This window comes from Corythoichthys intestinalis, chromosome 9 (genome assembly GCF_030265065.1).
Source record: "Corythoichthys intestinalis isolate RoL2023-P3 chromosome 9, ASM3026506v1, whole genome shotgun sequence".
NCBI lineage: Eukaryota > Metazoa > Chordata > Actinopteri > Syngnathiformes > Syngnathidae > Corythoichthys > Corythoichthys intestinalis.
The window spans coordinates 28,781,706-28,925,884 of NC_080403.1; the positions used below are offsets into that span (position 1 = coordinate 28,781,706).

At 39.5% G+C, this 144,179-nt stretch overlaps 3 protein-coding genes across 4 annotated transcripts; 2 read left to right on the top strand and 1 right to left on the bottom strand.

The window, feature by feature from the left end:
* The first annotated feature begins 4,142 nt into the window (after window positions 1-4,142).
* snrpe (small nuclear ribonucleoprotein polypeptide E) lies at window positions 4,143-8,246 on the top strand. Its single transcript, XM_057845961.1, has 5 exons — window positions 4,143-4,329; window positions 4,674-4,700; window positions 4,783-4,845; window positions 6,081-6,159; window positions 8,073-8,246. The coding sequence occupies exons 1-5, from the start codon at window positions 4,276-4,278 to the stop codon at window positions 8,126-8,128; spliced, it is 279 nt and encodes a 92-aa protein (XP_057701944.1). The 5' UTR covers window positions 4,143-4,275; the 3' UTR covers window positions 8,129-8,246.
* A 154-nt stretch (window positions 8,247-8,400) lies between these two features.
* On the top strand, window positions 8,401-21,316 carry LOC130921730 (cell division control protein 42 homolog). Of its 2 annotated transcripts, none has more exons than XM_057845959.1 (6): window positions 8,401-8,751; window positions 11,180-11,305; window positions 11,599-11,671; window positions 12,408-12,517; window positions 12,647-12,844; window positions 19,930-21,316. In XM_057845959.1, exons 2-6 carry the CDS (start codon window positions 11,201-11,203, stop codon window positions 20,017-20,019), a joined length of 576 nt encoding a protein of 191 aa, XP_057701942.1. In that variant the 5' UTR covers window positions 8,401-8,751; window positions 11,180-11,200; the 3' UTR covers window positions 20,020-21,316. The 2 variants fall into 2 exon arrangements, with proteins under 2 accessions (XP_057701942.1, XP_057701943.1); XM_057845960.1 differs by lacking the exon at window positions 19,930-21,316 and adding an exon at window positions 15,555-19,915.
* A 14,269-nt stretch (window positions 21,317-35,585) lies between these two features.
* On the bottom strand, window positions 35,586-80,337 carry wnt4 (wingless-type MMTV integration site family, member 4). Its single transcript, XM_057846559.1, has 6 exons — window positions 79,850-80,337; window positions 44,508-44,589; window positions 43,234-43,387; window positions 42,927-43,058; window positions 42,279-42,421; window positions 35,586-39,587 (listed from the first exon to the last, which is right to left on the bottom strand). Exons 1-6 carry the CDS (start codon window positions 79,924-79,926, stop codon window positions 39,117-39,119), a joined length of 1,059 nt encoding a protein of 352 aa, XP_057702542.1. The 5' UTR covers window positions 79,927-80,337; the 3' UTR covers window positions 35,586-39,116.
* Window positions 80,338-144,179: the final 63,842 nt, after the last annotated feature.

Here is a 144,179-nt window from a genome sequence, read left to right on the forward strand (position 1 = left end):
CCTGTTCAAAAATTTTCTTCCCCCAGAAAATTGAGATTTTAAGCTTTCCAATGATGTATCACATATGTATATAGGACAATTTTGAAATTTGGCCAAATTGGGGGTCTCAGAGCGGAACTTCAAGTCACCTCAGTGTTTTCTGCCATATATATGGACTGGAGACGCCTAGATCACTATGAGAAACACCACGATCAAGCTACCAGGCCTCTGGTAGAGGATCCAAGCTTGAGATGAACAGCTACCCACCCTACCAACGAGATGAGGGGAGGGGGAGGAAAGAGTTTTATATACAATATACCTGTATATATTGTAAATTACATAATTGTAGAGTAAAACTTGTTGTTAATCATTGATCAGTTTTTCTTTAAAAGGCAGAGCAATATTAACAAAGTTTAGCCGTCTAATGCTTTATTATGCACTCACTGAATATCCTGTCTATCAATGAAAAAGGAAACAGACAGCCACAGAGTCTGTCTGGCATGCCCGCCAGGGTCAGCGTTGTCAGTTTCAGGTCAAGCAGGTGAGCCCCAGCCCTACCCTTTTCCCCTATCCTGTCTGCCATCCCATTTTCACTGAACAATCACAAGCAAGAACAGGAACAGGAAGTAATGCAAAAGGAGGTCCAACTAACAGGCAATTCCTTTGGCGGGTCAGATGGAGGAAGTAAAGGTATGAAAGACATACAGTATGCATTGTGACTGTGTAGGCTATTAATATTTTTCTTTCATGGGCATGCATGCAAACGATTGACAGCCACTATTAGAGAAGTGGAGCTGTATATTAGTTTAGTACTGTGTTTGTGCTTATAGCAAAGCGAGATTTCAATGTTGAGACTCCTAATTTAAGAAAGACAGTAAAGGAGCTGCCATGTTGGTAATGTTTTACTGTCATTATTTTTTCTAAATATTTGGCAAGAATTAACCCATGAATTTATGACTGGATCCATTTAAAATCAGTGCTTATTTTGGAAGGGAAGAATTCAAGGCAAGGTTAATTTAAAAATCCATTTTTTTTTTTTTACTCTAACGCTTTAGTCCTTGCTTTTCAACGGAGCAATCAGTAACGTTTTTTTTTTTTTCTTCTTCTTTTTTTCTTTCTTTTTTTTTTTTAATGAAATAAGGGTCAATTATGAACATAATGATGATAATTAGCTATCATTATGGCTGTAAGGCACCACCCTGTGCATGTTAGCGCCTGATGTCTTCATTGTTGAAGTTACTCCATGGCCACAATGAAGCCTTCCTTGAGGTTGAATGGATGTGTCACATTGAAAGCCAGCCATCCATAACTGCCCTAGCTACAAAGTCAAGATTCTAGTGCTTGGCAATGATGCCCGATGACGAAAGTGTACTTCCACAAGCTGCTTCTTTGTAAGCCTCTATATTGGCAAAGTTATAGTGAGGAGGCAGACCTTTGTTGCAGTAAATAAAAATTCTATGGGTAGCTTGGTGATCATGTTATGATAGTTTAAACGCCAAGGTAAATTGAGTTTGAGTTTTTTGGTTTTTTTTCCTTGTCACAATTGTTTGAAACCAAAATTGTTGGACTTTTAGCATGTACAAAATTCAATTTTGGATGTTCCACTTTAAAAGGAATCTCCGTTTAAAACAATTGTCATACAGACTCATTGAGGTGTTTGGCCTTCTAAACTCTTGGCCTAACTTTTATGTGAACACACACACACAGTTGCAACCCATGTAGAGCAATAAAACAATTACTTATATGCATCTATTCTTTATCGTCTGCAAAAAAAGTAATTTTATTGCTGTTTATATTTGTTATTTTTCAATATCAATTCTATATGTAGTATTTCTGTATGTGTTGTACTGCACCCTGGTGGCCAAGGCTTGCGTAGTTAGTTTAATTCTGAACATTCCATTTATTTTAAATTGTGCTTTGTTTTATTTTGCCATTCTGTTTGTACTACTACAACTCTATATAACGGGCGTATGTTTGGTCTCAACATTAGTAAGGACAATATAAGAGCATAACCTGCATGTACACTTTTTTTCTGGGGACGAGACATTAATGAGACAAAACTAGTTGGGTGAACAGTGGTCAGAGCTAAATCTCTCATGAATATGGACAGAATTCATTGATAAGCTAAATGATCAATGCAAAATTAATCTGTATTGATTTATACTAACTTTCATATGTATTGGTTTGATACACCATCCGATTCAAACCTTTGTTTTCAAAAACCACTAAAGAAACATTTTGAAAACTTCCAGAAAAATCTGAATTTTATTAGCAATTTTAAATTGCAATATTTGAACATAATTCAAATTATATTAACATACATAATAAATACAAACTTGTTAATAATCTCTGAACTATCCAGGAATGCAAAAAATAAACATTTGTCTTAAGACCACTCAACATCGTTTGTCTAAATAAAGGAATTAAATGTAACTGCAAAAACTTCTTAGTCAGGGAATAGCATAGATAAAAATGGAGCATTTCCTTAGGAAAACACTACTGCTTTTATCCACAAGCATGGCCAAACTAAACAAAAAATTAAAGCTCCTTTGGGCTGCTTTAAGACCACATAAATGATATAAAAATGAAAATTGGGGAGAAGGGGGTGAACCTCAGTTCACTACATTTCTCACAGTTTAATTAACATTAACAGTAGAAAACACATACATGAGGACACTTCTCTCTAAGCAGCTTCCTACTCAAGTTTTGTAGGTTAGCCAAATCACACAGTTTAATGTTATGCTAACTCTGATGCAAGTCAGACTTTCAGTAGCAAAATTATTGGTGTAAACCAGACTCATCGCTGTCCCAGCTATTGAGGCCAGCCACCATTCAGCGGATAAAATTTCCAGGGCGGCGCAAGCCACAGCAAACAGACAGCGGAGTGGACCAATCAGTGACGGGCGGACGTGACGTTAGTAAAGCAACGAGGGACTTGCGCGTGGAAGTAAACATAAGAGGAGAGCGGAGTTTATTCAACATGGCTAGCGTGTGAGACAGACTGTTGTCAATGATTTGTGTCAATGTGTTTTTGGTAATTTAAAACTGAATTTACCACGGATTGGAACATACTCTCAGCTCTCCCGTTCACCATCTGTGTTGTTGTGGAGACGACTTCCGGCGCACAAGAGTGACGTTGCTCGTTAAGAACACATCACGCAAATAAACGAATCTCTGAATGGACGGATAATTTTGTTCTTGCTCGAGAGGCAGTTAATGGGCTGGGTCCCACACTATTCTCACAGTGTTTGAAAAATACAGGGAGAACAGTCTAGCCGTGCCAGGCAAGTATTCCCCAACTCCACAACATTGCTGTCTCTTTACATTACTTACAGTGGCTGCTGCTGGTCAAAAAAAAAAAAAACTTCTAATAATCCTCCTCTTCGAAGGGGACGTAGGAGGCGGCATGTTTTCGACATGTATTACTTCTGTCGGGGCTATGAATGCATGTGAGGGGGAGGGGTCAAGTCATCAGCCAATCAAACGTGCGTTTGAGGGGAAAGAATGGACTGGCGCATTCATCAAGTGAAAAGGAGTAAATGTAAGTCTGAACATGATGAAAATAATTCACTTAACAATGGTTGGGTCAATTCTATCCTTACAACATATGGAAAGACAACTTAAATTACCTATATAACTGAAGTAATTATATTATGCAAATAAGGTTGCTTAAAAGATGGTTGGGACAATTTGAGCATCCTGAAAAGTTGTTTGTGTTATGTCCCTGCCGTCCCTATGCAAACCCTTGCTATATAGTAGTATTTCATTATCAAAAATCAAATTACAAATGCATTATTGGTGTTTTCTGAGGGCGCAGGAAGGGATAATGGAATTCCTAATCATTTCAAAGGCCTGAAACTACCACTCTGCCTAAAGTCAATGTATAAAATACAGATATGGGGTTCTCTAAAATAATTATTAGAATTTAATTATCAATATATTAATGAAAAAGAACCATCTCAACATGCGAAAAGAGCTGTACGACGTAATTAGTGTAAATATATTTTACGAGGACACTGACACACTATTGGATCGGGGGAAAAAAACCCACGAAACGTTACATGGAAGTTATCAAAAGGAGAGAGGCGCCCTGATACAGGATCATTCATGTAGTGATGACCTCCTACCAGAGTTGGCAGTGTTGTAAAATCTGATATGCACTGAGCTAGCGCCGGAACAAGAGAACGGAAGCCCGCCATTGACGATAACGCATGTAAATCGTGATTCTTTTCAACGCTGTAAGGATCCAATTCAAAGTATTTTTCTTCCAGCTGTTATTCCAAACGCTTAAGAAGGATGGCGTACCGCGGGCAAGGGCAGAAGGTGCAGAAGGTTATGGTTCAGCCCATTGTATCCTTTCCCCCCTCATTATTGGATAAACGACACGGAATTCACTCATTTAGCTGTAGCAGCTAAGCGAACGCTTTCACGAAAGGTAGCTATTGTGAGCCATTTAGTTATGATGCATAAACAAGGCGAATAGTTTCAAAATCGATGTTGATGTATTTGGTAAATTGTTAACTTTGTTTCAGCATTTTTCTGTAATCACATTACATAGCGTAGCGGTGAAACTACAGTTTACACATTAGTAGAGATCTGAGTAAAAAGGTGAATTGTAGATAAAACTATCTCTGAATGTTTCAAATTTGTGTTATTTTTTCAATGTACTAAATTTCTTTGACCACATGAATCAGAATCTAATCTTCAGATATCTTCAGAATGTGAGTACTAATTTAACTTACAGTATTTCTCATTTGATAGTGTGAATTGTTTTGGGATTACATTTTGTTTCCCCTTTCACAGCGGTCGAGGATCCAGGTGTGGTTATATGAACAAGTCAACATCAGAATCGAGGGCTGCATCATTGTAAGTTCAAACTTTCCATGTACTGATGGACGTCTTTATCTGGGATAGAAGTAACCTGAAATCATAATGAGTCAGAGGAAATTCAAAGACTTTCTATTTAATGATAATGTCTCTAATTATATTCATTTGTACGAGATATACAAAGGGTGTTGTATTTTAACATTTTTTGTCAGACATTGGAAATAAGATTTTAACAGTGAAAGTACTATGTAAGATACCACAGTGTGTATTGCAAAGCAAGGACAATTTTTCAATTACAGTACAGTAGTACCTCAACATTTGATCGCTTCGACACAATCTTTTCGACATCTGACGTAAGATTTGACTCGCCATTTGTTTCTACATCCCACGACATGCTCGAAATACGACGATTGCAGCCTGGTGGTGTGCCAAAAAAATCTCCCCTCCGCTTGAAATGCCTCCCCTGACATGAGCGCGTATTTATGAAGCTTTATTGAGGAGAAAACATCAAATGTTTTCATGGACGCATTACAGTAATGGATTTATGACTAAAATCAGTTTTAAATAAATGAAGTACACATAAATCTTGTACTATGAATATTATTTTACTCTGCTTGAACTAATAAATGTCATACCTGTGTGACTGTCATTCGGATATGGTCGTGAAAACCTGTAGAGTAATAAATTTCTCTCCAAAGATGGTTATGAGGCCCAGTCCACGATTTGTTACCAAAATACAGTACTAGTATTTTACACGGAGTTACACGGAAAAATGAAAGTAAAAACTCTAATACACTCTCTCTCTGTCGTCAGTCACACAGTGCATTCAGGTACAGAAAAAAAACGTCTGCCACATTAGAACCCAATTCGTTATATTATTACAGGAATTATTACTATTTTATTATTCCGGTTTTTATTAATAATTTGTTTTGCTATGTGTAATTGACATTTGTAATACTACCAGCAGTATTTATTAAGGATTTAGTGTAGGTTTTTCAGCTGTGTAACGTATTAATGGAATTATAAAGTATTCGAATGGGAAAATCCTGCTCGGCATACGACCGTTTCGATTTGCAAACAAGGTCCTGGGACGAATTAACTTTGTATGTAGAGGTACCACTGTGCAACCTACGATTCTATAGATGTGTTTGTGACGCCTTCCTTAACAGTTTTAATTAACCATATAGTACGTCAATAAATAAATAATTTATTTTCACTCATATTTATGCTTATGTAATAATCTGAAGAAATTAATGTTCTGTTGAATATTTTAGGGTTTTGATGAGTACATGAACTTGGTTCTTGAGGATTCGGAGGAAGTTCACATGAAGACAAGGAATAGGAAACCACTTGGTAAAAATTCACACGAGCCTTCATTTCTTCACTCACAAGACATACAATTAAACTCATTTTTGGGTTTTAGTCGAACATAGGGGTCATCAACCGTTTTTCGAAACAGCACATCCTGAGTACTAATTAATAGTAAGGACTACAAGATTGAGACACACTGCTGAAATAACATATTTAATTAGATTTCCTTCACTAGTGTGTTATTAATAAAAATGAATGATATTAATGTTAACATAAAACATTGTCTAAATGATCACTAATTAGGAAACTGATAAATATCAATGTGCAACACTTTTGTGTAGCTATATTTTGGTAAGGTATTTTATGTTTTTCATATGACTTGATTTTTTTTTTTTTTTAAATAAAAGGTTTTGCACTGATAATTTATATGTACACGTTCCAATGATTATAAAGATTGTATTTTAATTTTCAAAATTACTTCATTTTCATAGACAATTAGGCCTGTCACGATAACAAATTTCAGTGGGCGATAAATAATCTCATAAATTACTGCGATATGCAATATTACTGCCCCCCCCCCCATTTTTTTAAAAACCAATTTACAATAACACAGTGAGAATACAGTATATATTATTAGATCAAGTACATCCATTTAAACGCAATAAATGTTTACTCTTGAATTCAAAAATACTTTTTAAGAAATCACAACTGAAAAGAATAGACCATGACTCTTTTAAGTAAAAGACAATATTAATACTGCACAGAAACACAGTATAAATGAAAAAAAATTTCAAGAAAAAATAAAATTGCACTTAATTACTTAAGCCTTTAGGCACAGAGAAATATAATTGTAGTAACACAAACAATTGCACTTCAACAACAAGAGAAAAAAATAGAGTAATTAAGTAGCAGTAGCAAAAATTTGGCATCAATAAGTATTAAATAACATTAAACAGAGGTAAAACGGTCTCATTTCTTCAGCAATGCAGCGGACTACACTTTCCGTGAGGGAACGCCATTTTGCGCGGTCTGGTTTGTATTTCTCACATCAAGCGAACACATCTGTAATTGTCGATTGACGTGACGAGGAAGGCTCCGCTTGTTGCGATGCAGTTTTCTTGCCAAGCAGTGAAACTTTAAGAGGGTGATAGTGTTTCAAATGAGCATGTAGATTTGTTCTCTTGGCCCTCTTTGTTGAAACAACCTCCAAACACATTTTGCAGACTGGTTCATCCTTTTTGGTTGCCTCGCCATTTTCATTTGGTTTAAAATCAAAATATTCCCACAGCGGGAATATTGGGCAAAAAAAAAAAAAAATCCATCCTGATTTTTACTCAAACATCAGAACAAAGTTACATTTTTGGGGATGGGGATATGCTTTTATTGGTTATTTTTAATGTCAATGTGTTTTTAATGGGAAATGTGCACTTTACGTTATCCTTTTTGAAGTTGGGTTTGGTCAGCCATTTTTAAAGAGCCAAAAATGGCAAAGAGGGTGTGCCAAACCTCATGATTTGATTTCCATGGGTAAAGTTTCATCCAATCATCTCCCAGAAGAGGCAATGGCAACTACATTGTGTATTTATTTGTTTAGAGACGCGAACACATCATGTCCTTCATGTCCGCTCGCCTCAGTACTATGGGGAGTAGAGCATTCAGCCGGTCTGCTCCCTGGCTTTGGAATTCCCTGCCACCTGATCTCAGGAACTCCGACTCCCTGTTTTTCTATCCAAACTCAAAACTCACCTGTTCAGACTCGCATACCCATAATAACCCCTGATTTCTTGTTTTACTGTCCGGCTAATTATCTTCCTTTATTAGTATTTTTTCTAGTCTTTAATTTGTCTAATAGTTCTAAATGATTGTACGGCGGCCTTGAGTGCCAGAAAGACACCTTCAAATAAAATGTATTATTACTAATAAGGCACTGCTAAATTTTACTATATTTCTTCCAGGAAGGATCATGTTGAAAGGAGACAACATCACCTTGCTGCAGAGTGTGTCCAAGTGACCATACATGACAACCCACCCCCCTTTGTTTTAGACTTTATTTGTGACATGTTTATGGAAATGGTCCATTTCTACAACATTTTTTTCCATTTTGAAAATAAAGTTTTTTTTCTGTCATACTTTTCTTGAATATTTCAATAAAGGGGAGTATTGAATTTAGGTCATTGTGTTACATTGCCACCTAGTGGCAGACAGTTGTAGTGTAATTTATGTAGGTCAACGCTACTTTTATGAATTGCATTGTAAAATTTTCCTGTATTGAAAACTGTGGGGATTTCACGGTTTAAGGTGTTGTGCGTGTAGTTTCCAAAAAAGGTGGACTTCTGTTATAGTGGATCATCTTTAACCGTACATTGGGGATTTTTACATTTTAGATGTAATTACAAGTACCTCGCTTGAGTTGGCAATATAAAATGTAGAATTCAAATAGTGGAAACACAAAAACTTCAATTAATTTTGAATTGCTGTTGTATGAAAAGCCAAGTGTTTGTAAACTCCGATTTAGAACGCGTAGCTACGTCGTCGTAGTCGTCTACTAGTTAGTGTCCCTGTTTGGTTGCCTGGGAAGCCCCTAGTACTGAGTGGAGCTGCCAACGCCCGACAGAAAGATAAATTGAAGATAAGGTAAGGAAAACGCTATAAATATAAATGTTTTGAGATTCTTAATGGGGATTTTATCGGTGATGAGTGCGGAATAGCTGTGGTTTGTGTTAAATCATTCCATTGCAAGATAATGGCATTGCACAGATTAGCCCGGCGGTGTTGCTAGCAAGCTAATTTTTGTGCTCTATTGCTAACGAAGTAAGACATTCATAGCACTTTTATAGCCATTCCACAATTTAAGCGTAGATATTATGGCCCTGTAGGATTCAAATGTGCTTTTATCCAAGAATAATATGGGCCATTGATTAAGTAGTTTGTCAGATGGGCTATTTTCCCCCCTGTGCTTGTTATGTACTGTAACCCGGCCACTAGTTAACAGCTCTTTGAGCCGCTAACGGTAGGACGTCGTTATTATGAAACATTCGAATGAAATAAAGATCGCACGATCAATATGTATCGATTGTAATCTTCCTGTGAAATCGAAGGCCAGCAATACCCGCAATCCACAAGCTCTTTTAGTTAAGCTATCGGGAGCCGTTTGTGCAGTGATCCTCCATGATCGTTGCCTTCACTGATGCGCGTCTTGGTGTTAAAATCTCAATTTTGCCCACATCTTGAGGTTATACATTGAATTGAGTGCACTAATCATGATTAAGTATGTAATGCCTGATTAGAGATACAGAGCTAGTAAGTAATCACTACAACATGGTGATCTTTTGGAGCAGCAACTTTAATATTTGAATGACGCAATTTGGTCACATCACTGCATTCAGGGGTAAAAAGGCGAGTTGCTTTGAAAACTTAAGACCTGAAACGTGGTCCATTAGAATTAATTCAAACTTAAATTGTTAGTGAATCGAATGATCCAATACTGACGTTATTCAATCTTGCCACTTTCTGATTTGCGTTCAAAGCAGTTGATTGTATTCATGTTTTCATTGGCTAGCCTTCTGTCTTATGTGCACATTTGGACACATGAATGAATATTTTACTGAGTGATATGAATATAAAATAAGATTAAAAACTGAAATGTTTGGACTAAAACGTTGTTATTCTCAGTTGACTGGCTATAATAATGCTGCTGCTGCGTCTCCATACATTTATGAGGAGTCGTCTACTGGTGTAATACTCTTTAAGTACTTTGTAAAATTGTTCCTGTGGTTTATAGTACAGTAGTGAACAAAGCCATTGTGATTAATTGCAGTGTTTGTTGTATTTTGGACATTGATTTTGAATACTTGGCAGCACGGTGTATGAGTGGTTTGCAGAGTCCCAGTTCTGAGATCAAGGATTCAATCCCGGGATCGGCCCTCTGGTATGGCGTTGACTGGGTCTCGCTGTGCTGTATGAGCTTTTTGTGGGTATTCCTTTTTCCTCCCACATCCCAAAAAACATGCATTGTAGGCTGACTGAACACTCCAAATTTTCTGTAGTTGTGGGTGTGCATGAATGATTGTCTCCTTGTGCCCTGTGATTGACTGGGAACCAATTTAAGGTGAATTACTGCCCATAGTTAGCTGGTATCTGTTCCAGAACCCCCATGATCTTTGTGGAAAGCGACACAGAAGCTGCATGAATTAATTGGAATACTTGAAGTATGTATGTGTGTGAGTATTTTTAAAAGGTGACTTTTTTGTGAACTGTAAATCAAATAGGGCTCATTTTTTGTATTAACACTAAATATTCATGCATCATGACAATCTAAGTCTAAAAACGTATTCCACCTCTGTTATGGCAATGCAAGTGGATACTTCCACTGTGTCCAATTTACCTGCGTGATTGTCAAACTTTCTGGGTTATTTCTGCATTTAAGCAAAGAGCAAACACAATTTTGTCCATGTCACTGTATAGTAAATGTAACGAAACAGAATAAAAATAAAAAGCGAATAAAACCACAAATCCAAATTGGTATTAGACTTGGCCGAGTCCATTAAATGAGATGAAGTGCTGCAGGTAGATGTCCTCAGGAACTGGGCCCTTTCTTAGAACATGGCCAGCTTGACCATTGCAGGACCTTCCACAGGAACTCCTCCAACAGAGTGGTCCAACTGAAATCATGTCCTAATCTGTTGGTGCAGAATCCATATAGTGACTGAGGACATTTTCACCTAGCCCGTGCTCACGGGTAGGAGAGGACAACTGGCAGTAAAAGTAATATGTCATTTAACTGCATGTTATCAGAGCGTAAGAATACATGTTTAATACTCAAGATGAAAACAGTACATTGTCTTACTTTCATCTCAGGTGCTCAACATACTGGTATTCATGATTAGAAGGTGTTGCTGCAGAGGACCCAATAAAATCACAAGCTTCTGTAGAAAATTTAAATTGCCAACCATGCCCATTTTCTCAATGATGTCTGGTCCATCTTAGGCTGGACTCGCACAACTGCCTATGATGTGTTGCTATGACATTTCCTAAATGAATCATCTTTATTTTGCTCTTTTAGGCATTGAATGAATTGTGAAGAATGCAGACCATCAAGTGTGTTGTTGTTGGAGATGGTGCTGTGGGTAAAACTTGCCTGCTCATCTCATACACCACAAACAAATTTCCCTCTGAATATGTACCTACAGTAAGTATTTTCAAACTGAATATGAAAACTCCATGACTGTATTTAGAATTTTCCTCTGACAACATCTGAACAGCCCCCGTTGTACTTGTATCCCTTCAGTAACCTGGAGATTTTTATTAATATCAGTGAATTGTATTTTCCCAGAATTTGCTTCAAAAGTATTGTAAAATATACTTGTGTGCCGAAATGAAAAGTATATCCTTAGTATATCGTTAGTATGGTTATGTTTGCGTCAATTGTGCATAGAATTTAGGCTGAAGATAACGTGTTAATGATGTTTCTTTCTTTTACAGGTGTTTGATAACTATGCCGTAACTGTAATGATTGGCGGCGAGCCTTACACACTTGGCTTGTTTGATACCGCAGGTATGTATTTGATTTGTTTTTTCAATTCATTTTCATCCAGGTTATTTATATACAACCTTTTAATTTCTGCTTGAAAGCTTTGGCGTTCAATCTCTTTTTGCAATAATGGGGTTATTGTTGTGGCTCTGTGTCACTTTCCAGAAGGGCATTTTTTCCTTCTTTGCTAGAGGTACAAGAAATCTTGTTTTAGTAAAAAGTTTATACTGTTAATAAAATAATAGAAGGTTCTGAATTTTCTGTCAAGTTAGAAAGGACAAGTTAGGAGCAAAAGCAACAGATACAGTACAACAGTCATTACAGTCAATTTTCTGCCTAATTTTAAGTCTGTTCTTTGCTCAGTGAGCTTTTTACATTAATGTTGCTTCATTAATTAATCGGCCATTCAATCAAACAGACCATGATTAAGGATACCAGCAACTACACACTAAGATCAGCTTAATAGGTCAAAACACATGGTTGTAATTTATTTAGGAATATTTATGTTTATTGTAAAGTTTATTACTTGCACACAACTAAAATAATGGAGACAGTTTCTCCCTGAATGGCAGGTAATAACGCCTCGTGAAAAAGAGCTATTCGATCTCGGTCAAACCCATGACGTTCATAGTTAACGAAACCTTTTTATTTTATTTTATTTATTTATTTATTATTTATTTAATTGAATCGATTATCTTTCTCTAACTAAAGAGACGTTTTCTTTCTCCTCGGGCCTTAACCTTTTACTGCCTTTCTATAGGTCAGGAAGACTACGATAGATTAAGACCTCTGAGTTATCCCCAGACCGATGTCTTCCTTGTGTGTTTCTCCGTTGTGTCTCCCTCATCATTTGAAAATGTAAAAGAAAAGGCAAGTGTTCCCTATTACTTACTTTTTCCATGTTAATTTCTAATTGAAAGCATTATGAAAACTCAAAATTCAATTTTAAAGTCTTTGTGCGCTGTTTTGAAAACTAAACAATGGTCTTTGTGTATTCAGTGGGTTCCAGAGATTACTCACCATTGTCCCAAGACCCCATTTCTGCTGGTTGGCACTCAGATTGATTTAAGAGATGACCCCTCAACTATAGAGAAGCTGGCAAAGAACAAGCAAAAACCTATCACTCCAGAGACAGCAGAGAAGCTTGCACGAGACCTCAAAGCTGTGAAATATGTGGAATGCTCAGCCCTCACTCAGGTAACATCTACTTTATACAAACACCAATGAAAATGCATGACCGACACTTGATGGCAAGAGGTAAGAAAATGGAGGGGGAAAGCGCATGTTTAAATTCCATCCTTTGCACACAATGCTTGATACATTTTGTTTTGCATCGTTTTCTTTGTACCACTGTTTTTGAGTAGTCTGTCATCGTAAAATATATCAGTCATTGAAGCCGTAAGCAATGAGAACCTTTTAAGGAAGGTACTTCATGGTTTTGTGTGCTTTTGGTGGTTTTGCACCATAAGGCTCACAATTCACATTTGAAGAACAATGCTTGGTCAGAGATATTTGTGAGATTTTTTTTCTTATTACCAATTTATTCAGTAGGAGAACACCCCCCGCCCCCCAAAAATGTCGTTTTTTTTTTTAAGCTAAGTAATGTGACTAATGAAACCATAGTTAGTAGAGGTGTGCAAATTTCCGATTCTTAGATTATTCGCGATTCGGCCGTGGAAGATTCCAGAAAGATTCACAAATATGCAAATTCTGATTATTGAAATATTTCAAGTAAAGCGGAAGTAAAACACACTCAGCGCGCCGCGCGGCCTTCAGGACACAATGAGGAATGGAGCGAGATTAGCTAAACATCATGCTTGTCATTACCTGGCCCCTCCAGTAATGCCAATGCTCAATTCACGGCTCTAGCTCAACTCATGCCGCAAGATAAAAAAAACAATAACATACCTGACTGCTGCCGACAGCTGCTACAAAGTACGTCCACATAATGTTACGGTAGATATCATGTTTATATAGGACTAGATGCAATATAGACTCGGTGGCGTTCACAGCACATCTACAGAAAGCTAGATGCGGGCGTTAGTAAACGGCCGCCATCTTAAAGCAGTAGACTTCCCTGCAAGGCTGTTGTAGCGAACCTTCCAAGCGAACCTAATTAACTTTTTATCTAAAATAAATAGCTAATAGCGGGGGGGGGGTGTTGTCATCAATAATCAATTTATAATTGAATCGTAGCCTCTGAATCGTAATCGAATCGTTAGGTGCCCAAAGATTTCCACCTCTAATAGTTAGCAGTATCATATCAGTGCTATATACAGGGGTGCACATAATTTTTTTTGCCCAGGTTCTCAGAGGAGGACCTGGAGATGTGACTTGATCCTCATTGAGCTTGAGACACGACCCGCCTGATGCGATAAATTTATGACAAGCTTTACTTAGAGCCAATTAACTTTAATTAATTATATTAACAATTAATGCTTGATTAACATCAACTGGTACAACAAAATTGCCATTACTTTGAAGTGAAATGTAAAGAAATAAACATAAAAGCACCAATTCAAAATAAAGGACATTATGTGGCTCCCACATTAACTCCAAGCCTTTTTAAAAGTGGGATGTCCTCCTCATAAGACCTCATTGAACGTGCATGTTTAGCTTTGTAAAATGCGAACAAAAACACGTTTGTGCATGTGCATGTCGCTGTTCATTACCTTTATTCCGCTCTATTCCGCCACTTGTCCATAGGGCAAGTGGGGTCCAGTCTGACATCGATAGTTTGCTTAATTGCCACATGCTCTGTTTTTTTTCGTGGTTTTCAAAGTCTGGATGGCTGAAATTCTTTGACCCTACATAAAATGCGCTGCTCTTATCGGCGACATTGGAATTCTCACGGCACATTTTGTACCGCATTTCCGTGCGAGCATCATTTGCTCCTAGCCATGATACCTCCTGTAGCCACTTTTCAGCAAAAGTCCCTTTTTTGTTCGGTAGCTCCGGTGACGTCTCTGTCGTCTGTCTGTCTTTTGGGCTGGGGTAACACGGAAGTAATTACTCAGTGTGGCCTGCCTCTTTGACATTTTGAGAAGTTATTTTCTCGTGTCCGCCGCAAATACAGTGGTCAGCCATCGGTACGCAAAAGCGTATGGAAGCCGTTGAGGGCCAGCGCGTTTGTCTACGTCCAGTATGCATGCGCGCATGCGGACCACTTATGTGCACCCCTGGCTATATATATATATATACTGTATATCACAACTCTCGGCGTCCTTCATAGGTATATCAAATATTATTTACAGAATTTTAGTTTTTGACACAAGGTGACTGAGGTCATTACTTTTATACTTATTAGCATGGTCTATTGTCAGTATTCAATCCAAAGCATAATAAGGGTTAAGGGTGGACATTTTCCTGTTGTAGCCCACACCGTTTTGACATGGAATAAACTGTTTTGTTCGCATGGCATCCACATTAAAAACTCATTTGTTTAGTAGCAAAGCGTAATGTGTAATCAGTTATTGTAGACATAATCGAACCCGGGGCTGTAATCTTAGTTGAATATTCTACTAATCCAGTTTTACAAGATAAATTTATTTGGTGGTGGAGTTAGAGAAGGGAGTTATTGGTATTGTGAGTCAGAACAGTGTTACAAGAACAATAGTGTGACTGGAACCGCATTTTCCTTCCCTCCCTCCTTCCTATCACCCTCTTCCCCTTGCAAACTTGCTGATGTAATTTCCTTTTTCCTGAAGACATTTTCAGTCCTTACTTTTGAATATGTCAAAACAGTTGAATTCTCCTTAAGTATTGATGCACCTTTATTTTGTGCATGTATTTCACAAAAAAAAACTTCCCTTACCCTTTTCCATGCCTTGCTGTATTTTTCCTGTCCTCTTCTGTCACTTCTTCCTGTGCTAACTGAGATATTGTCTTCCCTTTCTTGTCACTGTAGCGAGGGCTGAAGAATGTGTTTGATGAAGCTATCCTAGCTGCCCTAGAACCACCTGAGTTGCAGAGACAGAGGAAATGCTGCATTTTTTAAACAATGTGCAACTGCTACAACCGTTTCCACTGCTAATTGTAACAGTTTTTACTTTAGGCGCTTTTTCAAATCCTTTATAGAAAAATCTGGTTGAAAAATCTCAACCAGTTCCCTAATATCATTTACCACCCAAGTTATAGAGTCTGTATTGACAATGCTTCACCGCCATTTTTCATTCTTTCTGTCCTACAGCGGTTTCTTATACAGCACTTGAACTTTGCCATTTGTTGATGGTTTGTACGTTAAAAGTAGCAGTAGGACTAGTGAAACCCTGTGAGCCGCATCTTGTCGGATTTCTATAGGTCACAACGCTTGGCTTCCTTTACCAGACCATTGTCATTTTTGCTTGGCACATGATGACCAAAGCAGCTGAATATGGCTAGGTTAAGGGAAGCAAACACATAAGGAGAATTATGGATACAACTTTTAAATCAAATTTCTTATTAATATTATTGATTTCCTATTGTAGCTGACAATGTTAAATTGGCGCTAAAGTCTTGGGCGTTGACATGCCACGGCTGCATACTTAAGAATAAATTTATATTTTTTTCTACTATTTTTGACTTAACATGTAAGGTTTTAGAAATGCTATCATAAAGTGTTGCGCTATCTTAACCACAGCAGTACAATATATGTTATACTCTTTAGAAAAATAGAAAAATATTCTATGCAGTGTTCTGCTTTATCTTGTTTATTTGTTCAAGGAAAAAAATGGCACATATTTGTGCAACCTCTGTACTGTGTGGTTATAAGTTTGTACTCGAGGACATGAATGTCTAGAAAATATGTATTTTGCCCAAAATTTTAACTTGATGCGCCATACAACTTACCTACAGAGTTTTTTTTCAAAGTATTGACCTTTTTTTAAGAAAAAAAGGGCTCTTAAAATCATGATTTAGTTTTCATTTTAGACATGCATCTGATGTAGGCTTAGAATTATGAAACTATTTGGCAATTACCCATGTTCACCTTCCTGTGGTGACAGAAGAATAGTTTAGACCAGGAGTGGGCAAACTATTCCACAAAGGGCCGCAGTGAGTGTGGGTTTTTGTTGCAACCCATCAAGAGGACCCCTTTTCACCAATCTGGTGTTGTAAAAGTGCAATCAGGTGATTGCAGTCAGGTGCTTCTTCTTTCCCCGGACCTCTCATTGGTTAAACTGCCTGTGATGGATTAGCTGTTACAAAGGCAAGGGCTGCGTTTCAAAAACTGTTTTAGTCCCTCCCTCACTTGCCCTCAGAACTTGCCCTCGGGGGAATCCCCGCCGCCATCGTAAGGGCTGTTCAATTTCTCTAAACTGCTGAAGTGAACTTGATGAGATCGACCCTTGAGGGCTTGGTTATCGAGTCAACAACACTGGTCACTTCAGAACTGTGTATATCCCACAATGCATTGCAGGCGTGCAAGAAAAATATGTCCATGCGGTGGTGATAATCAGAGGCGTAGCAAGGGTCCCCGGGGGCCCCAGCCAACAAGCAACATGGGGCCCTTCAAGCGTGTGCAAGTAAGGGGGACAGTTGGACTTGGAGCAATAGCATATTTAATAAAAGTATAATAACGCCTCGGTCTCATAGAACAATTTTTAGGACACTCAAACTGCCCGGCTTCTACTACATTAGGACATAAAACTACAGTAACATAGTACACTCAACGCTGTTTTGCTTCCTTTTCGCCTCTTCTGCTTTTTTTTTTTTTTTCTTTTGTCGCTTCCAGAAGGATAACTTCTCTTCATTTTGGATATACGCCAATTTAAAAAAAAGCCAAATCGCCGCTCACTCTCACTCATGAGTTACGTGAAGGGGGGGGCGTTGTAGAGCGAGTGAAGGGCCTCCTTCAGGGAACTCTAGACACAAGGCTTTCACTGGCTGCGTGTGCTAAATCTGTTGGCCCTCTGGGGGCCCCTGCTGGCTGGGGGCCCTAGGCAATTGCCTGGTTTGCCTTATGGGACGCGACGCCTCTGGCGATCATGAAACTCAAACACCGTTGGCTGCTGTTTATTTTCCACTAAAGAAGAAGAAAAACGCACGGTGTTTGAATGCCATACAAAATTGCCTTTTGAAATGTAAAATTCATCATTGTTGTTAATAAAAAAAAAAAAATTAGAATGTCCGTAGCAGTTATGTCAAAACGTATGGAATCACAGCAGTGCCAAAGTTAAACAAACAAACAAAAAAAAATGAATGAATAAATAAATTAACAAATAAATAAGTAAATATAGAGATAAATGGATAAATAAATGAGAATATAAAAGTATATTTTGTCGTTGACCTTTACTTTTAGTCATTAAAAATCACAAATGGAAAAAACACTGACAATTTTTGTCATTGACTTACTTTTTGTCATCGAAAACCAAAAACGGACAAATCAACTGAGAGGAATGGTCTGACTCGGTCATTCAAATGGCGTTGGGATGGACTGAAACTAAAATATCATCAGATAAACCTAAAGCAGGTTAAATGTATTTAAACAACAAAACTGTCCACAAATTATAAGATAAAGATAAATAAATAAATAGTAAATTGCCCAAATAAAATTTGATACAAAACTAACTAACTAACTAACTCTGATAATTAGCAGCTACCATTGAATGTATTGAAATCAAGGGCAGAATACGTCTATCTAAATGGCATGAGTCTCCGTATATTTTGTGTGATGTGGAATAGGAAGTATAGTGCTACTCCAACAACATGTGGTTTATCCATGATTGTCTGGCCTGTGAGTGAGCGAGGGCAAGTGTGTTCCATTTACTTTTTTCACTTCCCCTCCGCCCACTTTTCCCCCACCCTCCAAGTGGCTTCCGTGTGACGTCATAGCAAGGGCTGGGGGCAAGTGAGCGAGGGCGACTAAAAACTGTTTTTACAACGCAGCCCAGGACCCACTGCGGGCATTGAGGACCGGTTTGACCACCCCTGGTTTAGACTGTCTCGAACCACCAAAACAGCTGCGCAGTTCCTTAAATGCTGAACGGGAACTTGTCGCAATCTGTCGTCACTTGACAGTAGTGTTGTGCTCATGAGCTGTTTAGCAACAGTAGTCGTTTACAAAATGGTCAATAGTATAATGGAGAACCCAGAAATCTGCAGCAAAACATCCCACTGTTAGATAGAGTTCCGAGATAAGCTTCATAATTCGCATTGAAAACTGGCATTGACAATATTTCATTGTACCAAGTAAATTGTAATATGAAATTTAATGCATTTGTGTGGTTTTACATCTTTTATTTTTTTTTAATGTGAAACATAAGGTGATATCATGATATTCTTAAAAACAGCAAATACAGACCATAGAATGATAGAATATCTTATTAAACAACTTCCAATATAGAATGATAGTTATGCCCCAGACAAAGGACAGCCCAAAGAAAACGATGGTGCAAAACAACGGCATTTTGTCCATGGTGAATATACGTAAACGTTCAATCAGAACCAGTATTAGAAACTTCTGCAAACCGTTTTCTTGCTTAATGTTGTGACGTACAGAAAATATTATAGAAACACTTGTGTGGAAGACGAATACTTATAATAAAGCACAAATGAGCTTCTCTTTGTCTGTTCTTTTCTTTTTGTACTGTGCACAGGAAAATTTCAACAAACTCGTCATCTTTTTTCATGGTGAAAATGCCCAAAATTGAGCAAAATATAACTCATGCGCTGTTTTCCCCTCCACTTTTCTGTGTTCAACATGGATTTGGCTTCTCTGTGCTGTTGACGTGACAAACTAGATTACATGGGTCACCAAACCTTGTGAAATTAAGAACTACTTTAAAAATCCAGTTAATGCCAAGGTTTACCAGTTTGATACACACTTGAAATAACATTTAATATTACCTTTCATAATGGTCTTGTTATTTATTTCTTACAATAGTTTGTGATAAAAAATAACTAGTAAATATCATTTCATGAATCTCTGCCAGTGTTTTACATTTTCAAGCGATCACATTGTAGAGAATTAAAATTTCTCATCACTGATGTGGTATTTTTCTTTTTGTAGAGAGGTACCTGATATCCAAATGCACTACGTTGGCGACCCTGCACTAGAAAGTCATGTCTACAGCACATTAGACAAAAAGCACATTTTGCTGAATCAACAAATTTGAGTTGATCTAACTTCACTTTATTAGTTTTGTCACATTAGTTATTCTTAATGCTGTTTTTGTTCAATCTTCATTTATTTTTCCCCCTTGATGTTGAATTAATGCTAAAATGTTTCCACACTTACCTTTGTTTGGCCTCTGCATGTTTTCACTCCCTCCTTATTTAGCCTTTGCATTTTTTTTTTTTCACAGAAAGGCCTAAAGAATGTGTTTGATGAGGCGATATTGGCTGCACTGGAACCCCCAGAGCCTAAGAAGAAGCGCAAATGTTTGCTGCTATGAGAAGCTCGTCTCTTTCAAAGCATACACATCTAACACATACTCTTGCATACATACTGCCCTCACCCGACCACATTTCCATTACTCTGCTAAGGCTGATAGACAGCACTGACCTCCAAAGGCATGACTAGAAAGATTACAGTCAACCAAGTTTAACTGTCTCTGCAATAAGAAGCTTCACTCCTAAGTCTGATTTGGGGTTAGAAGATCAGCCTAACCAGCAGGTTATGCGGGCTTTGCACAGACTGCCATTGCCTCTGAGGAGGATTGAGACATCGAGCTTATGTACGTTTAGAATTAAAGTTGTTGAGCTTTTAAGTAGATTTCTCTAAATGCAATCAGTGTTGAGGCTTGATCTACCTTTTTAAATGCCCAACCATTTAGTTGTCTTCAGCCGTTGTGGAGTCCCGCCCTAGCCCATCCTAGTTGTCTCCCATCTTCTAGGCACTACCAGAGGGAATGCTAATGGAATGGTGCTCATGTTTTTGTTTGCCAACACCCCAAACATGACATAATATTTATTCCTTGTTCCACATTGAACCACTAATTGTGTGAATTGTCTGATCTGAAAGGACACGTAATATGAGGCAATACAGTGTGTTGTCTGCTTTGAAATTGAAATCAGAAATGTTGCATACATTGTATATCACATGCATCCTATTTATGTTGAGATGCTCACGGTCCATTGTGCAGTCAACCAGCTAAAATATGAAATATTGCCACATGCGTTTTACCCTTTAAATGCAGGGAATGTGAACAGTGTTACAAAAAGTGTCCTCTTTATGCATTGTATGGGACCAGGGGTCCATTTATTGTAACTGTCACCTTACTCTTCAAATACGTAAAGAAAATCCGTTATACCAATTTCTTTTCAATGTGCACAGTCTTACACCAATAAAGACACAACATTTATGAGGTAAAATACACTTCATTCCAGTGTCACGTTGGCAAACTGTATAAATGAAGGTGACATCCCAACACCCTTGTTACCCATTTTGATTGGAGGGTGCCCAGAGGAAGGAATACAAGTGTGAACGGTTGTTTGTCTACATGTATGGTGATTGACCGGCAATCAGTCCAGTGTACAGCCCACCTCTCTCCCAGATTGATCCAGCTCAGCTGTACCCTAATCGTGGATAGAAAATGGATAGATGCATATAAACCTTGATCTCTCAGGTGCAGCAGAGTAAACATACTGGAAGACGGCACAAGCTTATGTAGGCTCTAAAACATTTTGTGTTTACCTTTTTTGTTGGTTTCTGAAATTGTTTCACCCTCCCCGCCCTCCCTCTCTATATTACATCCTCTCTAAATACTATAAACATTCGAAATTCTACCTGCCATTTCGTACCAAGAAAACCTCTAATGGCAGAGAGACTGTTTGGTTGATATGTTTTTTTCTTTTCTTTTACTGGCGACTTAGAGTTGGGTTGACATGCAGCCCATGTATCATGACTATAACCTATTGTTTTGGTGGAAAACCAAATGCTTTTGTCAAAGTCTTTGTTCTTTGTATATGCATTCTTAAAAACATTAAACTTATACCTTAATTGCCTTTACCACTTTCTCTGTTATTACAGAAGAATTTCCACATACTGTATGTACCAGCATCGCTTTGGTCGAGGGGGCGCAAGTTGTAGCAAGCCACTAGGTGGCATTGTTTAGCAGAAAATTGACGCTGAAGCTGGCTGAGGCATGTATTTTGCAAACCTAAAGCTTCCACTTGTTCAACCAGAAAGATGGTGTAATCTGTTTAATTTCTACATACCACCAACCTTCTTCCCTGTTACGAATCGGCTAGAACTGAACCCCAACATGCTACAGAAAACCACCAAATAAAAATCCAACAATGACTCCAAAATAACTACTGTAGCAGGAAGAGGGCATGCTTACACTACAGCAGGGAGTACCAACCGCCATGTTGGGGACCGGTACCGGGCACATTTGGTACTGGGACGCACAGGAATAATTTATTCACAACCACATTCTGACCGAATTGACAAAAGGCCTGGGCCTCTTGAAGCACCAATATTCCAGTCTATAATAAATACAACTGGTAAGGATGTCGACAGAAATGAATTGAAGGTAGCATCTATTTTTTTTTAATGACAGACGCACCAGATTCCTTCTGACAGATTATTTTTTTTTAAACAACAAAAGGTCACCTGACGAGCCAGAAGAGGAGCCTATAACGTTGGAGAAAATACAAACTTTTTAACAGACAATACCAATAATCCTACCAAAAATATGGGTTTGTTGCATCAAGTGACTCAGGCGCCAAGTCCGGTGGCCAAAAGCTAGCAAACAAGATGATGAAGCCTTCAAAGCTGCTTTGGTACATAAGAGACAAAAGACCCTGGAATACTTAGGCATTTTTTGAAAGAAAAAGCACAAGCACGAAGGACAGAAACAATTACTGAGGGCCACCACATCAACAAAAGTGAATCAACTGGGAGCAGCATACCTTGTGGCAAAACAAACTGCTAAAGCCAAAAAACCTCTCACAAATGGAGAAGAACTTATTATGCCTACGACAAAGGATATTTGCGGATCTCCCATCACACCGAGATGGGACCATCTTGTCTAAAGGAAACAAGCTCAGGCCTCCCACTGATTGAGCTAGGGTGACCACTTCCATAAGGTCTAAATGGAGAACATATTTATAAAAACATCAGACTAGACGGTGTATTTTCATCAACAATAAAGTTTTGCACGGTTTATAGATTTGTGTAAAAGTCAAAACTTTTTTGGCCAATTCATTTAGTTTACAGTACTGTGTTTTCAGATTGAAACATGCCCAAGAACAAAACTTATTTTGAAACTGTTTTTCCAAAATATCCTACATGGCGATATGTATACCAAGGCCCTGTGTGCTTGCACACGCATGCGCACATTAGTTAAAAGGAGATAGTACTTATTATTTTCGCTTATATTGAGTCTTTTTTTTTTTTTTTTTTTTTTTTTTAATTAAAAAAAATTTTTTTTTTACCTTTCCATTGCCTCCAAATATATTTGTCGTGTGTTTACCTCTGATAGCTTTTAAGCATTGCATTTTCTTGTGGTAGCTTTAAAGCAGAGCTTGTATTTGTTGACCACATTACTCACGTAGTGTATTTAAACCACCATTTGATATTACCATATTGCCCCGAATATAAGACGACCGTGATTATAAGACGACCCCCTCTTTTTCAAGACTCAGATTTGAAAAAAGACTTTTTGAACACCAAATTAATTTTTATACAGAAAATAATTTCAGTACATCCGAAACAAATGATTATAACAATGTATTTGAGAGAAAAAGCATGTTATTTTGCCTCATTCAAATCTTAATATCTGAACATTTAAATACGTAAACTAAAGTGCAATCACACTCGTAAATGAATGGCTTCTGGTTTTTGAAATGTAAATAAACCAATATACTGTGATAAAACAACAAAATTGCAATAACTGCATTAGCCATCAAAATGAAGTCTAACTGTAACTCTAGTCTTGAAACAAATCTGAATAAGGAAAAACATTGCAATAAAATAATGCAAACTGGTTAAACTAAAAAGAGTAGCTGAGATCTGTCATGACAGAACATCACGTCAATGATATCTGGCGCCGTCTAGCGTCGTGAATGGGTATAATGTCTAGACCGCGAATATAAGACGACCCCCTCTTTTTCAGTGCTATTTCAATGCAAAAAACACCGTCTTATATTCGGGCCAATACGGTATTACGTTAAGTATTTTCTTATGGCATTTTTAGCGCGTTCTTCCTGTATGCATCTAAACAAAACAAACTGAAAGCTCATGGTAGTACTTAGGGAGTCTAATTCGCCACTGGTAGACGTTTCACCGGTGTGTGATATTTTGGCAGAACAACATTATTAAGAAAGAACATCTGTAACAAACAAAATTCTTAAGAATTTTTTTTTTGTGTGTGTTTAAAAACAATGTTGATTGATTGACATGCTCAACACAAGTGGACCCTTTATTAGAGGAAAAACAAATTTAAGCTTCAGTTATTTTGTTATCCAGAGGTGATGGGGGTTCTCGAAAAAAGGTTTTCAATGTTGACGCACCTGCTGCTCACCTCATTCTTTTGTTTCGCGCTCCCCGCGTGACGTTTTACGGCTGTTTTGCCCCTGCTACTCACGTCCACGTCACACCGGCAAAGTGTGCAGAAACTGTGGAACAAGTTTCGACTGCTTTTGGTGGGGAAATCGTGCCCTTTCATTCATTCAGTATTAAAAGATGTACACCTTTTTGGCATGTTTGCTAGCACTGTTGTAAAATCTAGGAAACTGTCATCAGATAGCCACACATGAAGATATGTTTACATTTTTTTGAACCGATGATATAAGACATGTTTGATAGACCAGCTGTGACAATCGTGGAGCTGAGTTGCGTCACATGAACTGAATGGCCCCACATAAACGGCCCATTTTCTTTAATGGCCGAACAAAAACGTCTGCACAACCCATTAGCCGGACGCTATCACTTAAAAGGCTGAGGGTCCGTTCTAAAACTGGACATGTGGTCATCCTAGATTGAGCATATTGTGAGTTACATTATTCCTGCACTTAACATTTGGTTTTAACCCCGTCATGTTATTTTATATTTGCTTTACTTTTCTGCCACACAATGTTAATCTGTGAAAAAAAGGCCTACATCACATCGGTCTGTGGTGCAAAAAAGGTTGGGGACCCCTGCACTACAGTACATAAAATATGAGATTATTTGTACAGTATACAACATACATTCAATGAGGAACAACAACATTTGAACACCCTGTGATTTAGCATTTTTTTCCGTTTAAGCTAATAGGCCTACTCAATTTATATTTCCAATGTGAGAGGCAATTAAAAAAAAAAATCATTCCGTATGGTTTTTAAATAATTTATTTGCAATTTGTTGCTGCACCTACACAATTGAACAAATGCAAATCAGCAAGATTTCTTGCTCTCCAAGAACCGTTAGCCTGGAGTTAAAAACAACTACCTCTACAACACTCTTTTGAACTTGTTAAAGACAGCTGTCCACACCACATCCACTTAGACTCCAACTACTACCACCATGACATGGGCTAGACAGAAAATTGTAGACCTCCACAAGGTTGGAATGGGTTACTGGGCGATTGCCAAGCAGCTTGGTGAAAATCAACTGTCAGAGCAATTGTTAGCAAATGGAAGAAGATGAAGATGGCTGCCAGTCTTCCTCGGACTGGGTCTTCACGCAAGATCTCATGTTGTAGAACAGTGGTCTCCAACCTGGTCCTCAAAGGCCCGCTGTGGGTGCAGGATTTCATTCCAACCAAACAACAGAACAGCACTTTTTTTCACCAATCTGGTGTTTTACAAGTGCAATCAGGTGATTACAGTCAGGTGCTTGTTTTAGCAGAAACTTCATTGGTTTAAGTACCTGCGCTGGATCGGCAGGAACAAAAACCACGACCCACCGCGGGCCTTTGAGGACGGAGTTGGGAGACCACTGTTGTAGGGTATCACTGATGAAAAGAAAGGTGAGGAAATGGCTCAGGCCAGAACCACACAGGGGGAGATGTTCAATGACCTATCAAGAGATGGGACCATAGTTTCAAAGGTTACTATTGGTAGAACACTACACCATCGTGGGTTAAACGCTTGCATTGCAAGGAAGGTTCTCCTGCTCAAGTCAGCACATGTCCAGGCAGTCTGAAGTATGTCAATGACTATTCAGATGATCCCGAGGAAGAATGGATAAAAGTTATTTGGTCAGATGAGACCCCATATGAGTCTTCCAACATGACGATGACCAAGGAGATGCTCTGTAAGAATCATATCAAGGTGCTTGAGGGGCCTAGCCAGTCTCCAGATCTACTGTAAGTCCAATCGTCCAAATCTTTGAATCAAACAAACTCTGTGTTGCTCAGGAATAGCCCCAAAACCTCACTGATCTAGAGAAGAATCGTGTGGAGGAGTGGGCAAATATCCCTGTTGCAGTGTGTGCAAACTAGGGTTAGGAATCTCTGGCATGAAGCCGATTTGATATGTATCTAAATACACAGGTTACGATTCGATTAAAAAACTATACATTTTTAAGGCCGAGCGATTCGATACGATTCGATACAGTTAAAGAACGATACGGTTCGATACAGAGTGAAAACGTTGTTGTGTGTGTTCGTACAGTATTTTAAACATATAAAAAAAAAAAAAATACAACAAAATTTCATACCAATGTTATGTTTTATTTTTTTATGAATAAAAAAAATAAAGCTTACTATATGACCGTCATTTTGTTGGATGGGATTGATAATAAAATAAAACTCCAATGACAGACAACAATAAAGTGCAGTAATTTAATTACTGTATTTCCTGGTGTTTTGAACACAATAGGTAAGTAATTTAAATGCAAACTTTCAACGTAAACATCTTACAAGCAAAAAATATTAATTAAATGCAGCAGCTCTAAAAAAAAAAAATTAAACCTGTTAGTTTTACATAAATAAATAATAAATTATGCTTTACCACTGGTATAACTGGGGGAATAAAAACATGGCATTTTAGACAGACAGGTCTATAATCATTACTTTAACCTTATACACAGCAAAGTCATTCACTTTTGCCTGTGCTTCCACATTTTTTTATTCCTTATCACTGTCTATATCTTTTCTGAAGGGCAGATTTTTCTTGAGGAAGATCAATTGATCCACATGTTCATGTTTAAGTAGACTGCGTTTCGTAGAAACAATATGCCGCCCTTTCCACCATTGTAGTGGGTTATTTTTCAGGGTTAAAAACTCACGATCTCTGTACCGCTTCACACTTCACACTAGCGCTGTCCCATGTGAACAGATCTGGCTGCCTTCGTCACTTCAAAGTCTGACTTTTGTTTTCGGGGGTGCGATGAAAATCAATCGCTGCACGTCGCTAGCGTGGTGTGCAAACTATCCATTGTTTTAGCATGTTGCTTTGTTGCCACTACTAGTTTCGTTTTGGGCTGTGAAGAAAACGCTGCGGAGCGTGCATTACAGTGGTTTTGTTAGCTCTCGCATTGTTACGACACGCCCGTGACAATCGGGTAATGACGGCGACAACTAGCGGTTCTGCCGAAATGAATGGGAAGTTGAGGCAACCATGACGGCGGTCACAATCTAAGTGCGCTGTGTGGTGAATGACACAAGCGCAGCATGTGAGGTAAAAGCTAAATTATTATCATATTAAGCAATGCATTGAACTAGGCTAACTAACTTTACTATCGATACAGCTGTATCTCTCACCTCTAAAACCGGATATCCGGTTGTATCGGTTTATCGTTCTCAAGCTTAGTGCAAACCTGACCAAGCACTACAAAATACATTTGATCAGTGTTTTGCAAACAAAGGTTTCTATACCAGATAGTAACACTGATTTCTTTAAGAGTTCAAGCGCTTATGTGAAATACAATGACACAAATAAATCATTTAATAATCATACAAAGTGATTTCTGGAATCTTTTATTTTATTTTTTTTCCTCTCACAATGAAATGCATCTAAAGAACGATGTAAATTTCAGACTTCTCCTTAATGTTTTAATGTGTGAACTTGCCAAATAGCATGGTGTTTGAAGACTTAAGTTCTCCACTGTATATACAGTGTATACCTGTGCAATAACTACATAAGATCTTTTAATTTGTGTGGTGACAGATTAGTTCAGACTTCAATAAAGTCTGCACAGATGTATAGAAATTCTGCAAATGAGGGTAATTCATCAGTTGAGGTGACCCACGATACTAGCTACGAGCTGATGTTTAGTTAGAGATGTTGACTTCTCCTCAGGCACAAACCTCCTTTACCCCCATGAATCTCAGAGGGTTTCACACATTCCCTGTGATTCTCAAGTGCTGCCTGTCAGCACCTTCTTCTACTAAAGAGACACTGACAGCTATTAATTATCACACAGGCTGAACGAAGGGCATTGCTGTCTGCCTTGTCTCTGTGTTATACATCCCGTACACACATTCATGGAGGGATAACACCTGGCGTCCATTGGCCTTCATCATGTTTGACAAATGAGCCGAAATGTTTTGTCCTCTGGGAGAATCCAATCACCATTAAGTCTACTCACTCAGTGTACTCCACAATCCTTCAACTTGCAAAGGTTGTGGGCTATAGCAACTTGTTCACACATTTGTTCAATATCCTACTTGTGTGTGGAATGGGCCATATGCTCCTATGTTTATTTCCCCATTAGTGAAACAAATCAGCACACTAATAGAACGACTGTCCTACTATCTAAGGCTACGTTCATACTGCAGGTCTTGATGCACAATTCTCATTTTTTGTCATATCTGTTTTTTGGCGTGCCCGGTCAGACTGCCTTTGTCCATTGAGCCCGTTCAAATATCACGCATGCGCACTAATTCAGTCTGGGATGCGCTGAGCAAACTGCCCCGCATGCGCAGGAGCATCAAAACAAATGACTACACATGCTGGCTCAACATCATTCTAGGGCAGGGGTCAGCAACCCGTGGCTCGAAAGCCGCATGCGGCTCTTTAGCGTTGCCCTAGTGGCTCCCTAGAGCTTTTTCAAAAATGTTTAAAAATAGAAAAAGATGAGGCAGGGAAATATATAATTTTTGTTTAGTATGGTTTCTGAAGGAGAACAAACATGACAAACATTCTTCAGATTCATTAATGTTGTAATGAAGTTAAACTTGAGGTGGCATCGTACAACGGAGTAGTCACGTGGTGGGTCATTCTCAAAAGGATGCACTGCAGGGAAAATAAACATTTACAGTATTTTCCACATTATAAGGAGCATCGGAGTATAGGGCGCATCGTCAATGAATGGCCCCTTTTAAAACTTTATATACAGTATATATAAATGTATAAAAGGTGCACCCCAATATAAGTCGCATTAGTAGTAGTAATAATATTAGTGGTTGGGGTTGCGTTACGCATTCTCGAGATGGAGCTACGCTAAAGGGAATGTCATGCCATGATTAACCAATATTGATCCATATATAAGGCATATTGGATTATATGGCGCACATTAGGCATTTGAGAAAATTGAAGGATTTTAGGTGAGCCTTACAGTGCAGAAAATATGTGAATCATAAAGGCTCCGTATGTATTTTTTGCCAACTTAGTCATTCTGATAATAGGCTAAGATAGCTAATATACAGTAGATACAGTATATACAACATGTACTGCCGTAGACTTCATAATTATATTGACGGGACATATTCCCCATACACTGCGCCACGCCTTCAAGTAGGGGACCGTCCCACACTAAGCTTCAGTTATTCGCAGTCGGTCGCAGTTATTCTCAAACACATGCAGCGATCCAACGCCGGATTTTGGTTGAAAAAGTACGAAAGCTGTACCGCATACAAACAGGAAGGATTGTCTCATGAGCGATTTGTTGTAGGATTCAAGGTAAATATTATATTAAACGTACTGTGCATGCATTTTGAAACGTTTGGAATTAAAAAAAAAAAAAAAAACAATAGGAGAAATTAGCCGCTACAGCCCTACTTCTCAATATTTACGTAAAATAAATGCTAACTGCCCGGTTTTTTGCTTTTAACCAAGAATCGAGACTGTTTTACATCCATACCTATAAAGAATTCAGGGATTTAAACATTTATTTACTCTAAGTGGTGCTAAGGCGGAGCCACTTTGGCTAAAAGACTAGCATCACATTCGACATATTTACGTAAAATAAATGCTAACTGCCCGTTTTTTTTTCTTTGCTTTTAACTAAGAATCGAGACTGTTTAAAGTCCATACATATTCAGAATTCAGCGATTTATTCACAAAAATTTTCAACGTAAAAAGCTCTTTGTTGTGATAAAGGGGCTGCCACATTGGCATACGGACTGCATCATATTCAACATATTTACGTAAAATAAATGCTAACTGCCCGTTTTTTTGCTTTTAACCAAGAATCGAGACTGTTTTACGTTCATATCTATGAAGAATTCAGGAATTCAAGCATTTAGTCACAAGAATTTTCAGTGTAAAAAGCTCTTTGTCTGTTTCCACTTGGTCAGCTTTGACGGAGTTGGCCCCCTATTAATCGGTCCCGCGCCCCGTGTCCCGTCAATATATAATGAATTTTATTGGACTGCCTTCATTATAAGGCTTATATAAGACTTTGAATTTTTTTGCGGCTCCAGACGTATTCGTTATTATGGGGGGCCAATATGGCTCTTTCAACATTTTGGGTTGCCGACCCCTGTTCTAGGGTGATCATATTTTGATTTTCAAAAATAGGGTACAAATAACAGACATAAATAATGCCCGTTTAGTCTTATATTCAAAGTTTACGTATATGGATTGATAGTATGCACACACATACGGACCGTTTACCCCGACTCTCGGCCGTGTAAGCAATCTTGATATATTGCTCATTTGGAGCACAGAAAGAAAACCGAGCATTCACAGGCTTTTCTGCCCCCCGCCCACCACCCCTTTATTTATGTATGACTGTTGTCTAGCCCACCTCTTCCCTAAAAACTGCATTCAAGCTAGGCGCTAACGCTAATGCACAGCTCCATTGCTACCATAGCACCCTGTCTCCCTCGCTCTTTGCTGACGTAATTGCTGCATGAATTCCGATTAGGGGACTTGACAGTTCAGACCCCAGCAACTTTCTGGAAAATGTGACCTTAATTAGATTTTAACCACATACAAAAGTGACCTAGATTGGATTTGAAATAGTCCACTTTTATGCGACTTTTCCAGTTCAGACCATCAAGTTATTGCCTCACTTGAGTCGGACAAACACGAAAAAATCGGATTTGTGCATTAAGACCTGTTAAGTTTTAAGAATACAACACCTGTCTTGTTTTAAAACTAATACAAATAGGATCCTGGATTTTTTTTCCCCCTTGCCACACAGCTGGTTTTGGGCAGCCAGTATTGGCATGACTAATGGTGACCAAAGGTATGAAAGGTTGTGTGAATAATTTCTTGACTACCTGACTTTTTGTATATAATGGTATGCCTTGAGGAAAATGAAGGATTGGGCATAGTGAACTGAACACTGCTTATACCCATCATGATCCATACAAAAGACAGTTAAAATATGTTTGCTTACAAATCTTGGGTGCATGCGGACTTCTATAACTTCAGAGGAAATCCTCAGGTTCCACTCTATGTTGATTTTACTAAGAATGGTATAAAGGCTGCACTCATCTGAACTGCTTCATACAAGTTTGCAGTGTAATTGTCTTATCAGGCTGAAAAGATCTCTAATATGTCAGAGTGCAACCTTTTCCATTCTTGAAAAACGTCAAACATTTTAAGCCTTTTAATGACACCTTTTCATGATAATCCAAGAGGGGTTGGAAAATTATTTATTTAGATTAACTTTTTGAAGAAAATTCAATTTATGAGTGAACATTTAATCCTTGACTTTATTAAAAAGATTCAAAACACCAAATTTGGTGTTAAATGCTTTTTTCTTCTCAGGAAATCTGATGAATTGGCATCTCTGACGCATCATAGTACTGACCTTGTATGTTGTCTTTAATATAGTCTGTCATAAAGACGTAAACTTCATACCAAACACATACATTAAGATTTAGCATTTTTAGTGTATTTTGATAGGGCCAATAACTGTTTCCCTTTGGCTGTGGTACGTCAAAACTTATCTTGCAGTTTTACAAAGTAAAACATCAAAAGTGAATTGATATTGTGTAAAGCTGGAATCTGACACATGCTTCTTTTCACTAAAACTCACTTCTACTCCCAGTCTCTCTCACACATGCATATGATTTATAGCACACACACTGTTGACACTTGTTTGATGCATTTTGACTTTCGAGAAAATATGTTGCATACAACAGTTAAATGAAAGGTTTTTATTGTGTTGGAAGGACAAAAAGCAGAGAGGCTGTAGACCCAGCCCCTGTGTATTCATTGCATTTCTAGGCAAGGTGGAGTCTTTTATTGTTCTTTACTGTAGTTATTCTTTTGATGTTGATGAAAATTGCAAATATAAGAAATAAAGTGCAATAGGCTGTAACACAAATCACCTTTTGCTGTAGGCCATAAATATTCGTTATGAGTGTTAAAACCTATTTACCAAATGGTTTTACTGTAACTAAAACCAATTGTGGGTTACGTCATTCACTTTGCAAATAAATTTTAACTAACTGTCAAGCCACAGAAAATTAACTTTTTCTTATTTGTTCAGCTGCATTTACCTCAGCGTTAATGTTAAGGTCCACCCATCTCACCATGAACTGTTGCTACTCTCACATATAAAACATATGACTGTGTATGTTGTGCAGTGTTTCGACAGCCAGGTGGCCATCAAATGACACTTACACTGGTCACTGCAAGGATAATTTTGACGCGGTTGATTGCTGTTGACTTAAAGCTACATGTAACACGCACGCTCCTTCTCCTTTCACCTGTAGCTAAGCACCTATACATGCATGTCTTCAGGTGCATTTAGTATCCAGGTGTGAAGAGAAGGGCCTTTGGAATTCATCTGAAATCTCTTTGATGACAGACACAAGGCTACAACACGAGGAGAGAGTGTATGTAGAGGTAAGCTGACTGTGATCCTCCATCTCTGCAAGCAAAACTGAAGTCACGGCAGGTAAAACCCCCATCAACATTATGAAACACCTTGTCACTGTCATTTTTGTGACATTTTTTCTTTTCACTCTCTTCAATCCTAATCTTTTCTGTCTTTCCTGGGATAAATGTTTCCCTAATAGCCTCGAGATGAGATCTTTGAATTTATTTGTGTGTTGAACTCAAAAGGTCTTGTGTATTTGGACTGGTGTGTTATACAGACCTGTTTGAAAATCACATTTGTTATGTCAGAAAGTACAACAGTGAAGTCAGTTCAAGCTTTGTTTGTCTTTTGACTCGGGTCCAGTTCAAGTCTGCTGTTATTCCAAACTAATCAATGTCTGTCTTATTTATGAGAACATAAGGTCTGTGTTCAGAAAATACACATGGAATATACAGTTATGAATACCATGTGAGGCTATATTCTTTTGTACCAGAGTGCAATTGCACACTTTTGTAGATGTAGTTGAAGACTATATTATGAGTGCTTTTACCCACGTGTTAATTTAATAATAGACTAAGTGAGTAAAATAAGGTTTCTACATACTTTTACTGTAATAAAATTATCCATTCTTTTTTCATGCCAATTTTGATACGAAGGTTCACAGAGCTTGAGCCTACGGTATCCCACTTGAGTTTGGGCTAGAAGCAGGTTGGATCTTGGACTTGACAATCACAAACACAACAAATTCAGACCATTCTATTGAAATAAATAAATAAATAAAAATGTATAATGAAAATCCATATGCTCCGCTATGATTATTTTGCAGAGTGTGACAATAAACCAGAAGCAGTACTATATAGATATAGACAAAGGTACCAGAAAACAAAAGCTGAAAGCGATGAGATGGGTGTGCTGGGTAGGTAGGAGGTGGGAGAGCTGGAGGAGAAAGTAATGCAACTGTCATCACAAACAAGAACCATCTGTCTCATTTGTGTAACTTGTTTTCTTTTAATATGAGAACTATGCCTGAGAAGATCTGGGAGTTTGAGAGGGGCCAAGGAGAAGGCTGGTTTAAAGCCAGTCTTCTTTTGGATTGGGAGCGAATGGCATTAATATCCAGCCAACCTGCACTGTTAACCCTTTATATGCAACATGTGTCTCAGAACTGGGGGAGAGGAGGGGGTCACAATAATAACTCTATATTTTGAAAAAGCCGATACCACAGTATACCCCATTCTTGTAGCAAGTAATCATCTCATCCAAGGCAGGTCAGCAGCAAAAAATTGTGAACCTTGTTTTGAAACTAAAACAGTAAAGTAACATTAAGGTACAGTAAAGTATCAACAGCAGGATTTGAATCCGTAACTAAATGGTTTACAACAGTGGCTCCCAAACATTTTTTTTCCAGCACCCTCGTTTGGAGATGAAATTGGGATGAACTTGGATATCAACAAAAATATGAAAAAAAAACATACTCAGGACAAACATACAAACTGCAGTGGTGATTTTTAAAGTTGAAAAGTTTGAGTCTTGTGAGTTAACCAAGCCACCAGGAGTATTAAAAAAAATAATCATGGACTCAACTGTAAGAAAGCCACTCAAAGTTGTGTGTGGTGAATTTAACTGAGCATGATGCTGAAGGAAATGACGCGCTCGCTTCTCTAAATCAATAAATACGCTGAATTTAGTTGCTATTGCCACTTCTTGGCGATGATTGGACAAAATCCACCGAAATCAAGTCATGAGGTTGAGCACACCCTCTTTGCTATTTTTGGGTCTTTGAAAATAGCTAAGACAAAACCCAACTTCAAAAAGGCAAATGTAAGTGCTCCTTTATCATTAAAAACAATGTAACATTAACATTAAAAATAAACAATAAAAGCATGAAATTGGTTTACAAACTTGCCTCATTGCAAATGCTCAAATCACTGTGCCACTAGTCCTACATGCAAAGACATCGTCACAGTATAATACAAGTTAGACAATTTAAAAAGTTGGAATATGTATTAAATACACTTATGCGGTTGGGAGTTGATGAATCCCCCTATCCCACATAAAGAACGGGGTTGTTTAACAGCTCTGTGCTTTGAGTGGGGGACACAAGCCATTTTGGGGGAAGACGGACCCCCCTAAGGCCCGCCCGTGGTGACAGGTCTGAGGAGCGCACAAAATAAAGTAAATTAAATCACGTCGTAAATAGTCACCCTTCTACTCATTTACATACTTTAATAGTTCATCTGTGCTATGTCGCCAACAACTAGACTGAGTGGAACTGAAGTTTCCCATCAACAAAAACTATTAACTAGTAATGATGATTTAAAAGTAATCAGCAAATATATATACTAGCCACACAAATGTGAGTAGATGAAGAATTTCCTGGTACTGAGTCAAATTTTAGGGGCAGTCAGGAGCACTGTGTTCAGTAGGGAGGCAACGATACAGTTAAGTCACGGTTCGGTACGATTTTCCATAAGAGGGACACAATTTTCGATTCGATCCAATGCTCTGAAACAAAAAACACGAGTGTTTTTTTTTGTTTGTTTGTTTTTTTTTATTTTGCTAACAAGCAAAAATAACAGTGCCATCATATAAACATGCATTATAGTGCATAATATTTATGTGCTTACTTCTTACTGATCTGAAGAAATCTTGTATAAAGGTGCTGAGAACAATCTTTACTGTTTGTAAAGTGAGGCGGGGCACACTGTTGATTGGTACTGCTCTCTTAGCAGGTATGTTTACCACATGAGCAAAACGTCCTATTAGTGGTCCGAGTCCATCTGTGTTACGTACTGAATTAACAATATTTGCAGCATTATCTATAGTCACTGGTATGGATTGATTTGGCCTGCTTAGCTTCCACTTCCACTTTCAGTCATAGCGGTTTTTAATTCATCGATGTAGTATATGGACTTTGCGTCCCGTGATCACTCTGGGGTCACGCAGACAGTGGCATGGGACGGGGGGGCTAACGTAGCATATCTAGGTTGCTATTTGATGATATCTAGTGTGCGCGCAAGTGTTGTTGGGCATTAAAAAAGTTTACAAATGCCACAGAAGTCATGTCTGCACAAAACCAGCATTCAACAATCGAATTTCATAAACAGGACGAGTTTGAAGTACAGCGCTCTTCATTTGCCAGTCATTCTTCATCATGTAACCGTGAGATGGCTCTCAGTGTCGTCCCAGGGTGTCCAGCTGTCTATTGTCAAAGCGAGGTTGTTTGTAGCAGCCAAGTCGGCAACAATATATTGGCAGACTTTGTTGTACGTATCCATAAAGACAGTCTTTGTTAAATATGTTCGAGTGGGGATAGCATATCAGCTCACCCAAAATGCTGCCAAGCAACGGATCTGTACGACATTGAAAGTTGAAAGTTTTTGTCTTTCTTCACGAGCAATGATCCTCTTGCGCCACACCTCCCACCTTTCAGGCAGTGTGGGGGAGGAGTGGAGGAGCGGGGCTGCTAGCGGCAGAGTTTGTTTTTTCAAGGAAAAGCTGCACCGGACATTTTAGCAAGAGAGACGACAAAAATGCTGTAAATTTGGAAAATACATTTTGGGAGCTTTTCATTTGGATCGAATGTTTTTGTGTATTGAATCGAAGAGGGCGTATCGAACGGTTCAATATAAAACCGAGTATTGTTGCATCCTTAGTGTTCAGTATACTAAATCAATTACGAAGCGTCAGGTTAAGTGCCACTGTGAAGGATAACTGTTTCAAACTTTTTTTTTTTTTTTTTGCTGCAGTACTAAATTACATTACGTTTGCTATTCAAAGATAGGGCAAACCTAAACCTGATACATAAAAACAATACATTTAATCGGGATGCAATTTTTCATTTGAAAAAGAAAAAAATATCGTAAGTTTGTATTCACTTAAGGAGTCATTCATTTTTTATGACATTTACAAAAACAATTGAGAGCTGTCAGTCTCCTAACCTCCCCAAAAAAGTTTATTACGTGGCCGGCATATTTGAGATTGGTAATCCTAAATGGGCTACTGCTAATTAAAATTACATTATTGTACTTCAGTATTATAGAATTTGAACCTTACTGACTCTATTATATAACAGGTGACATGCAGCTGCATCGGAATATATTCTCAAAGTAACTTTCCCAAACCTGCGGTCATGAACACAGCTACACTTACACATTCTCAATGAGCATGGCTACCATACACCCACTCCATATATAGGCCATCTTGGTGGCTTAATTAAGGACAGAGCTTACCAGTTGCAGTTACAGACACACTTTCCGCTCTGAGCAACCGCAATGGAACCAATGTAATTCAAAGTTATTGCAGAATATAGTCTGCGTGTGTGTGTGTTCGTGTGTGTGTGATATCGATGGGGACAGAAGGAGAAACAGCTTGTGCCATGTGGTCTGCATTTTGCTTAAATCCCTGTCTATCCCAGTGTTCCTGCCTCTGTTCTTTCAGGAATCCATAGAAGATCCAGACAGTGAGCGGCTGCCCTGCTTCTCCCAAATACCACATATGTGGTTCTGTGGTCTCATGATGTGATATACTGACAGTATCTACAATGGTTATATAGTATGTAATGTTGGTATTGCAGACTCAGAGAATGACCTTGAAATACACCAAGGGTATATCTTATTCTTGTGTGCTAATATTTACAGTAATCTCATCAGTAAAATAGATATATTTTTTAAATTAAATATGTACAAAGAAAACGTTAGTATTTGGACAAGGGTTTTTAGTTAATAAACATTGCATTATACTGTAACCTACCTTGACTGAGTAATCCTCTGAGAGTTAGTTTTCTAATGTCAATGTCAGTCCATCAATGTCATTCAGTAACATATTATTTCTTACACCAAAATGGTTTTGTAAATCCCATCAAATGTTATTTAGATATTAGTGGTGAATGTGCTCCTTTTAATCATCATTTCTCTTATTCTTCTTGTCTTTCCTCCATTTCATACATGCATTTGAAAAGAGCAGTCAGTGACAACATTTGTATTTGACAGCATATATTCAGCATGAACATACATTCATAGGCAGTATGATCTTCAGTGTATAAGTCTTTACAAATCTACATTATGATTATTATAATGATAGCACATTATTATAGGCAAGCATGGCTTTTTTGGTGGTACAAGTAGATCATAGATGGTCATATGTCAGATGCTCGGGAGTGAAGGCTTTATGTGCAGTTGGAGAGAAAGTGCTTCAGTCATCATGCATGGTGAACATACTCATCAACCAATGGGCAATCGCTATAATTTTTTATTATCTTAGTATTTTCATTGTGTTGTCAAACAATGTAACAAACAAGGAGATAGACAATCGTCTGATCTGAATGATGTTGATTTCAGTTACAGTACAGTTCTGTTCACTTCTTATGGTAAAAATTTGTAAAGGCAAATCCTAATCTGGTGTTTATATGTAATTCAGTGTAACCCATAAAATGAATTAAAAAAGAAGAGGACCATGCCTGAATCATGAATGACCATCCAGAAATTTTGTATTTTTCTCCATGCATGTGCCTTCTTCCGACAAGATCGAGGCCTCACAGTCCTTTACCTGTTATCATCAACAGCCATGTTGTGTACGGGGAGAATGATCATTCACGATTTGAAAATTTTAATACATTTAAAATAGATATTTTCATCAGCACATTTGGGAACTCTAAATTATTGTTGAATGAAGGTAATGTCCATATATGGCAATAAACTGAATGCAGTGTATCTAATTTAGGTTCAGTGCCACTGCATTTAGTAACCTAATGGATGTTGTGAATTTTGAGTACCCACAACCCATCGAATTTTTATTTTATTATTTTATTTTTTATTTTTTTTACAGTGGAAATACTTCATTCCATTACAACCTAAACCAAACCATGATGCTTAACCTAGACACGATTTATGTGTTTTTCTCTATTATCTCCACTTGCTCTTGATGAGTACTGATTTTTAGATCAACTTTTATCTGAATGTGAGTGTTGTTTTCTTTGTTGTGACATTAGTGCTCATGCTTTGGTTTTAAAGAAAAACAGAAGGAGATGATAGTGGCTTTCACTTGTCATTAATTAGTGTACATGAGTGTACACAGAATAACATTATGGCATCGCCCAGTGCCATTTACACAACTTTACGTCACAAAATCTTAGCTCAGTGCAGCCATGCACACTTGGAAAACAATGATAAATTCCATGTACAAATGGTGCAATATTTGCAGTTTGTCCTTTATTGACGCATCCTTGACTTGCAGCATTCTGAACGAGTTCCTGAAGCAGCAGCAGTAAGGACAGAGCGCCAACAGCCCCCTTCGAGACCCAAAGCCCTTAACCACATACATCCATCCATGCATGCTGTTTGTCCCTCCTTATCTCTACTAGTCTGCCCCCTCCTTCTTAGTCAATTCCAGATAAGATCCTCAGTCTCAACAAATAAGTTAAACATTACAATAAGGAGTAGAGGGAGGGAGACAATGCAATCTAATTGAGAAGACACAAACAGCATGACAAGCAAGTGGATGTCCACGCACCTCTCAGCTACTCGGCCTGGTTCCATTGACACTTAGTAGAAACTTTGGTCCTATCCAGTGGAGGATTGAGGTTCATTCTTTGTTCCATTTGCCAGCAGTGCTCATTCATCATCGGCAAGTGTGCATCGCCACCATTTTGCGGCACTGCTTGCACTTGACGTAACAGCACCAGTGAAACTTACAGCTGCACCTGTCCACGACCTCAACTTCCTGCGTCTGAAAACCACGGCCGCAGCACATCAGCTCACAGCCGTCAATGGCCTTTGAGGTTCTGTTACACTCGCGGCCCACAGTGCCTAGCATACCCGGTGTGCGGGGGTCATGGTCGCAGAAGTCTGGACTGGGTTCTAAGTAGACTAGATCTTCATCAGTATGAGGTTTGAATTGGGAGTTGCGAGGCACCAGGACTTTGGCGGAGCCCATTTTGCGCTGCTCCACCTCAGTGGCACCATCAAACTTCTCCTTGATGATGTTGCCCACCTTGCGAAAGGGTGGCATTGCTTTCCAGCAGGTCTTCACCTCACATGATCCTGACACGCCATGACACTTGCACTCAACACGCATGTGGGCCAAGATGGCCTGAAAAGATGTCAGAGAACAAAAACTGGTTTTGACATTCATGAAACATAATGAACAGAGTAGATATGAAATGCAAAAAGTGAATGTAAAAAAACAGTCTTTTTGCAAAAGTATTAATGCTCAATTTGGTTTGATGCTGTCAGGGATGTATTCATTTATCAAAACTGTATCTCTTTTTAGATAGTCCTGTTTCTTCCTACATTGCAAAAAACATGCATGGAAAGTTAACAAAGGACTGCTGTCAATAGATGTGAATGGGAGTGTGACTGGTTGCTTGTTTATATATGGGTCCTATGATTGGCTGCAAAGTTTGAAATAAGTGGTTTCGCATGCCAGCATATGTTTCAAAATTCTGCTCTTGACACAATAGCTTTCTTTACAACAACCTATTACAGGGAACCTCAGACTTAAAGACTTGTAGGCTCTAATAAACCACAGTTGTTCTCTTTTACTAAATTATGTTATTAGAAACACATATATTATTGCCATTGGTTTAAAAATCTATAATATATTTTTTAGTTTTGTTACAGAGATGTGGGATGAGTTTCCAACATTGTACCTGTAAACCGATCCTAGGTGGCTTGCCGAGATATTGACTTGCTGCCAATCGACAGTTTGTATATCCCTTCGTTGCTAGATATATCATTGCCTTTTTTTTTTTTTCTGCTCTCACTGCGGTTTTCCCTCGTTTTTTTTTTTTGTTGTTGTTTTTTTTATCCTGACCTACTAGTCACGGACCCTTTTTGTGTGTCCCTTTTCACGATTGTGAGTTTTTTTGTGTGTTCAATAAACCATTTTACGCAATCCCTATGTTATTGTTGTCTGCTTGCCATCTGAAGTGAGTCGTGAACGTCACGCGGAAGTAAAGTCCTGCGGTCTATGCTTTTGTCTGTCGCACAGCAAACGTAGGTTCGAATCCTGCTGGAGACCTTCATTTAATTGCTTTTGCTGATCGTTTTGTGAAATATCGCCAGTGCTGTCATGCTCATCACTTTTCTGCTCGGGTTCAAATTGGAAGGGTAGAACCGACGACATGTTTATGTAGCTAATGAGTGACACTGCGGAAGTCCTGCAGCTCTGCCCGGTGACGTCAGTGCCCAAAGTGCATTGTGTCGTCAACAACAATGTTGACCTACCAGTATATAAACTAAGTAAATAAAAATAATTATAAACCATACTAACATGTATCTTTTAAGAACTACAAGTCTTTTTGTCAGTGGTTCCCTTTAAAAAAACGGATCCGCAAGAAAAAAAATGTTATTTTGAGTTATTGAAAGGACCAGAATATGCACACACTTTTTGGTGGTTAAAAAGTTCTATTATCTCACATTAGTGTCTGTCCATCTACAGCAGGGGTCTCCAAACCGGGTCCTGGTTTTTGTTCCAACCGATCCAGCACGGACAGTTTAACCAATAAGTTTTCTTATATAACAAGCAACACCTGACTGCAATCAAATGATGACAATGGAAGACACCAGATTGGTGAAACGGTGTCGCCTTGGTTGAAATAAAATCGTGCACCCACAGCAGCTTTATGTGGAATAGTTTGAAGACCCCTGGTCTATATTTGAAGTTCAGTGCCCCTAAAAAATACAATTCCTCAGTGTAGACTTTTCGAATTAGAATTCCGAATTCCTCAAAGTCAAATACTTAATGTACTGTAAACCACAATACCTCAGTGTGTGGTGAAAGTCAAGACTGTTCCGTATATTTTACTATTAACAGTTGTTTCACTTGTATTCCAGTTATGCCCCTTTCCCACTGAAACTAATGGGTCTACGCGCGTTTTTTCCAAGCCGATGCAACCCACTAGCAATTGGCATTTGGCACCTTTCCCATTGACAAAAAAAAGCTGTGTCTTTTTTTTTCTTCACCCGTCTAACCCCCCACCCCTCCTCAGCCGTGCGTAAGGTTACCTGACGTCACCACGCTAAGATGCGCGTCGATAACTGCGACCGAATTCATTCAGTTCAAGGAAGTAAACAATGCAGAGCAACATGGAAACCCCCTTTCCGTTTGTGTTCTCTGTTTTCATGCTTTTTACTGCCCTCAAAATGGTCGAAATGCAGCAAAGGATCAACACTCTGCTTTGCTGAGGCAACGTAAGCGACGTGAATTCTTCTTCTTCTACTAGCTTTGTTGTGAGCATCATCGTAACTAAGGTTGTGGGGCGTGTTAAATGGGAGGCGACTGGAACGTTACTATGACGCATCACGCAAGAGCCTACGTCATCACGTAGATTAGGGTGTTGAACGTTTAGCCGGAGTTTTGCTTTCACACTGCATGACGATCAGAGCCGAGGTGATTTTAACGCGGGTCTCTTGGCGGGTTGATTGACACGGGTCGAGGCGGGTCGCTGCACCTTTCCCACTGCCACCAAAAGCCGATTGTTAGTGGGTTGAAATGGGTTTTTTTGGCCAGTGGGAAAGGGGTATTAGAGTGATAAAATTTCATTATGGTGAGAATTTGACCATGGGACCATTTATTTCATTCATATTTGAAATTAAAACAGATTGTGCAAACAAATTGTGCTCAATCTTACTGATTCCTCTACAACAGGAAAAAAGTTTTGCCAACATTACTATACAGGAAACTTGGGTAATTATGTGCAGGTCTGACAAAACCCAACAATAAAGTGAAGAGATGTGACTCTTGTGAAAATGTTACGATGTAATTAGAGGCCCGACTTACCTTCCTGCCAGCTTCATTGTTGTGTAGATTCATGAGGGCCCGACTAGAGGCCTGCCCTTTACTCCTCTCCCTCACATCCACAAAGGACTGAGAAAAAGCCACCCCATATGCAATGTTGTCACTGCAGCCCGACCACTGGAATCCTGTGACAAGACATTAGAATATCATGAAACTACAGCACAAAATAGCTAACCCCCCTCCCCAAAATACCGTATCAAATGACATTTTGAAAAGTCTGAGGTGATCCTCATAGTGTTGAACCAGCAAACCATTACCCACAAGTCAGCAGCTTTGCATTTTACTTATAAGAGGTCTCATTGTTTTGCTGTCTGGCTGCAACCACAGTCTGACACCAGCACAACACTGAGTCAGTGATAATAGGCTTGTGATTATCACACAAGCACCACTTTCAGTTAATGCACGTTTAAGCAAAAGATTTTTTTTAACATTAGTTGTTATTTTTACATAGCTATGGCTTTATTATGGATGAATTAAACTACCTATAGTATTTTTTGCACTTTTCCGTATCATTACAAATGATATATAACAGATGTTCACTCCAAATATTAGAACTACAACTGATCAGATGTGTTGTGCTTGCCATTTTTGCATGTGTGTATTTGCACACGAGAGGGAGTGCTTACATACCCTCTGGACTGACTCCATGTACATTGTGGTCACAGCCACATTTTTCTAACTCTCCACTGCTGCAGGCCCTCGTGACCGCAAACGCCACACTGGCTGCTGAGATGGCATACACAAAAGCAGCCTCACGGGTGCCTGAAACGCACACACATGCAGGCACATTGATTTATTACACACAGATTGAACAAAATGAAGAGTGTGTTAAAGACGTTTTAAAGTAAATATTGGTTGGGATTTTGACCATCAAATCACTGCCTAAAACTTAGTTTGTTAAAAGGAATGGAGTCACTGTGCTCGATAGTAAACTTACCCTGGGTGACTACTTTGCCAAACACAGGCATGCTCTCTAGAGTAGAGCAATTCCACCGACGGTTACGGAACTGGAACTGGCACTCGTCTATCGCTAGTTGAGCACCACGGCGTACTGCATCCATCACCTCCACACTGCGTTTACAGATTTGAACCTGCAGAGAAAAGTTGTGCAAACTATAGCTTTGCAGTAAAGACCCTCCAAGTGTAAAACTTTAGGGGAAATAATGACATGCTAGCAAAGAAAAATTATAACATACAGGAACACTAATAATTACTTTATCTACCGTAATTTTCAGACTATAGGCCGCTACTTTTTTCCTTCCTTTTGAATCTTGCGGTTTATAATCCAGTGCGGTTTATTTGTTGATTTTTTTTCGGTTAACAGGTAAGACTTTACAGCGGTGTCATAAGACCGTCCCAATTAAGACATGACACTATCATGGGCATTAGTGAATGCTTATGACAGATGCCATTAAGTGTTATCCGGTAATTTATGTCACCAACTCCATTTATGTCCAGTTAGGATCTTATACATCCATTCAAAAATGAGAAATTTGCCGGATGACACTAAATGACATCTGTTATAAGCATTCATTAATGCTCATGACAGTGTCATGTCATAATTGTCTAATGACAGTCTTACTGCGCCACAATCAAATAAAGTGTTACCAGATACCAAACTAGCAATTAATGAAACAACTGGAACAGTAACTGAAGAAAAAATAAGCACAGAATATGAATTTTGATTGTTATTTATATCTGCAGCACTGCAACGCAAGCTAGAAAGTATGTTAGACAACAACAGTGTTGACAGCAGGTGGCAGCAGAGGTTGATTGTCTCCCCCAAGGGAGCACTGATGGCCAAATGAAGCTTCTCGGAGCAGCGAAGCTTCGCTGACAATTGGTTCAAAGCTTATTGTGGTTCATTTGGTCATATGACAGTCGTATGATGCTGCGGCTATCAAATAAAGTGTTACCGGCTAATATCGTTTGGTGTAAATATCCCATAATACAGTGAGGATAGCCGCGGTTTATAGTCCAGTGCGGGTTATCCATGAGCAAATGTCGTTTTGGTGACAAAGTTGGTGGGTGGCGGCTCATAGTCAGGTGCCCTTTTATAGTGCGAAAATTATGGTAGTAAGAATACATTAGGACACATCTCAACTACATTGTGAATCTGTACTGTGTAAAGATGAATAAATAAATAAAAATAAATAAATAAAATTTTTAAAAAACTAAACTGAATTGCTTCGTTTGTGTAAAACTGAGCACCTGTCTCTGGATGAGTCCTCGTAACCTCTCACACGTCTCTTCATCCCGGATGCTTCCCACTGACGATAGCTTGGCCAGGTACCTGATGGGAGGGAAAATAGAATAAATGGAAACTATTTACTCAACAGCCATTGTTGTGTTGGAAAACCTAACTGGATATGAACTATTATGCGTTTGATCCAAGATTGCTTTTTGTGTGCAGCTATGAATAAATGAACCGTGTATGGAAAAAATTTAGAGCTTTGGTAGGCATCTGGCGAGCTGGGAGCCACAATACTGATAAACAAAGATTACAGTTCCACATATTTCTGAATATTTCTTTAAAAAGTTTATTTATAGTGACAAATAGCAGAATCCTCTCTTCCAAGACATATTACCTTGAAGTAAATTTAATGCCCAATTGCATTCTGTGAAAAATTTGAGTGAAAATTTAAACTTGCACTTCCTCTGCCGTTTGCAATAGAAAAGAGTGCGAAACATTTTTTTTTTTAAATTATGAACGAACTACTAATCTCAAATACCAAATAAATACAATAAACATAAGGCATAACGACAGTAGGGAATTGAGAATTTACTGAGGAAAAAAAGGAAATTACACTAAAAATAAAATAAAAGTTCAGTATCTAACTATTTATTACTAACTAACTAACTATTCACAACTGCCTCATTATCCTAAAATAATCTTTTTTCCCGCGTACAACACTTTGAGGAGCCGATATAATTGTTTAAATGATGAAACTATGAACATCAAGGTTCGCATCATAAAAATACAATTATTTGGGCAGCCATTGAATTGTCAATCAAAAAAGTAAAATGGCATGGGACAAACAAACGTTCCCACTCCTGAACTAGAGTTTGATCAAGACAGACTAAGTGAAAAGGAAAACATACAACATGTATTGTAAACAACAAAGTACTTGCTCGTTTAGTTCAAACAAGGATGTGTGATTTTGCTTAAAACCGCCATTCAGATAATGTCGGACAAGCTCAGTTCCCATGATGTTGTGAGAATGTTTTGGTGAAGATCTGGTTGAGAGTACACTGTGAGGAGGGAAAGTGGTTTATCACAGACACCCCCTCTAGGCCAGACAGGTCAGAAAGATATACAGCATACACACACAATCGAAGACGTGTGAGAAAAGGACATCGGTCTTGTTGCCCTGACCTAAACACACACACACACATACGCATGCACACCCACACACAACCACGCCAACTCACTTCACGCTCATATCTCTAGGCCCAGCTGTGCTTTACAGAAATAGGCTTTCACAATTTCCGACACTGAATCCCCCTTTGAGGTCAAAGCCTTGATTATGTACTGTCTGAACTCCTCAAAGGTTCCTCATGTCATGTTTGATTGCTTGTTGAGTCTGAAGTCTAAACAAGCTATTTTATGGACAAAAGTGCCACACTGAAAGCTCCAAAGTATGACAAGCACCAGGGATTTAATGGTTATCAAGTGCTTTTTTAAATTAAACAAGCACTAGCACAGTCATCACTTTATTTCAATCTAGCTTTTAATGCAGGCAAAAGTAGAGGAACTTTCAGTTCTATTTAATTGCCCAATGTGCCATACAGTATATGGTGATTAATAAAAAAAATATATGGTTACAAATGTAACCATCATGAAAACCAGAGAACGGTCTTTGGGTGACAAATAAGCTATTGTGAAAGCAAGAGAAAAGCCATTGCAACCTTTGCTAAGATGAAGGCCAGAAGTGGTGGTAAAAACCTACTGTAAATCCAAAAGACAAAAAGTACATGGCTGTCATTCTTTGTTTTTCCTCACATTGTAGTAATTTTAAAATATTTTTTAATTAGTATTTAATTATATTTGAATTATAATTATATCATTTAATTATAATATTAAATTATTAGTAATATTTTAACTCAATCTGTTATATTACTTTTGCTCACCTAAATGTTTGGTCTTTCATACAAAATAATGCAAATTGCGTGACATTAGACAAGTTTCCTGAGCTGAAATTTGACATTTTCTACTACGGAATTCCGGTTTAGACCGAACACCATGAGTTGCGGTTGAAGTATACAAAGTTTTAAGCTGCCAAATCAAACCAGAGGAACCCACAGAATATCCAAAAATAGATTCAGCACGACTTTGGTGAGACTCCGGGACTTTCTGTGCTGTGCTTGGTTGTGTGAACTCCTGGAAGCGCCTATATATTTGCTTGGAAGTGGAATGTTTTGCACAGCATCCAGTTTCAAAGCGCCAATGTGGATCTACCTCGCCATACGCTTTAAATCGAAACCAGCAGCAGACAATAAGTTAAGGGTGTGCTTTAAACCTAAATAATCCACCTAAAAGATTGCATGATTGTTCTTATCACTTCGTTGATCGTTCGTGGACAAAATTCGAACAATCTGTGCAGCCTGTGTTAACAAGGGCTGAAGATTGATACGCCGGCCACTTTAATGACCAAAATGAGGTGAAATTACAAATAATGTTACGGTTTCCGGATGCAGAAGGGCTGACACGGATATTGTTGGTGCATGTGCAAAACAGGTCAATAAATTGCAATTTATGAAATTATCAGAAAAATATTAATGAAGGTGGAGCATAAATCAAGCCTTCAATCATCAAGGCACGCAGTCTCGATATATGTCCATCAACATAAGTGTTGTTGTAAGGCACATCAAAATGTTTTCCGTTGCCTAAGATTGTTTTCCACCAGTGAACAAACGAGCAAAAAACGTGTAACAATTGAATTTATGCATTTAGGGTAAAAAGCCCGTGTATGACTTGTAGTAGATGAGTGTTTGTTTAACCATTCTTTTTCGTTGAAGCTAATGAAAAGCTAATGATGTTTTAGGTGTGACGCAACACAGAATTGTCGTCAAATTGAACATAATCATACCTGTTATTGCTTTGTGGTGGCACTGTCTTGGTTCCACATCCACCTTCATGAACACAAAATTCCCATATTCATGTATTAGGACACATTCAACTGGATGCTTCAGAGCTTTTTAGGTCCCTGATTGCATTTCCATCCACTACCATTAAATCAATAAAATGCGAAACTATTTTGGATGTGGCGACTCAACCATTTCTTCATGTTGTCCTCCCATGTGGTGATGATTGCAGATGGATGCAGCATTTCCAAATTGTCTTTTTTGAGGGATTTTGATGAGTAATGCCACTCGACTGTTGCTTTGGTTAGAGAAAGTTTAAAATGAAAGTCGCAAGTAGAAAGGCAGAAGTAAAGCAGAAGTACCTCGGAAACTTGTCTATAAACCTGAAAAAACAAGCTTAAGAGTTGATCTCTTGCACTGTTTTATATTTCACATTCAGAAGTTTTTGGTTCACTGCAAAAAGAAAAAAAATGACTTACGTGTTCCAATAATTTGAGTGGAGAGTGCATACAAATGGCCAGGGGTGGAAAATAACACATTAAATTTACTTTCCTCTTTGTAACTAAGTTAGGGTGACCAAACATCCTCTTTTGCCCGGACAAGTCCTACTTTTGGGTAGTATCCTCGTCGTCCGGGCGGGTTTTATAAATCAATAAAAATGTCCGGTTTTTATTATTTTTCACGGGACCAATTTGAAGAGAATCCCTCCGGCCGCTGGGTGGCAGCGCCTGCCCGCCATGGCATGGCTCCTAGAAGTAGGGAGGGAAGGAGTAGTTCTTCTTGTTTTTGTTGGCAGTTTACCCCTATCATGAGGCATTACCGCCATCTACTGGGTTGACGATTTGGCCACAACGCCTGAAGTTTTTTACGATAAATACGTATATAATGGCAACTGTTGACTTCACTCGGAGCTTTGACTGTAAAATCCCGTTTGGTGGCGCATCGTTGCGCTGCCGATGATTGTAAACTTTTATAGCAAAGTTTGATTTTTGCCTCAGCTAGCTATCAGTAGGCTGAACCGCGCTAGGCATTATGGGAAACGTAGTTTTGAACTGCTACGTTTGGAAACATGCTGGTTGAATAGTTTATTACGGTTTTTGTTTGTGTGCAATCTAGAACATTGAATATCAATTGAATGGGAATAACAATTTGTCAAGGACAATTGTCCCGTTAGTAATTTCTAAAAATGTTTAGTTGGCACGTTTTCAGTTGTAAGAATTGTTTTAAATAAAAAAAAAAATCAAAAGCAAGAGAGATAGAGAGCGAGAGAGAGTTTAATTTTGAATCTGTGTGGCGATATGGAGCGTTCATCTGATTGGCTCTGATAACTGTAGTGCTCGACAATAACACATAGTAGAATTCCTATTATGTCAAGTAAAAACACAAAAAAAAAACCTCAACTTCAAACCTGCACAATCCGCAATAGCTAACCATTGCAGTTACCTGCGAAACCCTGACATCATAGTCAGCCGCTTTCCATCTCGAAGTGTTCTCATTAACGCGCAACCACCTTGAAAACATGTAAATCGATGGCTGAAGAAGATGAATCAATGCAGCTTTCCCTTGTGCCAAAAAAAAAAGTTTTTTCGGAATGTTAAGGATCCCGAAAAGATTGAGTTGGCTGTGGGCTGTAGGAAGCTGGTGTTAAATGACCAATAAAAGAGGCCACGTTGCTACCGAGGACCATAACGTTGCCAATTAGCATTTCTAATATCATTTACATAACAAGGAGAGCAGTACTCAAATTTTGCAATGAATGGGTAAATTTACTATTGTGCCACATCATAAGTAGTTTCTATTACATCAGTTATTCTGCTTGTCTTTCACACTTTGCAGAGCAGTTATAAAAAAACATTTTCTCCATAAAAAAGGGTTTTGTTGCACCTGCCCAGACAAACACACATGCCCAGACAAACACACAGAAAAGTAAGTAAGTACATAGACTTCATATGTAATTATATTGACAGGTCACTCCCTCAGACACTGTGCCACACCTTCAAGTAGGGGGCCTGCCCACCCACACCCAGCATCATGAGGAGATATTCTCAAAGCATTAAGCAATTATTCACGAGAATTTTCAACGTGAAAAGCTCTTTGTGGTGATAAGGCGGTGCCACAGTGGCTTAAAGACTAGCAGCACATTCAACATATTATTGTAAAATAAATGCAAACTGCCCGTTTTTTTTTTCTTTTTTTTTTTTCCCCTTTTAATCAAGAATCGAGACTGTTTTACATCCAGATCCATAAAGAATTCAGGGATTTAAGCATTTATTCACAAGAATTTTCTACGTAAAAAGCTCTTTGTGGTGAGAAGGCGGCGCCACAGTAGCTTAAAGACTAGCAGCACATTCGACATATTTATGTAAAATAAATGCTAACTGCCCGTTTTTGTTTTTTTTTGCCTGAATCGAGACAGTTTTACATCCATATCTATAAAGAAATCACGGATTTATGCATTTATTTTCAAGATTTTTCAATCTAAAGAACTCTTTGTGGTGATAAGGGGGCACCACAGTGGCTTAAAGACTAGCAGCACATTCAACATATTCATGTAAAATAAATGCTAACTGCCCGTTTTTTTGTTGTTGCTTTTAACCAAGAATCGAGACCGTTTTATATAAAGAATTCAGAGATTTAAGCATTTATTCACAAGAATTTTCAATGTAAAAAGCTCTTTGTCTGTGTTTCCACTCGGTCAGCTTTGACGGAGATAGGCCTCCTATGAATCGGCCCCGCACCCCTTGTCCCGTCAATATGTTATGAAGTCTATGTAAGTAACGTTTACTTTACTTTTTGAATGTGCTACTTTTTACTATTAGTACATTTTACACCAGTACTTTTACTTGAGAAAAATGTCACCAAGGTAACAGTAATTTTACGTGAGTAGATTTTTTTGGTTCTCTTTCCATCCCTACAAATGGCCCGCAAACTGTCTTTAACACTGTTATTCTGTTTCAGTAGACATAGTTTCCCTTAAGGTTTCTGATGCCTGTTTTATGAGGACTCGGTTATGAGTTTTCAAGACCACACATACCTCTGCAAATCCCTTGAGTGTCAGTCTCAGTGCAGTAGAATAGCACATATCCAAGGCATTGGGAATTCTTCTGACATTATTGATAGCACTTTCCAGGGATACTCTAGAAACTAATGATTGTGATTTCCGTAGTTTTGGTATTATTAATATTAGTAATAATAATAATAATAATACTCCAAAAGGTGGCACAGCATAGCACAGAATCTCTTCAGATTTAATTTCATTCATTAAGATGGCAAATTTAGAAAAAAATTTCATCATGCAAGAAGTGAAATTCCATCATCTTGGACAAGATCTCAGAGAACCTCACATAAATCTCTGATCACGACAAAAAGTTCCTTATTTGGCACAAAAGGAAGCTTTCACCTTAACTAAATGGATAATATCCATTTCCAATATTCCTTATGGGAAAGACTAATTAGAGAGCAACCAGTGTCCTATGAACCTTTCAACAGTTTGGGAGGTCAAACACCTCTTTCTTTCCAGTTCCCCTCTCATCTCATCCTCTCAACAGTGCAGATAATCCTCCTCTCTTTGCCTCTTTGAAGGCTGTGCTCCACGCAACTAGACAATGTCAGTATTCACCACTCATCGCTCTGATAACCCTGCTCCCTGCCACTCCACAGCATCTCAGGCATATCCACCAACATACAGTACACACTTGGAAGTAAGCTCACAGTTTATTGCGATTTACTTAGAAGGCCTTTATTATTAAGGGAGACAGTTTCCAATCTCCAGTCTCATATGCAACCTTACAAGGTATGTGTTTCGGTGTTTCTAGAGGTGAATACAAATATGAAAAAAAATGAATTACCATGGATTTGGGAGCAAATATAATTGTAATAGAAAGACAACAATATGTATTTCCTGACCATTAGGTAATTAATACAAAAATACATTACAATTGTATCATGGTAACTTATTATGCAAGAATAAAACAGCTGGTTGCCATGAATCCCCATCATCTTAATCTAGTTTTGTGTAACATAAATGCAGTAATGCCCCTTCCATTGCGGGTTTATAGCCGCGCTAAATCCAATTTTTTTTTTTTAATTGGGGGTCGGGGGGTATAGTTTGGTTATTATCTTTTTATCTTCTTTTCATATATTTTGGGTGTAATTCCACTGCTGAACATTAGATAGCAGAGGTAGAATTTCACTGACACTATGTGAAATTGCCTGAAAAAATGAATTAAAGCAAGTGGTCTTTCAGGTTTATTTATTTCATTAGGGCCCGAGCACCAACTGCCACGAGAGCCCTATTGGAATGCAAAGGATTACAATTTTTTTTTTTTTCATGGCAAATGAAAGTGGCCAATTTGGGTGTCTTTATCATGCACGAAAACTCACCAAAATTTGCACATACATGCAGCTTTGCGTAAATTTCAATAATTTTGCAACGTTGCAAAAAAATTAAACAAAATGGCTCAGTGGCGCCCCCTTGAATTTTTCAAAAAGGGTTCTCCTATTAAATTTTTTCAACATAGAGCGATGAAATTTGGGGAGTCGATACACAGTACAAAACTGCTCCAAAACGTCTCTTGCACCCATATTCCAAGGTCAACAGGAAATCGGGGATTTTGGATTGAATGTGAAATTTGTATCGATTTACAGGGTGCACATTTGAGACCTTAGCGCCTCGCGAGTTAGTTGGATCCTCTTCAAAATTGGTGAGACTGTTCATGAGACATGAGATCTTAAGTTATCAAATTGGTGAGTTTTCATTCAAGGGCCTGACCTGGGCGGGGTGCCAAAGTCGACCATTTTTATGGCAACACGCCACATTCAGTATATGACAAATAGCTCCCTGATACAAGGTGCAGTCTATGTATGAAAAGTATACCCGCCTGAAAACAAATGCATTGAAATATTTACCCATTAGGTCAGGCACCCCCAAGTGGGAACAAGAAACAACCTTTTTTTATGAGACAGGCTCCCCCTCCAAGAGAAAGAAATTAATGGACCTCAAATCTGCATCAGAGGAGCCTTAAGACATGTGTTCAGGTGCCTGATGAAAAATATTAAGGTTTTGTTGAAGCTGAGGACAGGAAACAGGAAAGTGGAAATGACCGTTACTATTTTGTCTCGCCACAAATTTTGAACATTCATAAATTGGCAGATATACAACATATCTGCGCCAAACTTCCCGTGCTTGGTGAGAGTCGTACCCTGAAGGGTCTTGTAGGAGTCATTTGCATTAACTCTGCAGTGCTAACTATTGGCAACAGAAAGTCACTATTTTACTTATTTACTTATTTTACATTTTACATTTTACATCTTCAGTTCTTCACAGTTTGGTAATTTTAGTTACAAGACCTTTTGTAATACTACACTTTAAGGCCCATGTCCACATGTCTCAGTCTGTTGCCATGACGACTCTCTGTTCACCATTAAAAGAAAGCAGATTTTTTTCATGGCCTTAGGCAGTTTATAGAGCCACGGAATTTGGCAAACTTGGTGGAATTGGCCCAAAAACACAAAAAAAACGCGAAAAACAAAAGAATACAGAGAAAAATTGTTTCACTGTATTCCCTGCGGGTTTCGCGTTTAAACAAGGGGGGAAAAAAATTCACTGTATTCACCCGCTTTTCAGCGAAAAATGAGAGAATACGGCGCAAACATTTTTCACACTATTCCCCCGCTTTTCCGCAAAATTCGAGGGAATACAGAAAAAACATTTTTTCACTGTATTCGCCCGCTTTTCTGCAAAAGATGTGAAAGACGTGAAAATAGTTTTCGCGAAATATAAATGAGGGAATACAGCGACATTTTTTCACTGTATTCTCCCGCTTTTCGCGGTGTTCGTCCGAGTTGCGCCAAACTGCGAGGGCTCATTCAGTCCTGCTTGCAGGCCTAGTTGTTATTATTATTTTTTAAATATAACGTATTTAACACACATACAAAAATAAGCAGGGAGATAAAGATACAATTAACGCATTTAAACGAACATTCTGCGTTCTTTTGGAATACCTGGCTTGCACAGGACTGTCCTCACTATGAATGCGGTTAATGTTTGTGTTTTGGAAGAGTTCACGTTTTTATGTAAACTCATGGGAAAGGAACAGACAGACCTTGAGCAATTGTGTTTCACTTTCAGGCCTCCATCCTGTTATCTTCATTCTGCTGCATATACCCTTGCTTCCCTTAGACGAGGTTAACAAAACACCTCACCCAACAGGCAGAGGAGTCAACCCATAGAAGGGCAGAGCAACACAGACGCATACACCATCAGTCCGTGTCTCTTCCCCGTCCCCTTTTCTCTTCCAGCCTCCGGTGCATAAATCCTATGAGCCTAAACCCAGTGGAGCCAGTGGTGTTGTGAAGGCCGCGATGCGTAATGCAACACAAACACACAAGCGGCCTGTGAATGAGCTGCAGTCCAGGTGGAATGAACCAAGCCTCCCACTTAGAACCCCCCACAGCCTTATGAAAATACAAGATAAATCCAAACAGAAGAGACTTTTATAACACAGGCTGTTATCTTGGACTCATAATACGGGCAAACATAAGAACAGTAGGGCACTGTGAGAAAAATACTATCCGCGCAATGTTTGTGAATCATTTTTGGGTTATTAAAGTAGGAAATTCATCTTTAACTGTCAAAATCCAACATATTTCCATACATGTCTTTTGCTAACTTAAGCAATTCAGGGTCACAGTGGGCTGGACTATCAGTAGTTTTGGGTGAGATATCCCCTTTTTATGTAAACTGTAGGCATGTAATATAGATAGATCTGTCTGGCCACTTCACAGGGGACACTGCAATTAAGGTGATCTTTCTGGAACGTTCTCCCATTAACAATTAAAACCGAACCAGCTTTTATTTTATTTTATGTTTTTTTAATTTCCATCTGACTTGTCCTCACTAAGGTTATGTCTGAGGTGGAGCCTATCTCAGCTATATCCGCACCAACTATTCCTACTCACGTTCACACCTTTATAGCTTTAAATTAATCTAACATGCGCGTTTTAGGGATGTAGGACGCAGCCACCATACGTGGGAGAAAAAAATTAACGTCATCATGTAAACGTGTAAAAATGTAATCAGGTAAACCACACGTAGGGGGCGACGTCAAGATTCAAACCCAGTGGCTCTCAATTCTCAGGCTGACTTGTAAAATATTTATCCACCTGCTGCCTGATCACCGACCTGGATTAATTGTATTCAAGGGCGTAGGTTTGGTCTCAACATTGGCAGGGACGCTAAAACAGCATAACTTGCATGTACACTTTTTGCTGGGGACAAGACATTATTAAGACCAAACAAATTATGTGAATGGGGGTCAAGGCTAAATTTCCCACTAATATGCTGATGTGTTTCTGACGTAAAAAATAAAAAAGTTAAAATTACTATTTTCATGGGAGAAAGTCATTTTTCAAAATAGGGGAATTCCCCCTTGCTTCATATATAGGAAATTTACAGAGGTTGTTTTTTTGTGTGTTTTTTTTTTGTTTTATTTTGGGGGGGGGGGGGCAGGTACTACTTAACCTATGAACATGTTTTAAAAAAATAATGTAAAAAATAAATGAATACATTTTAATGAATGAATGAATGCACTAATAGGTATCGTTTCAAAAGTGTAAAGTCACTACATACTCTAGCCTTCTTTCCGTCTAAACCAGGCCGTTTACAAGAAGAAAAGAAGAAGCATGTTTTTTTTTTTTTTTTTTTTACTGTCAACACTGTCCTGTGAAACAGAATGTGTCATGGCACCTGTCTCACTAAGCAGTGTCTTGCTCACGTTTTGCTAGTTCTATAGTTTCCAGCAGAGTTCACTACATTTCTTTGTTCAACCCTAACCCTAACGATAACAGATGGAAGCACACTGCAAATTTATAATTACACCACAAATAAGTCAACTTTACTTTCAGCTACCTATTTTTCTTATTTCAATATATCTGAGTAAAATTTACTTGAAGCACTGGCAGATAATTTCACTTATTTCTTGTAGATTTTCACTGAAAACAAGGGAATTAAACTTAAAGAGGCGTATTTTTGCAGTGTACTCGAGTTTCGCAGGTTAACATGTTCACATAGCGTAATGCTATGCTAACTCTAATGCAGGTCGGACTGTTAGTAGCAAAATTAGGGGGGGTGTTTGCCACCACCCACAATATTGATGTCTTTTTACATTACAGTGGCTGCTGCTGGCTTACAAAAAACTTCTAATATCCCTCCTCTTCAAAGCAGGAAGAGGCAGCATGTGTGTGCGTTTGTGTTGGGAGGGGGGGGGGTGAGGGGAGGTCAAGTCATCAGCCAATCAAACGTGGGTTTGATGGGGGGTGGGGGGGTGGCCCAGTACATTCAGCAAGAAAAAGGGGTAAGTATAAATCTGAACATAATGAGAATAATTCATTAAAGACAATCTAAATGACCTGTATACATGATGTCATTATAGAATGAAAATAAGATTGCTTAAAAGTTGGTAGGGACAATCTGAGCCTCCTGAAAATTTGGTAGTGTTTTGTCCCTTCCGTCCTTCTGCAAACCTACACCCTATTTATTAATTTTAAATATTTGAAACCTTTATTGTGAAATTATGATGCAGCACACATTTTCCAGCGGCCCATGGATACATTGAGTTTGAGACCCCTGATATAGATTGTATTTATTATCTACTGCTCTTGACTCAGACTACATTTTAACAGAAAATTTTCAGATGTAGTTGTAAGATATGACTCAGTGTCTATCAAAAATCAACATAACCCAATATTCTTTTCTTTTTCTTGGACAAACCATACACAAGCAAACAGACAAAAAAAAGTGCCTTCTAATTTTATGCAAAGAACTGTAGTTAATTGAATGACACATTTGAAATGGCACTGCACTCTACAGCCTTAAGAAATGCTGAAACCTATAGAGGGCACTATTTTTCTAGTTACTTATGGTACTTGCTTTGAGGGGCTAAGCCTAAGGCATCCTCCTTTGTTGAGTCCATCTGAAGATAGACTGTAATATGCTGTAGTTCATTTCAAATTACCTAAGCAAGGATGAACAACTATAATGTGTACACAGAATAGTAGCGAGGTGTATTTTAAATCACACAGAAATAAAAAGAGAAAAGTCAAACCGTGTAAATTGATGGAAACATGTGAGGCAATCCTGATACTATGGTAATTTGTTTGTTTGCTTGTTTGTGTGCTTACACGTATGTCTGTGTATATTTATATGCTGGTGGCTCCACTAGAGCTCATTGCACCCTAAAAATAACGTGCTCTGCCAACACCACAAGCCTCACACGCAGAAACACAGACACATTCACATATCCACAGTTTCGTGCCAATTTGGGAAAATAAATTAAAACCAGTAAAATCCATTGCCTAAACTCTTGCCTGGTTGGCATTGCCCAATAAGGCTAGAAATCATTGTGCTTACATGTATGCTTGTGTGTGTGCGAGTGCGTTTTGCGTGAATAGATTAAAGCCTGTTTCAGTGACAATATGTTGCTTTTTGCGCGGCACATCAAATTACAGTTGAAAGCGGACTGTAAAGTATTTCAGGTGATGTAACATTAACACTGTCTGCCATTTTGCAGGTCTTTATTTCCCTCGGACGCAACAGCTGTTAACAGCTGATTGCTTCTAAATCCATTGTTTCTAAACTTGGCTGTACTGTGTACCTGTTACCATTTCTTTGTATAATGCGCGCTGGAATGTTTCAGTAAAGTGATGTGATGGTAGTGGCATGGTGGAAAATGTGGTTAGCTTCTCTGCCTCATAGTTAAAAAGCTATGGTTAGATGGTTATGGTTAGATTCATAGGTCGAGGCTTTCTCTTTATACGAGTATAGTATCCCCTTGTTAGGATGTGTTCTCGCAAGTAATCTAACTACCGTATTTTTCGGAATATAAGTTGAACAGGAGTATAAGTCACATTTTTGAGAAAGACATGTTATCTTGAAAGGCAATTTAAAATAAAAAATAGAATCGAGAACAACAGAGTAACCACCGCATTTCACCAGTCCCTTACAACTTTTCTGCTGCGCTGTCAGCTCAAGCCTAGCGGTTAGTGTTTCCGCCTGCCAAGTAGGCGCGTCGCATGGCGCGGGTTTGAGTCTTGACCTGAGCGAGGTGGGATCGGAACGCGACCGGTGCTGTGCGGACACACCGGTTACATTGGGGCCTCCGCTGCCGATCCGGGTCGCGGCTCCGATCCGTCCTCCAACAGGACATTGAACTTAAACATATTCTACACTGTGGCTAAAAGGGACACTATGCATTTTTGCTCATAGTTGTAAAAATGCACTGATTCTACAAGGACATGAATGGTAACACTTTCAGATGATGGAAAATCTTTGTAAAAGCTTTGTAAAATGAATGGTGACGTTATTTACATTTTTATCACAATAGTAATAAGTGATAGAATGATCAAGTATCAGGGTACTGATACTAGTACCAATACTGTACACTCGGTATTGGCGAATACTCAAATGTAAGTTCTGTATCTGTAGTAATAAATATCACAACAAAGGAAATAATAAAACATTTGATGGTTATGACGTGCCCTTCAGTGATCCATATCTAAACTCTATTGAACATTGGTAGAAGGAGTTACAATATTCTCGATGGGCAAGGCAACACAACAGTGAAATCTGGAATGTTTGCTCATGAAGAATGAGTAAAATGCACAAAATGTTAAGTTTAATAATGTTAAATATAAAAATACTATACTGTAAAGCAGTGAAAAGAACAGACACACTTGGTGTGTGTATTGGCCTCTGCTGAAACCCTGAAACTGACGTGGTCAAGCCATAAATCTGTGAGAATGCACATTGAATTGAACAGACAAAATCAGAGCTTAGCGTCAGAAAAGTGGGCATCAGTTGCAGGTTAAGTATTCTCCAACAACTTCAAGATTCAAAACACACAGCCAAGTTGTCAAAGAAAGTCAGACCAAAACCATTACAATTCTGAGGAAAGACTTCATGAACCTACGATTTTGTTCCCAAAAATGAAATACAAATAATTTTGAAATTGTATTTCCTCACTTGCGGAATTGCGATCATTCATGCAAAGTGGGCCAGTTTGGACACGTCCCATCGAGCTTACTATTTACACAGTTATCGCACATGTGTAAACTATGTGTTGCACACACATATTTGTACGGATAAAGACTTTTCTGTGTAGGAGGCTAATACATATTTGGTTCTCACTTCATCACTGCTGAGTCTCTCTATACTTGGGCTTTTCCATGTTAGATCAGGTGAAACGTGGCTGAAGGTCATGAAAGGGTCAGGTGTGTGTTTGTATACTCACTAAGTGTGTAAATCGAAAGCAATAATGTGCATTCTTGATCTGTACTGTCCCTCGCATCCTCTCCAGAGATTTGGTGAGACACGGAGAATGGAAAGATTTTTAGAAGAGGAACTGCGTGCCGTAAGCGCAGCTTGATTTTAACATTTGCATTCAGTAAGTCAACCTTCCTAAATTTAATTAACGAATAATTAATCTATCCCAACTGACTACCGGCAGGTGGCAGGGTACACCTTGAACTGTTTTCCAGCCTAATTGGGGCGCAAAGAGAAACAACCATTCACAGTCACGTTCACACCTGAGGAGGGTAAAACCTTGCATAATTTTTAGGATGCTGGAGGAGACTGGAGAACCAAGAAAATAACGCAGGAATGGGGAGAACATGCAAGCTCCACAGAGGAGGGCCGCTTTTATAACAAGTTTGAGTTAGTGTCATCTAATCATGTTTAATTTAATTCAGTTTACACTGGTGTAACCTGTTAGGAAAAGACAAGTTTATTAATGTAGCTTTTAATCACAAAAGTCTTGACATGTCCACAATTGGCAAATAAACAAAAAACAATGACATCCCCTGATTTAACTGCCAGAACATCACTGCAATTGGTGCTGAATTTGTTGTAAGGACTTGTATGCAATAATTATTCTCTTCTACTTATGTTACATGGCAGCCCTTACCAACCAACCACAAATTTCAAATATCTAATAATTTTAGAGTAGCTGGCAACCACTTGTGAACTGCTTCCTTGACGTTGAATGACAATGTGTATTTAAAATAGATCTACAATATACAATGAAGAGCAGAAGTATTTGCACCCTTTGTGATTTTGCAACTTCGCCCACTTAGAAAATGGGTAGAGGTCTGAACTTTGTCTCACATTGTATGATTTTTCAATAATTTATTTGTAATTTACTGGGGTTCATAATTATTTGTACCCCTGAGAAAATCAGTGCTAATATTTAGAGCAGAAGCCTTTGTTTGCAATTACAGAGGTCAGACACTTTCTGTAGTTCTTTACCAGGTTTTTGCATAAGGTAACAGAGACTTTGGCCCAGTCCTCCACACAAATCTTCTCTAGATCTGCCAGGCTGTTGTTGAGAAATACAAACTTTCAGCTCCATCCAAAGATTTTCAAATGGATTGAGGTCTGGAGACTGGCTAGGCCACTACAGAACCTTGATATGCTTTTTATGCAGCCATTCCTTGGTCAGTTTGCCTGTGTGCTTCGGATCATTGTCGTGTTGGAAGATCCAGCCACGACTCATTTTTAAGTCTCTGACTGAGGGAAGTAGGTTGTGGCTCAAAATCTGACAATACATTTCACCATTCATCCTCTGCTTTGTACAGTACAGTCGGCCTGTCCCCTTTGCTGAAACGCAGCCTCAAAGCATGAGGTTTCCACCCCCATACTTCACAGTGGGGATGGTGTTCTTGGGATTGTACTCATCTTTCTTTTTCCTCCATACACGACATGTAAAATTTGCAACAAAAAGTTCTTCTTTGGTCTCATCTGACACATGACTTTCTGCCATGACCCCTCTGCATCAGTCAGATGTTCCCTGGCAAAATTCAGAAGGGCCTTCCCTTGTACTGGCTTCAACAGGGAATCCTTCTAAGCAATACATGATTTTAAACCATTGCACCATAGTGTTCTACTGACAGTAGCCTTTGAAAATGTGCATACAGCTCTCTTCAGGTTGTTATAAGATCCAGCTCCAGCCGTGTAGTTCTAGGCTAAGCCCTCACTTTTCTCATCATGAGTGATGCCCTACGAGGAGAGATTTTACATGGAGCCTAAGTCCGGGATAGATTATCAGTCATGTTTAGCCTTTTCCAATTTCTAACAATTGCTGCAACTGTTGATTTATTCTCACCAAGCTGCTTTCCAATTGTCTCATTGCCTTTTTGTCAGGTACGCGGGCAGGCAGGCAGGTTGTGTGGACCCAAATGCAGGGAAAACGAAAAAGGCAGCGAGGCAGGTGGCAGTGAACTCAAAAAACGTTTTAATGATATCTAACAAAAGCACAAAGTACAAACAAAACCACTGGGGATCAAAGGGCAAGATTCAAACAAAACTTACTTAAATAGAGGGACTGGTACACGAGGGCGTGGAACGGACTCGACTTTGGCAAAGACGGACATAGACATAGACATTGACGTAGACATTGACGTAGACATTGACGTAGACATTGACGTAGACAATGACGCAACAAGGAGTGACAAGGAACTGGGTCATTATATATGCAGACAAGGGGTAACGAGACGAGGAACAGCTGGGTAACACAGGTGGATGCAGATTGCAGGATACACTGGGAAAACACACACAGGTGAGAGCAATGGGTAATCACAGGGACAAGTCACACAAGGAGAAACCAAACACAAAACCAAACAGTACCCCCCCCTCAAGGGACGGATCCCAGACGTCCCGAGGAAACAAAAAGTCAGAAGGTTGCTCAGAGGAGGGAGCAACACCAGCCCGTCACGGCCAGTCAGGCGGGCGTCCAGGACGCCAGACGTGGGCCGATCGCACGGGTCGATCGGGAGGGCGCCCGGGGCGCCAGACATTGGGTGACCGCACAGGCAGATCAGGCGGGCGTCCCAGACGAGGCAGTGCTCGGTCTTTCATGCCGCCAAGCCGTGGCAAGAAGCGGGGAGCAGCATCGTCAGGGCGAGGGTCAGGAACTTCGGAGTCTGCTGGCGGGACAGCAGCGGTGTCGTCTGCTGGCGGGACAGCAGCGGTGTCGTCTGCTGGCGGGACAGCAGCGGGGTCGTCTGCTGGCGGGACAGCAGCGGGGTCGTCTGCTGGCGGGACAGCAGCGGGGTCGTCTGCTGGCGGGACAGCAGCGTGGTCGTCTGCTGGCGGGACAGCAGCGTGGTTGGGTTCGGGTTGATGGCCGTCGGCGTGCCTGCCGAAAATGAATTTTTCCCGCTGGGTCCACAATTGGTTGCGTCATTCTGTCAGGTACGCGGGCAGGCAGGCAGGTTGTGTGGACCCAAATGCAGGGAAAACGAAAAAGGCAGCGAGGCAGGTGGCAGTGAACTCAAAAAACGTTTTAATGATATCTAACAAAAGCACAAAGTACAAACAAAACCACTGGGGATCAAAGGGCAAGATTCAAACAAAACTTACTTAAATAGAGGGACTGGTACACGAGGGCGTGGAACGGACTCGACTTTGGCAAAGACGGACATAGACATAGACATTGACGTAGACATTGACGTAGACATTGACGTAGACATTGACGTAGACATTGACGTAGACAATGACGCAACAAGGAGTGACAAGGAACTGGGTCATTATATACGCAGACAAGGGGTAACGAGACGAGGAACAGCTGGGTAACACAGGTGGATGCAGATTGCAGGATACACTGGGAAAACACACACAGGTGAGAGCAATGGGTAATCACAGGGACAAGTCACACAAGGAGAAACCAAACACAAAACCTAACACTTTTACAGCTTTGTGGAGCTCAGCAATTTTTTTCTCTGGTGTCTTTCGAAAGCTCTATGGTCTTGCCCATGGTAGCAGTTGGAATATGACTGACTGTGGAGTGCACAGGTGACAATATTGAGCTCAAACAGGTTGTGGGTGGGTGGTTACTCATGGGGTAAAGGTAGACTTTTTTTAAAGGTAGACTGACAGCTCTTTGAGCGTCATTATTACCGGTATTGCCGATTCTCAGGGGTTCTAATGCTTAGGAACCCCAGTAGTATTATAACCCCAGTAAATTACAAATAAATTATTTAAAAAATCATAAATCGGATTTCTGGATTTTTTTAGATTATGTCTCCATGAATGAAAATGCATGTATGATTGAAATTTCAGACCTCTACCTATTTTCTAAGTGGGTGGACTTGCAAAATCACAAGGGGTGCAAATACTTCTGCTCTTCACCGTATATCTGCTCATCGTGGAGAACATTATGTTAAAAAGTAGTAGCAGCGCACCAAATGAACATTATCACTGTTGTATAGTATCTCGGACGGATCAGCACCAATTGCCGAAATGTGCAAAAATGACTAAGGCTCAATAAAATGCAGAGTTGAATAGTTATGTCATATGCTGTGACGCCCTATTGTCACTGGAACTAAAGCTAGGTTAAGATCGCAGGTCTTCATGCAAAATTCCGATTTTTCTTCATATCTGTTTTTTTGGCGTGCCTGTTCAGACTGCCTTTTTCCACTGCGCACGTTCAAGTATTACGCATGCACACTAACTCGCATCCAATACACGCTGAGCAAGCTGACTTGCTTGTGCAGAAACATCAAAACAAATGATTAAACATGCTGACTCTACGTTATTCTAGGGTTACCATCTTTTGATTTGCAAAAGAGAGGACACAAATAACAGGCATAAATAATCAACGTTTACTAACAAATTCAAAGTTTATACTGTATAAGGTGATGGAATGCATGCACGCACTGTGTGTGCATGACGCATACACATCCGGTCAGTTTGCCCTGCCTCTCTCACTCTTTGCTGACGTGATTGCTGCATGAATTCCGATTTGGGAGACTTGACAGTTCAGACCGCTGCCACATTTTGAAAAATGTGGTCCAAATCGGATTTAAAGCCACATACGAAATTGAACTAGATTGGATTTGAAATTTTCCACTTCTATGTGACATGTCTGTTCAGAACATCAAGTTAATGCCTCACTTGAGTGAAACACGAAAAAATCAGATTTGTGCATTAAGACCTGCGGTATGAATCTGGCCTAAGTCACACCTCAAATCATTTAGATCAGGGGTCCCCAACGACCGGTACGCGGACCGGTACGCGGCCCGGTACCGGTCGGTGGCGCATTTGGTACCGGGCTGCGCAGAAATAATAAATAATTTATTAACGACTGCATTCTGGCCGATTGACTTTGGCCTGTGCCGCTTAACACACCAATATCCCTGTCTACTCTAGACATACAACTACAGGATAGGAGGTCGTTATAGAAATGCATTGATTGGACTGTTAGCAGTACATCTTATTTTGTATATCTATGTGCGCTTGGCCTTGATAATAAAGTATGACGTAGGTCGTCGCCCATCACATTTGTTCCCGGAATAATTAGCCCCCACACTAGAATAACTGAAAAACAGACGTCTTTTGACAGATTTTTTACGGGGAAAAGGGAACCTGACGAGCCAGAAGATGAACCTACAACTTCGAAGAAAAGTCATTGCTACTTCCCAATCACTAAAGACCCACAAACTGCAAAGGAGTGGATTCGTGACCGTATGTGAATAAACCGAGTGATCCGAGCATGTCTGTGCAACAGGAATATCAGCTTGTAAAGGTCGCAAATCACGGCAAACTTAAACATACATTTGAGACAACAACTCTACTGAGGTTCTAGATTAAAGTCATTTCGGAATATCCTGACACCGCCAGGAGAGCGCTGAAAACTGTGCTGCAATTCCTATCTTTGTGAAGCGGGTTTTTCTCACTCTCCATCTCGGGACCATCTCGTCTAAAACGAAACAAGCTCAGGCGTCCCACTGATTCCGCGGGTGAGTTGAATTTTCCCTGCACTTAACACGACGGGGCTAAAACAAATGATATTTTATACATCCTGTATTTTTCAGCCGCACATTGCCGGTGTAAAATGACTGCGAATGTGGAGATTCACACTACAAACTTTCTTTAAAGAAAGGAATATTAACTTACGTTTGCCATGTTAGCTGCACACAACAACTGCACGCAGCTCTCTCACTTAACGACTTCGCCGTGTCGTTAAGCATTAATTTACGCCATTTTCATGTTGCACATGTATGTTTATGATGTAAATAGTTTTTTAGCACCGTTGGATGTCATTGAGAGTCCATCTGAATATAAGAGGGCTTTTTTCAACGCCACAAAAGCTTTGGGAGAAAAATTTTATAAAGATGCAAAATTTGACAGAACACCGATCCGTGAAAAAAAAAGGCCCAAATCACACCGGTCTGTGGTGCAAAAAAGGTTGGGGACCTCTGATTTAGATGTCGTGATAATTTTCTGACATTTTGAAAAAAAGGAAAAAGCGCTTGCCTGACACCCAGATAACATAAACATATTTAAGTTGGGAACAACCTTAGACCATGACAAGACCATGATAATCAATCGATAGTCTCCTCGATTAAACAAAGTCCAAAGACAACGCTCCGAGAGACAGCATGTTGCCAGAATAAATTTGAGCTGACAGAAAAAAACAACGACAACCAAATATAAAAAAAAAGAATATTTGTAGAAGATGGCATGCTTGAGATCAGAGGTCTTCAAATTTTTTTTCTCTGTTAGCCACATTATGGTTCTTCACTGTCATGACAGGCCGGAGTCGGGTAGGGCATATAACATGGAATTGTTTGATCCAGACCAAAATGACCACCAGCAGGCTGGATGGCTTTTTTGCGAAGTAGAAATGACTAGCTAGCCTCATGGCACAGTCCACAATACTCTATCATCATTCCTCGCACATACTGTATTTATTAATCGTCACAAGTTGTTTACAAAATAGCAAGGACTGACAATTTGTTTAAGTTTGAAATACCAGGCATCCATTTTCAACACCCTTTTCCTTGTCAGGGTCACAGGATGCTAGAGCTTTTGCCAGATGACTTTTGGGCGAAAGGCAGACCATGCTAAACTGGTCACCAATCAGTCGTAGAGCACACACAAAGCCAGAAAAACATTTGCACTCAAAATCACAGCACCACTTAGTGGAAATTGATCCCTCACTGCCTGCACTGAAGTCAAGCAAATGTATCACTACACAAACTGTGATTTCTAAAATACCACAGTTATTCAATTTATCCACAAAATATTTTGTCAAAACCTCTGTGGAGTGTCCAAGTGCCTTTTTGTGAAAATTAAATGAGCAACATTTTTTTTTTTTTTTTAGACAGCAGTGGCTTTCTTCATGGAGTTCTCCCATGAACACCATTCTTGGCCATACAGTAGTTTTACATATAGTTGATGTGTGCACAGAGATATTGGACTGTGCCAGTGATTTCTGTAAGTCTTTAGCAGACACTCTAGGGTTGTTTTTTTTACCTCTCTAAGTATTCTGCGCTAAACTCTTGGCGTCATCTTTGGTGGATGGTCACTCCTAGGGAGAGAAGCAACAGTGCCAAACTCTCTGCATTTGTGGACAACTTCTCTTACTGTCAATTGAGGAACATCCAGATTTGTAGAGATGGTTTTGTATCCTTTCCCAGCTTTATACAAATCAACAATCCCAAAACCACAACACCACGCAACACCGATCAGATCACATTTGATGGTGATTTTATGCAAAAATGTGAGAAATTCCAAATGGTTCAGATACTTCTTACCACTGTAAAATAGAACAATAATGGGAAATTAAAAGTCAGATAAATAAGGCTATAAAATATATACTGTACACCTGTACCTGACCTATTCAAAGTTCTGGAGTGTCACGCTTGAAAGACTGTTCCAGCCACCCCACCCCACCCCTCATTTGAAGCATTACAGAGAATGTGAAAGTGACTCACAGTACACGAGCGGAGATAGTATCAAACATGGTGGCAGCCATGCAATACAGCACACAGCCAGTGAGACACTCATGGTGACTCTGTAAATTACAAAAATTATTGCTTCATGTGGCAAGTTCAAGTGGTGAGGGACAGAAGGACTGGGGGGGGGGGGGGGGGGGGGGGGGGCGAGCCAATGGGATGTCTTGGGCCGTAGTTTGGTTACCTTTATGATGATGTTGGCCTTACTGTTATCTGGTAACTACTCTACATTGGGGTGACCAATAATTCTTCTTATCATTTTCACTGTGTTGAGTTTGGCAATAGACAAACACAAAACATCCACTGTAGTTGCTTCTCTCCCATTGTCAGGTAATAGTCATAAATTGACTATCATTCTGTTTCACCTCAGCCGAACTTGATATTGACTAAAAACGTAAGGATTCCGGACAATTTTCCATGCAGATTAGAGAAGAAAAGTTTTTTAACGCACAACACACATCGAATGATCACGCCTTTTCGCCCTTTGATTCGATGGAGAACAGCTCATATTCGGCCTGCTATTTGAAATTTTTGCATCACTTTAGAGCAGCAACAATAACTGAAATCCTACCTCAGTTCCCAACCCATATCGTTTGTTTCCAATTAACTCCCACATTTGCATTACATGTTTATTATCTGGGTCTTTGCCTTGGCAAAGGCCAGATAGAGTTGTTCTGTGACTTTATCGTACTTATTTATTCTTTCTTTATTCATCTTATTCTCCGCGTTTTTTTTGGCGCGCCGCACAGCCCCAACCATTTCACCGATCAGCACCGTTCAAGTATCGACACGACCGGAATTTTCGTGCGACGCAGAGAATTTTTTTAACGGCCCCGAAAAACTTTCCTTTCACCCATAAACAGCGATTTTCCGTAAAAAAAAGTTTCAAAATGTATCTAGTCCTACAATTTTTAACCAAATCACATAATTTGGGCATCAAAATTTCCGGGACATTATATATTATTTATATCTGTATATAAAAGTTATATACAGAATTTGGAAAAAATATACAGTTATATTTGGAAAAAATTCACGCTTCCCCGGAAATTTGCCAAAAATGTTCCCATCCATTTTTAGTAGGAAATTTCCCATTCACTTCCAGTGGAATTTACATTGCATTAATGCCTTTGATGGCCATGTATGTCGAATATATTGATGCTAATATAGTTAGATTACATTGACTATACCTACAGTATGTAACTCGATGCCACTGATTTCCATTGACGTCCAAAACTTTTCCCATTCATTTTCAATTGGAAAAAAACAATGTCCCAGAATCAACAGGAAATGACCAGATATCAATAGGACGTGTCCCCCCAACTTCCCTGATTCCATTGATGCTTATCAAGGGTGCTGCCATCGACGGCCATGGACGTCCAAATTTCCGATTCATTTCTAATGGCATTTACTTTGTTTAATGCCATTGACGGGCACCTTTGTCCATTCTATTGATGCCGATGTACTTGTATTCCATTGTTCGTTCGCCCTTCCCTGTCTTAATGGATTGGGCGTCGGGCGCCGTCAATATAGAGTTCACTGAGACACTGTTATGGTGGAAGATTTTGCTAGCCACTTGTTGGTTCCTCTTTAAAAACATTGATACCTTTTTAGAACGATACCTTGATTATTGGACTGAGCGTATCGATAACCTTTTAGGATACAAAGAATCACGACATTTTACCATTTCGATATTTTGTCACACCCCTAGTTTTCACTGACTCCAGAGGACAAACACGGTAGGGTTGACTAATGGAAGTCCGTATTTCCCATGAAAACCTGCGTAAAGTGTCGTAAAGTCCTGTTCTCCCGGTCGCCTGTGGTCAGACTGAAATACAGTTGTCAATATTCACAAAAGTTAAGAATATGTTTAATGAAGGTTGAAACGCTATTTAGTTTTGCTTTAAGTGCTCTCTAGTAATATGTTTCTGAGTAAATTTGTGAACCTTATGCTCTATGTAGTTACCAACTGGATGTAGGTGTTAAGATTTATGTCTGTTGGAAGAATTTTGACTACTGTCATTTTTTCTCCCATTACTGGACCTCACCTTCAGGACAGGTCTTAAATAAAAATTTTGCACTGCTGCCCGTTTTCATTTAAATACAACCTCAATGAAAGTCACATCATACCTGCTCGACGGAATCCAACAGATAGAATTGTGTGCAGCACAGCTGCAATCAGCTGTTCATAGTCATTGTCGTCGGAGAGCGTTAGCCCTCCAACGTAGGGTGTGTTTTGTCTCCTGAAAGACTTGTGCACTTCTCTGTGGTGTGGCACAATTGTATCTCATCTTTCAGGGAGGCCGGCCACCCGCTCTTTCCCCGTCAGTCCGATCTGCCCTCAACTCATCCTAGTCCTAATCTGGTCATCCTGAGCGATTTCCCCCACTGATTCAAGTTTGCCATGATAATTGCACACACTGTGGTGACAAGAGGGCTTGAAATAACATGTCGCAACCTCATTGCAGTCATGTGAATGTGAACAAAGTGTGAGGCGCCAGCATGTACTGCCAAGGTCTCTGCTTTCTCTGGTTACCCTGCAATCTCTTTAGCACCTCACCATGGTTAAACAGGACATGTGTTTTAGTGCTCACACACACAATGGAGCCAACAGTGAAACATGTAAAACACCTCAATGCTACTATTAGAGCATTAAGGGACATAGTTGCATCATAATACCAGTATCTGGCCATATAACGATGTTATAAACATGGTGAATGTTTTGTTGTCATATACTCGTCACCACATTCCTCCCTGCATTAATTTCCTATAAATTAATAAAGAAGCATGAATATACCATTACACCAATCAGACACAAGCTTGCCAATCTTTGATCACGCCAGCCTGTTCAATCACGTGGCGTCTTTGAAGCACCGTAAAAAATGAAGTATTTGACATGGAGCGCTGTCGTCAACATGACTCGAAAGCGCAGACTTTAAAGAGCATATGACACGAGAAAAAAAGTCTTAAATGGCATTATTATGTGAATTAGAATCATATTTTGAGACGATTCGACTATATACAACAATTTAGAAAAGCACAGATGACGAGAAATTAGTTTTTTAATCTGCCGGTTAGCCACGCCTACCATTATAGGGCTTTAGCGTCCCCAACAGGTGGATGACGTCAGCGGTAGACTGGGCTCATCGGTTTTACTATTCAGCCCATTGAGGGGGAATTATTCAGAACGAGGAAAACGCGACGAAGAGAGCCGCAAAATGTCATTGTTTCTGTCTCTTTACTTCAATATTTTTACAGGATATTCTTTTTATCCAAGTATTTTCCCCAATAGCTATATAAATGGCTTGAGAAGGACCAGTCTGCCCATCGAGGGGGAACTATTCACAACGAGGAAAACGCGACGAAGAGCGCGGCAAAATGTCATTGTTTCTGTCTCTTTACTTCAATATTTTTACAGGATATTCTTTTTATCCAAGTATTTTCCCCAATAGCTATATAAATGGCTTGAGAAGGACCAGTCAGCCCGTCGAGGGAGAACTATTCACAACGAGGAAAACGCGACGAAGAGAGCGGCAAAATGTCATTGTTTCTGTCTCTTTACTTCAATATTTTTACAGGATATTCTTTTTATCCAAGTATTTTCCCCAATTGCTAAATAAATGGCATGTTCATGACAAATAACAGTCTTGTGCTGAATGGAATATGAAATAATAAAAATGCATTTATTCAGGACGACATGGCAAAATTACTCCATAATGGTCAAAAATGTCGACTTCACCTTTACTGTCGCACCTCCCGAACGATATTTTATGACACCTAAATCGGACATATGTCATTTCCCTTCCCCGGCTTCGGAAAATGTAAACAAACCAGAAGCCGTGACAGCTAGCCGACATGCTAACCCGAACCGAGTGATGTTTCAAAGTCTTCGAAGTGGAAAATCACACATAACTATCCTGGATTATTTGACATGACGACCCGGTTGTCGATTATCTTAGTGGATCGGCAAACCGCCCGGCGGAGAGCAAATTACAGTTCGTTCCCCGGAGGAGGGTGGCTGGATTTTTTGTGCAGCTAACGTGCTGTTGCTAATTAGCATTAGGAGAGCTTTTTACATGCCTATCAATGATCAAACGTAAGTAGTCCTTCATTTAAAGGAAGTTTGTAGTGTTTACTTTGTAATTGCTGTATTCGTATTTGACATAATACAAAACAAGATCTTTACTCACTTCCTCATAAGTCCAATTGTCCCACAGTAAATATCCACGGTGAATGGGAACCTTTTGAACCTCCAAAAAGGTGCATACGCCTCTCCCTCATACAGAATGATTTTTCTGCAGCCGTTTGGCTGGCGTGATGCGAAAAATAAACGTATTAATCCGCAAAATCAGCTGAATCCTTCGTCCTCATACACAACAGTACACTGTAGCGTGAAGAGGACGTCTTCTACCGTACACGTCACAGCGCCCTCCTCCTCAATGCAAGACCGAAGCCGGAAGTCACTCATTTTCATTTTCATTAAAAAAACTAAATAAAAATAGCGATCGCTTCCACACACAACCAAGAGGCCCATATCATTCAGGGACATCAAATACCGCGTGTATTATGAAATAAACATGCTTTTTCGTGTCACAGGCACTTTAACCTCTCTTCCAGTCTATTTGGCACCGACTGACCATGGTAAAACCTGAGATATGATCCTTTTAATTTCATAATGATAAATATGTAGGCAGGGTGTCCCCTGCCTACTGCCCATAGTTAGCTGGGATAGGCTCCAGCACCCCCACGACCCTCGTGAGGATAAGCGGCATGGAAAATGAATGAATGAATGAATGAATGAATGAGGGAACTATTCACTATTCAAACGAGAACTACTTTCTGCACGAGCGGGCACTCATGCTGTTGGGACAAATAATGCTTCTATCATTTTTTTCTCTCGCCAGAATTATTTATTTATTTTTTTGTATTACTTTGGCTTAAAGGAACACTTGGTAATTTTTCAGTTTTGGTCGATTTTAGTGACGCCGGTGGACAAAAGCGTTAGTTTTTTGCCTTAAGGAAGACTGTGTTTCCCATGAGGACCAGCGCACACCCGCAAAGTGTCGTAAAGTCATCAATCAATCAATCAATCAATCAATCAAAAATCAATCTCCCAGTCGCCTCGAGATGGATTACACAACATTTCTGTTTCCAGCGGCTGTGTGAAGGATGAATAAGGTAATGAATCCAGTTGTGGCTAAACAATAGCATATGACGGTTAGCAACTGTGTGGTTCGGTTGATGGGAAGTTTGACGTCACGCCAGCGAGTGAAAGCCGGGCTTTTTTTTTCCCTCTTCAGACAATAATTTTTGTCTCTTTTGTTGCTCTGCCATTTTTGCAGAATTCGCGGGAAAGCGTTAGTATCGACTTCCGTCTTTTTTATGAATGGGGAATGGGGGAAGTGATGTATGCCGTAAAGCAGTCAGTACACTTGTAGTTTTTGTGTGTGTGTGGCAGGTTTCTCACAATGTTACTCATTACTTGAGTATTTTTTTCACCAAATACTTTTTTACTTGTACTTGAGTACATTTTTTGGATGACTACTTTGACTTTTACTTGACTAATATTATTTTGAACGCGACTCTTACTTGAGTACAATTTTTGGCTACTCTACCCTCCCCTGTTTCAAAACAATCTATTAAGAGCAATTGACATTGAATCTATTTTGACCGGGAGGAGCTGCCTATGATCAATAGCATTAACACATGTATATCATAAAGGTTAATTTTCTGAATAAATAAATAAATAAATGAAACAACAGAGAAATGTAGTGATAATCCATGTGACAAATGACCTGAAAATGGAGCTAATGGACGCTAAGATTTTGATGTGTCACTCAAATCCCTGAAGTATTTAAAAGTAATGTTGATCAATTTCCTGTCTCTGTTTTGAGCATCACTCACTTTTACACAACCATGTGCAATAAACCAGGTTGTGATGACCAAATACTGTAGCTACAGACAGCAGGCACTCTTTCAAGGACAAACTCCAACTTTTGATGGTAAGGGGGGCACATTTCCTTGTGATCTTCCCAAACTTTTCACAAACATAAGTAAATCTACAGTAGATACTACGGTACGGTAGGGTGTGTTACATGCTAGGTTATTGTAGCATGTACAGCATATTTCTTTTTCAAAATGCAGTACTGTTTCTTTATTTTCATTTCACGCTTTTTTCATGTAATATTTTATAGACATCAGAAACGGACAAGATGACAATCGATAAAGATAATATACTGTTGAATATGATGTATATTAAAAATGCCTTTCGTGCTCATTGCTTGCAGTCCATATTGTTTACAACATCATAGGTGGAGATGGAAGGGGGGCAGTGGGGCAGTGCCTCGCTCGGTGGCCGAAAAATGTCATTGCATATACAGTAATTGACTTTCCTATGGATTAATTTAGAGGGGAAGTTCAGAATTTCTGACATAAGACTTAATCTTCGAGTTAGCGGGGGTTTAATTAGTTGGTTGAGTTGGTTTCAACAAATTCCATACAATTTATTAGTTGTGTGTTGGTTTCAGGGCTCCAGAGTGGCTAAGCTAGCCTGAGTCAATGATGCCTGCTTAGCATATCAATAAAAAACAACATACGCAAGGATGAGAATCACCAATGCCCCATGCCATCAATAGTGTTGGCTGTGTTTTCAGGATAAAGTTATTACAACTTACCATTACATTTCAATAATTGACATGTGTATGTATATATGACAATAATGAACAGCAACATTTGTAATCCAGCAGCTCCGCAAGGAACAGGCTGTCTAGGCAAGCAGGAAGGAGTGCTATCAAATCGGTTATTTCACCGCAGATTTTTTTTTTTTTTTTTTTGTGCGAACGAAAGGGACTCCCCGGCAGACTAAGCACGAGAAAAAATACTGCTGCAGAATGAGTTGAATTACAGCAGTTTGGTGTGACATTGTTTTGGCCACATGGGCATTTCGTTTAACTATCTGCATTTTAACTTTATTTGCCTATGTTGGATCTATTAATATCATTTTTTAATTGGCATGCTACGCAGGCACCATTGACTCGTGCTAGCTTAGCCACTCTGGAGCCCTGAAACTAACAAATAACTGACAAACTGCATGGAATTCGCTTCCCCTTTAAAATAAAGACCTTGCCATTAAAATGTTGACTATAAAAGTTGTAAACCAATTTAAAAAAAAAAAAATGAATAAAATGAACAATAGTCCTACATGGTATTTCATATTGTGTCAAAATTATTATTATTATTATTATTTTTAACAGATCAAGTGACTAGCACCATAAAGACGCGCCTTTGCTTTGCTAAGCCAAAACTACATCTGAGGAGCCAAGATGGATATTTAGAATTTCTTCAAATTTAAGCTTTCAAAAGTTTCAACGACAACTGAACTTGAACCAAGGATTGAACACATGCAGTGTCAAAATGTATATATATACAGGTAGTCCCCGGGTCACGAACAAGTTCCCGAATTTCCGCATAAGTTGGAATTAACCCTTGAAATACTCCCTAAATACCCCCCAAATCTCAAAATAACAATCCAAAAACATGTATTATACATCATTGTACCATCCTCACCACGACGTTGGAGCTAGGTCCGAGCTAGACAGCAAGCTAAGCTCCAAAACGACAATGTCAGGCATCCGTGTGGTTTGCTGACTTCATTCAGCTGCTCATGACATCAACACTTACAGAATGAAACTAAAATATAAAATGAATTTAAATCATGTTCATTTTAAATAACAGCATTTCATATTTGCTTTTATAACTAGCTGCTGATACAGCAATAACAATTCACACAGACGATTAGCATGTATCAGTTAGCATCCGCACATCATCAAAAACAATCACATAAACTCGCCCCACTTATTCGACCACAATTGAAAATGCACAATAAACAGTACAAAAGGTGTTATATACAGGTGTTGCCTCTGTGGATGCTTCACAAGCAACAAATGTGCCTTTCTTTCCCCTCTCTCTCACTTAGCTGCGCGACTTCATGTGTGCGCATGCCCTCTTCCCCGTGTGTACATGTGTGCTCTTCTTCGTGTGCGCAAATATGTTCTTCTTCGTGTGTACATGCACTCTTACTCGCGTGTGAGAGTAGTACATATTTGAAAATGATGCTGATCAAATTTATTGTGTAGAACCTCCAGTGGAAATTAAAAAAAAAAAAATAGTGGACACAACCTGTTCAAATGCCAGGTTTTTGTTGTATTAAAAATGAGATTGACCAATGTCTGTAGAACTCAACCAAAATAGGGAGACCTTTTAGAGAAGGGAAGTAAAAATAAGCATCTCAGCTCATGTCGTTGAACAAATGTACACACCTGCATATTCTGGCAATTGTTGAAAATGGACCAATCACATACACGACAATGTTAAATAGGAGTTGGTACAAAACTGTCAACAGTTAAATTGCATATTTTTAACCCCTCCAAAGAGTTTAACTGGACTAGTGGGCTGAATGTTTTGTTCGAACACTCTTAAACTGTTCATAATTCCCTCCACCTTGACTGAGGCCCAAGTTCCGGTTCAAACCCAAAGCCTGCTACCCAACTATTTATATTTATGACACTGAAATGATTTATTTTGACAAAAAAAATAATATCATAAAAACTTGGCAATTGAGCAAGGTTGTGTAGGCTTTTTCTATCCACTGTACTGTAAGCCTTGTGCTTGCAAATACATTTTCCATAGACCATCTTTCAGTCAAGTGCATCACCAAGGAGGATAACGGAAAAATAATTCATCACGGATTATTTATGACATACAACCTCACATTTTTAAAAGCTAAAATAATTTTGGGGGATATCATGTACTTGAGCTACTTCTAAACGGGCCTCTCAGAGTACGTTTTGCCCTCTATATGAAATGAGACCTTAAGGGACAGGATATTGTTTTACCTCTCTATCCCATAGCATTTTCTTTACTATGTAGCCCTGACCAGCAATTGTATATGACTTGAAGACTCCCGCAAGACAGAAATGAGGCCCCCACAGGTCCAAATTCTTTTTCGTCACAGTTGTTACCTACACTTGGCCAAGTCCACCCAACATTTACACTACTACTGTAAAAACAACCAAATTTCTTCCATAGTAAATCATTGCATTTTTGAGTGATCTCTTCTGCCAGTACATTCTCCAAATCCCAATGCACATCACAAGCTCACTGACACACAACCATAGTTTCTGTAGGTTACATCTTTATTACTAAGTGTGCATTAATATAGAATTCATTAACAACGGCATGGCTTTTAAAGAAATTTTGCAATAATTTATCAGTTATTATAGTAATTTAAGAAATGAGGTGCGGACTGCATTTAATGTAATACAACATATAATTTTAAAGGTATTATATGTTGCTAAATTGCAAGTAGACAACTAAAATGACAAAGACGCACAATAGGACAAAACAATACATGAAGACAGAGACATCTTATCTATTGCTTCATCATTTTGATAATTACAGAAAATACTATCACACCACATCATTAGGCACACCTGCTCAGTCTGATTTTGCTTTGGGAGTTATGGGAAGAAACCAGATACACACATGTAATACTTACACAAGCACAACTAGAAGATGCTGGCGAAAGGACAGGGATGGGATTTAAGCCCAGACCCTCAGAACTTTGAGACAAATTTAATATGCAGTGATCCCTTGCTACTTCGCTCTTCGAATTTCACGCCCTCAGTCTATTGCATGTTTTTTTAAGCAAAAAAAAAAAAAAAAAAGTATATATATATATGTATATACGTCCCGATCGATCGGCTGATCGATCGGGTCCGATCACGTAATTTTCAAATTATCGGAATCGGCAAAAAATTATCGGACATGCCTTTTTTTATTATATATATATATATATTTTTTTTTTTAAATTAAATTGTTTTTTAATTGTATTTAACGTTACAGACATAATATGTAACACTCATCCAGAGTCTTTAGTTTAGGTTTAAGGTAGGGTTATCAAATTTATCCCGATAATGGCGGTAAACAATTTTTTAAAAAATGTATCACGTTAAAATATTTAACGCAATTAATGCATGCGCTGTACAACCCACTCACTCATTGTCGCGCTCCATCTGTAATGGCGCCGTTTTACCTATATAGAGAGCTAATAGACAGCGTATAATGAGTAGAGTGAATTTTAGCAGCCTTTGAAGCCTTTTTTAATTGGCTAAAGCTTTACAATCCCTCTCCCTACGATTGGAAATATCGTGGGAAGCAATGTGGGGAAGCAAGGTTATAATTGATTATTTTCTTAACACCCTATGTTATTTTCCAACGCGAGAAGATATGTCAATTGGTAGCACTACGCACAGTCATGGTTGCACTTCCCATCATGCATTTGGGCATGGCTACAGTATCATTTACTGAAAGCTCAACAAATACACTAGATGGCAATATTTAGTCACAATATACAAAGTCACATTTATCCTTTACAAGAATTACAAGTCTTTCTACCCGTGGATCCCTCTCACAGAAAGAATGTTAATAATGTAAATGCCATCTTGAGGATTTATTGTCATAATAAACAAATACAGTACTTACAGTATGTACTGTATGTTGAATGTATATATTCATCCGAGTTGTATTCATTTTTTTCTTAATGCGTTGCCAAAATGTATATGATCGGGAAAAAATATCGGGAATGACTGGAATTGAATCGGGAGCAAAAAAAAGCAATCGGCTCGGGAAATATCGGGATCGGTGAATACTCAAACTAAAATGATCGGGATCGGATCGGGAGCAAAAAAACATGATCAGAACAACCCTAATATTTATATATGCTAATATATATATAATTATAAATAAGGTGTAAAAGTTCCCCGTTTGCTTGCAGAAGGCAAGGAGAGCCCGCCCAACTGAAAATCCACCACTCTAATTCGCTGGCCAGCATCACTCAGGAATATCGCAAGCTGATTGGCCGAGACGTTTAACCTGGCTGCTATTGAAGGGGAACGCTCTTGCTCGCCTTATTGTGCTTGTCACGTTGGTCGTTGAAAATGGCTCAAAAACGTCGTCCACCTGCTAATTGCTCTAGCGAACCCAAGAAGAAAAGGAAAATGATGACAGTGCACGAGAATGTTCCATCGTTGGACATGGTAATGCTTAAAGCTGGCCAAAGCTGTTGCACGTTATTATGGACTAAATGAATCAACCGTTTGTAAAAAAAGACGAAGCGAAAATCCGTAAGATGGCCTCAATGTTGCTTTCCATGGACACTAAGCAAGTTGTGACTCCTCTCAACAAGAGGATTGTAAAAATGGAAAATGAACTAACAGTGTGGATATCGGACTGTCGGGGAAAAAAAATCATCTTTATCTACTTCATCTCCATCGCTCTGCAGTTTTTTCGTCATTTATCAAGATCATCTGTGTGGTAAGTACATTTTATTCATCTGATGCATGTTACTGTGTTTACATACATTAATATTGAATTTACATGTTTCAAACTACTGTACTGTATACACAAAAATTATATATACCGTATGTATTGTATAAGCAATTTTTTTTTTTATCCTGTATCCATAGAGCTGAACAGGAGAGGTTTAAAAAAAAAAATGGTGTGGGGGGGGTGTCACTACTTTGCGGATTTTCACTTATCGGGGTGGGTTCTGGTCCCCCTTAACCACGAAAAACGAGGGATCACTGTAAACCATTGTGTTGCATGTCGTCGGTCCACCAAATGATTAAAAAAATATATATATCTGAAACAACTATTTGTATATCCCACTATGATAAGATTGTTAAACCTTTACAAGCTCCAAATTTTCCATTGGATGACTTTTGATCCCTAAATTTCTTAGCATGATCATTATTTTCAGTTATAAATAAATAAATAATAAAATAAATAATAATAGACCAACAGGTGCATGTTTGGTAACGTGTAAATGTGGTGGGAAGTGGAAACACATGGTAGGTTTCTGGATTGTTTTATCCCTGATGCAACTATCCCATAAAAACAATATATATTTAAATCTGGTATTTAGGGAATGTCGTTCTGAGATTCCGATTCATAATTTGTTTCCTTTTAATTAACTTCACGTGGTTAATCTCAAAATTGTCCTATAACATGCATGGGCGCCCTAACTTGGTCACTTTAGTGAATGTTAGATAATTTCAAGGTGAAATAATGATATTTAGTCAATTGATAGTCAAATCTAACCCATTCGAATAATAATCCCTAATTTTCCATAACATTGATTGAGGAATTGAATGGTCATTATGATTACTCTAAATTTTACGGGTATACTCGATTTAATGTAACCTTAACAGGTTTATTTTTGTTTAGTGAGGAAAAAAAAACTAACAGAATAATATAGATAAAATATAAAAAATAATCAAATGATGACCAAGTATCTGCAATTTATCTTTAACGCCATGAGTAATAGTTCATTGCGCACCCTTCCAAACCTTGTATACCAGACTCTCCTATACCTTCTGTGTGGAGGTCAAAGTGAAGCTTCCGCGTGTGCCTGTACAGTCCACACTGCAATCCCTGCGGAGCAATCCCACTGAGCGGACTGGCAGCTCCGCAAACCTGCCTGTACATGCCTACTGTCACCACGCCTTTAGTCACAAACAGCACAATTACGCTGCACTCCGTGACAGAGTTCAAGGTGTTTGGCAAGCTTTCAAATGGCTTCTTATAGTGAATCTTGCAATTTCATGTCTTTTAAATGTTAATATAGGAGAATAAAGGGCATTTACATATAGGAATTATTAATTGCAAATTACAGGAAAATACAATGATCTAAAACAGGTTTTGTGGAATTAAATAAAAAGGTTCTTTTAAATGTGTTGGTAGATAAAAGGTGTGAAATGGCAGCGCTAGATGTTATTTTAAAAAAAGGAGCGAAGATTGTGCGGAGGAATGCAAACCCACCAAACCATCCCATCCACCTCCCACGGACTGCGCGGAGAGCAGGCACACACATGCGACTAGAGCAGCCAGTTTGCAGGAGAAGGCAGCTCAGCTGCAATTGCACAAGGCTCATACAAATAATGCATTCCTTATTTTGGTACATTATTGGTGTCCTTTTGTTGAATTTGAGATGACATCCACAGCGTTATTTCCTATCACTTTAAATCACTAATTACATCAGATTTCACAGAATTGTTAGAATATCCCCTTTCCGCATTCTGATAATACACTAAATTTACATAATAAAAGCACATATATATAGTTTCTCTTAATTATGTCCATCCCCACAAGTGAAAAAGTGCTTTTTTACATAATGTCGGGGATTTGTGGATTTAATTATCTCTGATCTCATGCATATGTCCTCAACATCTGTAAATCGGATAATTGGTGTGTTGCAAGAGACCTGTTTCCTCCATTCATCTATGCGGGCAATTATTTTAATAATCCAGTTTCATATTGTTGCAGGAAAAAGGCTAGTCATTGTTGACATGTCACTTTCTTATTTATTTATTTTTGCTGCGGGTGTGGGCGCATGCAGTGAATTTAATGATTTATTAAGTCTCTGTTAGGTGTGACTGAGTATTTGTTTAAAAATTAACCCGAGCTGGTTGAAGGAGGATGAAAATGAAGTTTTGTGAAACTACGACGACGCAGAACATAAATCATACATATATATTATTTATTTATTTATGTATTTTTTAAAATTTGACATTTAATGGGAAACGCTGAGGCATAAAAAAAAATACAGGAGTTGAACTTACAACCAGTTGCTGGCATTGGCCGAGAGGAGCACACAGCAGAGCATCAGCACACATCGCAGCACACACTCCTCTGTCATCTCAGCTCGGTTGAGAGGAGAAGTTCGTCAAGAGTGGAAATAATCCCGTGATGAAGAGATGGAGAGGGAAACGGTGGCACGGTTCGGACCAGACTGCTGCTAATCCATCGCATTCGCATCCAGCACTCCGGCCACGGCCTAATAGGCGCGCAGCTTCACGGCGCGTCCGCCCAATTCTCCCGTAACGTACGTCCCTCGTTGCGCGCTCCCACTCCCTCAAGGGATGGAGGAGGAGATGGGATGTTCGCAGAAAATACAGTCTAAATTTTGCATTAATTACCCCAATTAGAGAGCAATCATAATGGACAATCATGCATTGAAGAGTTCCTTGCTATCCTGCATCAGGCCCCTGAACGAATGCTCCCAAGGACCATGCACGCGCAATTACTTCTACCCACATGAACACACACACTCCGGTGTTTTGGTGCGTCTGACAGAGAAGAGAGCGTGTGTGCTGACTTTAGTTGAGGGGCGGTGCAAGGATGTGGAGGTATGGCATGGATGGGAGTTTTAGGGGGATGAGGGAGGCGGGTTCATGAGGCAGCGTGAGTGCGTCTTTGCGCGTGTGTGAGTGTGTGTCGACGGGACTATGTGTTTTAGAGGTCTCCTGGGAGGATGCAATAGCACAGCCATTCACCAATGCCCTCCCCAGCTATCCCCACTCCTCTCCAACACTCACATAAACACACATGCATGCTCTCCCTCGCTCTCTCTCTCTAACCCCCCCCCCCCCCACACACACACACACACACACGCACATACGCACCCCAACCACTTCTTGGCAGCACCTCTAGGTTTCTGTCACACACTCAACCAAATTTTCTGCGGTCAACAGGCTATTTAAAGCTTGACTGCAAAATGTCTGTGTTCGAACCCTAAATCCCAAATAACATGACAAATGTGAGGGACACCACTGATTGATGGAAACATTTCTGGGAAGACAGTCATGGTGTGTCACAACCATGAGGACTTAATCAGTGTGCCCCAAGTGATACAGGCAAGAAAGAATAGCATGATGGAGAACAGAGTTGTCGTAATAATTAAAAAGCAAATGATTTAAGACTAAATGGTCTAATTAATCCTAGTTTTCATTATGAGAGTAGATGAAATGACCGACAAACATGAACAACATGTTCCTTTTAGGATATGGCAACAAGTTGCACTGACCAAACACAGGTGTATGCCAGTGACTTAATAATTTAAGTGACAATAAAAAGAAAAAGCAAAGTAAATGTCACGAATACAAGGGCGTAGGTTTGCATAGGGACACTAGGGACATAACACTACCAACTTTTTAGGATGATCAAATTGTCCCCACCAATATTTAAGCAACCTTATTTGCATTATATAATGACTTCAGTTATATAGGTCATTTAGATTGTATTCCCATGCCATAAGGGTAGAATTGACCCTACTATTATTAAGTGAATTATTTTCATTATGTTCAGACTTACATTTACCACTTTTCACTTGCTGAATGTGCCAGTCCATTTTTTCCCCTTCAAACGCATGTTTGATTGGTTGATCACTTAAACAATATATTGATGACATGCCGCCTCCTCCACCCCCATCAAAGAGGAGGGATATTAGATTTTTTTTCAGCCAACAGCACCAGCAGCTACTTTACGTAATGTATAAAGACGTCAATGTTGTGGAGGTGGGGAACACGCCACAAATTTTGCTCCTGAAAATTCAACCTGAGTTTGCTTAACATTAAACTGTGTGAATTTGCTAACCTGCAAAACTCGAATAGGAAGCTGCTTATAGAGAAGTGTCCTGCTGTATGTGTTTTCTCCTTAAACTGTTAGAAATGTAGTGAACTGAGGATTACTCCCTTCTCCCCAATTTTCATTTTTATTTTATTTATGTGGCCTTAAAGCAGCCCAAAGGAGCTTTCATTTTCATTGAGTTTGGCTGTGCTTGTGGACAAAAAATGCAGTATTGTTTTATCTGAAGGAAGGCTCCATTTTTCTTTATTTTTGTTATTTCCTGACTAAGAAGTTTTGTTTTTTGTTTTTTTTTTTAGTTATATTGAATTAATTTATTTAGACAGACAATGTTGAGTGGTCTCGAGACAAATGTTTATTTTTTTTTGCATTCCTGTATTTATTGTGTATGTTCATGTAATTTGAAAGTTATGTTCAAATATTGCAATTTACATTTGCTAATATAATCCAGACATTTATGTTTTCAAAATGTTTCCTTAGTAGTTTTTGAAAACAAAGGTTTGAATCGAACGGTTTATCACCTGAACCAATACATATGATAGTTAGCATAAGTCAATACAGACTTATTTTGCATTGATTATTTAGCCTATCAATTAATTAGGTTATGTTAGGTTAGGTTAGGCTAACCCTAACCCTAACCCTAACCCTAGGTAATATTCGTGAGAAATGTAGCCCTGACCCGCATTCACCGAATCACTTTTGTCCTATTAATTTCCTGTCCCCAGCAAAAAGTGTACATTAAGATTATGCTGTTCTATCATCCCTACCAATGTTGAGACCAAAACTACGCCCTTGCATTCTCATATTTTGCTGGTGAGGACATCTTGTCTCAGAAGTGGTTGGTTGATTATGAAAACTATACTGACTGTACAAATAAATCCTCACAACTGCAGTCGTAACACCTCAGGTGGATGGTCAATTGAAACTTCTGCATTTCCCCATTGTTATCATGTCTACATTGTTCTAAGGGGTCCATTGTGTGTTCAACTTCTTCTGTGTATATACATATTTTTTTACCCTACACCAACATTTGCCAATTGAGGGATCTATTAAAAAGTTACATCTGATTGTTACATTTTACTCCTAAATTGCAGTGGCATTAAAATGTTTGGGCACCCATGTTGCCCAAACTTTTACATGCCAGTGTATGTTCAGCTGAAATGTTGTTGTTTAAAAGTGAGGAAAGAAGGAAGTGGGAGATTAACTGGTGGATTGGTGAGGTGTCTGCAGTGATGTGGACTGTATCTGCCCACTGTGGTAGAGAAGGAGCTGAGCCGAAAGGCAGAACTTTATTTACCGGTTGAACTACTTTCCTGTTGTCACTTATGGTCTCGATCTATGGGTTTTCTGATTCCAAATACAAGAAGCGGAAATGATTTCCTCCGCTGGGTGTACGGGCTTTTCCTTAGAGATAGGGTGAGAAGCATGGTGTTTCAGGAGACAGTCAGAGTAGAGCTGCTGCTGCTGCTCTGCATCAAGATTTGCCAAATGAATTGACTTGGGCATTTTATTAGGATCCCCCCTGAGCACATTCCTGATTAGGGCACCCTGGGCATGCCCACTGAAAGGAGGCCCCGGTCGACCCAGGACCTGTTGGGGAGATTATATCTCACTGTGATGCTAGGAACACCTTGGTGTACTCCTGGAAGAGCTGGATGAAGATGTTGGGGAAAGGGAAGTCTGGGTGTCCGTTCAAAAGTTGCTGCCCCACGATCCGACCTGGTTTCTTCCCGCATTCCAAAATTATGCATTGTATGTCAAATGAAGAGTTCAAACTCCTCAGGTGCGAATTTAAGTGTTAATGGTTGTATGTTTGTGTGTATTTGCTCTGCGAGTGGTTGGCAACCAGTTCAAGGCCTCTAACCCAAAGGTATGTACCTGGGCTCAAGCATACCCATAACCCTTGAGAGGAAAAGTGGTAGAGAGAATGGATGGATGAGTTCAACAGTGGTTTTTTTTACATTTTTAACATTTTTAATTTTGGTACAGATTTTAGCGAGCAACTTCAAGTAGACCGGCATGATAGTGGGCCCCATAAAATTATGCAATCACCTCTGCTGGGAGCCGGAGCCAATACCACTTGACTTCAGGCAAAATCCCGAATTGGTTGCCTGTCAAGCATACGGAACATTTACAGAAATAATCAAATTTTTTAAATCTAATATGTAATTTAATGTAGTCAAAGTAAGATTCAATGTCTATTCAAAATGATGATTTAATCACAGATGTATTTTTCCATTGAAAATGTTTATAACAAAAAAATAATAATAATACTCATTTTAGGGTTCCATATGGGGAAAATTATTTTCCGTGCTGAATTTTCTCATGTCCACATAAGATTGAATAACCCATTTTCAGTATTTAAGCAAATACAGATGAATGTAGCTGACACTTCACTACATATTTGCATTCGTATTTGTGTTGGCTTATATCATTTCACTTGCTCGGTTTCGGGAGGGAGCTAAGATACAACCCGCTGAGATGAGCGGTTGTAGCCGCACAACTGGCTGCCACATACAAAACGGCACATACCCACCATAAAACTCTTATGTCAATCTAGGGTTTCTAATTCTGTACTTTATAAAATAAAAGTCCAAAAACCACTTCGTGCCATGTGACTGATCCACACTTTCCACTTTGTGAACATCACTGAACCAATTTTACATACACTATAGCTCAGGAAATGGCAGTGTATATTGATTAATTGATATTTTAAAATAAAAAAATATATTACCTATATATTTTTCAACCTAATTACGTATGATTTTTAGGGTATAAAATCTGTATTGTGTGTAGTAACCAACACCAGCTGTACCGCAGATTGGCCAACAGAGGACGTAAGTGAGTAAAGCAGGCCACTAATGAGCAGCTCAAGAAAGAAATTCAATACTTAATCATACAAGTAGTCTTAACTCTTAGGGGAAAAAGTCCTAAAATGTACAATGTGCACACAGATGTGGACTGATAGGTACCTCAGGAGTTCATAACTGTGACCAAGATAGACCAAAGTCAACTGCGATACTGTGGGGTGTCCATTTGAAATGGTTTTTCACATTAGCTCAAATCATTTAAATGAATTTCTATGTCTTGGTTCATCTTAAATAATGTTTTTTAACTTCGAAATATAGGTGAATCAAAGCTTTGTGCCTTTACATTCAATACATTAAGTGTGATAAATTGATGATAAACAGACGCATGTTTTGCCTTTTTCATTAGAAAAATCTAACTTGATAGAGAAATCATAACAGTGAATGTCAGAAAATGTTGAAATATATTACTGTAATTTTTTTATTATCAGGCAAAGATACCCCCCCTCCCCCCGCCCCCCAACAACAACAACAACAAAAAATGACAGCGCACCTTATTATTCAGGTCGCCTTATGTATGAACCTCAGACCTACTCATTTGGAGCATAATTGAATTCTACTGCTCCAGTAGAGTGCCCAAGACTAGGCTCGCCACCCGTCCCTTAAAATACGGAATCGTTCCGTAATTGGGAATTAAAAGTTGTGTTCCGTATTGAACAAATATTACGTATTTCACAATTGTCCCATGGGGCGACTCCGTGCGACCCGTGGCTCCGGTGGCGAGGAGTGGCGGGCGGCGGTGCGCCCAGCCCATGCACGTCTGTCACACATAAACAAACACCTCCTGCGCTCATGAGTGACCACTGAGCCAACAATAATGAACAAAAAGGGCAGGAGATATTAAAGACAGCAAGATAGTTATCTGCCTGCCCGCTGCTGTCTGCCCTGCACTGCGCTCCACTTCCAGGTTCATTGCCTACTTAACCTCGCTCGCTCTGTTCAGTGCACCTCCCTGCGCGTTTTCAAAACAAAAATGTCTTCTTCAGCAGCAGAAGCTCAGGACACCCCAACTCATCCTCAAAAGGGGAAACTTCTCCAAAAAATACAATGGAGTGGGAAGAGGGGAACCCATGGCTCGATAGAGTAACTGATGATGATTATAAAGCGAACTGCAAGGCAGGTAGGAAAGTTTTTGCAGCATCTCACAGAAGGGTAAAACAGCATGCTACAGGGGACCGCCACAAACGGAATATAAGATCCCAGAAGAGCCTTCGTCACAATTATTTGTACCTGAAACATTCCCTGAGCTTGATTTGGTATGTTATTATGGTCTTGTATATTGATAACATATAGGCTATATTTATATTTACCTTCATACATCTTGCATTGATAGGAGCATAGCTAGGCTATTTCAGTTGCTACTATGGTTGATTATTTTCAGGAATGTTGATTTTTTTTTTTTTTTTTGGAAACATGTATTTATTATCAATCAATATGGAATGAATTTATGTACCCATAAAGAACATCATATTATGTTACGCTAACTAATGCTCATCATTTGGAAACATTCCTAATAGATTAACAGCAAATAAACACTGAATAAATAGTCTACTGCGGATATATACTATCTATTGATTGATTGATAGTGAATTTGATATCATTGAATTCATTGGTTCGCCGACTCAAATTGACTCAAGTCGCAAATTTAATGCCTTACAACCCAACTCGGACTTGACATAAAAATAACTAAGAGTCGGACTTGACTCGCTTTGTTTGGGAGGGTCTGAGACTTAAAACTCGACTTGACTGCTGAGTAAATACCTCAAGACTCAACAATAGGGTAAAAAATGCTGTAATCTTTTTTTTAATTTTTTAAATTTTATTTATTTTTTTAATCACCTTGGCGTTCACCTGTTGCTACGTGAGGGCCACAGTCTGCAATAGTCAGCTAAATCAAGATATTCCTTGAACTCAACACACTTCTTTGCACTGGTTATATACACAACATGTCCAATTTTCCAGGTTTTTGACATTTTTAAAGTGGATTCCTTGTTAATTGGTAATTTTGGGTATTGTTGGTTATCCAGCTGTGTGTTGTTCTATTCATCGCAGCCAAGGTAAACCCCATATTAGACAACTATTACTATTATATTATTATTTCACTGCCCGCTATTTTCTGCGCATTCAATACAATATGCTTTCGTGTCCATTGAGAACGTTGCTTTAATAATTCATTGCTTTCTATCTCTAATAATAGGGATTGCTATTGTAAACTATAGCATGTTTTATCTGTTAATATTTAGGGTTAACATAATGATCTTATGTGTCAGCGCTGACCAAATAGGGTATAGTGTAGGATTATAAAAAAATATGTAGCAATATGAGACTTTTGTAAGGGACTATCAAAAAAAGTTACAATGTTTTCTTCTAGGTTACGGAATCTATCAGAACTAGATGCAAAGTCCTGAAAATCAAATTTGATAATGGCAAAATTGTGTCTCATATTCCTCTTTTGATGTCGAAACCAAATGTTCGGGTTTTTGTTTTTTTGTTTTTTTAAATCGACTGCAAAATATGCTTGCAATTGCTTGTTAAAAAAAAAAAAAAGATCAGATTCTACAAAAAAAATAAATAAGTTTCATTATTTACTTTACTGGATCAAATAATTGGCCAATTATAACACTTTTGGATGAAATAGGATTCATTCATATCTTATATTGTAACCTCATAATGTAACACCGAAAGAAGCATCTGTGTATGATTGTGTGCGACAGATAAAGACTGAAGAAATGAAGGGGTCATGAGAGAAAAGTTCTGAGCCCGGATGTGTTACCCTATCGACCTCTCATCACCACGACAACAGGATCTGGCACACATAGCCGGCACAAAGGCATTCTGGTAAAGCACAGGTTTTATATTGCTGCTGGTTTGCCCTCCTGAGCCATCACCCTGGTAACACCAATGCTTCTCAGACCTCTAACATTTACTTTCCTGCAAGACACACAAACACAAATACACATTCACATGTACACATAAACAATATGTGAATACATGTAAGAGTTATGTCAATTCTGACAAGTCTCTTCCTCTTTCACTTTCTGACCCCTTTACTAGTATTAGTCTTTGTCTCTTTTGCATGGCAAACTTTACGTTCTGAGTGTGGTATATTTGCTGCATCATGTTACAATAAAAAATAAATACATTGAAAGATTCATAGATTTTTATTGTCATACACAATATATATATTCACATATGACATGACAAAAAATGCAAAACAGGAGGCTTTAGAAGACAAATAGGCCAATTGAATGTTTAATTTATTTTAATTCGGGGCAAAGGGACAAAAACAGCACAGCCTTAGATGCTAAATCCAATGACGTGTTTTGGCAAATGGACGCAGAAACAATAGATGTGATATGATAGGCTACACCAGGCTACGCCAGGCAAGGCTAGGATAGAATAGGATACGAAGTGATATTACATGACATGATGTGATTTGATATTATTTGATATGATAAAATTATATAATAAAATTAGCCAATTATATTTTTGGTGAGCAGGTGGTGGTATTATCGATAAAGTCGGAAGAGACATGTATCTCATATTGGAAAGAAAGCAAGGGCTTAGGTTTAGTGTCAACATTGCAAGGGACGATATAACATATCAAGACATCCAAGGACTGATCTACATCTGAGGCATACTAGACTACCCCAAGACTCGAACCAAAGTACTCTCATGAAATTCTGCGTGATTTCATTTCATAGATTTTTTTTTTCTCATGTCAGTTAATGTTCATGTCTGTGTCCCCCCTGAAGTGGACCCATTTTGGAAAGCTCCCAGTTTTTTTTTCAATAACGGGACTTGTTGCACTCTGAAGCCATCGCGTTGCATTACTGTAATGCACATAATGCAAACAATGATCCAAATGAGGGACGGCTAGCTTGACTTCGTTGTTCCTTGTAAAGGCTGTCCTGACCGCAGTAGTTTTGCAGGTTATCAGGTTCACTCAGTTTAATTTTATGCTAACTCTGATGGAGGTTGGACTTTCAGTAGCTAAATTAGAGGTGTTTCTCCCGCCTTCACAACAATGATGTATTTTTACATTACTTGCAGTAGCTGCTGCTGGCCAAAAAGACTGTCAGGGCTGTGTGACTGTGCGTGTCTGTGTGTGTTGGGGGGGTTGGGGGCAAATCATCCGCCAATCAAACATGCATTCAGAGAGGGGGGGAAATGAATTGGCACATTCAGCAAGTAAAAAGGCATAAATGTAAGTCTGAACATAATGAAAATAATCTATCCTTACAACATATAGGAAGACAATTTAAATTACACATATAACTGAACTCATTACATAATGCATACAAGGTTGCTTAAAAATTGGTGGGGACAATTTGAGCATCTTGAAAAGTTGGTAGTGTTATGTCCCTACCGTCCCTATGCAAACCAACGCCTTCAAAGAAAGTATACACGTTTCATTGCCCTGACCCTGTGCAGTGCTTTGGTACAGCTATGGCTATAGTGAAAATGTGAAATAAATTACCTAAAGTGGAGTACCTAAACATCTAAAAAATGTTACGAATTTAAGAAATTCCATTTTACACACAGCCATTTTTAAATGACATATTTTGGAATTTATTATTTTTTAAAGAAAAATTAAAGGTAGTTTTATGCCACTTTAATAAGCCTGTAACTTATATTTATTGCAGAATAATTGTTTCACGTTGGCATTTATTAACTTTGCATTAAAATGTTTGTTTAGTAGTTTAAGACTCAACGCCCACTGTACAGTAGGAACAGGGAATATTTCTAGACAATTGATTTTATTTTCACAATTGGCATTGATTAAATAAAATGATATAAAATGCCTGATTCATCAAAACAGTATCAAAAGATAATAATAGAAATAAGATTTTGGAACTGACTGAACTCAAGGATGTAACCTGATGCTTCAATGCTTGTGGCGCTTAGAATACCACTCAAATAGTTATTTTACTGCTTGACAGCAGCGACTTGGTTGCTGTCACCCAAATTAATCAGCTTTAAACTGGACCCCTTACTCCCATTCTGCCTATTTGTGTGTTGTACCTAGCGTGTAGTAACTCATTAGCTAAGGTTGTTGTGTCCTCTGGCTTCCAATGCCTCACCAACAACACAGAGTTCAGAGGTCAAATACCCTTTGGCCTGCCCCTGCCTTGCTTTGTTAGCCCACCCTCTCATCCTCCTGTTGTCTACCTCTTTTATTCTCCTTCTTGAAAGATATGGACATTTTCACTTGGTGCAGTAAAATAGAGAGGAGTGCAGTGAAGTAGAAGAGCATGTGTTGTATAGATATACGTATGTGAGTGTGTATTTGCTGTCAAGGGTTAGGTCAGTCAATGAACAGCTGAGAGAGGTGATTTAGTCTGTATAGAAGTAGCTCAACTGTCATAACAAAGACACAATCTGACAGCGGGCCAAGCAGAGACAAAGAGGAGTCACACTGGACCCTGAAAGGCACCCAAAGACACAAACACACTCACGTACTTGCACACCCCTGCACACACACACACTTATGCAGACAATAGGGAGTCAACGGAGGGCTCCCAGAGGTCTTGTGAAGGTCCAGGGGCCAGACTGCGCTTCGTTGAAAGTTCCACAGAGGTGTCCATTACAAAGCCTTCCAGACATCATTGGACCACAGCAAGTAAGACTATCTTGTGTCATCCATGTCTCTCATCACAGTAAAAACAAAATATTAAATCAAAATATTTTAGGTAATCCTTTTTTCTGTGCCTGATATCAATGCAACTGTGTGGCTGTTTACCAGTTGAGGTTGAAGTCTTTCTTTTGTTGAAAGTTAGGCTCGGCTCAAAATGGAAATTTGAAAGATTTTCTTGAAAATAGGCATGCTTTTGTAATAAAACTCTATGGGAGATTTGTGTGTTCACTGTGACAACAACAGCAAAGGATCAAAATACCCAGATAGCAAAATATAACTGGAGCGGACACGGGCCAGATATTAAGCCTGAGTTATACTCCCGCGTTGCGGTGACGGCGTAGCGACTACGGCGTCATTCGACATTCGATAGTTCTGCGGTGAGGGAACACGTTGCTCTGTAATTCACCGCCAAGCCACTAGAGGGATGTGGCGTTATGTTTGTACGGTTTTGGGGCATGATTGTTGACTACTTCCGCTAGTCGGAGAAAAAATAAACAATGCAAGATGGAACTCTTGAAAGTAAATATTCTGCTCATCAACACTGAATAAATATTGAACATACAAATGTTGACGGGCAGGCGACGCAGAAGACGGTTTCGAGGCGGTCTGGCCGACTTTTGATGCCGCACAGAGAGTTTTAGACTCGGGTGGAGAGAGCTAGCTGTGGCGGCTAGCTTCAAACTGGCGTCGAGCACTGCGTTCAAGGTCTGCAAAGCCCTCCAGCCTGATTTGTTTGCCGTGTCCTACAACCAGCCAGTGGGAAGCCATAGCAGATTTCTGGCGTCTAGGGAACTTCCCAAACTGCGTTGGGAGGCTTGATTTTAAGGTTATCATAAAAAGCACCGAGGCACTCTCAATCAGTGATGATGTATTGTGTGTGTGAACTGTCTGTTATTGAAAATTAAAGATCAAAACAACTCTTTTGACACCAAATCTGTGCTTTATTCTTCATATACTTGAAACATATGTACACAGTAAATGATGAAGTGCACCAACCAAAAATACGACATAAAGTGATAAAAAGTTGGCAGTTTTTGGCCGACTGGGTCACCGCTTCGTGTGGCCACTCGATTCCGACGTCCCACGACCCACGTCTCGGTGGTTCTTCCATTTATTTATTTTTTCGATCGCCGACATTGCCATTTGGCAGTCACAATAATAATTTCTTGACGAGACTTGCTCTTCGATGATACTCCCGTCGGCTTGGTGCATTTTTGCGTGTAGAAAATAATGTTTGATTCTATTCTACAATGGCGGTGTTTTCGCCCGGAAACAACAGTCTGAGCGGACCAATCACAGTCCGTTTTCGCTACGTCAACGCGTCTACGCGACGCGAAGGTTACAAAAATCGAGAGGTGCGCGTCAGGCTACGGCGTAGGGTCGTAACTCGATTCTTCCTTGACGGCGTAGGTCTGACGCGGAAGTATAACTCGGCCTTTAGTGTTGTATCGGTCGCGAACGATTCGTTCTTTTTGAACGAATTGTTTGGGTGAACGAGACCGAACTAATCACCATCTGCACTGATTCGTTCTATGAAGTTGGTGGCGCTTGTTCGCTGCGTGGGAGGGCGTTGAGCAAGCGGCAGCGTCTTCTGACATCGCACACGACCAATCAGACGCCAGCCTCATCGCGGGCAGGGGAGGGAGCGGAAACAGAATCATGGCGTATGTCACTCATTTCCACGTGTGGCCAATAAGCAGCCAGCGTGCAGGCAGGGGGGAAAGACTGAGTTTTGTCACTTCCCGTTCAGTGATTCGGTCCTCCGGTTCCTGACCTAGCTTGCTGCTAACTTGACTTTCCAGTAATGACTATGCGGTGAACGAGTCATAAAATGAAAGGAAACGACTTTGTCACATATTTGTTAACGTGGAGCCTATCAAATGCTGCTCAAAAAGACAAAAACACCACACAAATCTAGCGAGCATGGTTTAGTGTTCTACTTTTCTCAACAGACTCGGGACTGTGCCTATGACGATATACTATCAAATTTACAGTAATTTAAAACACGCGTAGCTACGAGGCAAGCAAAACCTGAGCTGCGGTCGCGTGACGGCAGTGAAGCGGGCAGAGAACTGTCACTATATGGAGGCTTCATGGCAGCGATATGTACCTCATATGTGCACAGAAAAAAAATATTTAGTATGATCACCATAATACTGATTTGCAATGAAACTGTATATACATGTCAATTTTTTCCGAGTGTTTTTTTTTTTTTTTTTTTTCGTGTCAGAGGGTGTCGGTTGGTTTGACAAATTATGTCAATCCGTCCATCATGTGCTACTCAAGCGCCCCAAAAACAAAGCGCGCGGACACGGGAGATGTCGCAATATGTCTACATTTTTCTTAACAGACTAATGAGAGTAGAAAGGCGAAATCATAAAGCAAACAATTATTTCTCGTCAGCATTTGACGATCTGAGATGCGGGGACGACAGGGGAGCTGACCGGATTATTTTATTTATTAATACCAGTGCAAAAATTCAAAACGATCATCTTAATAATAAAAAACAAAAATACAACAGAGCGAGAGGTTAATATGATGTGTTGGCCGTTCCATAATTAGAAATTAAACTTTCGATTTATTTTTATTTTCGTGACAGCAGGCATGCCGCGTTGGCTGTTAGCAGCAGCATTGTATATGTGAGCAAGATCATGCTAAAGAAAGTCCGTGCGCCCCCGACCCCAAACCCCGACTTCCCCCTCAAAAGGAAAATGTTTAACCGTGTCCTAATTCGAAATGCAAGCACGAGCCATGACTTTGAGCCCATAGAACTAGGACAGACGACGCGGAAGTTCTCCCTCACTTTTGCAGCAGCGGGAGGGAGACGAGGCTGTCTCTGAGAGCAGAATGATATCGCCTGTCACTCATTTCTGAAACTACGACGAGTGGTCAATGTGCAAGAGAGGGAGGGACCAAGCAATGTCACTTCCCGTTCAGTTATACTGTGAAGCGGTCTTTGGTGATTCGTTCGGCAACGTCACTTCCCGTTCACTAACCGAACGATTCATTTGGGTGGGGAGGGAGATGAGGGGGGCGAACGATTCGTTGAACGATTCGTTTGAACGAATCGTTTTACTGAACGAACCGGAATGGATTCGTTTACTCAAGTGAACGACAGATCCCGTCACTACCAGATATGTACTGCAAATTTTGGCCCAACTTCGTAAAACGGATCCGCCCCAGTGTCTTTTTGAATAATGGTCCAAACTCAATAGGGAGTCACTTGCCGGATAAACCACCAGTTTTGGGCGAGAAATGGTCTAAAGTAGCAGACACTACATTAATGTATGGCCCGGATATGGCACACATGTTACCCAAGCTGGGCCAGATTTGTATCAAATCAGTTTTCATTATTAAATTTGGGGTCCATTTTGTTTATTGTATCATACCGTAATGTGTTTATGTGGCAAATTAAATTTGTCCAGTAAAAGCAATAATGACACCACTTCTTTTTTTAATTGGAATAAGCAACTCCACATTAAAGATGACCCATTTTTAGACTGTAAACAATGTTATATAATATGTCATATTATATTTGTTAAGGTTCTGGGGTAATGGGGGACCAAAGCGCAGAGACAGAGGCAAATTGGCAGTGGTGACAAGAATTCCTTGACGATGAGAGGGAGTGGAAAATAGTGTCCAAAGAATCCTGTGGGCAGTTTGGTGATAGAACAGGTGAACGGGCAGGCATGTGCTCTTGCAGGAAAGCAGTACAGGATCGAGAAAAAAATGAGCTCAGTATCAAGATTACAAGATTCTTTGTTAGCTGAAAGTCATGTCAGTGAGTTGTTGCTCTGGGATTGATGTAAGGCCAACGACAGGTTTAAGTAAACTGCTGACGATGATCAACGGCACCTGGTCCCAGGCTTACCCATCTGTGTAATCAAGGCAGTGACACAAATACACAACCACAAGAAGGAGGGGCTCAGTTTAAATAATAGTATTCAAACATTGAAACATTTATAACAACACAGAGTAAATGCTTTCTCCCTCCATATGTTGTTATTAGTGCTGTCAAATTTATCGCGATAACGGGCGGTAATTAATTTTCAAAATTAATCACGTTAAAATATTTGACGCATTTAACTCATGCGCGGAATGACCCGCCCATGCATTGCTTTAAACAGTACATTTTATATTACGATGACGCAGTTTTTTGCACATTAAGACCTCAGAGGCATAGAAAGGCGGTGGACACAAGCGTTCATTGGACCGCGCCATTTATTGGTATAAACTTCGGCAACTCCTTCACAACAAACATAAGTAACATTTAGTGAAAGCACAACAAAAATAATATTCCTATCTCTAAAAAAAAATAATGTTCACAAAAACAATGCCAAGAGAACTGGCATTCCTACTCAAAATAGCTATGTAAAATACACATAAAACTTACTCAGACTTTGGTCAAACTCTATTCAAACATTTCGTTTAGCTCGACAAATACACTGAGTGGCAATATTTAGTCAAAATATACAAACTATCAGAGGTCTCGTACGTTGTGAAGCCAGCACTCATATGACCATGGAATACAACGGATGGACGAGTAAACAGGGAACTACGGCGTCAGTCGAGAGACAAAACACACTCATTGGCTTGATAAAACTCGCCATTGACACCTTGTCGTGTATTTTTCACTATCTTACGTAGTTAAAGACACTGTGGAAGAATGGCAGGAAGCCCATGTGACGTCACCACTCGGCGACTTCAACAATGGTGAGCTACTAGTTTATTTTTTGACTGAAAATTTTACAAATTTTATTAAAACGAAAACATTAAGAGGGGTTTTAATATAAAATTACTACAACTTGTACTTACATTTATCTTAAAGTGCCTGTGACACGAAAAAGCATGTTTATTTCATAATACACGCGGTATTTTATGCCCTTGAATCATATGGGCTGCTTGGATGTGTGTGGAAGCGATCGCTATTTTTATTTAGTTTTTTTAATCCCGCGCCATGAAAATTTGTGACTTCCGGCTTCGGTCTTGCATTGAGGAGGAGGGCGCTGTGACGTGTACGGTAGAAGACGCCCTCTTCACGCTACAGTGTACTGTTGTGTATGAGGATGAAGGATTCAGCTGATTTTGCGGATTAATAAGATTATTTTTCGCATCACGCCAGCCAAACGGCTGCAGAAAAAACATTCTGTATGAGGGAGAGGCGTATGCGCCTTTTTGGAGGTTCCCATTCACCGTGGATATTTACTGTGGGACCATTGGACTTACGAAGAAGTGAGTAAACATCTTGTTTTGTATTATGTCAAATACGAATACAGCGATTACAAAGTAAACACTACAAACTTCCTTTAAATGAAGGACTACTTACGTTTGATCATTGATAGGCATGTAAAAAGCTCTCCTAATGCTCATTAGCAGCAGCACGTTAGCTGCACAACAACTCCAGCCACCCTCCTCCGGGGAACGAAAACAATCAACAACCGGGTTGTCATGTCAAATAATCCAGGATAGTTATGTGTGATTTTCCGCTTCGAAGACTTTGAAACATCACTCGGTTCGGGTTAGCACGTCGGCTAGCTGTCACGCCTTCTGGTTTGTTTACATTCTCCGAAGCCGGGGAAGGGAAATGACATATGTCCGATTTAGGTGTCATAAAATATCGTTCGGGAGGTGCGACAGTAAAGGTGAAGTCGACAGATTTGACCATTATGGAGTAATTTTGCCATGTCGTCCTGAATGAATGCATTTTTATTATTTCATATTCCATTCAGCACAAGACTGTTATTTGTCATGACCATGCCATTTATTTAGCAATTGGGGAAAATACTTGGATAAAAAGAATATCCTGTAAAAATATTGAAGTAAAGAGACAGAAACAATGACATTTTGCCGCTCTCTTCGTCGCGTTTTCCTTGTTGTGAATAGTTCCCCCTCGACGGGCTGACTGGTCTTTCTCAAGCCATTTATATAGCTATTGGGGAAAATACTTGGATAAAAAGAATATCCTGTAAAAATATTGAAGTAAAGAGACAGAAACAATGACATTTTGCCGCTCTCTTCGTCGCGTTTTCCTCGTTGTGAATAGTTCCCCCTCGACGGGCTGACTGGTCCTTCTCAAGCCATTTATATAGCTATTGGGGAAAAATACTTGGATAAAAAGAATATCCTGTAAAAATATTGGAGTAGAGAGACTGAAACAATGACATTTTGCGGTTCTCTTCGTCGCGTTTTCCTCGTTCTGAATAATTCCCCCTCAATGGGCTGAATAGTAAAACCGATGAGCCCAGTCTACCGCTGACGTCATCCACCTGTTGGGGACGCTAAAGCCCTATAATGGTAGGCGTGGCTAACCGGCAGATTAAAAGACTAATTTCTCGTCATCTGTGCTTTGCTAAATTGTTGTATATAGTCGAATCGTCTCAAAATATGATTGTAATTCACATAATAATGCCATTTAAGATTTTTTTTCTCGTGTCATATGCTCTATAAGAACTACAAGTCTTTCTATCCGTGGATCCCTTTAACAAAAAGAATGTTAATAATGTTAATGCCATCTTGTGGATTTATTGTTATAATAAACAAATACAGTACTTATGTACAGTATGATGAATATATATATCTCTCGTGTCTTATCTTTCCGTTCCAACAATAATTTGCAGAAAAATATGGCATATTTTAGAGATGGTTTGAGTTTCAATTAATTATGATTAATTAATTTCAAAGCTGTGATTAACTCGATTAAAATTTTTAATCGTTTGACAGCCCAGTTGTTATGCAACAAATTTTGAATTACTTAACTTGCAAACATGGCAGATCACTTGAATACACCGTCAAGAAGTGACTTCAAAACACAATAATGACTTTGAATCTAGTACTTACCATAAAAATTTCTCTACGCCGAAATGACGTATCTTGAATCCTGCGTGTCGCAGCGGATGCCCGCCTTCAGGGTGCGCTGATGTGACGTCACACATCGACCGTTAAATTTAAGATTTTTAGCTCGTCCGGTCTGCACGGTCCGCACCAGACCAGTACGTAACCTGTCATTTGGACTGTCAGATTGATGATCTGGGCCGCATCTGGCGCACTGACATTCAGCGGGCGTAATTGGTATGTGAATCTGGCGAGCTGAGGCTGGATCAGTCACGGAGTCACCTGCTATTGGGGTACACACCGTTTATCTGTGAGGAATCTTCCACTCCGTTTTTTACTTTTACAGCTTGTGAACCATTTTAACCCAGACTTCTATCTTCTTGTCTAACCCTTGTCTCAGTATGAAGCAGTGGTTTTCACTGTGCCCAATCTGATAATTACCAGACAACTAAGGGATAAGGACTAGAAAAATCCCCAAAAAGTGCCATTTGAACTTTTATCAAATAGACAGGGATATATGAAATATACAGTATATATTCCTTCAGTAAAGCAAATGTTTACCATCAGTTAACGTATATTGGTGCTTCTGTGAAAAATCCCTATGTAGGTGAAAGGTTGGCTATAACCGATAAACTAAATCCATACATTCACACAGAACACACCCTATAAATGTCCATTGTTCTGCCTTGATACCATTATAGGGTAGATTTTTTTTAACAGCTTTTAAAAAAAAAAAGTGCAAATGCTAAATATTACACTTTATCATGTATTCTAAACTTAATGTTTCAGAAGCATCCCGAACACTTGTTTCCAAATACTGATCCAGCTTCGTGGACATGTATTTTTTTCATGTGCATTTTTGTTTGTTTGTGTCTGTTAATGCACGCTTTACATGATCATCTTCACTGTAATAACCACCAGTGGGAGAAAGTTCTGGTTGATCATCTTTGTACCATAGGCGGAGTTTGACATTTGGGGCGGGGGGGGGGGGGGGGGGGGCACAAAATGTTGATGACCCCAAAACGCAGTGTTAGCAATAAAATTAACTTACAAGAATATTTAAAATAATAAGTTGACAATGAGCGTTTTTTTTTTTTTTGTTTCCCATCATTCTTGAGGGGAATTCTAAATCAGGCTGCTGAGGCAATACTTTTCGCGCAGATCGTCATCCATGGAATTTGGTACGCCCGCTGGTGTCGTGCCAATGTAGTTACCCCAGTCAAAAATTGTATCCCCTGGGCGGAGCAATATGGAGGTAGATTTGTGTCTTCATTATTCAGCCAAAAAAAAATGTTTGTTGTTATGTTCGAACATTTCTAGTCAGTGCTTTCCCTAAACATTTGATTACTTGTCATTGGTTGCATGGTGAAATACTGCTAATATTTATACATTATACAGGAGGCTAGTATTGATGATGGTTCAAAATCAAGTGCAGATTTTAAATTCCAGATTGTTCAGCCCTGGCAAAGGGCTGTACTTTATAAGTTATTCTGGTTTAATTCTGTTAAAACAAACAAACAAACAAAAGCATCCACTTGCATATGTTTTGGGGCATTTAATGTACAATTTAATGTACAAGGTATAGTTGCTTTTTCAACCACAAAACTAAAACAAAACTGTCTGATCAGATCAGTTCAAAATGCTGACATATACTGCAAGTCATTTTGCCAACAGCCTAGTAAAAGAAAAAAAAAAGTACACATGTACATATATACATGTATAAATACATATATAAATGTAAGACAATATAATGTTTGGGAGTGATCGATTTCAAGATGATGGAAAAATAAGAACATTGTTGCTCACCCTATGAGCGGAACGAGTTCTTTTCTCTCTCTTCTATTATGTCTTTTGTGTCCTGAAGGCCTATCCAACCACAGTAAAAGGGTAAGTGTGGCCCATCTATCCTATTAGGTTCCGATTAATCAACCTTTTCTTCAGAGTCGAGGAGCGTGATGAGGAGAGTCATAGAGCCTCCTGTAATCCATGGCCCCCCTCCTCTTTGCCTCCGCACTGCAACCCATCCACCTGCTGTGGCTTTGTCTGTGGCTTTGGAGGAGCTTTGGCTTGAAGCAAAAAGCCACCACTGACCACACAAACTCAACACAACTGCATTCACTCAAGGCATTGAGGGTGGAAAAAAACACTTCTTGTAGGGTGTGAATGCCACTGGAGATGTGTTTGGTCCATTAAGATAGTAAAAAGTGTTGTAATTTTTCCAAACATTTGCTGACTAACTTTACAGAATTTTTTATGCATTTATCAACCTTCTCCTTCCACAGGATTACTGGATGTGACTTCCTCTGTTTTTAGACAGAAGCCACAGCTATGCATGTGTTTACTACTCAGCATCTCTGGGCAGTAAACTATTTTCTCACTAGTGTGGGGAAAGTGGTAATAACATGCATATGCCTTATCTTTAGCAGGAGGGCTAAATGTCGCAGTTCCAATTTCCTGTGTGTACTAACAGGAGAACCAACACTGAGGCTTTCAGGAGCGTATTATATGGAAGAAGCTCCAGTTCCTTAGGCTTAGGGTCTGTTCACCAATGTTATCAGAGTAATTTTCTGCTCAGAACAGGAAATCAGATAGATGTGTTCAGCTGCAAAGGTCTATCCAAGTATTTCAGGCATACAGGAGAGGAGCTGTTTGAAAACAATAGCGGACAGCTCCAGGCTACTACAGCTCATCGGCTTCCTTTCACCATCCAAGCCAGTGTCATTTTGGCCCAAAAGAAAACACACATCGCTGAATTTAATTTTGTTCCGGCTCCTGTTTTCTTAGCGTCTTGAACTGCGTCATTTCTCACAGCCATGAAGATCCAGCCAAAGGGTGTTTACCGAAAGTATGTACTTCTTCAGCTGCCCAGGTACTGCATGCCAATAAAAAAAAACAAATAGACCATTTAAAAATGTTTGTACTTCTGGGTGGCAGTAAAGCGATTGAATACTGCCAACCTGAACTGAAACAACGACAAAATCCTTTTGTGCTTTAGGTTGCTTGGAAGTTTATTCCCGTTTATTCATGATTTCCCTCTGAAACAATCAAATTTAGTCCAACAGAACCTTTAGGTGAAAAGGATAATCCAGTGAATGTCAGTAGTTTTACAGAGAAGATTGCAGCACTGACTTTTGACTGCTAATTACCAGTGGTGGAAAGACTACCCAACAAATCTACCAGAGATGTGACCGAAAATTTGGCGCCGAAAGCTATCGATCGAAAATACCTAAAAATGCATTGTCGGTTTTCGGAATTTTGAAGACCGACAGTTTACCACCGAATAGTGTTAAGAATCTTAGTCCTCTTGTGATGACGTAATCCAAATATGGCGAGAAGCAACACACTGGCTGATGATGTCAGATGTAAGTATTTTGAGGTATCAAACAAACAGGCCCGGCTCTAGGTTTACACACCAGGGTGGGCACTAAGAAATCTTGAGGGGGCACCCCAATGCGGGCTTTTTTTTTACCCTCTGCAATTCTCCGGACTTGGGACCGGCGCAAGTAGGCCACTGGCTTGTGTCCCGTTGAGGCTGCATTAATTTATGGGGGGTTTATTTGGTTTTTTTTGTTTGTTTTTGTTTTATTTCATTCATCTATCTACTTATTCTCGCAGTCGGCGTGATGTCACGATGACGTCATCTCGCATAGCAACGTGTCGCCATTTTGAGATGGGGGCACACACAGGTAAACACCCGTAGACAAACTTTGTCTGAAATTCATATATTTCAGCTGAGTTTTGCGTCTTTTTTTCATAAAAACGTCTTAAACATGACTTATTATTATCACGAGTCACTGCCGACAGATGCGAGGAGGCGATGCAACTTAAAATTAGCGTGTATAGGCCGGCAAATCTGCCCATACAAAGTCGCAGCTGATAGCTGGATAAAAAATCCAAAGGAATTGCCTCAGTGGAGGTCGGAAACATCTACAACTACCTCATAAAGTCACCCAGTAAGTTGACCTTTATCAATTACGTGGAATATGTTCTGTGTGGAACTAAAAAAACTGGTAGTATATACGGAGTGATTATTTCCGCCATAACCTGTAATCCGCCTCCAAGCGTTATTTAGCCGTGAACACGTCACGGCAAAATAACCAATTCCCACCAGGCCAATAATATACCGATTGACCGATCAGTGCAGTTCACGGCAAAAGAAAAATAACGCTTTGCGGGTTGTCGGTTACGGTAAAAATAACCAGTGCCTAGTCTATTGAATCCTAGCAGCTAATTGGGGCAAAAAAAATAAAAAAACGAGAAAAAAAAACCACAGAACCGTCTTCTTTTACTGTTCCTCGACTGCTTTCAGCCATTTGCTTGTCCTTTTCTTCTCACGAGGAAGAATGAAGGACTTCAAATGCAGCTCCGAACTCTTCCTTGTGTTACAACCCGCAACACGGCAACTTTTAGTCATTCCGATGGAAAAAAAGACCGCAAATAAGACAAAAGTTCAACGCATTTGTACTACAATGCACGACAGAGCAACTGCTTGTGACTCGAGTTTTGCCCCCATTTGAATATGGCGACGCTTTGTTGTGGCTGGTGACGTCATTAATGCCCGGATGTCCGACTGCGAGAATGTGTCTGGAGGAGAGAGAGGAAGTGCGCGGATAACAAACAAGGTTGGAAAAACAGCTTGTTTTGGTGATTGCTTGTTCGGCGTGGTTGCGGCCAACAGTAACCGTTAATCCTGCAATAAAAAAGTAGGTGAGACCAACTCTCCGTGCGTTCTCTATATCCAGTGCGACGCTACAATAGATATTCCCGACATTGTGATTGGGTGGGCCCCCCCATACATCCGGCCTCGCAAACAAATATGCTCGGATACCAGTCTGTCAAATCTGTTCTACTGATGTGTCTCGAGGGGGTATAACGCCAAGGAAATTTTCCACCTTTGTTTTAATTAGCCACTTGTCCTACAAACAATACGACTAGTATAAAAGGCTCACAGCACCTAGAAAAAAAAAAGTTGCTCCCATCGTAACGAAAATATCTCCACGGGATAGTGGCAGGGCAAAGGGCATTAATTGGAAAATAATTAATAAGGCCCATATATTTTTTCTTAAAAACAATGAAATAAAAAATGATTTTTTTACATGTGTAATTCGGCCTTTCGGTTTTCGGCCAAGTGTTTCCAATATTCAGTTTTCGGTTTCGGCCAAGAATTTTTCTTTCGGCACGGTAAAAATACTCTTATTTTTGTGAAATTTTACCGATGTTAAAGTAAAACAACTGGTACAAAAATCTACATAGTTACATAGTTACCTTTTGTGTGTGAGTAAGGGAGACACAACAACATTTATGTTGAAATTTTACTTTTTTGAACAGCTGTACAAAATGACGAGGGTGTACTGTAGGTTTGCATAGGGACTGTAGGGATATAACACAACAAACTTTTCAGGATGCTCAAATTGTCCCCACCAACTTTTAAGCCACCTTATTTGGCATTATGTAATGAGTTCAGTCATATGGGTAATTTAGATTGTCTCCCCATATGGTGTAAGGATAGAATAGACCCTACTATTATTGAGTGAATTATTTACATTATGTTCAGACTTAAGCCCTTTTCATACACATATCCAGGAAAATTCCCATGTAAAGTGACGCGGGATTTACTCGCGTCATTGCTTTCACGCATGTAGAGATGTCCCGAGAATGACGCGTGTTGGACACTTTCACAGACTTGTCCCGTTTTGCCCATTGGCACTCTGTGCGGGGAGGGCTGCTGGCGCGATTTTATAACCCGGACATTATGTCATTTTTGGTCGGCATTGGCTGTCACAATGTTGGTAAAATCCTGTTTTGTTCTGGAGGGAGCGTTCTGGATGTCGTAACTGCAGCCAATTCAAGCTCATCAAGACTGTATTTAAGCCCAGACGATCCAAGAGAACAGTGGAAGGAAGAATCCTGCTGGCTTTGTTCTGTTGTGTTATCGGCTCTCTGCCTAACGCTTTGGTAAGTATTTTATTGATCCCTGTTGACCTACTGTCATGGACCCATTGTGTTTTTCCCCCTTTTCCGCGATCGCTTGTATTTTTGTATTTAATACTGTCAGGGTCCGCGAACGCGGAAACAAGGTTGGACTCACAACAGACAAAAAACGACTGAGGGGAGCGTACAAGGGTTTATTAAATACAAAACAAAAACACACGCGATCGCGGTAAAAGGGAATAACAAAAGGGGTCCGTGACAAATAGGTCGACGGGGATCAAACACGCGAAAACCGAGAGGAGGGCAGAAAGCCAAAAAGATAAACAAAATTACACTCAATACCTGCACAAGGTAGAGGATCACAAAACTAAGACGTCCGACAAACTCGAAGGCAAATACAAAGCGACTCGAAAACAGTATGTGTTAATGGCGACCAGCAAGGGAAATATCTCGGCGTCCTTCCAGTGGGTCGCCTGCGTCTTTATACTATTGTTGATGAGCAGTGATTAGCTGCAGGTGCGACGTCGGGAACGGCCCACAGCTGGCTCTGCAACAACACAAAATCTGACCAGGAGCAGAACATGACAAATACACCCTTGAACTTATCCCTCCATTGTTTTCTGCTTTGAAGTACAACCTTGTTTCAGAAGTAGTCGCCACACATTTCCAAAGATGGACGATGGACTTTCTTCCTTGGTTCTACGATCGCATAGCAATTTAATTTTGTTATGTTTTCAGTTTAATTTAGCTATTTCCAGCTGCTATGTTGATAATTGCGATGTTTAACTCTTTTCGTCTTACTGCAAAGAGGGAGGAAGTGACAATCGGCCCGCCATGATATTTACGTCATCAGACATCGTGCTGTGACCCGGGAATTTAACGCCTGCTTTCAAGCACACCGCTTCCCTGTTAGGGTTCGTGGATGGGAGAGGATCCCAAAGCAGACAACGGGACGACAGGCTGTGAAAATTTTTGTTTATTGCTCGAGCGTTGATGGCGAGATCCAGACCGACGAGAGGCAGGAAAAGCTCGGGGGGGGGAATCAGGCGTGGAGATCTGACAAGGGGCGTGCACAAACAGGTCCTGGGACGAAAGCAAAAATCGTGTGCCGAGAATAGTAGACAAAAATGTAAGTAAGGCGGGATACAACTGACAGCAGAACTAGACGAGTTGATCTGGCGACGAGGTGAGGCGTCCACTGGCTTTTTCAAGGCTGATGATAGTGATAGCCTGCACCTGTGGCCGCTCCACCCGTCTGGCATTCAACCTGCAATCAGGAAAATCACGCACACCTGCCCCAAGTCGGCCAGGTTTCGGGAGGGAGGGGCAGAGACCCTAACATTCCCGGGAAAGTCCCGGACATTATACTAAGACGAGACCCGTGAAATGTCTGCGTAATCTTTATATCAAGCCGGGAAATTGTTTTCGCATACAACTGCTGCACGGTTAAATCCAGCGATATTCTATAGTGTTTCGGAGTGTGGGAAAAGGGCTTTTACATTAATCCCTTTTACTTGCTGAATGTCTATTTTTTGTCCTTCAAGTGCACGTTTGATTGGCTGATGACTTAACACCCCCCCCCCCCGCCACTCCTCCCGTGACATGTGTCCTTAAGTGTCATCCAGCAAATTATGTTACTTACTCCAATTATGTCCAGTTCAGATGTTTTACAGTATATTCATTCAAAATTACTTCAAAAGTACAAATAAATTAAACGTAAATAACTTCCAAGAAAATCTTCTTGAAAAAAACTAATATTACTTATTTTATAAAATAATAATTAAAAAAAAATGAACTACAAGTTGCACACACACAAAAAATAGAAAGTAAATGCAATTCATTACTTCCCACCCCTGCTAATAACTAGTCAATTGTGCTACCCTTTTGTACATTCATACTATAAATGAATATCTATGTCATCTAAAAGTAGACACATTACTGAAGCTATGCTAACCTCTGTCCTCTACACGTTTAGATCTTTGATGTCTGAGGTCACAGCTTTGGCATTCCCAGTCAAAATCACACATGGAAAAACACGGCATCAGTTGGATGATCCCTAATTACTACCACTACACTCAGGCATACACTGAAGAAAAAAAACTGTCTTTCTGTCCATCCATCCTGGCGTCTGTCCAGCTAATAACATACCTAATTATTAATTATTCATTCAGAAAGTGGCTAAATAATTCATGAATACACAATTGAAAAAACGTGAAATTCAGATGTTACAGTCACAAATACTTTGAACGTGTAATGAAAAAAGGGCCACTTCAAGGCATATGAAGAACTTAATGTGGAATTCAAAATGCAGATAGCATCAAATGTTACATTTCACGAATGCACAAGCAATACCAATTTAGCCTCCACCAATCCATAAACTTTCTTTGATTGTAATATAAAATTGAGTAATCAACCTGAAAAGTAGTCAGATTTAGCATGTCTCCTAAAAGTGTTCGCATACCGTACCTGAGACTGACAGGCAAAGCACCCACACTCACATACAGTACACATTCGGATACACAGGACCAAACTCAGTCATAAAAACACTGGGCTCCAGAGAGAAAGCCATGTCAAACTCTGCCAGGGTCCTGTTAGTAATCCTGATGGCTTTGGCACACACACAATCACACGCGCACACCCACTCCCACAAACATAGGTTTGTGTGCGAACACACACAGTTATGTTGTATAACCCACTGGCTGGGTGTTAAGGCCAAGCAGAGCTACTGGCGACAGGTTGGACAGAGGAGATGGCTTACTAAGCCTATCATACAGTGGAATGCTGTCTGGGGCACCTGATCATTGGACCCCTCAGTGTGTGTTTGTTTGTGAACATGTTCACTTTCATGTATTTTTGAATGTGTGTTGATGTGAGTGTGTGAACTCCCAGAGAGGTTACTCATAATTGGGGCTTATCGCCTTGAAATGGCAGGAGGACAGGTGCCAGGACAGGATTGGGACCGTCTGACTGGATCTGTTTTTGGTTGTGGTAGTGGTAATGAGTCATTCAGATCTGTATGAGGAAACTTGAGGAGTATATTTGGACTTGGCCACCACCTAATATCTAAAAATATGTTTTTATCTGCAAATCAAATCCATCTAATGAATAATGTATTAATTTTCTTTGACTGATTAAGGTAGCGGCAATTGGCAGTTCTTGTATTGTCTACTAAAAAGAGGATTCTTGTTATTTTAGGAGAAATTTTCTCATTATAGGATAAAACTTGACAGTGTTTTTTTTTTTCTTGCAAATTTTTAATTTCAGCTGATTATAATATGAGAGTAAGTAGACAAAAGGATTATGTCCTAGAAACAATGTGTCTTTATATACAGTGAGGAGCAGAAGTATTTGCACCCCTTGTGAGTTTGCAAGTTCACCCACTTAGAACATAGGTAAATGTCTGAAATTTCAATCATAGATGCATTTTCCACTAAAGGAGACATAATCTAAAAGAAAAATATGGAACTCACATTGTATGATTTTTCAATAATTTATTTGTAATTTACTGGTGTTCATAAGAAGTTGTACTTGTCAGGAATGAGCGGGCAGGCAGGTGGTGTGGACCCAAATGCATGGAAACAAAAAAGGCAGCAAGGCAGTGAACTCAAAAAACGTTTTAATAATAACTAACAAAAATCACAAAGTACAAACAAAAGGACTATGGATCAACAAAACTTACTTAAACGGATGGACAGGTACGCGAGGGCTTGGACGGGTCTTGACTTTGGTAAAGACAGACATAGACAATGACGCAACAAGGAGTGACAAGAAACTGGGTCATTATATACGCAGACAAGGGGTAACGAGACGAGGAACAGCTGGGTAACACAGGTGGATGCAGATTGCAGGATACACTGGGAAAACACACACAGGTGAAAGCAATGGGTAATCACAGTACCCCCCCCCCTCAAGGGACGGATCCCAGACGTCCCGAGGAAACAAAAAGTCAGAAGGTTGCTCGGAGGAGGGAGCAACACCAGCCCGTCACGGCCAGTCAGGCGGGCGTCCAGGACGCCAGACGTGGGCCGATCGCACGGGTCGATCGGGAGGGCGCCCGGGGCGCCAGACATTGGGTGACCGCATGGCCAGATCAGGCGGGCGTCCCAGACGAGATAGTGCTCGGTCGTCCATACCGCCACGTTGTGGCAGGAAACTGGGAGCAGCATAGTCGGGGCGAGGGTCAGGAACAGAGTCGGAGTCGTCGTGCGGACCAGGAACGGAGTCGGAGTCGTCGTGCGGACCAGGAACGGAGTCGGAGTCGTCGTGCGGACCAGGAACGGAGTCGGAGTCGTCTTGCGGACCAGGAACGGAGTCGGAGTCGTCGTGCGGACCAGGAACGGAGTCGGAGTCGTCGTGCGGACCAGGAACAGAGTCGGAGTAGTCTGCTGGCGGAACAGCTCTTGGGTCGTCTGCTGGCGGAACAGCTTTTGGGTCGTCTGCTGGCATGACGGCAGCGGAGTCGTCGTCGTCTGCTGGCGTGACGGCAGCGGAGTCGTCGTCGTCTGCTGGCGTGACGGCAGCGGAGTCGTCGTCGTCTGCTGGCGTGACGGCAGCGGAGTCGCCGTCGTCTGCTGGCGTGACGGCAGCGGAGTCGCCGTCGTCTGCTGGCGTGACGGCAGCGGAGTCGCCGTCGTCTGCAGGCGGGACGGCAGCGGAGTCGCCGGAGTCTGCTGGCGGGACGGCAGCGGAGTCGCAGGAGTCTGCTGGCGGGACGGCAGCGGAGTCGCAGGAGTCTGCTGGCGGGAGCACAAGACCGCGGGGAGTCGGCGCGGGTGGCACTTGTCCGCGGGGAGTCGGCGCGGGTGGCACTTGTCCGCGGGGAGTCGGCACGGGTGGCACTTGACATCGGGGAGTCGGCGCGGGTGACACTTGACCGCGGGGAGTCGGCGCGGGAGGAACTCGACTGCGGGGAGCCGGCGCTGGAAGAACTCGACTGCGGGGAGCCGGCGCTGGAGGAATTCGGCTGCGGGGAGCCGGCGCTGGAGGAACTCGACTGCGGGGAGCCGGCGCTGGAGGAACTCGGCTGCGGGGAGCCGGCGCTGGAGGAATTCGGCTGCGTGGAGCCGGCGCGGGAGGAACTCGACTGCGTGGAGCCGGCGCGGGAGGAACTTGACTGCGGGGAGCCGGCGCGGGTCCATGCCGTCGGCGTGGACGAGCACGCTGAGGCTTCCGGACGATGTTCTGTGGCAGACTGGGTGGCACATTACATGGTGAAGGAGGGTAGTAGGAACCACGGCCCTTACCTGGGCGCCCCCGCTGGCCACCACGCGGAGGTCCAGTGTAGATAGCCAAACGGGAACCCAGGTAAGGGTCCAGGGAAAAAGGCTGGGAAGGGGACGTGGTATGACTGAGGCGTGACAAAAACTGAGAGGGTGAAGAATAGGGCATGGCATCAAAATCTGGGTAGGAGTCGGTGTCAGAAAGAAAATCATATGAACTGTGATATTCTTCAAAATCAGAAAAATCGGGATCTAAAACAACGTGGCGAGGCAGAACATAATCAGGGGAACGGGCGGATGAACGTCGGCGTGCACGCCGGTGCCGGATCTTTCCCGCTGGGTCCACAATTGGTTGCGTCATTATGTCAGGAATGAGCGAGCAGGCAGGTGGTGTGGACCCAAATGCATGGAAACAAAAAAGGCAGCAAGGCAGTGAACTCAAAAAACGTTTTAATAATAACTAACAAAAATCACAAAGTACAAACAAAAGGACTATGGATCAACAAAACTTACTTAAATGGATGGACAGGTACGCGAGGGCTTGGCTTTGGTAAAGACAGACATAGACAATGACGCAACAAGGAGTGACAAGAAACTGGGTCATTATATACGCAGACAAGGGGTAACGAGACGAGGAACAGCTGGGTAACACAGGTGGATGCAGATTGCAGGATACACTGGGAAAACACACACAGGTGAGAGCAATGGGTAATCACAGGGACAAGTCACACAAGGACAAACCAAACACAAAACCTAACAGTACTCCTGACAATCAACAATAATTATGACACTCAAAGAGTTGTCAGTCTACCTTAAAAAAAAGTCCACCTTTACCCCATGAGTAACCACCCACCCGTTTGGGCACATAATTGTTACATGTGCACCCCACAGTCAGTCAAATTTTAATTTCAGCTGATTATAATATGAGAGTAAGTAGACAAAAGGATTATGTCCTAGAAACAATGTGTCTTTATATACAGTGAGGAGCAGAAGTATTTGCACCCCTTGTGAGTTTGCAAGTTCACCCACTTAGAATATAGGTAGATGTCTGAAATTTCAGTCATAGATGCATTTTCCACTAAAGGAGACATAATCTAAAAGAAAAATACGGAACTATCATTGTATGATTTTTCAATAGTTTATTTGTAATTTACTGGTGTTCATAAGTAGTTGTACTCCTGACAATCAGCAATAATTATGACACTCAAAGAGTTGTCAGTCTACCTTAAAAAATGTCCACCTTTACCCCATGAGTAAACACCCACCCACCCACCACCCGTTTGAGCACATAATTGTCACATGTGCACCCCACAGTCAGTCATAATCCAACTGCTACCATGGGCAAGACCAGAGAGATTTCAAAAGACACTGTGGCTGTGGCGCAGTTGGTAGCTGGAGTGGTCCTTTGACCGAAGGGTCAGCAGTTCGATTTCCGGCTACGACAGCCCATTGTCGAAGTGCCCTTGCCCCAATGGGTTCGCAGCACCATCGGTGTGTGAATGTGTGCTAATGTAAAGCGCTTTGGGCATGGTAACCATGTTGTTAAATGCGCTATATAAGTACTGTCCATTTACTAAAGGAAAAACTGTTGAGCTCCACAAAGCTGGAAAAGGCTATGGGGCAATTAGGAAAGCAGCTTGGTGAGAATAAATCAACAGTTGGAGCAATTGTTAGATAATGGAAAAGGCTTAACATTACAGAAAATTGACCTCGGACTGGGGCTCTATGTAATATCTCTCCTCGTGGGGAATCTCTCATGATGAGAAAAGTGAGGGCTCAGCCTAGAACTACATGGCAGGAGCTGGTCAATGACTTGAAGAGTGTTGGATTCACAGTTTAAAAGGCTACTGTCAGTAGAACACTAGTGTGCAATGGTTTAAAAATCATGCATTGCTCAGAAGGTTCCCATGTTATAGCCAGTACATGTGAAGGCCCGTCTGAAGTTTGCCAGGGACCATCTGAATGATGCAGAGGGGTCATGGGAGAAAGTCATGTGGTCAGATGAGACAAAAGTAGAACTTTTTGCAGCAAACTTTTCGTCGTGTGTGGAGAAAAAGAAGGATGAGTACAATCCCAAGAACACCATCCCCACTGTGAAGTATGGGGGTGGAATCCTCATGCTTTGGGCTGCTTTTCGGCAAAAGGGACAGGACGACTGTAATGTAGAAAGCAGAGGATGAATAGTGAAATTAATCGTCAGATTTTGAGCCACAAGGTTTTATGATCGTGAGCAGACAACCCTAAAGCAGGCACGTGAGATGGCGTGGTTAGGAAGTCAAAAAGTTTATTCAATCTAGAGCAGTGGAGTTCTTTGGTGTAGAGAGCCTGGGCGAAGGTAATAAGAGATGTGAGGCGCTTGCGAGATCCTAGGGCAAAGCAAGAAAGGTCGATGATCAGATAAGGTCAGTCAGAAATATTCAAAACGCGAGAACGCACTAACAATGTATTGAAAGAGACGATCCAGCGACGTGGTGGAGCTCTGGCTGGCTTATGTAGGCTGGTGATGGTGATTGCTGACAGCTGCCGTCGTTCCACCGGTCAGGTGCTGAGCCTGTAATTGGATGACAGACACACCCACACACCTGCCCAGCCTGGAGCCTGACACATGGTTCTTCCCTCAGTCAAAGACTTGAAGATGAGTCGTGGCTGGATCTTCCAACATGACAATTATCCGAAGCACACAGGCAAACTGACCAAGGAGTGGCTGCGTAAAAAGCATATCAAGGTTCTGAAGTGGCCATGCCAGTCTCCAGACCTCAATCCATTGGAAAATCTTTGAATGGAGATGAAACTTCGTGTTTCTCAACGACAGCCTTGAAACCTGACAGATCTAAAGAAGATTTGTGTGGAGGAATGGGCCAAAATCCCTGTTTCCATATGTGAAAACCTGGTGAAGAACTAGAGAAAGTGTCTGACCTCTGTAATTGCAAACAAAGGTTTCTGCACTAAATATTAGCATTGATTTTCTCAGGGGTACAAATACTTATGAACCCCAGTAAATTACAAATAAATTACTGAAAAATCATACAATGTGAGTTCCGGATTTTTTTTTTTTTTTGCATCTAAGATTGAAATTTCAGACCTCTATCTATTTTCTAAGTTGGTTAACTTGCAAAATCACACAGGGTGCAAATACTTCTGCTCCTCAATGTATATACTGGACCAGTGTCAGTAATGTGCGATGACAAGCAGAGCAATTAAATACTTTTCCACTGGATGGAAGATAAACAGCAAGGAAGATAAATGAATGAATGGTAAAAGGTACAATTAAAGAAACCCTTACATTGAATGATTCTGCAAGCTAGCAGCATTTAGAGTAGACTTGTCTTTTAGAAAAGACTTTAACAAAAAAAGATGCACTTTAGAAATGCAAAATCTCACTTCTCATGTTCCGTGAACTGCTTCCACAGAATCTTTACTCGTAGAGTGACATCACACAGCTGAACAGCCTCAGTGACTTCTTTGGCCACTTTAATACACATGAAAACACACCAGGACAGTAGACGACCCCACCCTAGAATGACTACGCTAAGTGTCTGGCTCCAGCCAGCATGAAGAAGACCATCTGTTGGATCAACCCACACGAGGCTGGACAACATTCCAGTATGGGTTTTGGAGGAATTTGCAGAGCAGCGCAAAGATTTCCACACTGACATCAGTTGTCCCCAAGTGTTTCAAAGCGTCAGTTAATTACTGTTCCTAAGAAGCCACACATGCCAAACTACAATAACTGTCAGCTATCCTTCCTTTGTCCCAGGACTTGCTTCAGTTTGCGACTCAAAAAGCTCAATTGCTGCTGTTCTCTATTTAGCCGTCCCCCACTTGGGTTACAAAAACTGATACATGCAACACCATTCGTTTGCGGCTTCTACAAAAACTTAGTCACTTGGATAGATACACTCTATGTATCTCTCAGCAACTGGGTGCTTCATGGGAAGATCCCAAGGCATATAGGTCAGAAGCAAATGCTTCAAGAATGTCACAATGATCACCGCAGCCTAACTAGGGTCTGTGCTCAGACAATCATTAGTCCCATTATGAAGAGGGTGAGCAACACCTAGTTCCTGGCAGTACACATCTCAGAGGACTTTTCCAGGAATAAAAACACCATATCACTGGCCAAAACAGCTCCGTCTCACATCTCCCGCCTCTTGTCTACAGACTAAATAATGCCTGATATTACCCCTCATCATAAATTCCTTCTAATGAGTTACAGTGAACATCCTCAGCGGTAGTATAACTAGATTGTACTGAAGATGCACTTCCAACAGATAGGCCCTAGAATTATTATAAACCCAATGAAAATAACTTTTTTTTTTAAAAACTGCAAGTACTATTTTGGTGGCCAAATATTTAAACCTTAAACTCAAGCCATCTTTAACCAATCACTATAGACCGTCTTAAGGCAAACCGTGTGTTCTGTATGTACTGTGAATTGAGCTCCTGTACTCAGGGGGGTTGTATAGTTAAATCTGACAGGCAGCATCGGCATCACTCGTCAAACATGTGGTGTGGTCTTATCTTCTTTGTGAACAAGTGCTTTCATCACAAGTGATCTCGTCGGGTTAGCATGCATTACCATTATAATGTAGTACAACTATTGTATTTAATGTATTCGGTAAACTTTTGTTATTGTCTGTTGATGATGCTTAACTGGATTTTCTCTCCTGCAGGTCATCTAGACATCTGCTAAAATGTTTTGATATATCTGTCTTCGCATGATAACAGCCAGGGACTGTCCAGCGTTGAACGGGGAGCACTTTCGGACACATCCTTGGATTCAGTCAGAAGACTCAGGCACTGTAAAATGTCTCGTCAGGAACAAAAAGTCTGTCCGTACAGTCTCCCCATATTGGGGTGGAAGCTATTAGTGTGGTTGTAATTTAAAACTTGCACAGACATCAGGTTGCAGGATAAGTTGACGCTGGCCACCACGGCTCCATTTAGATCAAGTCACGTGTAGACATACTCCACCTGATATGACCACTTACTGCATATGTGGTGTGCAGCAGTTTAAGACAAATGCTGCTGTGGTCATGCAATTCATGGTTCTACAAAAATAACCCTCATTTTTTAAAACAAACCCATTGTATTTTAACATGTTGTGTACGCTGTAAAAACTCTAAGATCGATGATTTCCACGTTGCAAAAACTGTGTTTAGACCACCTCTATGTGGGAGTGATTTTAGTTTGCATGTTTATATCCATCAAATGAGTCATAACAAGGCCCCCAAAAGAGGATGCCACAAAAACTAGATCCAGAGTCAGGTATCTTCTGTTGGTATACTACAGTGTTGTTTTTGGCAGCCCTTTTAATTAGTCTCAGTCTTTTGGACGAAAATGCTTATTAGTCTTAGTCATACTTTAGTCATCTCTCAATATGTTTGTCTTCGTCTAGTGTTTGTTGACGAAAACTCAAGACTAATTTCGTCTAGTTTTAGTCGACGTTTACTTAAAATGTTGTCGTCAGCAAAATTTAGAATTATCACTCTATAAATAAGTAAATAAAGGTTTCCAACTATTTCAAATTAACATTTACAGACAAGCACATATTGTAGTGTTTACAAGGACAACACCAACTTGTTGATAATACACACCGAGCAGGAAAACAGTACATTATTTTCAATTAATTATACCCAACTGGATACCACGAACTGTATGTAAAAAACAAAAAACAGTTGTCCCAGAGTTTAATCTTAAAAGGACACTCTCTGTTAGCATGAGCTCAATGCTAACGCGAATGCTATCCTAACGCTACAAGTTACATTTTAGTGTGTGATAGTCACTCAGCACAGACCATTACAGGCTAAAGCAAAATTGCATACTCTCTCTGGCCAAGAAAAGAAAACAAATCCTACCGTGTGTGCAAGTCTTGAGACTGAAGAATACTGCACTCGTGAGTGGGGGAAAGGGGGTGGGCACAGCATGTCACATGAGTGACACAAGCAGACTGCTATAATGCAGAGTAACTACAGTTGAGAAATGCAACAGTTTTTCCCCACAAAAATATCAAAGTTAAATTGTATTTAACAAATTTGGATTTCGATCCGAATTTAGAATACTTCGGTTTATAGAGATAGTACAGTACGTTTTTGTTTTTGTTTTGTTTTTTTAAGTTAATTTCTGATATTTCATAGTCTGCCTCTGCCAATGACACTGATTAATTCAAATTGTGAGGAAAAAAATCATGAAATAATCAAAGTATTGCGAACTATGTTAACACAGACAGCAATGATGGTTAACGCAAAGTCCACTTCAGAGAGAGATTGAAGACAAGAGGTTTTGAAAGGTCAGCAGAATCTCACATGTCGTCTTTTGACTGAAATCCTTTGCCCGGATGTGACTGCATGCCAACGAAGATCGCTGGTCTTTCATCGGATCTTTTCCTTTCCTGAGAAGTTGAGGGTATCACCGTGGAGTTAATAAATGGGGATTCAGAGATTAAAGGTCAGACTATAGTTTGGGGAGGATGATTGTACTGGTTGGAAGTCATTATTTTCTCTTCATGTGGGACAGCACTTTATTATTAGTAGTAGTAGCAGTAATAGTATTATTTTTAGTCTATCTTTATGTGATGGGGTGTAATTGGGGGAAAAAACAATATACCTCTAACATGGAATATTTTGAGAAAGGGGTTAATGTGGTTTTGAAAAAAAAAAAAAAAAAAAAACAGCATATCCCCACAAGTGATACTGTCACTTTGCAAAACAACATCATATTATTTACTCCCTTTTCGTGAGTTTTCTTTGCTCAACCCTTTAATAAACACCATTTGATTTTGGTGTATTATGGTGAGTTTTTTTTTAGTCTTGCAGCAAAGGCCTTTGTGATTATTAGGATGTCTGCGTTAATTAATGATATTGGTACGATATTTGTTGGTTTATTCTGGTAGGTCCCGGATTTTGGTAGTAATTTTATTACAGCAGTGCTCAGATTATCTCTGATTTGACCGTTTTCTCATTTATTTCTAATACAATTCTATAAAAAAGAGGCGCTATATTTTGTTACGTGACATTTTGTCACATTATATTGTGTTGCGTGACAATTCGTACATAAAATCATGAAAGTTGTTTACAATTTAGAAAAAAGCTATATGTGTCATTATATTTTGAGAATATAGCAACCACATTGTAGTTGTTCCAATCAATCTGACAGTAACATTTATTCATGAAGTAATAATTTCCATTAAATGTAAACAAAAAAACTGTGTAGAGTAAGGATGCAAAAAAATCTCTATTTGCAACCATCTGATGTAATCATGATGTGATCAAATGTACCTGCCGCGGGCCAGAAACAGCTTGCCAGTAGGTTCAATCTGGCCCGCAGGGTTGTTCTGCCTGACAAGCACGTTGTAGCTACTGTTCATACAAAATCGCGTGCTTTTATTATGACTTCGGCGCCATAAAACCGTAGATTTGTTTGATCTAGTTTATTAACCCCCCACCAGTCAAAATAGTTTGGACGTCAATCGTCTGTCAATGGCAGCCAATGAGTTAACAAGGAGGTGACCCAAAAATGCTCCAAAACCAACAGAGAAAGGACACCAAATCAACAGGGAGCAGCCTGGGAATGGCCCAAAAATCAACAGGAAATGATTAAAAAATATATAGGAAGTGCATGTGGAAGTCCATTTATTAACGTCGGGCAAGTACAAGGCAGGTGGTAAAGGTGGTTTTCTTTTGACCAAACAAAAATACATTAAATTAATTAAATGATTAAATAAAAATAAATTGACAAAACATTTTCTTGACTTAAAGTAAAAATACTAGGGCTGTCAAAATTAACGCGTTAACGGGCGGTAATTAATTTTTTAAATTAATCACGTTAAAATATTTGACGCAATTAACGCACATGTCCCGCTCAGACAGTATTCTGCCTTTTGGTAAGTTTTACAGAGAGGCTTTTTGTGCTGTCTAACAGCGAACTCTTGTGGTCGCTTTGCGACATGGTTTATTGTTTTCTTGCCTGTTCAATATGGCTGCACGACTTCTCGGGCTGACGCCTATGTTGTAATGTTGTGCTTATATGATCCTTGGACAAGATTTGTCCGTAAGTATGGTTTTTGTGAAGAATGTACATACTATGTTAGTAAGTGAAATGTTATATTTTTTGTATGAGACGCTTTTTGTTTATGTTTAGTGAACCTGCTAGCGTGCTAAGCTAACGTTGTTGCTAATGCAATGCTTGTGTACTTTTTTTTGTAGTTTTACGACGGTCTAAAGAGGACAATGGTTTTAGGCCATTTTATTAATAAATCAGATGAAAAAGGAAGAAGTCTGATTATTAAGGCGTTGTTCACTAGCTGTCTAGCTTTGGAAAAAGTAGATGCTTCGGAGTGAGGACAGCATAGACAGATTTAAATGACAGTAGAGTGAAATGCCCACTACAGTCCTTATGTACCGTATGTTGAATGTATATATCCATCTTGTGTCTTATCTTTCCATTCCAACAATTTATTTTACAGAATATATATATAATTTACAGAAAAATATGGCATATTTTATAGATGGTTTGAATTGCGATTAATTGCGATTAATTACGATTAATTAATTTTTAAGCTGTAATTAACTCGATTAAAAATTGTAATCGTTTGACAGCCCTAAAAAATACAACAACAACAACAACAAAATGGAAGTACAATGTGTACACCTGTACACTAAACAATTGACAAGATCTGTCATTAAGGTGCAAACAATCACTATTGACAGTAGATTTTGTAACTGTAAAATACTGCTGGACAAAAAAAAAACATGTGCAAGTAGTACAGTACATGTTCACATGTACAGAACATAAATGACAAGCTCTGCCATTGAGGTGCAAACAAAATACTTATTGACAGTAACTTTAACTGTAAAACACTGCTCAGTGAGAAAAATGGCATTTGGGGGTCACAAAGCTGTTTATTCAAATCATCAGCCAGTACTTCAGTGCGTCTTGTGATTGATGAATCTGAGAGTGAGATTTGCTTGATTTTTTGTTGTTGTTGTCATTTCCTCCTTTTCTTTTCCTTCGAGCATTGCTGCCATGACTTCAGTCACACACTCTTTTATTTTTTTCTCCACCAAAGAACTGCTTCTTATGTGTGGCCAACAACCAAGACACTCTGAGTGAGCATTCCGTTGCAATTTGTTTTTATATCATAGATTTAACAATAACCTTGCTTGACTCTTGATATGACTGCTTCAACTTGTTAATTTCTTGCTTTCTCAATTCTGATTAAGGAGGAAACTTATCTTCAAAAAAGCTGCGCTCTTTAACATAATGGCGTTTCACATTTTCACTTTTTATCAGAGCAACTGTCTTGAAGCATATTAAGCATATAAGTTTGGTACTTGCAGTTGGTAAAATGGACGCATATTTGTCTGTCTATACCTCATTGAAACAGCAATTTTCATTGCCCACTTTTCTTCTCTTGGTCAACTTTGAGCATGCCATTTTGTAAGATTCGGTCTTCTACTGGGATTGCAAAGTACCGGGTGCAACTCCTTTTTCACCCTGCTGTGGTCCGTCCACTCTAGCTAGCATGCAGGCTCTCTCAGCCAATTAGCTCATCCATGCAGGCTCTCTCAGCCAATCAGCGCATTGTTATCATTGAGATGACAATAGAAGTGGGAACATGGAAGATGTTTGACTAAAAATGAAACAGAATTTAGCGATAGAATAGTACCGCAGCGATAGATCGGCTAATCATACAAATAATATATAGGTTGAAAAAAGTTTTTTAATTTATTTATTTATTTATTTTTTTTTTTTAAACTTGCCATTTGCTCTGGATCCACATAGAGGTGTGCCTTGGTCCGGTTATGTACCGCCGTCCGCTAATTGAGGACCACGTTATAGCATTGTAAAACAGGAAACTAAACGCAAACTTAAATGATGCATTTATAGGGGTTGTACAAAGTAATGGAAAAATCTTTTTTAAAAAAAGTAAACAAAAAAAATAGTTTAATATGGTTTAGGTCTGCATTTTGCAGCAATTACAGCCTTAATTCTCCCAGGTATAACTCTTTTGGAGATGTTGGCGGTGGAAATCAACTTCTTAATTAAATCTCTAAAACTGAGCATAAATGCTTAATAATGTTGAGGTCTGGGAATTGTGTCGGCTATACAAGATGTTCAAATTAATTTGAATGTTCCTCATGCCATTCTTTAACAATTATGTTCAATGATTATAATGCCAAAATGTTAGGTGTTTCCATTATTTAGTCCAACCCCTGTACATTTACATATATTCTCATCACCTAAGTCCCAAAGGATCACACATTATTATTCTGCCCCATGGCCAAATTCGGCCATTGGCCTTTCCCCAATATGGATATGATTAATCACGCTACCAGTAATCGTTGCCCGTCTCCGTCTATCTTCCCTCACTCATCTTCCATGGCTCCAGATGACTCTCTGGTGCTCAGGGCATGAGACAATAAGATCCAGATGTGTGATCGATAGTGGACAGACAATGTTCATAGGCTATGAGGCATTATGGTTTTAAGTTACAGATATATGGTCCCATCCACTATCCAGGTCTGCCTCGTAGCTGTGTGGGTGATTAATGGGACTTTACTGGTAGCGAGAGAGACTCAGACAGAGAGGAGTATATTGTATACAGCACATACAAGGAATGTGTTATAGGCATTCAAAAATAAAACCCAACAGGGTAATATTAGGGTTATGACAATCAAAATATTGACCTTCTATAGAGTTTGGCATAGATAGTGAAAAGTTGCTGGATACCAGGATTTAATGACAAACTGGTTAGGTCGTTGCCCAGGGTCCTGTAATTTAAAAAAAAGTCATGATGCACCATGTAATACATACTCATGTGGCAAATATGATAAACTTTATTTCTCCGCTAATTTTTCCCCTCACAACACGCAGTTCTTTTCATTTATCCATTGTGGTGTCTCATATGTGATTCTCTTCCACTGACTCATTTTTGCCTGTGTATCAGAGAGCAGTACTGCACTCTATGTTATGGCTGTATGGTCATATGCTGAGCAGATGTGCTTTTATGGAATATCTGGGTGGCTCGCATGATAGCTTTTGATAAGCAAAGGATCACATCTGACTGCAATAAGTACAGATTTGAGCTTTTTTTTCTTGCAATGAATCTGCCTGTTTGGCATGGTGTAATAAACAGTATGTTGTGGAGAGACCATCTGAAAGATTCATGATACACAGCCTTTGTAATAGCTAATAATATGCAACATTTAAAAATAGTCTGTTTCTTTTTGTTTAAACATACATCTCTTGCTGGCTTATGTTGCTACTAATGTGCATAGTAATGTATTGGGAGCAAAAGTATTCATTCATTCATTCATTCATTACTTGTACAACTTATCCTCACAAGGGTTGCGGGGAGCTGGCGCCTATCCCAGCTATACTATAAGCAATTGCAAGACACAAAAGACAAACAACAATTTCATTTTGCTCAAATTATCAGCTGCTGACAATTTGAAGTGTTCAATCATCCTCCCATGCATGTTTTTAGGATGTGTTCGAAAACCAGAGTACCCAAAGAAAACCCACAATAGCACTGAGAGAAGGGGTGAACTACTGAGCTCAGTCATGTGAGGCAACGTGCTAACCAGTTATTCAATATAATTGCTGTTGTACTTTGACTGAAATTAAAAAGCAGCAGCTCTCACTCAGTCACTGACAGAAGTGGGTAGAGCAGCCAAAACTTTTACTCAAGTAAGAGTAGCGTTACTTCAAAATAATATGACTCAAGAAAAGTCATCCAAAAAATGTACTCAAGTACAATTAAAAAAGTATTTGGTGAAAAGAATACTCATGTATGTATTCTCAGGCTCTGCGTCACTGAGTGAGAGCTGCTGCTTTTTAATTTCAGTCAAAGTATCATATGGGTTATGTTTATGTGAAGCTAAGTCATTTTTTCATTTTTAAAAATTACATTGAAAATATATTCTTTATATAATGACGTTATTTTTTATCAATTCATTGTACTACAGCAATTATTTTGGATGAATCAGTAACATTTTGAGTAACAGCTTACATTTTTGTTTGATTTTATGTTATTGAACAGTGGTATTTTTTTTTTCTCAACACTTTTTTTTCTCAACACAAAGTTATCTATATGAACTTGTTATAATGATATTGCACAATACCCCATTACATAACCACATTAAGCCAAAGAAACACACACACACACAAAAAAAAGACAATTCTGCCGAGAGGAAAAAAAAAGAAGACAGAAATGAAGCATTATTCGTCCAAAGAGCATGAGTGCCCTCAAGTGAAGAAAATAGACCCTAGTTTGAATAGTGAATAGTTTATTTGTAGTTACAATTATGAAATTAAAAGGATCATATCTCCGTTTTCTGTGGTCATACAGCGCCAAATAAAATCTGGGCGAGAGGTTTAAATCCGACTCATGTTGAGGGCATGTCAATCATTCATTTTGTATGGTGCTTTAAAGACGCCACATGATTGAACAAGCTGGTGTGATCATAGAAAGGCAAGCTTACATCTGATGGGTATAATAGAGTCATGTGATTATTGTTGCAACGTCTCATTGGTGAAATTGGTAGAGCTACTCTTGGCATTACTGGCAAAAAAAAAAAAAAATGTAATATGTAGAATAAAGAGGAGAAATGTAACGACTCTGGTGTAGGCCTAAGTAGTGGAGTACGAGTAGCGTTGTTTCAGTTCAATTCAATTTTATTTGTATAGCCCTAAATCACAACAAGGTTGTCTCAAAGGGCTTTGCAGAGGCAATATGATACACAATCAGAAACAGCAAATGAAGCAACAAAGATGAATAAAGTTCAAGTCCTGGGCATCTCCCATCCTTAGACCCTCCATGTCGGCAAGGAAAAACTCCAAAAACTCCAGAGTCTTTGGGAGAAAATGAGAAACCTTGGGGACTACCACAGTCAGGAGAGATCAACTCCCAGGACGGATATACAGGTAGCACCAGGACTGCTAATGGGAATTAGCAGGCGAAGTTACAGTCCGTAAAGATGCAGTGGAGTAAAGGAACAAGAAGAGGTCCATCTAGCCAGATGAGACGGGGGTAGCAACGAGGACGTCCATCCAGCCAGGGGTCGGACAGTCACGAGGCTGCAGCTGAAAAATAGCCCCTCCCCGGTGGGGAGGGGGGAAAGGGGACACTGGGTGACTAGTGATGAAGACACTAGACAACTAGATATTAACATTGGAAAATAGAAATAAAGTAAGACAAGTGGTAGGTAGAATGAGAAAAAGGAGATAGAACTCAGTGGCTGTACTTCCCTCAGCATTATAGCTTCTAGTGCAGCTTAGACTAAACTGTGAGTCTACTCCGACTTCAACTAGCCTGACCATAAGCTTTGTCGAATAGGAACGTTTTTAATCTAATCTTAAATGTGCAGACTGTTTCGGCTTCTTTAATATTAGCTGGAAGCTGATTCCATAAAACGGGGGCTTGGTGGCTAAAGGCTCTAGCTCCAACAGTACTTTTAGAAACCCTGGGAACTACCAGTAGACCTGCATTCTGAGAGCGGAGTGTTCTGTTGGGGCGGTATGGAACCAGAGCATCGGTGAGATAAGTGGCCCCAACCCATTAATGGTCTTAAATGTAAGAAGGAGGATTTAAATCTTTTGCGTTCTCCACTGCCGCACCGGTCCCGAATGTCGCCTGATCACTGGCTTGCCAAAGGAAAAAATGTGACCGCCCCTTACTGGTTTCTAATTTTAACACTTCCCCTGTGGCCCTTACGCCTGCCAGTTTTCCCCGAGGTTCTAGTGCCCTCTCATTACATAACGAAACTTTTTTTTCTTTTTTTTTTTAATTGAAGATTTGTCTGCGAGCCAGATGCATCCATCAAAAGAGCCATATCTGGCTCGCGAGCCATAGGTTCCCAACAAGATGGGCCCGAGGATTGTTGTTGACCTAGAGGAAGCATATACAGCGTAAACAAGATGGGCCCGAGGACCGATCCTTGCGGCACACCATAACTAACTCTAGAGTACGGTAATGATTGCTAGTTTACATTGACAAACTGGTACCTATTAGATGAATATGATTTAAACCAGCAGAGGGCTGCTCCTCTAACGCCTATGTCACATTCTAGTCTCTGCAATAAGATATTATGGTCGATTGTGTCAAAGGCTGCACTCAGGTCCAACAGAACCAGGATCGAGACTAATCCAACGTCAGCGGCTAGTAACAAGTCATTAGTTACTTTGACTAATGCAGTTTCAGTACTATGATGAGCTCGAAAGCCAGACTGGAAATGTTCAAATAAACTATTGTCCAGTAGGTGCTGACAGAGCTGTTTAATTACCACTCTTTTAAGGACTTTGGAGAGAAATGGTAAATTAGAGATAGGTCTATAATTGGCCAAGATATCAGGATCAAGAGTAGTTTTTTTCAAAAGCGGTTTAATAACTGCATATTTAAAGTACTGTGGCACGTGGCCAGTAACTAATGAGGTATTTATTATATTTAGGATAATATCAATAGTTAGAGGCAGGGTCTCTTTAAAAAGTTTGGTTGGGATCGGGTCTAGGAGGCACGTTGATGGTTTGGATGACATTATAATTGAAATTACATCGATTTGGTCTACAGTGGTAAAGTTATTTAATATTTTGTTTGTCTTGGTTTTCTTCACAAATTTACTCAAGTTTAAAAGTAAAAAGTATGGCTTAGTAAAACTACTCGTAGAAGTACATTTTCCTCAAAAGGTTACTCAAGTAAATGTAACGGAGTACATGTAACGCGTTACTACACACCTTTGGATCCTGAGACAAAAATGTATTTATCATCAACCTGCTACTCTGTTGCATTTTACAGTATGTGTAAAAGCGGCTGTCCTTCAAATGTGGTCCTTGCATGCGCACGCATACGTCTGTCTGCGTCTGGTATATTTGTATGTGTTGGTGTTCACAGTGTTACTGGCTGTGGGTGTTTTGGCTGAGTGTATGTTTTGGCTTGTGTGCGGCCTCAGGCAGAAGGAAAGGAGGTGAGGGTCACTTTGTGTTTTGGGGTCACTTTTTGGGTCTCGGATGGAATTGCCAAGTCGCCTCACGCATTCACTGAAATAGACTGAATTCCTAAAGATTAATTGTGATCATCTTTACACAGAAGCTATTCTTGGTATTTCTTAGATGTGACATTGCACTTCTTTCAGAAGGCTGATGGCGTGTGAATATGTGTGCGTATGGGTGTGTGTTCACGCATGCATACAAGACTGTGTATGTGGATTTTGCCACCCATGATGAAGTTACTCTTAAGAATCCGCCCCAGGCACTCTATGTAGAGGCATCTGTGTTTAGGGTGCTAGTAACATAAGGCTTTCTAGTTTTGTCTCTTCCAGCCATGCATCACATACAAACCATATGTTGAAGCTATGAGTGTCTTTGTGTAAGGGTGCATGTGAAAGGGTCATTAGTGTTTAGCTTTGGTTATGTTAAGATGTGTGATTGTATCTGTGCCATTATTTATGTATTATTGGAAGTGTGTGTATGGATGCGTATGTGTGTGGCATGTGTGTGTGCATGTATGTTTTGGGCCTGTAGGGCAGATTTAGGATGACTGATAAGTTCTTAACATTGCTGAGCGACACCTGAGACACCTAGCTATGCAGATGGATATCACTCAATACGTCATCAATAAAGTCTCTCTCCTGTCTTTCTTTCATTCTTTCTTTTACACTCAAATGTATACGCACACATACATATGCACAAAAATGTCATTTGTGCACATATGTACATGCCTAAACACAAATCAAATGAACAGGAAACAATGAAATAGGATGAGACAGCAAGTGTGTGTATGTGTGAGTCGTGATTGCATGTCAGGTCGGAATGTGTGTTAGGCAGGTGAAAAATGAGGAAGCTGTTTTGTAGACAAAACGAGTGTAATTAGTACCACACACAATCAAACATCTTCCCACCATTCCTGGGCTCCTGGCGAGGGCTCACAAATGTATTGTGTTTGAAATTCAACACAAATAAGCAAGTTATATTTAGTTTCACTTTTATAAATTGGGGTAACAAACAAAAAAAAAAAGAAAGAAAAAGAAAACATAATACATAAATAAAACACTGACCAGTTCAAAATGGAAAACCAAGCAATGCATCATGCCTGTGATTTTAGATTGGGAAATTATTATTTAGTTCCTTGTAAGTAATTAAATTACAATGAAAGAGGCACAATTACAAATCATGATAATAGAAGAGAAATTTCGCAAATATTATTAGTTATGTAGTACAGTGTTACCTCTACATACGAGGTTAATTCATTCCAGGATCTTGTTTGTAAGTCGAAATGGTTGTATGTCGAGAAGGATACTCCCATTAGAATACATTAAAATTCCATTAATTCGTTCCACAGCCGAAAACCTACACTAAATCCTTAATAAATACTGCTGGTACTATTAAAAATGGCAACTACACATAGCAAAACAAATAAATTATAAATAAAAGTTTAAAAAAAAAAATATATATATATATATATATTAGGGCTGCCAAACGATTAAAATTTTTAATCGAGTTAATTACAGCTTAAAAATTAATTAATCGTAATTAATCGCAATTAATCGCAATTCAAACCCTCTATAAAATATGCCATATTTTTCTGTAAATTATATATATATTCTGTAAAATAATTTGTTGGAATGGAAAGATAAGACACAAGATGGATATATACATTCAACATACGGTACATAAGGACTGTAGTGGGCATTTCACTCTACTGTCATTTAAATCTGTCTATGCTGTCCTCACTCCGAAGCGTCTACTTTTTCCAAAGCTAGACAGCTAGTGAACGACGCCTTAATAATCAGACTTCTTCCTTTTTCATCTGATTTATTAATAAAATGGCCTCAAACCACTGTCCTCTTTAGACCGTAGTGAAACTACAAAAAAAAGTACACAAGCATTGCATTAGCAACAACGTTAGCTTAGCACGCTATACAGGTTCACTAAACATAAACAAAAAGCGTCTCATACAAAAAATATAACATTTCGCTTACTAACATAATATGTACATTCTTTACAACAACCATACTTACAGACAAATCTTGTCCAAGGATCATATAAGCACAACATTACAACGTAGGCGTCAGCCCGAGAGGTCGTGCAGCCATATTGAACTGGCAAGAAAGCAATAAACCATGTCGCAAAGCGACCACAAGAGTTCGCTGTTAGACAGCACAAAAAACCTTGCTGTAAAACTTACCAAAAGGCAGAATACTGTCTGAGCGGGACATGTGCGTTAATTGCGTCAAATATTTTAACGTGATTAATTAAAAAAATTAATTACCGCGCGTTAACGCGATAATTTTGACAGCCCTAATATATATATATATATATATATATATATATATATATATATATATATATATATATATATATATATATATATATATATTTCCTGTAATAATGTAAAGAAACGGGTTCCAATGTGGCCAATGTTTTTTGCGTGGTCTACCTGAACGCACCGCATTGCTGACGTGACAGAGCGAGAGAGTTGCACATGAGTTTTTACTTTCACTTTCCATTTTCTGTTGTCGGTGTCCGCTGAGGCGGACGGTAGGCGTGTTGTGTTGCACAAGCTCTGAAATAAATGACTAAAAACCTGACGAAGCTGGTGATTTCTTTGTCAATGTTACAATAATAACAATTGTCACCTGAACTTACAAAATCACACAGATGTAAAAACAGTGTCTGCTTTAACTAAAACCACTCAAACATTTATAGGTTTTCATATTTTAATGAGGATAGCCAGCGAACAATGACAGAAGGGGGGGGGAATAAATAAGTGAACCCTCTGCCTAAGGAGACTTAAAGAGAAATTGAAACTAATTTTTACTAAACAATTTTAATTCAGGTGTGTGCCCAATTACTGATGAGTGGTTTAACGCTGCCCTGCCCACTATCAAACACATACCTGGTTAGAACTGTCTTGATGAGAAGCATTGTCTGATGTGCATCATGGCTCGGTCAAAAGAGCTGTCTGAAGGCCTGCGATCAAGGATAGTTGATTTGTATAAAACTGGGAAAAGAAACAAAACCATCTCTAAAAGTCTGGATGTTCATCAATTGTGTCATGTTTGTGTGTTCTCAGCTCTTTTTTCTTTATTCAGCTCCTGATTGAGCCAGACTGGCGGTGTAACACAACACACATGTGCTTGATTGGGAAAGCTCAATATTTAAGGAAGCCTGTCACCATTTGCTAGTGTCGGACTATTGCTTGCTACCTGCCTTGCTTACCGCTGTGTTCTCACCGTCGTTCTTCGTGCTTCCCGACATTCTACGGTTGTGGTCTGGTTTGATCATTTTTACGTTTGTGCTCTTTTGGACTTTGTAGTTAGGATTTTGTACTGTGTTATATTCGCGCCTTTCTTGCGTGCTCTCTTAGTTGTAATTTGTTACACTCGCGTTTTCCAGCGTGCTCTCTTAGTTGTAATTTGTTACACTCGCGTTTTCCAGCGTGCTCTCTTTGTTGTAATTTGTTACAGTCGCGTTTTCCAGCGTGCTCCCTTAGTTGTAATGTGTTACACTCGCGTTTTCCAGCGTGCTCCCTTTGTTGTACTTATTAAATACAAGCATTCACTCTACCTGATCTTCTGGTCTGTGTTTGGGATCCACATCAACGGCTTGCCGTTCATAACAAATTGACAGTCAGAGAAGTTGTCTACAAATGGAGAGGCACTGTTGCTTCCCTCACAACTAGTGGCCGTCCACCAAAGATGACGCCAAGAGTTCAGTGTAGAATACTCAGAGAGGTAAAAAAAAAAAAAAAAAAAAAAAACCTAGAGTGTCTGCTAGACTTACAGAAATCACTGGCACAGTCCAATATCCCTGTGCGCACATCAGCTATATGTAAAACTATTGCCAAGAATGGTGTTCATGGGAGGACGCCACAGAGGAAGCCACTGCTGTCTAAAAAAACATTGTTGCTTGTTTAATTTTCGCTAAAAGGCACTTGGACATTCCACAGAAGTTTTGCCAAAATATTTTGTGGACTGATGAAATCCAAGTTGAATAGTTTGGGAGTAACACACAATGTCATGTGTTGAGGTAAAATGGAACAGCTTACCAACATCAACACCTCATCCCCACTGTGAAGCATGGTGGAGGGAGCATCATGATTTGGGGCTGTTTTGCTGCCTCAGGGACAACTTGCAATCGTTAATGGAAGAAAGAATTCAAAAGTTTATCAGGATGTTTTGTAGGAAAACCTGAGGCCGTCTGTCAGACAGTTGAAGCTAAAAAAAAAAAGGATGGATTCTGCAACAAGACAATGATCCAAAACACAGAAGTAAATCAACTTCAGAATGGTTTCAGAAGAACCAAATACACGTTCTGGAGTGGCCAGGTCAAAGTCCAGACTTGAAACCCACTGAGATGCTTTGGTATGACTTACCGACAGCGATTCATGCCAGACATCCCAGGAATCTTACTGAACTACAGCAGTTTTGTAGAGAAGAATGGGCCAAGATTAGTCCTGATCGATGTGTCCAAATGAACTGCAGCTACAGGAAGCGTCTGGTTGACGTTATTGCTGCCAAAGGGGGGGGGCTACAAAATATTAAAAATGTGACGGTTCACTTCCTTATCCCCCCCCCCCCTTCTGTCATTGTTTGCATACTCATATAAATATGAAAACCGATAAATGTTTGGGTGGTTTTAGTTAAAGCAGACAGTTTTTTCATCAGTGTGATTTTGACAAAGATCAGATCACATTTGATGGTGATTTAATGCAGAAATGTGAGAAATTCAAAAAGGTTCAGATACTTTTTCATACCACTGTATATCAGCAAGTCAGCAAATATAATTGATGATTTTATGAAGCACACAGCCCTTCTTAAGTGAACATTTTACTTAAAATTATACTATACGAGGTTTTCTGTTTTCATAAAAAAAGTGATACTAAAGTAAACAGGTTAACTAAGTTACCATTTTAAATGGCGTATATAAATGAATTAGACTTATATGAGCTTAGTCCTTTATGACAATGTGTTGTATTTGGTGTGTGTGTGTGTCAGACTGTGGTATTGTGTCAACAATCCTCAGGCGTACAAAAGACAGACAGATTGAATCAGAGTGAGAGAAAGAGAAGGCAGGAGAGGTTACTAATTCTCAACAAATTGGCTTCTGTTCAGGACACAGAATCTCGCTGATGACAGAGGCACGTGAGTAAGGTAAACTTGAATGTGCTTTTCTTCAGACTTTTTTGCTTCTAGGCTTCCAATATTCTTCATTCGAATTTGCTTTTCCTCCCTCATCTTGTTCATTGACACATTCCCGTCCTAGGTGTTCTCCTTATGTATTTCCAACCGGGCCAGTGATACTGCAGTGACACAGGCCCATTCACTGGCAGACACCTGACACTGAGCCACTGCGCTCTCACACAGATTAACACTGGCATTTATCCATGGCTCTCATATGATTCCTTCCATCTCAACCACAATTCCCAGCTTTCTTTTTGTTAAAAGGGTTGTTATAAAAATTATACTAGTTATCTTAATATCAAAGTACCCAGACATCCTCGGTTTTCCAGAAGGAGAAACAGCTTTGAATGAAATTGCACATAAACCTGTGGTGGCAATTGTGGAAAAAACTGACAAAGCTGCTCTCCATCATAGATAACACCTGTACCCCTCTCCCTGTGACAGGGCTCGGACATATTTCCTTCCCAGGGCCATCAGGGCCTTCTCAACTATTCACACTCGCATTCCCTTTTGTGAGTAATTAGTCTTGAAGAAACTTTACATTTTGGATTGGAGGAAGAACCAAGATTACACAACCAGACAAGTACAAAGAAAACAATCGTATAATAAAGAGCAACATTGTTATTGAGACTCAGTCAAATATGAAAAATTGAAGGATATGAGGTTCTCTTATTCTCTTTTGTACTTAAATCTTCATTTTCCAATGTTCAGAGGAATACATATGTTTGCCCCAATATTTTCCTAAAAACAGGATTTTAAAGGTGTACAATGTAAGACTTTTACTTCAATTATTCATGAAATGGCCATAATATTTCAATAGACATTACAGAAACATTTTATTTGGAAGTACTTATTAAATGTTTCTTCATGGTTAAACTGAGATTTTCCCATTTTAAAATAAGATTCACGCGACACAATTTTGGGGGGTTTTGATTTGCTTCCGTGTTCATCATGAGCCAATCATGAGACCAGTTTCAAGTCTTCGTCCAGGTTGCCACAGTTCCGTATGCCCCGTAAACTAAATTATACTGGATGCTTTTGCGGTACGGTTCTGCCAAGATATAGAGGTGGAGCCAATCCGTTTCCATTCCATCATATTGTTCAAATTATACCGGCTGCATATGCACTACGGCTTGACTGCGGACAAGCTCCTCCATGCCGGAGTCTGCCGGACGGTTTGGACTATTTTCTATTTTTGCCGCAGACGCATCCGTGAAAATGGGCAGAGCCAGGCCTGGAGTCAACAGGCCAGGTGCTTATTCACAGTTTACACAACGGCGAACATGGACGGTGAACGATTCATTATGGAGGCGGAAAGTCACAAAGTGATTTATGACACAGCTGATCCTTTTTATAAAGACAACGCCATAGCAGCAGCTATGAGGATGGACGTAAGTTATGCAAATAATGTAACTTGAAACAGTACCGTAATTTTCCAACTATAAGCCCTCATCTCGAATCCTGCAGTTTATAGTCCAGTGCAGTTTAGTTGATTTATTTCGGTTAATAAGTAGCACTCTAGATCTCATTAAGTGTCACCAGCAAATTTTATTACTAACTCAAATTATGTCCAGCTCGGATTTTTAACATCCTTTCAAAAGTCAGATAATTTGCTGGATGATGCTAAATGACATCTGTCATAAGCATTCATTAATGCTCATGACAGTGTCATGTCATATTTAAGCCGGTTTTATGGAAGTCTTATGACGCTGCTGTTAAATAAAGTGTTACTGGTTAATATCTTTTGGTGTATACAGTGGGGCAAATAAGTATTTACTCAACCACTAATTGTGCAAGTTCTCCCACTTGAAATATTAGAGAGGCCTGTAATTGTTAACATGGTTAAACCTCAACCATGAGAGACAGAATGTGGGGAGGGACAGAAAGTCACATTGTTTGATTTTTAAATAATTTATTTGCAAATTATGGTAGAACATAAGTATTTGGTCAATACCAAAAGTTCATCTCAATACTTTGTTATGTACTCTTTGTTGGCAATAACGGAGGCCAAATGTTTTCTGTAACTCTTCACAAGCTTTTCACACACTGTTGCTGGTATTTTGGCCCATTCTTCCATGCAGATCTCCTCGAGAGCAGTGATGTTTTGGGGCTGTCGTTGGGCAACACGGACTTTCAACTCCCTCCGCATATTTTCTATGGGGTGGAGACCTAGAGACTGGCTAGGCCACTCCAGGACCTTGAAATGCTTCTTAAGAAGCCACTCCTTTGTTGCCCTGGCTGTGTGTTCGGGATCATTGTCATGCTAAAAGACCCAGCCACGTCTTCTCTTCAACTCCCTTGCTAATGAAAGGAAATTTTCACTCAAAATCTCTCGATACATGGCCCCATTCATTCTTTCCTTTACACAGATCAGTCGTCCTGGTCCCTTTGCAGAAAAACAGCCTCAAAGCATGATGTTTCCACCCCCATGCTTCACAGTGGGTATGGTGCAATTCAGTATTATTTTTCCTACAAACAAGAGAACCGGTGTTTCTACCAAAAAGTTCTATTTTGGTTTCATCTGACCATAACACATTCTCCCAGTCCTCTTCTGGATCATCCAAATGCTCTCTAATGAACCACCTACGGGCCTGGACGTGTACTTTCTTCAGCAGGGGGACACGTCTGGCAGTGCAGGATTTGAGTCTCTGGCGGCGGATTGTGTTACTGATAGTAACCTTCGTTACTGTGGTCCCAGCTCTCTGTAGGTCATTCACCAGGTCCCTCCATGTGGTTCTGGGATTTTTGCTCCCCGTTCTTGTTATCATTTTGACGCCACGAGGTGAAGAGGGAGTTGAAAGGCCGTGTTACAGAAAACATTGGCCACCATTATTGCCAACAAAGGGTACATAACAAAGTATTGAGATGAACTTTTGGTATAGACCAAATATTTATTTCCCACCATGATTTGCAAATAAATTATTCAAAAATCAAACAATGTGATTTTCTGGGGGGTTTTCCACATTCTGTCTCTCATTATTGAGGTTTACCCATGTTGACAATAACAGGCCTCTCTAATATTTTCAAGTGGGAGAACTTCCACAATTAGTGGTTGACTAAATACTTATTTGCCCCACTGTATATCCCATAATACAGTGAGGATAGCTGCCGTTTATAGTCCGATGCAGCTTATCTAGGAACAAATGCTGTTTTCGTGTCAAATTGGGTGAGTGGCAGCTTAAAGTCAGGTGCGCCTTATAGTCCAAAAATTACAATAATTAAATTGTAGAGAACGGGTTGTTGACGTGGTCGGGGTGTCTCAAACCCATGGTAAAAGCAAAAAGCATTCGGGAAAAAATGTTCAATCAAATCAAGTCTCTGCTTCTCTGTTGAGTAGAGGTGTGACAAAATATCGAAATGGTGATATGTCGTGATACTTTGTATCCCAAAAGGTTATCGATATGCTCATGTCAAGAATCGAGATATTGTTTTAAATAGGTGTCAATATGTTAAAAAAAAAAAAAAAAAAAAAAAAGGAACCATCAATTTGTTCCTAAAATCTTCCACCATATTAGTGTCTCGGTTAACTAAGGCCAACATTGACGGTGCCCGACGCCCAATCCATTTAGACTGGCAACATTCGTTCATTCAAAACCAGAGCATTCACAGTCATTCGGTCCGATTTTCGGGGCATTTACAGGTCACTTGCTGTTCATTTTAGGGCATTTACAGGTCATTTCCTGTTGTGTTTGAGTCACTGCCTATTCATTTGGGTGATTCCCAGGTCACTTCCTGTTCTGTAACTCAAAATAAACAGGAAGTGACCCATAAAATACCCCAAAATCAACAGGAAGTGACTGAATATCAACAGGTAAATGACCTTACAGTGCCTTGCAAAAGTATTCGGCCCCCTTGAATCTTGCAACCTTTCGCCACATTTCAGGCTTCAAACATAAAGATATGAAATTTAATTTTTTTGTCAAGAATGAACAACAAGTGGGACACAATCGTGAAGTGGAACAACATTTATTGGATAATTTAAACTTTTTTAACAAATAAAAAACTGAAAAGTGGGGCGTGCAATATTATTCGGCCCCTTTACTTTCAGTGCAGCAAACTCACTCCAGAAGTTCAGTGAGGATCTCTGAATGATCCAATGTTGTCCTAAATGACCGATGATGATAAATAGAATCCACCTATGTGTAATCAAGTCTCCGTATAAATGCACCTGCTCTGTGATAGTCTCAGGGTTCTGTTTAAAGTGCAGAGAGCATTATGAAAACCAAGGAACACACCAGGCAGGGCCGAGATACTGTTGTGGAGAAGTTTAAAGCCGGATTTGGATACAAAAAGATTTCCCAAGCTTTAAACATCTCAAGGAGCACTGTGCAAGCCATCATATTGAAATGGAAGGAGCATCAGACCACTGCAAATCTACCAAGACCCGGCCGTCCTTCCAGACTTTCTTCTCAAACAAGGAGAAAACTGATCAGAGATGCAGCCAAGAGGCCCATGATCACTCTGGATGAACTGCAGAGATCTACAGCTGAGGTGGGACAGTCTGTCCATAGGACAACAATCAGTCGTACACTGCACAAATCTGGCCTTTATGGAAGAGTGGCAACAAGAAAGCCATTTCTCAAAGATATCCATAAAAAGTCTCGTTTAAATTTTGCCACAAGCCACCTGGGAGACACACCAAACATGTGGAAGAAGGTGCTCTGGTCAGATGAAACCAAAATTGAACTTTTTGGCCACAATGCAAAACGATATGTTTGGCGTAAAAGCAACACAGCTCATCACCCTGAACACACCATCCCCACTGTCAAACATGGTGGTGGCAGCATCATGGTTTGGGCCTGCTTTTCTTCTGCAGGGACAGGGAAAATGGTTAAAATTGACGGGAAGATGGATGCAGCCAAATACAGGAACATTCTGGAAGAAAACCTGTTGGTATCTGCACAAGACCTGAGACTGGGACGGAGATTTATCTTCCAACAGGACAATGATCCAAAACATAAAGCCAAATCTACAATGGAATGGTTCATCAATAAACGTATCCAGGTGTTAGAATGGCCAAGTCAAAGTCCAGACCTGAATCCAATCGAGAATCTGTGGAAAGAGCTGAAGACTGCTGTTCACAAACACTCTCCATCCGACCTCACTGAGCTCGAGCTGCTTTGCAAGGAAGAATGGGCAAGAATGTCAGTCTCTCGATGTGCAAAACTGATAGAAACATACCCCAAGCGACTTGCAGCTGTAATTGGAGCAAAACGGTGGCGCTACAAAGTATTAACGCAAGGGGGCCGAATAATATTGCACGCCCCACTTTTCAGTTTTTTATTTGTTAAAAAAGTTTAAATTATCCAATAAATTTTGTTCCACTTCACGATTGTGTCCCACTTGTTGTTGATTCTTGACAAAAAATTAAAATTTTATATCTTTATGTTTGAAGCCTGAAATATGGCGAAAGGTTGCAAGGTTCAAGGGGGCCAAATACTTTTGCAAGGCACTGTAAATGGCCCAAAATTACCTCATCTCCTGGCATTGGCTGCCACTGACGGGACGTCTACTAGTGATAAACTCATTCCAATTCACAGCAGAAGCTTGTTTTTCTGTTAATTAGTTGTTTGTAGAATATCCAAGAATGATTTCCTGACCAATGTATCAATAATCGTTGTATCGCCATTTTGTCAGATCATTGTTATCGTGAGATTTGTATCGCAAATCATATCGTATCGTAAGGTACCAAGAGGTTCCCACTCCTACTGTTGAGTACAGACTCTGTGTTTGTCGGTTTTTTTTAATGCCACATTATCGCGCACGATCACACGAGAACTCACGACGGGACGGAGCTTCTGGACCGCAGTTGTGTGCAGCCAGTATGTTTTGTCCTATTTTTGAAGTACTGCGAAGCACATAGTCAACACGGAGCTTGGTGGATCCGTACCTCACACGCACCCGGTATAATTTGGCCGTGAGGCTGCGCCAACTTTGACAGTATGAATTATGGCTACCACTCAAGCAAAAAAAGTTGTTACGAATCTCAAAGGATTCAAGGCAACAAGAGAAGCAAAACAAGGATATGCATTCATTTGGCAAGGTTGTACTTCATTATTTAGCATGAGGATCCATTGATTGATGCAACGCTATTTAGGAGGAGGATCCATTGACCGGGGCAAAGGTGAAGTCTCCATGCGTGTATATACACGATTTAGTCGGTAGTTGAATTTAAAATTAATGGAGCAATTAAATCATCTTTGTGGATGCTGTCAATGCATTGATTCAATTCAATTTTATTTGTATAGCCCTGAATCACAACAAGGTTGTCACAAAGGGCTTTGCAGAGGCAATATGATACACAATCAGAAACAGCAAATGAAGCAAAAAAGATGAATAAATAAAGTTCAAGTCCTGGGTATCCCCCATCCTTAGACCCTCCATGTCGGCAAGGAAAAACTCCAATAACTCCAGAGTCTTTGGGAGAAAATGAGAAACCTTGGGGAGTACCACAGTCAGGAGAGATCCACTTCCAGGACGGATAGACAGGAAGCCCCAGGACTGCTAATGGGAATTAGCAGGCAAAGCTACAGTCCGTAAAGATGCAGTGGAGTAAAGATACAAGAAGATGTCCATCTAGCAACGAGGACGTCCATCCAGCCAGGATAATATAATATATATATAATAAAATATATATAAAATAATATATATAATATCAACAAATCTTAGCTGCCTCTTACATTCCTAACCGTAAAAAGGGACAAATTCTGCAGCAGGATGGTGCTCCATCGCATACTTTAATCACTACCTCAAAGTTCCTCAAGGCAAAGAAGATCAAGATCCTCCAGGACTAGCCAGCCCAGTCACCAGACATGAACATCATTTAGCATGTCTGGGGTAGGCTGAAAGAGGAAGCATGGAAGACGAAACCCAAGACTGTTGAACTCTGGGAGGCATGCACGACTGCTTTCTTTGATGTTCCTGATTACTTCATCAATAAATTGTATGAATCCTTGCCGAAGCCCATGGAAGTCATACAAAATATTAGATTAGGATCTCACAGCACCACTACTTAATTCGCTTATCTTATGTAACATGTTTTTGTATTTGAAGTACATTTTTGTTCAATTTTCACACTACTTTCTGTAGGCAACAAAACTTTTGTCTTGTCTAAATTTGACCTTTATGTCTTCATTAAATGATAAATCTTTTTTCAGTGAAACAAATATATATTTGTACATTCAACATAATTTGGGACGGTCTTAGCTTTCATATGAGCCATTTCTGAAACCAATTGAATAATTAGAAGTCAGGTTATTAGCAATTGTTTCTACAAAACGGATAAGCGACAACACTTTTGTCAGGGACTGTAGTTAGACCTAATAAAGAAAATCATAAAGCTCGGACTCAAACCATTAACCTCAGAACTTTGAGGCAGTAACCACTTGGTAGAAGTGCCACCTTTTAAAATAATTAATTTGAAATTGTGAAGTTGTGGTTAGTATGTCTGCCTCTCAGTCGCCATTTTAAAGACTACAAATGTTTTATAGGTGTGAATTGTGGGTTTGTCTAAATGCACCCTGTTTTTGGCTAGAAGCCAATCAAGGCTGTACCACCATCTCTCTCCCACAAAGTAAGCTGAGATAGTCTCTAACTCATTCCCTTAGCCATCAAGTGTAGAAGATTGATGAATATTCATCACAGACAGGTGAGAGACAAGGGAATTCCAGTTATTCGGTTAAAAGCAATGATTCATCAATATTTCACTGTCAGACAGTGCTAGTGGGTCAGTTTGAGCCATATAACAGAGGCAGAAACTGGAAATGAAAACACATGACTGGGGATTCTGTCTATGGTTCATCACTCCATGTCTGTCTGTTAGCACCTGAACCCTCTGCTGAGATCTTATCTCTCAATCATTGCATGGAGTGCATTCCTGTTAACTGCACACATACACACACACACCTGCATGTTCAAGGCAAAACATCAAAATGTGGAGCACCGCTGTCCGAGCAATCTCACGTTACGCTCAGTCGTGACTAGTCACATTTCTTTTACAACATCTTTTCCACACTTTTTATTTCCATTCTCACATAAACATCTGTTTGGCACATGTACATATTTTTGGTATGTCTTATCAACAGAAGTAAGAGTAAACACAATTCATACATTCAGGTTGGTGAGTGGGCTTGTTCTTAATGGACATCCATCCATCAAATTGGGGGAATACATTTCTCTTGATAAAAACACAAAGGGGGAAATGAGAGAAAACTTTCCAAACAAACTACAAATTGAATGGTGGAAATTGGTACACTTTCTTATTATTTGTTAAATCTACATAATTCAATTGAAAGGTAATATCTCAGTCTTGAGTTTTGCCCATGAAGGCTTGTGCAAACTGAAATTAGTCATAATTAAGATAATAGTACATGTCCTAGTATTAGTTTTCAACTGCTACTTGCCCTACCGAAGATGGCTGCCAGGTACGCACACTGCTGTAAAAAACGGAGCACTTGTCGCCCTTCCCAAGATGATGATAGACATCCAACTGTGTGACAAAAAATAACATGTTTTCCTTTTCTAGCAAAGATGCACCTTCCAACCAATTAGTTTATCACTGGTAGACTATGGAGATAAATTTGAGTCTTTATTATTCAATCCAAAAAAAAAAAAAAAAAAAAAGTTGCTACAATCAAAAAAAAAAAAAGAAGTGTTTGAAAATTATTTTTCTTTGATTGATTTTTTGTTATGGATTGAAGTGTAGTTTGTTTTTTGTTTTGTTTTTTTTAATTGAAATAACTTTTGGATTGAAGTAATGCTGTTTTGTGTTTGGCCCACATTTTGGCTAGGAAGTCTGTGTCTTTATTATTCATTAAAAAAATAAGTTGCTTCAAAAATATTTTCAAAAGAAAAATCACTTCATTCAAAAAACATTTTTTTTTTCAATCATAGAAAAAAGTTTTTAAATGCGAAAAAATATTTGAGACTAAAAAATTTGCCTTTGAACACTTAATTTTTCATTGAAAATTTTCCCGTTGATTGAAGCAATACTTTTTGTGTTTGGGCCATATAATGGGTAAAAAATTGCCTTCCCCTAAAAAATCATGTTTTATATTTTATGGAAAATATTATTTTTATTTGAAATTATTATTATGTTTGATTGAAGTGCAAAAAGTTTTGAACGCACATTTTTTTAAAGCGGAAAAAGTTTTGAATGCACTTTTTTAAAAATCATTTTAACACAAATTGCACTTCGTTATTGGTCAGACATGTTTGAGTGACAAGTGGCTACACCAATGGTGTGTTACTGAAAAGCTTGAAGAAGCAAGAATCATGCCCACCATTCATGGGGCCGGCCCGAGCCGTCAGCTGGAGCTCAAGCCCAAAAATAGTGCGCCTCAGGCGGATGACGGATAATATTTAAAAAAAAATAAAAATAAAAAAAATTAAATATTGTTTTCAAGGGAGGGCAATTTTATTTTTGCAAATGAATTTTTTCTTTGATTGAAAATATTTATTTTTGATTGAAGCAACGTTTTGGGGGGGATTGAAGTATTCAGACATAAATGTCCAACCCATAATATTGACCAAACATAAAAAGGATTGTGTCAATGAAAAAAAACATTTAAATGAAAAATTAAATATTCAAATGCAAATTTTTCAGTCTTAGATATTCACGCATTCAAAAACTTTTTTTCTATGATTGAAAAAATTTTTTTTTTTTTTTTAAATTTTTTTGTTTTGTTTGAGGCAACTTATTTTTTGATTGAATAATAGACACAAATGTCCTAGCCAAAATGTAGCCCAAACGCAAAACAACATTACTTCAATCAAAAAAGTTGTTTCAATCAAAAAAAAAAAAAAAAAAATAAAAAAACCTTCAATCAAAACAAATGACGTCCAATCCATTCCTTCCACAAGTGGTAGAGTGCTAGCAAATGAACATTTCTTCATTCGCTGCAAACCAACTTCAAATGGATTGCAGGGGTTAATTTTAGCCGGATTATGCTGAAACATGTTCCGGTACCTCTTGATTTTGGACTCCACGTGTTACGGGACTTATTTAGTCCAATCAGTAGCCTTTTATATTTGTGGGTCCTCAGATGGCTGAAAAGTCCAATTCTAGAACCACAGACTTTCGTGCAGTGTGGGCATGGGTATGTGTTACTGGGGGTGGAATATGATGTGGCCTCATGGGTGGTAGTTTTCCTCTCCTTCCTGCGCTGTCTTTTGACTGTGGCAGCCCTTAATCTGCGCCATTCATCCACCCATCCATCCACCCATCCATCATCTTCCGCTTGCTCCGGGGTCGGGTTGCGGGGATAAAATAATAAGATACATTTATTCATTTACAGAACATATCACAAGAATTGCATGTTTTTTCCAATCTGCACTTTTAATTAGTGGTGCTTTCAACTCCGAACCATAGTAAAAGTCAACACCGCACTTCCTTTCTCTCCCCCATATGCTCACCCACTTTTTCTTCTACGCCAAATTGGCAATGCCGGTCACACTGAAACGGGACAGCGGCCCCTTGGAGATGCTTGTAACAATGTTGTTTATAAAAATGTTACGTCATTTGAAAGAGTCAGAGATTTGTTGATACGCTCAAAAGCTGCACCAACAAATCAGCCCCTGACATAAATTAGAAAAAACTTCAGGATCAAACGGTATTTCAACATGCCTAAAAGACAGACAAACCAGTCAGAAAAGCAACAATGACAACAAGGAATGTTTTGGACAACTAAATATGCTAAGCTAAATAGGCCGCCCTGCCAATCTTTTTTTATGTTTTACAAGTTAGACTGCTGAGAAACTAATTGCTGACTGTAAGTCCCACCTGTGGTTATGTGGACAATTGCCCGTGCTCTGCAGAGTAGAGATGTCCCGATCCGATATTTGGATCGGATCGGACGCCGATATGGGAAAAAAAATGCGCATCGGTATCGGACCGGAACATGGAAAAATTCTGATCCAGACTTCCAATCCAGTTTTTTTTTTTAAAGTCCAGTCCGGGTTTTCCAGCGCACCGATTTACATAATCCATTCCAGTTTTTGCTTCGGTCTCCCAAAAATCCAGTCCACATTTTACGGGACACCTTCAACACACTACATTTACATTACCGTATCCCAATTTACTGAGAGACTTTATCGGTAAAAATGTCAGCTGTGTGGGATCATTTCACCTTAAAGGACGACAAAGACAAAGAGGCAGAGTGCAACATATACCACAATAAAGTCAAGCGTGGTGGTAAAGCTGTAAGAAGTTTTAATACAACCAACCTAATCAAGCATTTAGCGAAATACCCTCACAAACAATATAAGAAGTATGTTAAGAAAACCGAAGACAAAAAGAAAGGTCCTATGCAACTAACACTGGCAGAAACTTTTGCTATGCGTGACAAACTGGCACTCGACAGTCCCAAACCCCAGGGAATAACAAGTCATTGCCGAAGAATTCGTCCTGGATGACAAGCCATTATCTCTCGTGAGTAAAGATGCACCATCCAACACTTAGAACCACGGTACAACATGCCCAGCCGTCATTACATCCTTTAGCGATTCAGCCGTGGAAGATTCGAGAATGATTCACAAACATCCAAATTCCGATTATTGAAATATGTCAAGTAAATCGGAACTAATACACAGCGCGGTCTTCGGGACGCAATGAGAAACTGACCGCATTGCGTCCCGAAAGTAAACTTAATGCTTGTCATAGATTCGGGTAATGCCAATGCTCAACTCACGGCTTTAGCTCAACTCATGTCGCTGGATAAAAAAACACAAGAATACCTGACTGCTGCTGACAGCCGCTACAAACTACGTCAACATCGTTTTACTGGAGATAATAGATATCATATGTATATAGAACTAGATGCAACACAACAGACTCGACTGCGTTAGCAACATTGAAGTATTGAAAACCAGATGCGTTAGTAAACAGCCGCCATCTTAAAGGAGAAGACTTCCCTAGCTGTTGTGAACCTTCCAATCGAACCTAATTAACTTTTTATCTAAAATACTCCTAAATCAGCAAAATCTTGACTTGAATCTATCTTCAAAACAGTTTTAAAACTTTCACATGTCGAAAGTAGACAGAAGGGAAATTATGGAATAACGGGAGCAATTTTAACAACTTTAACAGTTGATTCGCAAAATTAAATGAATTGAATGTAGTTTAAAGCTGCTGATACAGAAAGGGGACTTGAGTATTTTATTTACTGTTTTAAAATGTTAACTTGATACTGAAATTGTCGTTTATTTAAACCTGAGAGGCTTTTTATACAATTTTTGTAACTAATGCACGAAACATTAAAAGCATCTAATAGCTTGGGGGATTTGTAGGATTTTCCACTGAGGTTGTTGGTGTGTTTTGCTTTTTTAAGACAGTTTACAATATTATTTGCACCATTACTGACTGACTATGCCATTTCTGTTTGTTATTTATAATGTTTTGTGTTTGTCACTGAATAAACAGGTCAGTTTCTTGTTACCAACCGTTGTGTGCTATTCAAACTCACCTAATTCAGCTGGCTAGTTGTTATCAAGAGTACTAAAACCTTTTTTAACATGAGTCTAACAACTAAGTAAAGAGGCTAAATAACTTTAAACTTTAACACATGCTCAGATAGGTCAGTATCGGTATCGGCCAGTATCGGTATCGGATCGGAAGTGCAAAACAATATCGGTATCGGATCGGAAGTGCAAAAACCTGGATCGGGACATCCCTAGTGCAGAGTATAGCCTAAATGATTCTAAATTGTTGTCATAACATTCATACCACGGATATTATGCTTTTAATTTTTTTTATGATTGTTTTGCTGGTACTATGATTCCATCTCTCTTGTGAAGCGTCTTAGTGTGGCTTGAAAAGCGCTCTAGAAATACAATGTACTATTATTATTATTATTATTATTATTAGTAGTATCTGAAATTGAGGCTTATAAGTCCCACAGCATGGCAAGTGGGCATTTGTATGTTGTTTCAGCACCATTTCCGCTTATATTCCGGGACCTGTGTCCGTCTCGTCATTCCTGCGCTGTCATATGTACTTTGCGTTCCGGCACCTTATGATTTACAAATTTAGCACTGATTGGACGTATTGCGCCGTCAATGCTAAACAATATGTTCGGCAGTGTCTGAACAAGTCCTGATAGCATAGATATAAAAAGTGGTATTGGTTCAGTATCGGCATCGGGAATTTTTGGGAGCCAAAAAAAATGTTATTGATGCAACTCAAATGATAATCAAAATAATGGCCTAGTCTTTAACATTTAAATATGTAAATGAACTTTAAAACTAGACAAAAAATATCTATTCTAACTATAGATAAATAAGACAATTTTTGGAATCTATACTGAATGTTGATATGATTCGGTTAAAAAATGAGCAAGTCATAATCTGTCTTCAATGTACAGTACAAGCATTCCTTGGATGGGAATAATCCCCTCCACCTACATAACTATTCAAGTTTATGTATACAAAAAAACAAACAAACAAACAAACAAACAAAAACATTGGATTTAATTTATAATCATAACCGGTAATGTAGATGATCATTTCACCCAAATTTAGTTCGTTAAGGAGGGTAAATGTAAATCCCTCCTCACATACTGGACTGTGTGTCTCGTTGAAAACAGATGGAAGAACCCAAGAGGGATTTTGATAAGTGTGAGCCTCTCAAACTGTTATAACGCTTACTCATGCAACACGCTGCTCTCTTTGACTTGATAGAATGTTCACAAGAGAGTCTCTGTCGATGTGTGTCTACGACCTACACTACACTTGTCAATCATTCGAGCCTGATAGGATTTCCGTGGGAACCTGTGCACCTTGGTTGACAACTTTCACTCAAGTGAAAGCAGTTCCTCCATTAGGTAAAACACACACAAACACACGCACACAGACACACATGTGGACTCACACTCAACAGACGTGACCGATGAGTAGCAGTATTATGGTAATAGGGACTCTACTAGGCTACCTGAGACGAATATGACCTGCACTATTCATACTAACTGAGCTCCCTGCTGACTTACAGGGAAATGCCCCGAAGTTAAAACATAATCCGACCCTTCAGCACCTCTTGCGCTTGCTCACTCTTGCACACCCACAGACCCGCACATGCACACACAAGTACGTAGCTCTAATCCCAATCATCAGTTCAGTTCACCTGTTACATTGGCAGACTTACTTAAATGTTCTGTTTGGATTATTACTGTCAGACAAGTCGTCTTTTCAAAAGAAAATTATTTAGAGGTGTTCTTAATATGGTGTTCATGTAATCGTTAATATGGCATCCGAGTATTCTCTTTATGCGAAGATGTCCTTAGAATTTTTTCTCCATTTCTCTAATGGGAATCACTTTTATATGTATTAGCTCAAGTTGGAAAAATGTGCCTGTGAGTCAGTTCCTCTTGCGGAATTTATAATGAAATGTTTAGTAGCTGTGTGCCTATTCTGGAAATTAATCTCAATGATGAAAGATGTTGTGGCAGCCCACATAAAGGTCTGTCTTCTTTGTTTTGGTAAAACTGAAATAAGCCTAGGCTGTGATCCCACTTAGTTCCATTTGGACCAATGTTGTGAAAATCTTCTCCCAACTGTTGCTGTTTTTGTCTTTCTTTTGAACTTGTTTCTAAAGTACCATCACGTGGGCATTATTAATAAAATAAACAAAAAATGCAATCAAAAGCGTTGACATGCTTAACACTAGAGCATTTCATATATAGTAGAAGTAAGAGAGAAATCTTGGTGTCATGCAGCTGTAATTCATTTCTGTAATGTTTTCACAAAGTGCCAAAATTAAACCGATGTTCAGTAAACAAAATCACATCTGTAGGAATTTAAGAACCCTTGGGAATCTAATTGGATTGTGGTCAGCTACTGATGAGGAAAACTTTCCGCTTTTCTGATCTTTAATGGATCTTTTGGGACCTCCGTAAAGACATTTGACAATAATTTTGAGTTACTTCACAATTTCCAGTATTATTCTCAATAACTGTTGATGGAAATGGAAAGCTGTGGTGGTTCACTATATTAGACGTAATCTTTTAACAGCTGATTAAAAAAAAAAAAAAAAAAAAAACACTGAGACAGAAAATCTTGACTATTTATATGAGCTTGAAAACTGTACAACAATAAAAATTGATGGCATAGACTTCACCATCAGTTGACAAGACAGCTCCCACAAACATTGCGCCACGCCTTCCTGTTGAGGGGCCAACCGAGGCAAAGCGTTTGACTTACACTGTAATAAACTCAAACACACGCTTCATTCAAACGCCGGATTTAGGTGTATAAAGGACGAAGGTTTTACTGCATACAAGCAGGCAGTAGTATCTCAACAGTGATCTGGTTGAGGTTTCAATGTAATTATTAAATAAACTAGCCCCATGCATGCACTTTGAAACTTTGTTTTTAAAAAATGCATGGAAAAAATGTGCATAACTTTAGCTTGAAATATTTACGTAAAATAAATGATAACTGCCCGTTTTTTTGCTTTTTACCAAGAATCTAGTCTGTTCTATGTTCATTTCTATAGAAATTCCGGGACGTAAGCATTTATTTACAATAATTTTCATCTTAAAAAGCTCTTTGTTTTTTGATGGCGGCCACGCCACGTTAGATTTACACAATAGCGTAGTTTTGGCTCGAAATATTTACGCAAAATTAATAATAACAGCCTGTTTTTTTGCTTTTAACCAAGAATCTAGACTGTTCTATGTTCATATCTATAGAAATTATGGGATGTACACATTTATTTACAATAATTTTCAACTTAAAAAGCTCTTTGTTTTGTGATGGCCACCATGTTGTATCCATACATAGTAGTGTAACTTTACATTCAAAGGATCAGGTAATTTTTGGCCAACCGCCCGTTTTTTGCCAAAAAGTAGTAACTAAGACAGTTCAACATC

What these genes read in the sequence shown, in the direction of transcription:
- snrpe (XM_057845961.1), top strand. Translation starts at nt 4,276, where the DNA reads ATGGCGTACCGCGGGCAAGGGCAGAAGGTGCAGAAGGTTATGGTTCAG. An exon ending in TCTTCAGATATCTTCAGAAT is followed by an intron (nt 4,701 to 4,782) that starts GTGAGTACTAAT and finishes CCCCTTTCACAG; the next exon opens with CGGTCGAGGATCCAGGTGTG. An exon ending in AAGGAATAGGAAACCACTTG is followed by an intron (nt 6,160 to 8,072) that starts GTAAAAATTCAC and finishes TATTTCTTCCAG; the next exon opens with GAAGGATCATGTTGAAAGGA.
- LOC130921730 (XM_057845959.1), top strand. Translation starts at nt 11,201, where the DNA reads ATGCAGACCATCAAGTGTGTTGTTGTTGGAGATGGTGCTGTGGGTAAA. An exon ending in CCTCTGAATATGTACCTACA is followed by an intron (nt 11,306 to 11,598) that starts GTAAGTATTTTC and finishes TTTCTTTTACAG; the next exon opens with GTGTTTGATAACTATGCCGT. An exon ending in AATGCTCAGCCCTCACTCAG is followed by an intron (nt 12,845 to 19,929) that starts GTAACATCTACT and finishes TTTTTTTCACAG; the next exon opens with AAAGGCCTAAAGAATGTGTT.
- wnt4 (XM_057846559.1), bottom strand. Translation starts at nt 79,926, where the DNA reads ATGACAGAGGAGTGTGTGCTGCGATGTGTGCTGATGCTCTGCTGTGTG. An exon ending in GAGGACTCATCCAGAGACAG is followed by an intron (nt 43,388 to 44,507) that starts GTGCTCAGTTTT and finishes TTTTCTCTGCAG; the next exon opens with GTTCAAATCTGTAAACGCAG. An exon ending in ACATGGAGTCAGTCCAGAGG is followed by an intron (nt 42,422 to 42,926) that starts GTATGTAAGCAC and finishes GTCTTGTCACAG; the next exon opens with GATTCCAGTGGTCGGGCTGC.